Raw genomic sequence first — 130,680 nt, 5'->3', positions numbered from 1 at the left:
TCCCTGGCCGCGGGAGCAACCCCTCGCTGCCCTCCAGTCCCTCTGTGCTCGGGGCTGTGCCGGCAGCACTGCCTCGGGGTCAGCCCTAGCCCTGCTCCTGCTGGCACGGACAGGTGGGAGCACTGCCCCAGGGTGCTGGCTCCCGCCGCTGCTCGGAGCCCAGTGGGTCTGCTCCTGCTCTCCTTGCCATCTCCAGTGGCCCCAGCCGAGCAGTCCAGTGCTTTCAGGGCCTAAAAGCCCCCAATGCCTTCCCCGAGCTCACGGCATCCCAAGCCCCCATGTCTCTGTAGGGGTATCCAGAGTGCCAGGGCAGCAGCAGCCCTGGAGACGGTGCCTTTGAAGGCAGTCTGGGGACAGACTCCCTCCTGCCTTGCTTGCTCTGGGTGCCCACCTTGCAGGGCCTTCTCTGGCCATTGCATGGGGCCATGGGGAGTGGGGCTGGGCTCAGCTGGCAGGAGGTGGTGTCTTCTCCCAGGCTAACTCAGGGCCGGCTGGCCAGCCTGGGCAGCATCCAGGAGAAAATCACAGTCTGTGCCTGGGAAAGCAGCTGCCCACTGCTGCAGGAGTGTGTGTCCTTGGAAGGAGCCCTGCGGCAGAGCAGTTGTTGATCTGGCTATGCTTGGCTATGGTCAGCGGGGTGTCGAGGGTGGCACCGGCCTTAGTGACAGTGGGTGCTGAGCTTCCGCTCCCTGCCAGGCTGGGGTTTGATGGCTGCAGGGCCCCTGCTCTCCCTGTGGGACAACAGGGACCAGCTGGCCCTGGGGTGTGGCAGCTGCTCACTATGGCTGGGCATCAGCTCCGCATATCTGGGAGTCTCAGGCTGCACCAGTGATCAGGAGGCATAAGCAGCTCTGGGAGAGCTGTACAATGTCCCTGTCCTGTCAGCTGGGGGGGCAGCCATGGCAGGCTTGGGGCACAGGGGCTCAGGGAGCTGTGTGCCAGAACTGATGGAGGAGGAAAGCAGAACCTGGTGTGATTGTCCCTGGGGGCTGGTGCCATTCTGTCCTGACACGTCCACAGGCAAAGGCATCATGGCCGGCATGACCACCCTGCCAGGGAAGGGCTCTGCCTGCCATGTCCTTGAGAACAAGAACCACAGGCCTGCAACAGCCAGCCCCAGGCCTTCTGTTCAAAGCTGGTTCAGCCCCGGGCCCTGCGGCCACATTGCACGCACGATCTCCTGCAGTGGCTGGAGAGGATGCCAGCGGGCAGGCCAGTGGCACTGGAGAAGGTGAGGGGTGCCAACTGCAGCACCTGCTTGGGTGCGGGAGCACTGCAGTACACCCTCCCTGCTGCACTCCCGCCAGGCTGCGGAGCTGGATCCCACTGCCTGCTGCTACCGCCTGAAGGGGACCGTGGCGGGCCTGGTGCAGGAGGACTGCCAGGGAACATGGCCCAGGAGCGACAGCAGGCTGCCCTGCTGCAGTGCAGGTAGAGTGGGGGCCCTGGGGCAAACACCAATGAAAGGAGCAGGGTCTGGGAGTGCTTGATTGCTGCTGGGGACTGGCCACGGGCTTGCTGCATTCATGCCCGGGTACCTGGCACCCTTTGGGCAAGACTGGACCCACCCTCTGCTGCCCTGGCACTTGTTGGGCAACACTTTCCCCAGCCTTGGTCTCTGGTCTCCGCTGTCTCTCATGCCTCAGGAGCCAGGACCACAGACCCTCTGCCCCACCCTTCCTGGTGCCTCTGCAGCAGCCCCTGGAGCACGGCTCCCTTCAGGCCACTGGCAGAAACCTTCTGGGTGTGGTAAGTGCTCGTGGGCTCCAGCAGCAGAAGGCCCCTGGGTGTGCGTGGGGAGAGCCCAGATCAGTGTAGCTGCTTCCTGAAGGTATCAGGCTTCTTCCTCTCTGCACCTCTTTACCAGCAAAGTCCTCCTTTGCCCCCCAGCCCAAACGCTCCAGGGTGTCTGGACTCTACCCCGACTTGTGACCCAGCCACCCCTGTGTCCAGTGCAGCAGTGGCGGGGGGGGCTGGCCCAGCTGTGACCCCCAGCACAGCCCAAAGCACAGAGCTTGCCTGAGCACTGACACAAAGTGAGGGATGCAGTGGCTGCGGCAGAGCGAGTTTGTCTTTCGGAAGTGCCTGGCACTGCTGGACTTCTCAGATCCGAGAGCCAGCAAGAGGTCCCAGGCCCTGGTGTCCGATCCTGGCTCACAAGAGTGGCACCGGAGCTGCCCACAGATGCTTAACATGTGGCTCCCAGGAGCATGGGGCCAGCAGCAAGCTGGGCCTCTGCCCCCCAGCAGCCATGCTGGGGAGATGGAGAGCCAGGAGAGCGAGGAGGCAGGCAATGACTGGGAGGAGAGTGCTCCGTGCCCAGAGGAGTACCTCTCTGTCCACAGAGGTGAGGGGCTGCCAGGGACACAGCCACAGGGTGCATGGCCCTCCCAGCTCATGCAGCAAAAGCTGGACCAGACCCCAGGCTGCCCTGGGAGGAAGTGGGTGGCCCAGAACAGGACTCCTGGCAAGCAGGGAGGCTTTGGCCCAGGGGCCAAGGCAAACATGGGGACAATGCAAGCCTGGGTGAACTGCCCAGCCTCATGGCCTGGGGCCAACTCTGCTGCAGCTGCGTGTCTAGGCAGGGCAGCCCCTGGGCCTTGCACACCACTGTCCCCCAGGGCTCCCTGAAAGGCCCCTGGGATCTCCCCGGTGGGCCAGGGGCTCTATGCCTGTCAGAGCCATGCGACTGCAAGCTTGGCTTTGGGGAAGGGGCCTTCCAGCGAGCCCGGGGGCAGGACAGGTTCTGGCAGAGGTGGAGGAGACATGCTCCAGAAGAGCTTTAACCTCATGATCTTCTGCTCCTTGCCAGATGCCAGGTCCCAGGCTAGCAGCAAGTCCTTAGCAGAGATCCCGGATTACCTGCGGTAAGAGAGCTTGGCACTCACTGCACAGGGCTCCCTTGCTTAGTGTAATTTGGCCCAGCCCAACAACATCAGGCGGGCTGAGCCTCACCAACTGCAGCAGCAAAAGGGCTACAAGCCAGGCCCCGAGCACAGCAGGGTCACAGCCCTGCCTGCTTGCTGCCCCTCAGGCCAAGGGCCTCGGCAAGATGACGTAGCACTGCCAGCCCCCTGCCCCACCGAGAGCAAGACCTCTGCTCTGCTGCAGAGGTCATGTAGGCCCTGGGAGAACAAGCTTCTCCTGGTTGCTGCAGGAAATACCATACCATCTACTCAGTGGAGCAGCGCAGAGCTCATGAGGCAGCATTTAGTACAGACTACACCAAGCAAGTACCGCTATCTGCACACTCGTGTTGGTAACGTGAGCTGGAAATTTCATTCAACTGGGAGCCAAAATGAAGATGTTGAAACAAGGAACAGGGGAATGCAAGACAAGTGAGAGACTTGGGGCATGATACAGCCATGCTCTGGTTCTCATCCGCTTCTTTTGGGTTTCAGGCACTCGAAGCTACAACTGTGCATGAGTACAGCCACTTACAGTACAACTCACCTTCAAGGTGAGGCTGGATGCAGGGTAGGGACTGGGCTCCCTCCCAGAACTGATCCATATATATATATTTTTTTTTTCCCCTCCTCCAGACTTATTTTAGCTACCAGCAGAAGAATCACTGTGAATACCTATACCAGAAGCTGTCTCACACCAAAAACCTGATTCTATAGTTTGAAGGAAGCGGGAGCTCCTAGGCAAACCACTGCTGCAATTCTTTTTCCCTTGCTTAGACAGGACTGTCCCTGAAGTGTGGAGCAAACATCCCTGAAAGGGTGTTAGATTAAGGGTGAGATTCAGGAGTGCCTGTTGCTGTCAGTGCCCCACAGCCCAAGTGTGGCTACAGCACAGGACAGCTGCTGGGCTGCTGTTAGAAGCAAGCAGCTCCAGCTGCCCTGTGTTGCCTGGGGCCAGCTGGAGGGCAGGAGGCCTTGGCTGGAGAGGAGAGGCAGAGCCAGGCACTCAGAGACCCTTTGCTGAGGTCTGAGCCACCAGAGGTAGATGTCTTACTTAAACCTTTGGGTACTGGCTGCTCTCTCACATGGGTAGGCCACCTTTCCAAGCAGAGCTCTTGCTGAAAGCAAGGCCCATGTCAATCATGTTTGCTCAGTTAAACTAGGAATCCTTCCTCAGATGTCTGTCCTCAACTGAAATCTCATTAGCTTCAGTGTAATTGTAGCACACAGTAAGGGGTACCTGGGCAGCCACCAGCACACCGCCCTTTCTCACATCCTTTGTCCCTCTTGTCAGAAGGCTTCACTGCTTCAACCAAGCCTGTGGTTACTTCACACCCCTGCTGGTCTGGGCACCAGCACTGATGCTTACCAAGGCAGTGCTGTAGGCCAAACTCACTGAAGAACTTAACTCATGCTTAGTGCCCAGCTGTCACAGACTAGGGAGCAACGAGAGGATCAGAAAAGCTTCCCCTGGTAGGGGATCCCCAGGGATCCTCTTGCCTGATGCAGGGCAGTACCCTATCCATTAGGGAAGCAGTGCTCCGGTTTGGTTTTACTGAAGATAGTCATCACAGTCAGAAGTAGAGCCTGTTGTATTCCCCTGTTCTTGCAATAGCATCTGAAGTCTGCAGCCAGCTGCAGGGGTCCTCCCAGCTTGAGGTGCACAGACCACTCACTGTCACACATACCCCCCACCACCCCAAACATGTCTCATCTGGGAGACGGAGCACATGCTAGCCAGCAGCAGAATACAGAAGGTAGATGTGGTTTAAGATACCGATATAGCTGGGGAAGAAATTCTTGTATTTCAGAACCGATACAGCATAGCTGATGTAGGAGAATCACGTGCTAGGCGTTGTAAGATCTACTGTACCTGGAGAGCAGCAATAAATAATTGGAATACAGCCTTTGGAGTTGTGGGGGAGGAATCCACAGCAAAAGCAAGCACTGTCTCTTACCATGGTAACTGCTGCAACACAGCAAGTACCTTAAGAGTCTGCTGATCCTCACTTCAACTCACATGCAGCCTGACAAATTCAGAGAGCCAGGGCAACAGCCCATCTCTTTTCACCTACAACCTCACTCCTGCCCTTCCCCATCAGCACATTCTGGGCCAAAGGAAGACAGAACTGCATATACCCCAAGATGGTCGGTCACAGCCTACACCATCCACCTGCAGCACTCTCACTCAAGAGAAAGCCACAGCTACCAGACTGTTTTCTACCAGAAGTAATGAGCTTACAAATAACTGGTCTTAACTGTCCTAGCCACACACAAGCTGCAGAGAAGCCTACTAGCTGTGAGAAACACCCTCAGCACTGGCCCCACCTGTTTCAATAAGAGTATGTAGTTAGTAGCACTCCTCCCTACACTTGACTACTTTTCACCAGCTTAAAAGCTCATTTATTGCTGCTGCTTATACGCTTATTGCTGAACAAGCCCTTTGCTCTGTATGCCTGCAGTTGTCTAGATCCAACAGTCACATTATGTAGTGCATACCTCTCAACTCACCAAGGCAGCACACAGAGGGCAGAAGTATTTGTGAACAGAATCCCCTAGGCCCAAATCTGCACACATGTAGCACCTGAAGCACAGCACATCGGGACAGTTGCTGCTACTACGGTCTGGAAAGACTCTCATTAGCCAAAAGAGAACAGGCTAAAGGCTGAGGTTAAGATCTAGAAACACACTTCTAAAGGTTCGCTGAAGGAAACTAGACTCGCAGTAGGAAGTTGCTGCCTACAAAGAGCAGGATGCTGGTGATAGGTTCGACAGGTCTCCATTGGACAGGGACACTTGGTCTTAAGGGGGTCATTTTATTGTTTCACTTCTCCAAATGTACAAAAAAAATTAGAAAATAACCCTACCCCCCACCCCCTCCCAAACCACAAAACAAACCAGTCTGGGGAGCCCCACAACAGTGCAGCTAAGAGACGGCAGGAAATTAAAACAGAACTAGATACAGCAGCTGGGTCCCCTCAGCCCACATGGTCACTGGCTCTCCACAACCCAGAACTGGCCCCAGTCTGCCCAGTGCTTCCCCAATTCACACAGAGCTCATCCTCACAAGATGGTGAGTGGGTACTTTACAAATCCTCCTTCACCTTCTTCTTGGATTTCTTGGTTTTATCTTCCTCCTGCAGCACGGGAGTGTTGGTTGCCTCCCGCTTCAAGTAGCTAATGAAGTCACTCACTTCTCTGCCACCCTGCAGAAAGCACAAGACAGTAAGGCAGTGCCTGTACTCCCCGTGGGCTTCCCCTTGGCTGGGAGGGGGAGTTCAGGTGCCAGGCCAGACCAACGTGACTGCAAGCAGAGCTCTCCCCCGTGGGTCTGCAGCACACAGGCAAACATTCCCAGCAGGTACCACCAGGTGAGTTCCCAGGGTAACTACTGGGACAGCGTGCCACCTGCAACTCCAGAGAGGCTTGGCATTATTTAGACACCTGGATGCTACTTCACTTCTTTACAAAGCAGTGAGAGCAGTAAAATACTCACCTCATACTTCTTTGGACTTTGCTTCTTGCCAGCTGGAGCAAAATAGATGGTGGGGAAGCTATGGAGAAAGGAGAGACATCCGAGCTCCTAACGTGCTTTTTTCAGACCAGCAGGCTAGCCCTCCAAGGGACTTGCACCCTGCATTCCTCTGGTTTAACACAGTAACTGCTTCAGCAGCTCTTATGCCAGCAGGTGTGGCCTCCAAAAGCCTGGCCATGTCCACAGAGTTGGCTGAGCTCAACTATGTCCAAGTTTGCTAGCTAAACTGTTTTCAGAAAAGCAAGCCCAGCATTGTTTTTATGCTGCCAAGAACAGAATCACAGCAGATGCCAAAGCAGCAAGTCAGGGCTCCAGGCATAGCCAGGACACCAGAATCCCAGAGAAGCAAGGCAGATGAATGTCTTTTGTATTCACTCTTTTCTTCACTGTAAGCAAATGCCTAGCAATCGCATGCCAATTGCCCCCACCCATCCTCCCCATGAGACTCTTTCAGCTCTTCTGTTGTGGTTGCTGGTCAGAGACAGAAGCCTGAACTCACCCATTGGTGTTCATGCAGTTCATACATGGTGATGTAACAACAGTTAAGACCTACCCTCTGACTTCATATGGAGAAGGCACATCGTTGGCTGTAGCATCCATTTTGGCAATGATGATATTGGGGTCTTTACTGAGCTGTGGGTAGAAAGAGCTTATTAGTAATCAATCCATAGTAATTAACACCAGAAACTCACTGGTCAACATCATCTAAGATACTGATGTCAGAGCACAGTGCACACAGTATGCTAAAAGGTGAGCAAATTTCTTCTGAGCTGTTTTCTTCTGCACAGGGGCACAGGGAACAGAGTCCCTCTTCGGCCAGCTGTAACCAGCACACCTCTACTAGTAATACCTGCTGAATTGGTCTCGTATATCTTCTGTTGGATGCTTAGTCTAGAGCAACTGCTTACTTTCCATCTTAGAAAGCGAGCTGTGAGGATATGCAGTGCTCAGGAAGGAGAGGTGCCTGACAGCCAAATAGCAAAATGCTGGTCAAATCTGGGAGAACAGATTTATTTACTCCACTCATGAAAGTGTGCAGGGTAGTGTTATCCTTCATGAGATGGAAGACTACAATCAGGTAGAGGGAAAAGACCCAAAAAGGAACTTCACCAGTTAAGGCTAGTCACTGAATCAGGGAATATTTATGTGCCACAGCAAAGGGTGCAGGCTAAACCTACTAGTGTGGTTGCTACCACGCTCCAGATCCCGCTCATTAACTTTGCATTCACAGGAGATGCCAAAACTCATAGTCCTCAGGCAGGCACAATTATGCTCTGTTATCATAAAGGCTGGACAGACAGAACCTGCAGGATTGTTTAGTGCTGCAAAATTCTAGTTTGCATCTGCAACAGAGTCTCAGACCTACCTTCTCCCCCAATTCTTTGTATTTGGGCTCCAGATTCTTGCAATGGCCACACCAGGGTGCATAAAACTCTATCAGGACATCTTTGTCATCTGCATTAACGATTTCATCAAAGTTCTCAGCAACCACCACCTGATAATGTTTGATTGGACAAGTTAGTTTTTTCTCAGTCAAGAGTGAGGATGTAACATGACATGCTCCACACACTTTGCCCAAGAAAACCTGGCCCCCCCATAGTAAGCAGTAAGTCATGCTGCACTTAAACAGCAAGCAGCAAAATGACCAAATACGCAACTCTTCACCAAGCTGTAACATCCTGAACTTGCAGGTGGAAACTTGTCATAAGGTACCAGCTCTACCTGCAAGTGAGGTTTGCATCTTGTGTCCTCACAGGAGTAGGAAAAATGATTTATTTTTAATGCCAGCAAGTTCCAAGCTGAGGAATCAGTTTAGCAAGACTGGCTGAGGCCATCCCCATCCACACATAAACAAGCAATGACTTCCACTCCCTTACAAGGCCCTCATCATAAAGCCAGGCCATGGAATGCTTTCATTCCAGGCAGAATTTACTGGGAGGGATGAAAGGTAGGAGTTATACCACCCCCAGCGGTGATGAAATGAACACATAACTCATTAGAAATAGTGCAGTCATGACCAACTTGAAAGCTACGCCACGAGGGAGCACAAGCCAGGACAGCAGCCTTTTGCATAATGCCTGTAAGTCTGGATGATCCTGCACTTGTAGAGCACATCACTGGTGTGCTCAAGCAGCAGTTACTACGCTGACAGAACAGAATGGAATCTGCAATTCCATTGAAACTGCAAGCTGAATTTCTCCCTTGACTCAAAACTGCAATATGAGGGAGTGAATTCTTCTTCCATCTATCACAGCAGAAGCTTCTCAAGATGCCACAACACAGCACTCGCAGCATGGGATACTGGCATATGACTAGAAGCTGCTGCTGAACAGTGTCTCTTCATCCACTGGCAGGAGCTGCTGCATACGCTCGATACAGCACTCACCTTCACAGGGCCATCATTGCTTTCAGGGACAGGCTCCGATTTCAGATATTTTTTCAAGTTTCCATCGAAGTAATCTTTCAGGAATCTCTCCAGAGCCTTTCCATCACGACTGAAAGTGAAGTGACGTTTTACAGCGATCACCACACATACAGGATGAGAGGAATACTTTCAAGGCTGATTTAAGCTCCTTCCACCCACAGAACAGATGCCACCTGCATCTTCCAGAGCACTAGTCTGGGGCTGGCTTATAAGACCCCCAACAAGTGCAAAGATGTCCTTAAGAGTTTTGACAAGAGGCTGGATGCACACCGCATTCTATGTTTTAGGCCTTCCAACACGCTTAAGTTTCTTTTCTCAAAAAGAAGGGTACAACTATTTCCTCTGCCCTTTAATGCATGTTAGTTCCTAGCCAGACACTTAAATATTTCAATTAAACTCTCTAGTTTTTATAACAGGAGGGGCTGCAAGCTCTCTAGAGGGCAGAAAAAAACACGTGTAGGAACCATTTTGACACAGCGATCACTTCTTCTGGCTGGAACATCCAGCCTTCCTGTTTCCTCCAAGCTAAAGTACAATCTGGTCACAGACCACCAGACCCAAGTCTATCAAGTGAGAAGCAACACTGTTAAGTTCAAAAACTTACGAAAATTCTTCCTGCATGACGTATTTATCTCCTTTAGCAGTTCTGATAGCAACAACCGGAGCCTCACCCACGCTGCTGTCTAGACCAAACTCCGAAAGCTCATGGCCAAAGGTTTTCCGACTAGCAACAGCAAAAGATAGTTTGTGGCCAGCATCCAAGAACTTCTTTGCAATCATCATAACTCTGGAGGAAAAAAAACCAAACAAAAACCACACAACATAAAACATGATTCCTTGGAACATTATCTTCCGCATGACATAATGCTGTTCAAGTTGAAGTACACACTGGACAAGGAATTCAGTGGCACGTATTCTGCATAGGTAAGTCCTATAGAGACGGTGTTGAGAAGCAGAGGAGTAAGCCTGTGTCTACTGTGAATTGAGGCCTGTGCAAAATGTTTCATCCTCCACACCTGTCAGCATGACCACCAGGGTCTCAGGCACTGAGGAATACAAAGCATAGAATCCCAGACAAGTTTGTGTTTAAGGTCTAAGGACTACAGGTCCAAAAGCAAGCAGGTGGGGTTTCAAAGGATACACATATTGCATGCTTTAGGCTCTGCAGACAGCAGCCACCCCAATAGTTCCAGTTAGAAACTCAGCTGGAAGCTTTCCAGGAGAGAAAATTCACATATGAACAATAGGAGAAGCTTTGTAAACTGAGTTATGGAACAGCACCCAATGCAGGGAACAAGTGAGAGAAGCCGATTTAACCCCCGCCGCTGTGTACCTGTTGCGCCAGTAGTTGGAGCCCTTTGCATTCTTCTCATAGTCCACATCATAGTATGCCACCAACAAGTCCTTCCCCTGGATCAAGTCTTTGTTGTCTTCAGTCATGTGTGGGCAGATGCCAAAGCTATCAATGAGACAGATATTAGCAGCTTCAGTTTCATGGCCCAGAACCCATCACCTCCCAGGAATGGGCTTGATGCAGCACACTCATTTCTCACCCAAGAATGTTAAATGCCAGTAATCAATAAGACCTAAGGAAGAAATGCTTTCCTTGTTCATGTATCATGTTATTCTAAGTTAAATCTTCATCTCCAGCCATGTCAGTGGCTGTATCTGACCTGAATAAGGCCAAACCTGGCATACTTCTCAGGAAGTTCAGTTTTTAAACAGAAGTGTGGTTGTTAGAGTATGGAGAGTAAATGACAAGATTTCCAGAAAAAAGGTGGTCCCCAAAGGAGACACTGCAGGCCAGACAGCTCTTTTGGACACTAAGCACGAAATGGCAGCAATGCCAGTTACAGAAAACAAGTTGTCAGGGCCAAATCCAACTGGGGCCAGTCTATCATGTTTTCTGGCGAGGAATCACTCACATGTTCTCTTGGAGGAATTTCTTGATCTTTCCACTGGTGATTTTGTCTTCTGTGTACTTGATGGAGCTGTCCTCAAACTTGTTTGTCAGGCGTGGAGGACGGAATAAGACTATACCTCTGAGGGAAAGCATTAATTACTTTAAAGTGTCTCTGGGTTTCCAAGGATGGCAGCTGTGTTCTTAACCACAGTCCCCAGTGGCTATCCCCATTCACAGTTCATAGCTTCAGCAAGACTGTCTAGTTTCTTGGTGGCACTACTGCATTAGATCTACCTGTCAGACCATTCTCCATTATTCAGACAGGCTGCAATGAGAAACAAAAACACCTCACTACAACAATGGGGAAGCAAAACACCTCTGTTGAGGTACCTCCCACCCAGAGGCAGACACTAACCCTCCAGAGCCTCCAACCACTTGTACCTTTCTATCTCAACTCCAAAGACATAAAAAAAGATATGCCACTGGCAGCTGGGGAAGAAACAAGACCTTAAGCTATGTTAACGATTCACTTTCTAAACAACTGGAATCCATGAATTTTTTACAGAAGTCTCAATAACAAGAAATCCTTGTATTAAACAACTTACTCTCCATCTTCCTCATACTTCTGCACCAGCTGGTCCTCACTGGTGTGTGCAAAACGGTAGTTATCTCTCAGGTTGTTGGCAGCTTTCATGAATTCTGAATAAGCATCACCAGATGCATCTCCAAAGAAGCCTGCAGCAGAAAGACAGATGGTGACCCCAAACCAACTCAGCAGCAGTCACTGTGCAGCCCTCATAATTTATCTCTACAATGCACTGAAAGATCACTTCTGAATCAAGTATGCCAATGCATGCTCAGGCCTTCATCTTTGACAGCTTCTCTCCCATTTTTATTGGAACCTTTCTGTATTCCATCCCTTCCACCAGCAGAAAGTTACTCAAGAGTCTGCCCAGCTTAGTCACTCAGCCAAAAGACAGTTGTCCTCTGAGCACTAAGATACCATTTCTAACCACATGACACTACTAGTGATATCAACTACCAATGATACTTAAATAAGTTTAGGAATGCTGATCAATACTCATCCAGTTACACTTGTAAGATGGCACCTGATCTGCACAAAGGAAAGCTGCTATTGCCACTTGTAAACTGTGATCAAATCATATGATGTTGACAGCCTACCAGTACCATGAGATAGCATCCAAATGTACTTTCTAGCAATCCAAAGCTACCTGTTGTCAGCCAGACAAAAGAGCAACAAGCTTTAAAAAAGATATGCTATGGTGCCAGGAGGTCTGAAAGACACTAAAAAAAAAATAACAGGGGAAAAAAGAAAGAGTTGGAAGGAATCCTCAGAGATCATAGAGTCCAACCTCCTGCTCAAAGCAGGACCAGCTTCAAAGTCAGATCAGGTTGCTCAGAGCTTTGTCCAACTGAGTTTTGAAAAATCTCCCAGACTGAATGTTTCGAAATCCCTCTGGGCACATGTTCCAGTGCTTTACTGTTCTCATTATGAAAAAGTTTTTTCCTCACGTCCAGCTGGAATTTCTCTTGCTACAGCTTGTGATACTGCTTCTTATCCTTTCACAGTATATTCCCCAAGACATCTCTCAGCACTAAGTGTCCACTCATTTCAGTGCTGCACTGAACCTACTCACCCACCACAGAAGCATCTTTATCACCGATGAATTTCTCAAAATCAGCCACAGAATTGAGAGCCACTGAAGCAGGTCCTGCCTGTTTCTTGAGATGACTGACAATCCCATCTTAGAAGAAAAGTTAAATGATTAAAGGGATCAACACAAAGTTCCACAACACATTCTTCAAGCTTCCTAAAACAAAAAATTGTTTCTGCAGAATCCATACACCTCTCCCATACAAGAAATATGATGTGAATCGGGAAAGCTATCACCAGGTTCACAGAGCAACCTTCTAGCATTCTCCAGCTACTGGACATCAAGGGTACTAGGAGTTAAAGATAATGTGGAAACCTTCACCTTTAAAAGAGAGCTTTAAGGGATACTAAACATCCGGGGCTCTGCCAGCACAAAGAGTTCTGGAAAGGGCAAGGCGGGGGGGGGGTGGGGGGTGTGGGGGTGTGTGTGTGTAGGTAGGTAGGTAGGTAGGTGGGAACCTTCTTTATATCCCTCAACACATGTAACACCCCCGACACAAGTCTATTATATGTGGGTCTGCCTACCAGCACCATACTGGCAAGCCAGATGCTGGCCGACAAGCTCTTACCTGCTGTCCTGGGCCCATCGTAGGTTCCTGCCTCTTCTCCATCGCGAAAAATTTTTAACGTGGGATATCCACTGACTCCATACTTATTACAGGTGTTTGAGTTTGCTGTACAGTCAACCTAAAGAAAGAGACACATCGCTACTCGGTGACCTAGCCACCTGTACCCACAAAAGAAAGTGGCTTTGCTGTTGCCCATATTATCACATATACAGATAATGCCTAGAGAGTCTGAAAGCTCTTGGGTGTCTTTAACCAAGGCTGGGTTCCTTTCACAAGAAGTGTAAGGATCCACAAAACATTTACAAGACCAAAATCTGGAGAGTTGAGACTGGGGAAGGAGGTAGCATGGGTTTAATGACTGGCCCAGAAACATATTTGAGGAAATACTGTTAAGATTAAGTACTGCAAGTTTGGCCAGACTGCACACAGAAAAATACTAGAAAGTGTAGATTCTTGTAATCAGTGACAGGCTTAACAGGAATCAGCTGTTCTCAGCACCTTATCAGTCCTAAAGTTCCTACGGTGCCTGAAGAAAACAGGCTGACCTCAACTGACAAGGAAGCCATGGTGTCAGAAGTCCGTACTGCTTCTCAGAAAGTAAGAGGAAGATCCTGATTTGAGAAAAACATACAAGTTTTCTGGTGGAAAAGAACGCTCTTGGACAGCAACCCTTACTTTGTAAGTCAAGGGACACCACCATGAACTACAGTACTACGCTAGTCCTCAAACTGATTACACAGCTCAAAGGCGGCTTCTTCCTCCCCGTTTGGGCGAGCCCTCTTTTACACACTAGTACACACCCATTTTATGCTCAGCACACCATCTGAGTGGCAGCAGCCCTCACCGGGTTCAGCTTCCAGATCGTTCCCTGGCATCTAAATCTTCAGAGAGACGAAGCCTGTCAGTGCTCTAAGGAGCCTCGAAAAGGCCCAACACACACACAGGCAGCCGTCGTTAGCAGACTGCAACAGCAAAGGTTTTATTTGACCAAAGTCTATCCATAAGCCACCCACGGACAGTACCGCCCCTGGGCAGAGCTGGTGCAGCAAACCCTCACCTTCACGAGTGGCACGATCCCCTTCAGCCTGGTCGCTGCCGACTCGTACTCCGGCGCCAGCCGTTTGCAGTGCCCGCACCTGGGAGGACGGGGGGGTTAGCCCGGCCTGGAGCGCCCCGGCCCGCCCCCGCCCCCCCGGCGCTCCGCAGGCCGCCGCTCCGCCGCTGCCGCCCGCCCCAGGCGGCCCCTCACTCACCAGGGCGCGAAGAACTCCACGAGCACCAGCCCCGGGCGCTCAGCCAGGCCGCTCTCGAAGTCGGCATCACTGAGCTCCACCACATCGGAGGCGCGGGCGGCGAGGGCGAGGAGCGGGAGCAGCAGCAGTACGGCGGGTAACGGCCGCGGCGCGGACATGGCAGGCGGAGCGGCGCTGAGCTCCCTCCTCGGCGGCGGCGGCGGCTGAACAGGCACCGGGGGCCGAACAGGCACCGGGGGCCGCAGACCGGAAGTCCCGCCTCTCCAGCCGGATCTGCCGTGTGGCAGCTCTCCGTTGGGCGCCGTGCCGCACGTCAACGCCAGCCCCGGCCAATGGGCTGCCTGCACGGGTGGGCGGGGCCGGCTGCAGCGACCGCGCGCCTCCGTTTCCCGGCTGCCGGGTCTCGGCGCCGAGGGAGCGGTGGGACCGGCGCCTTCGGGTTCCACCGGGTTGGGCCGGGCCGAGCGCCGACAGCTCCCGCGGTGGCTCGGCTCGGCCGTGCTGGGCCGCGCCGCGCTCAGGGCTCGGCATTGTCCCTGAAACACGGCGTTGCCCTGGGCTCCCGCCCGGCTCCGTCCCAGCTCCGACTTCCGCCGCAGCGGCCAGCTCTGTCCCGCCAAGTGCGGGGCCTGCTCCTGCCGGGCCTGGGTGCCGTGGCTGCAGGCGCGGAGTCCCTGGGAGCTGCACGCTGCTGAAATGATGGTCAGTCTCCGAAGGATTTCATTCCTTTAATCGCTCTGTGTTAAAACCCTGCCGTGGCCACCGTGTCTGCAAAGCACACCGCTAGTCTGGAGGTAACGCAAGCCCATGACGTTGAGGGCATTGCTTCAGCCTGCAACACCGCACGGGCCGGCAGCCAGCAGCGCAGCACCCAGCACATCCACGGTGAGGGCTGTAGGACGTGCCACAGCTCTGCTCCCGCACGCACCCGTGTATGCTGACCCCCAGCCCCCGCAGGGGCACCGCTCCTGCATTGTGGAGAAGAGCGGCATTCCCCTGGCTTCCAGCACTTCTGTGCCCCTAACCAAACTTGGGATCCGGTTTCTCCCACTTAATCACATCAGTCTGTGTTGGCAACTTTCGCTGCTTGGCTGCACGGTCAGAAATACCCTCTTTGCTGTTCAGGATACCTGCTGAAGTGCTTGGTGTCACTGGCCAGCTCTCGGGAGGCAGACCCTGCTTCCACGTCACTGCCACCATGCCCTGGTAGCGCCACAGTCCTGTACTATTCCCGTACGAGGAATACAACTGAAGAGCTACATAGATCTGCCTGCTGTTAATGATCTCATTTGTGGTAATACATACAACAGTTCCAAATCTGTGCTACCACATGCTTTCTCCAAAAGTACAGGAGAAATTACAGTTCTCCAAACACTCACTAGGGAGAGTACTTCAAACTGCAGGGATGAAAAAAAAATATCTTCCCTGTTACAGAGACAAAATAATCACCTGGGGGTTTTTTGTGGTTTTTTTTTTTTCCTTACAGAAATTGCTAATAAAGGATCCAAAACCAGATCCAGCTAGCAAAAGTTTAGGAAGGCAGAGCAAAGAAGAATGAAGTAGGAAATATTTGATGAGCTCAGGGTGTCCTGAGAAATGCAGAGGGTGATTTAGGAACAAAGGACAGAAAACAAGGGGACAGTGGTGCCAAGTACACAGCACTGCAGGGATGCACAGCAGTGACACTGGAGCTGATGGCATGCTGGCATCGGGTGGAAGAGGACCTGCAGTGTGACCCAGCTGGTTACAGAAATGGAAAGAAATGCAAGAGCAGGTCCCACATGTAACAAACCAGCTCAGGCTATGGAGAGAAGACTGCTCCTTCATAACTGCTCATGCTGCCTTCTTCCCCCTCACAAGAGCATTGTTGCACTCCCACACCTGGACTTTGGAACACCTCCCACTGGAGATGCCCAGCAGCGCCCTGCCACCACTGCAAAGCAGGAGCTGAGCTGCTGAGCTGCTAAGCGTGGAAGGGAACAGCTGCCCAGTGGTGGCCCATCAGATCTGTGCAAGTGGGGCTTGCAGCACCATCAGTATCACAGCACAGAGCCTGTGCACACTATTTTGTTTGAGAATGGTCTAGTTACTGCCAGAGGGATCAGGAATTCTCGAGTTTGAATTCAGCAATGTAATGTCAAGAATACTGGGACTGACAGACCCACGGCACCCTGATGCAGGCATTGGGGTGTGGGCAACACAAAGTGGGAGCTTTGGGGACCCACTGTCTGACATGAAAGCAAAGACCCCAGAGAGATGAGGCTGCCCACTGGAATGCGGCCGTCATTGGCCAGTTCATGTGAAGCAGCTCCATGGATGAATCTTGCTGCAGATCAAGTCCTCAGGTGCAGATGAGCCCCTGCCCAGCCCCGCTGCTCCCCGGTGCCTGGGAGCAGGGAATGCCAGCATTGCTTGGCACCGCATCGATGGCAGTGCCACCTTCCTCCATGATGGCCCAGATCGGGTGGGAGGAGCAGCTCCCCCAGCTCCCTCTGTTCCGGGCTGTGAGGTCACCCTGATCTGGTTGCTGGGCCAGGAACCTCTGCACGTGGCAGTGGTGAGGAGAAGCGTCCCCAACCATGGATCATCGGGTAGGGCTCAACTGGGCATGTCCGGCACAGGCACGCTGCACCTGGCTACCTTTTCTCTCTGGATTAGAGCACAGAGTATGCTGGCAGAGACAAAAGATGCTCCCAGGGAAGCTACTTCCCCTCGCTGAGACCATTTGCTCCAAGGGGGTTTGGACCTTCTGCCAGAGGGGTCTCCTCCAGGACCCAGGATAAGCAATGCCCCAACACAGCATTATGGATTTCCTTGGTAACCAGCTGCCTGTCTGCCAGGCTGGCAGTGAGTGGGCAGCACTTTCCACCCTGCTGCCTGCCTCTGCATCACTCCTCAAGGACATGGGGAGAGGTTGTGTGAGACTCGGCTGAGCAGGAAAAGGCAGCAGCAGTCAGCAAACAGCTTCCAGGAGTGCGGAGATGACTCCCCTCACCCCAGGCACCATTTTCTCCTCAAGAAAGCAAGGCTTTGGGCAATGATCTAGCCATTTGGGGCCCTTAGGTATGCTCAGCTCCTGCACTTCGCCAACAGCAGCTTTACGTCTTCTCTGTGGTGGGAGTGAAAGGGGCAGAATAGAATCCATCCCCTCCCACAGCTCTGCTTGTGTTGCTGCAGCATGGCAAGTCAGCCCAGTCTGAAATTTTTTTGCAGTTGTGGCCATTCTCTGCTCAGGTGTCACCTAGAGCAGGAGGTGGTGGCACGGTTATTCTCCTGCATCTGGTAATTTGGCAAACAGGAGCTGGAGTGTATGCAGGATGCAATAGTGTCCACTTCCAAAGTACTCTCCCAGTCCATGCTTCGGCATTCTTTGCTGTTGGTACCACTGCAGAAGAGAACCTCTTAATATTCCTGCACATCTCAGCTTAGCAGCCAGTTGTAGGCTTGGCTGCGCCTGCACACAGAACAGGGTGAACAAGGTAGCTGGGGAAGAAGTGCCTTGGATGGGACAGGGGCACCTGGACTCCCAGGTCCTGCTGCCACCTCTGCTGTGTCATCCTAGGGCAGTTGCTGAAGCCTATACATGACTAGATTTAAGGCATGTTCACAACCCAGCCTGATCCTAGTGGGGTGTTGTTGCATGTGCTAGCTCAGCATCAATACCCTGCTAAGGAAATTGGAGCACAGCCTCCTATACTGTCCAGCAAAGTTGGCTTTTTTCCCTCTTCATGCTGCAGTGACCCATCTGCTTCTGTTTGGAGGGTGCTGCCTGGACAGATCTTGTTCAGTGCCCTCCAGCTGCACGGCTTCCCACCCCTGCTGGGCAGAGGAGAAAGCAGAGTCTCTCAGGAGCTGCTTGATCTCTACACAGACCCCCGGAAGCAGAGGAAGGTGGTGCTCATTGCTTACCACCAGCTGGTCTGTTTCAACATCAGCCGCAGCAAGACCCCCATCATGCCAAACACCTGTACCGCTGAATCGAGGTCTGCAGGGGCTGCTAGCCTTTCCTCCTCCCATCGATATCCTGGTTCCTGCACTGTATCCTCCACAGGCAGCCTGATGACAGCAGGCTTGCAGGAGCATCTGCCACGCAGCAGCAGCAACACTGGCAGTGGGACACAGGCTCACTCCCAGGCACGGGGGAGGCTGAGCTCTGGGAATGGGGTGGATCAGACTGGCTTTCTGCCAGCACACAGGCTCCGTGTACTGGCAGTCTGGACAGTCTTTGTCCAGGGTGGGATGAGCAGGGACTGTAAGAACGAATTAGTGCAGAAGGGCTGAAACACTGGGGCCTAAGCTCTCCTGGGACTTCTTTCTCAGATGGGCAACTGTTCCCCAACAGCTTTTGATGGTGGCCACTTCACAGCTTTTCCAGTGCTTTAGGTGCCACTTATCAAAGGCAGAACTCTGTTGCCAATGTACCAAAATGAGGACCAAGCTTGTCCTGAAACCCAAGGTCCATGGAGCAGTGCATCCACAGTACACAGTGCCCCTCTCGGTCCCCTTTGCGAGTGCATCTGCCCGTGGAGTTTGACAGGCAATGAGTCAGTGTCCTGCGTTTTTCTCAATGATGAAACTCAACCAGTGTGTACATAAAAAGCATCTTCTTCCTGATGATCCCGAACACCCTTATCCTGATGATCAACAGCAGTGAGCATGAAAAGCCTCTCGTCCCTGCTGCACAGAGCCAGCCTGACCCCGCTGCTGCTCCAGGATCTGCCTGGGCTGAGCACTCCCCATGTTAGGAGGGCTTGCTGCATCCCGTGACACACCACGGCAGCAGGCTTAGGGCTGCTGCCAAGGGACACTCTGTGTGGTAGTTTTGCAGGACATGCCCACAAGAGCCAGCGCTAGTGATCATATTCAAGTTAAGGGTTAATTTCAGATGGCTGCCTTCCCTGGCCACAGCCAGCACAAAGCGGCAGCCTTTCCTCATGCTGTGTCCCATCCCATCCTCCCCAGGACCTCTTGTCCCCAACTAGCCTTTGCCCTCAAATCTCAGCCTCTGAGCGCTGCCTCCCATCACAGCCAGTCTGGCAGCTCAGCTGGACACTGGGGGACAGTATTCCGTACTGCCATTTCCATTTCATTAGTTTCTCCTTTGAGCAGCATGCTCCTGCCCTCACCCTGTAACCTGGTTCCTCTTGCTGACTGCTGAGTTTCAGCAACTGTCCCCTGTGCCCTCCAGAGCTGATGAACGAGACCAACGTTCACCAGGTGTTCGCCACTGTCATGGAGGCAGTCATCTGGGCCATTTCCAGCATTTTTGTCATCGATATTGCACGGAACTGGCTGGTCAGCTTCAGAGGCTACTGGAAAAAAATGCATGGAATGTCTGCGACTTCATTGTCACCTTTGTGGTAAGGGGCCCTGGAAGAGCCCCAGGGCAGTGCTGTGCGGGGACAGAGCTGGCACCAGCTCCCTGCCCCAGAGCCGGGGTAAAACATGGGGGTTCCTCCTCACCCTGTGAGTCCCACAGCCAGGCTCTGGCTGCTCTGGTCAGCAAGGAGCCTGCTGCGCATGCAGGGCTGCTCCAGCTGGTGCTGTGCTCTCCTGCCAGCTTGGCTGAGGGCTCTTCTGCCCATCTTCCTCTCTGAGCCTGCCCCAGTACCCACCTTCAGAGCCACCACCCTGTAAGAGGTCCTTTCCTTGGTGCAGAAGACAGGAGGCTGGGTCCACGGGGCTGCCCGGGACCAAAGCTAGATAGCAGGGATGGCCGTGGAGTGGATGCCTGAGGGTCTAGGTCTGATGCGTGGCTGCTGGACAGCTGGTGCAGGCCCTTCGTGCTCAGTCCCCTGGCCAGGGGCCGTGATTGCAGGCCAGGGCTGCCGCCTTCCCTGTGCTGCTGCCTTCCCATGGGACAGGCATGGGGCAGAGGGCTGCCTGGGCCAGGCTGCCTGCTGGGAGGCCACATGCCATTTCCCTGCTGCAGTCTTTTGTCCCCCGAGATCCCATACTTGTTCCACATGGTGGAGGAGTCTGTCTTCAGGAGGGTTCACGGTATCTTCCATGTCCTGCACTCCCTGAAGCTCTTCTGCAAGTTCTGGCATATCCAGATGATCCTCATGTCCATAGCAAGAGCCCTGAAGGTGGACCTGGCACCCGGCAGTGGGGTACTGCAGCAGTAGGAAAGCACTGCTCTGCCACCTCTCCACTGCACAGCTTCCCCTTCCACAGCTCAGCTCTGACCAGTGGTCCTGACTGCACCCTGCCCTTTACCCACTGCTGCCTGTTTGCTGCCCTACCCTCAGCTCTTCCCAGAGCTCAGTGCTCCCGGCTGAGTCCCAGCACTCAGGATGAGCTGCTGCCCCATGCAGCAGCACCCCATGTCCTGCCCCTCCTGACAGCCCTGCCTCTACCCACCAGGCCATGACCTATATCCTTCTGTTCCTGCTCATTTTCTTCTACATCTTTGCTATCTCCAGGATCATCTTCTTTGAGGACTACACCCACTCAACACTACGCAGATCAAATCTACAAGGACTAATTCAGGTACAGAACCTTGGATACGCCTCCACGCTGCAGCGTGCCTTCTCGCTGGCTGCCCCGGGCTCCTGCTGCTGCCCTCTCCTGCCCAGCTGGAACTCTTGGCACAACTGGGGCTGTGATGCTGGTACCAGGCACTGGCACCACCCAGGTGCTGCACACCTCGGCCCTCTCCTCAGCAGTATGTGGGGAGGGAAGGTTGCTGCCGCAGCTTGGTCTGCTGAAAGCGCTGCCCAGAGCGCTGCTATGCATGCAGGCACCAGTGGGTGCAGGCAGAGCAAGGCTGGGGGAGGGAGAGCAGCCCTGCAGGGCTGAGGGGAAAGCCCTACATCTTCCTCTGCTGACTCATTCTCCAGCTTCCATCAGGAAGACAGCCTCCAGCACCTACGAGATCTCTGCTGTCCCGCTGGTCTGGTGGAGCCCTGCTACACCTCACAGACCCTGGGCAGGAGCGCATGACTGTCATATCCTGAATGCCCGCACGGGACGCGGGTGCCGCAGGCTGTGTGGCCCAGAGCCAGGCACGCTGCGGGTCGCCAGGCTCTGCAGAGACTGTGCTTCACCCTGCCCCACCTGGTAGGGTGATGCATGGGATGGGATAGCTGATGGATGGGAGCACACAGAGGCCACACGTGACAGAGCCATTTTCTTTTTTCTTCTTGCAGTAGCTTTACCGATGCCGTGATGACTGTCTTAATTCTCTTCACCATGGACCAGTGGTTTAATCTGCTTCAGGAAACTTGGAAGGTCCCCAGTTTGAGCAAGTTCATCAGCAGAACCTACATCATTCTTTGGCTGCTGACCATGTCCTTCCTCTTCAAGAACATCATTGTGGCCATCATGGGTTAGCACTGAGCCAGGGCCAGCCATTGGCCTCCTTCTGCAGAGCCCTCCCAGAGAGCCCACAGCATGCTTTTTTGTCCAAACACCAGCAAGGCAAGGCCTGTCCCTGCTCCCTTGTGGGGTAGCACTTGGCTCCTGACAGCGGGGTGGTTGCTGCCTTCCACCACAGTGAGCACTGAGAGCTCCAGTGGGACATGAGCTGAACAAAAAGCAAGAGCATTGAAAGGGGAGCAGAGTCTGTGCCCCAATCTCTTGCTCACTTTGAATCAAGATCTCTCACAAATGTGAGCCTGGAAGCCAGTGCCCAGCTGTGGTTTCTCTCCCCATGTTCAGAGCTAGGAAGAGCTCCCTGGGAAGAGCTCCCAATTCCAGCTGCCAGCAAAGCTCGTCAGTGACGTTTTCCCGGCTGAGGCCGGTGAGTGTCGTGAGCCGCAGAGCCCCGTGCCCTGAGTGAGAGGAGCCTGGGCAGGCCTCGGTAACGGGGCGTCGGGCCGGGCTTGCGCCACGTGCCGGCAGGAGTCTGCGGCACGGCAAAGCGGCGGCCCGATTGCGGGGCGGGTTGTGCGGCCTGGGCCCGGCACGCAGGCAGTGCCCCGCAGCGGCACCTCCACGGAGACCTGCAAACCTGACCGAGAGCCAGGCGGCAGCAGGGGCGGCCTGGCCCCGGGACTCCCTCCTCCGCCACCCGGAGCTGCCGGAGCGGCTGCAGCACAACCTGGCGGAGCGCCGCGGGCGGCAGGACCGGCTCGGGACTAGGACCGGGACCATCGCCTGGGAAGAGCTGTACGACCTCCCGGGAGCCCCCCGCCTGCTGCCTTCAGTTAAATGGGCACCGCCAGCCCGGAGCCTGCCCGCCGCTTGTCCCGTTACTCCGCGCCGACGCGCCCCGGTGCCGGCAGGGGGCGCCGCCGATCGCTCCGGGACCGCCGCCGCCGCGGGGCCAGGGAGCATGGGGGGTGCCGTCCCGCTCCGGTCAGCCCCGCGGGGACCCAGCGCGGGATCTGCTTCCGCAGCCGGCCCAGCCAGCCCAGCTGCCCCCGCCGGGTTCCCGGCATCAGTGATGCAAGAGCTTGGCACCGTCTGCAGGGACGGTGGAGGGGCTGGAGGCCGCGGGGGCCCTGCCGGCGAGCAGGGCTGCCTCGACCCCGCGGGGCGCCCGGGGGGGCGCGGACGAGCTCTCCAGCCTCCGGCCCGGGGCTGCCGTGCGAGCCGCGGGGGCCGGTGCGGCCGCTCCTCCCGCTGCCGGGCAGCCGGCGCCGGGCCGCGCTCCTCGGGCCACCCCGTAGGCTGTGGGGCCGCGCCGACGGGGGGCCGGTCCCTGTGCCCCGGCCGCCCTGGGAGCTGCCGCCGGGCCGGGGCGGAGGAGTGGGGCGCGAGCCCTGGCCCGTGCGGACCGCTCCGCAGCAGCGCGCTGGGGCCGCGGGACGCCCTGCTGCGGGCGGCAGCGCGGGCGCTGGGGGTCCCGCGCACCGACAGCGACGGCGGCTGCTCAGGTGAGCGGCGCCGCCCGCCCCCGCTGCCCGGTGCCGCTTGTCCCGCCGGCGCCTGATGGCCGCCCTCCCCCCAGGGACGCTGCCGCAGCTGCTGCTCTGGTGAGTCGGGCCGCCGCACGGCCCCGCCGCTCTCGAGGAGCTCGGCGCCGCCCCGCAGGTGTCTGGGGCCGCCCGAGGCTCGGGCTCGGGGCGAGTGGGGTGCGGGCCGGGGCTGGAGGAGCTCGCCGCAGGGCCGGCCCGGCAGCACAGCGGGAGCGGACGCTCCCGGGGGCGGGCGGGGCGGGATGGGACAGGCCATGGGCCGTGCTGGGCGCCCTGGCCGTGGGGTGGGATGGGAGGGGACGGGCAGCACTGGCACCTGGGCCGCAGGCAAGGGCTTCCTCCGGGGCAGGCAGGGCTGCAGTGGGCAGCTAAGTCGGAGAGTGGTGCTGGGGTTGCCCCGGCCAGCGCAACTGCTGATTTGGTCTCTGCCCTCCAGGGGCTTCCACCACAACCTCAGCTGGGATGCCCGGGGCCTGGGCTTCATGCCTGGGGTGCTCCCCACCCCCACTCCCCAGCTGCCTCCAGCCTGTCCCCTGGGTAGCCCCTGCCATGCCCGTGGGTCAGCCCTCGCTCCTGCCCCCTGTTCTGGAGGCTGTGTGCAATGACAGCATCCCCGGTCTGCCGGGCATCTCCAACTTCACCATCTACCTCTACTGCAACCTCTTCGACCCCAGGGGGACCTGGGGGCTGCCTGCTCCAATGCAGCCTGGTACCTCTCTGTGGGCAAGAGGGGCTCAGCCTGGGCCCAAGCCTGCCGGGAGCACTACCCTGCCCAGTTCAACAGCACCGTCTGCAGCAACACCTATTGAGGGAGACCCCCAGGGCCCAGCAGCTCCTGCTTGAGCAGCTCTGTGCCAACCCAGCCTGGGGTCTGGCGAGAGCCCAGCCCCCCAGCCATAGCACCTGCCCACTCGGTGCGTGCTGGGAGGATGCCTGGAGCTGCTTCCTGGGAAGCTGTGTGCTCTGGAGCACCCAGCTCTGTGGCAGCGAAAGCCGTGAATTGCTGCTCACCAACCTGCAGGCCTGGCTCCCCAGACACAGATGCCCAGCACCTCAGAGCCTGGGGATGCAGACCCCTGCTCGTCCGAGGGCTGGAGCCTATGGGCACAGGGGAATGCCAGCCTCTTGGACTTGTGCATGACTGCGAGTCCCAGCTGCTTCCAGGAGCTGGTGCCCTGGGGACGCTGCCTGCTGCAGCAGCTCTTGGCACTCCTGCCCCCCACGCTGGATGCTGCGGAGCTCTGCCTGGACCTGGACGCCTACCTGCTGGGGCTGGCCTTGCAGCTCCGGCGATGCTAGGAGGACACTCCAGGATGGGCCCCCCACGTGATCTACCTCCTGTGCCTGCTTGACCGCAGTCTGTCCCTCTCCGGATAAGAGGAGGCTGGGCAGGTGGCTGGGGAGCAGCTGAGGGAGGCCATCCTGCTCTCCAGCCTCCTGGACAACACCTCCTTCTGTGGCTTGCTCGGCGCAAACATGTCCACAGGCATCCTGCGAGCTGTTGGCCAGTACCTGGGGTGAGAGCACAGGGCCGTTGCTGAGCTGCTTTAGGGTGAGTTGGGCGGTGCTGGGGTGGCACGTGAGGGCCTCCCTGGGTGGGGGGGCAGCAGTTGCGGTGCCAGACCCTGAGACCCCTCCTGCCAGCTGCAGGGTCTGGCCACGGTGCGGGCCCCAGTCCCGAGGTCCCTGTCCAGTGCCAGCCATGGCGGGAGCAGGACTGGTGCATGTGCTCTGCTCAGCCACTGGTGGCTGGGAACAGCTGGTCCTGGCTTGGGGTGTCAGGGCTGCAGCTCAGGGCAAAGTCACCCCCCTTGCCCCTGAGTCAGCTGCCCTGCAGCAAGGCTGCCCCAGACCTGCTGTGGGGCACTGGTCAGTGAGCTCTGGGGGAAGGTCTGTGCCAGGACTGGGAGTGTAGTTCTGCTCCCTTCTGCAGGCTGTGCTCTGGGACATGCTTGAGGACAGTGAGGGTGCTCCCACCTTGGAGGTCCTGGTGCAGGTACTGCCTGCCCTGGCTGGGTTGGCTCCCAGCCCACCCAGGATCCTGCAGAGTGCAGGGCCTGCCTGTCCCCTTGTGCTCCTGTGGCCTGGGTCCCCCCAGTTCTCCCTCCCTGCCTCAGCCAGCTGTTCTGAGCTATGGCCTCCTCTCAGGAGTATCTGTAGATGCCAGAGGAGAGCTTCCAAGTGCTGCGGCTGGCGGCGGGGCCCTGAGGCTGTGCAGTGCTTCCTGGCCCTGCTGCACCGCTCCTGGCACTGGCTGCGGGGGCAGGTGGTTAGAGGGCTGGGACGGGGCAGGGTGTGCAGAGCCCATGTGCAGTGGTTGCCGAGCCTGTGTGATGAGGGGGAAGAGCCCGTGTGTGTGAGGGGTGCACAGCATGTGGGGGGTACAGCTCACACACAGGGGCTCCCACGTGTGAGGGGTTGCAGAGCCTGTGCATGGGGGGGGGCGGTGCAGAGCCCATGTGCAGGCGTTCAGGGCCTGTAACGACAGCATGTAAGCAGTGCTGCGTGCCTGGGCTGCCTGCATGCGTGGTGTGGCCAGCTCCGCCTGTGCCCTGCGTTGGCGTTGCCTGCAGAAACCTCAGTGCAGCCCCATGCTGCCCTCTCCCCTGCAGAGCCCCAGCCCAAGCAGGCCATGCAATAGCCATGCAGAAGGCCTTGAAGTGCCCTGGGTCCTGGGCTTCTGCAGGGCACGTGCTTGGTGATGGTCTCTGGGGTGGCCTTTGAGGTGGGTGCAGGCTTGGCGTGGGCCTGGGATGCCTGTCTGCAGCTGTGCCCCGGTGCTCTCTCCCCACAGCCTCGCTGCCCTGCGGACTCACAGTGCCCGCCTGATGCAGGGACAAAAGGCCACCTTTGCCAGGCGCCTGCTGCAGGTGCCCTTCCTTGAGGCTGTGCCCACATGGCCACTCAGCTTCTTCCGTGCCATCCTGCAGCTGCTGCCCCACTTGCTGCTGCACTGCTTCCTGCAGCTCACGCCCCAGCAGGTGGGATGCGAGCCCCGGGCCCCTGCGCGGGCTGCTCTGCCCAGCCAGCACACCCTCACCCCATGGCAGGCGGGGTCCCAACCCCTCAGCCAGTGAGCTGGTATGCCTGGACCCCTGCCCACAGCAGGCGGGGATCCCTGTGCCCCCAAGCTGGGAATCCCACCCTGCGCAACGCTGCACCCCTGATCCTGCACCCCCTTGGCTGGGAACCTACATGCCTTTCCTTGGCCCCTTACGCTGAACCCACAGCCCTGGCTGCGAGCCCCAAGTCTGGTCAGGAGGCCTGAGCCAAGTCTGCCCTTTAGCCTGCCCAGATCTGGGGGCTGGGGGACAGCTGCCAGCTGCTGCGGCTGGGGCTGGTGCAGGGCCGCCACGTAGCAGGCAGCCTGGTGAACAGGAGCCGTGCAGCTGGCCCCGAGCCAGGGCGCAGGTGAGCATGACGGGGGCTGCCAGTGCTGGCACAGCCGTGCCCCAAGCTGGGCTGGTGTGGGGCCTTGGTCCCACTGTGAAGGCCATGGCCTTGCTGCAGGGCGGGGCTGGGATGGGTGCTGGCAGGGCTGCTTGCTTACTAACAGGCTTTTTCTGTACAGGCTGGGGACCCTTGCCTGCTTCCTGAGCCTCGAGGAGCTGCAGGAACTGGCATGGCTGCAGGACCCCTGGAGGGCAGAGCCTGCTGGTGTGTGCAGCTGCAGGGACCCTACAGCAGCACCGGCAGGTGAGCCAGCCCTGCCCCGGAGGGATGCATGGGCTGTGCCAGGTCACCCCCAGCGGCACCTTGTGGATGGGCACCCTGCGGAGCTCGGCTCCCATGCCCTTGCTCTGCAGGGGACCCTGGCCACGACGTGCCGGCACAAGTAGGGGTGCCAGGGCAGCAGCTCCTGGTCAGCACATCAGCTCCACTTTTTCCCCTGCTGGCTCCTCCTGCGATGGGGAGTGGGACAAGCTGCCCACCAGCCCTGGGCTCCCAACCTCTCCTGCTCCACGTCAGCAGGTCATGCTCACCCTGGCAGACTTGCTGCGCTCCGCCAGCCTGGCCATGGTGAGCCCCGGCGAGGTGCCAGCATGGAGGGGCAACCTCCCTGAGATGGAAGTGGGCTTCCTGGAGGAACTGTCAGCTGCCCAGTTGACAGCCCTCCTGCCATGGCTGCAGCCGACACAGCTGACGCGTGCCCAGGTGAGTCCAGCGCAGTGCAGCGCAGCCACCCCTGTGGCTGTCCTGTCCTGGCCAGTGCCCCATCCTCGTGGCTGTGCCACCCCATCTGCACTCCCACCGCTGCAGCTGAGCAGTCCTTGCTGGTCCCCTGGGCCTTTCTGTCTGTGGGGTCTGTCCTGGCCCCTCCCTGTCCGCTTGCTGCTGCCCCAGGACTTGCTGAGCAGAGACATGGTGGAGCAGCTGCTGCAGAGCCAGTGGATCTGGGAGCAGAGTGAGCTGGGATGCCTCTGCCACCCCCTCAGCACACTGAGTAAGGGCCCTGGCCTGCAAGAAGTGCTGGTGGCCCCGCTGGTGGCAGCTGCTGGGCCAGGGGACTGAGGTGAGACACGCACTCCCCCCACAAACCCTGCATGGCCCCTGTCCCAGCTCGTACATGCCCTGTCCCTGGTGCCCTCCTGTGCCTTGCCCGCATACTTTGTGCCCCTGCTGCCCGGTGTCCCCTGTGCTGTCCCCTCTCTGGACCTGCCCTGTGTGCCCGGTGTCCCCATGCCATCAGCTCCCTGGCTGATGTGTCCCCATTGTGCACCTGGTGCTGCAGGGGACCTGGGGCTGGGGTCAGCCCACTCAGGCTGGCTCTGCAGCCCCCGTGCCCAGCTGTGCTGACGTGCGTGCCACATTCCCTGTGGCATGGAGTGCGGCCCAGCTGGCTGCCATGGCCCCCCAGCAGCTGGAGGGCTGTCTGGGGCTGCTCAGCCGGGACCCGGCACTGCACCCTGACCGGCTCTGGGTTGCCCTGGGCCAGGGCCGCCGGGTGAGGGAGGACATGTGGGGCCATGCTGGTAGGGGTGGTGGGGCTCTGCTGGGCTGGGTGGGCTGTGCTGATCCTGGGAGGGCAGGTGCTGGATGTGGGGAGCTGTGTTGGCCTGGGGGGTTGGCCCTGGGGGGGGCTGTGATGGCCTTGGGGGGCTGCCAGGGGGGTGCTGGCCTTGGCAAGCTGCCTGTGGGAGGGCTGTGCTGGCCTTGGGGGGGCTGTTCTGGCCTTGGTCTCTGTCTGTGGGCAGCTGTGCTGGCCTTGGGGGGCTGCCCATGGGGGGCCTGTGCTGGCACTGCTCAGTGGTGCTGGGGTGGGGGCTGCCAGCAGCTTGTGATGCTGCTGGTGCCACAGCTGTGGGGCAGTGCCTGGGCGCTGGAGCCAGCCCAGACCCTGCGCCTGTGCCAGCTGGCCACCGAGCTGGGCGAGCTGGAGCTGAGGGAGCTGCTGCTCCCCGACTGGGGGGTCCTCTCCACCCTGGGGGAGCTGGACGGCTGGTCACCCGAGCAGGTGAGGCCCTGGGGGCCAGGGTGTTGGGGGGTGGCTGGCCCCTGTGACGGGCTTTCCCCCAGATGCGGGCTGTTGTGTCCGCCTTCCTGCAGCAGCATGGGGTGAGTGCCTGGGACCTGGGGCTGCCCGAACTGGTGGCGCTGGGGCACCTGCTCTGCGGGCTGCTGGCGGCCGAGCTGCAGGGCCTGGGCAGCTGGGAGCTCAGGTGGGTATGCGCCCACGAGGACCGTGGGCCAAGAGTGGGGCAGGGGTGCTGTGCCCTGGCACATGGCCACCTGATGCTGCCTGCTCCTGGCAGCAAAGCTGCCCCTTTCCTGGGCTCACTGAGCCCACGCTGCACAGAGCAGCAGGCGGAGGTGCTGGCCACCCACCTGACCTCCAATCCTGTCTTCGGCCCAGCTGCTGCCTGGGGACCCAAAACCTTCACAGAATTTGGGACACTGGCAGGTGAGGGCTGCAATGGCGCCATGCCCCATTGGTTGCCGCTGCTTGCCCTGCCAGCGCCTGTGCCTGGGGATGGCATCCCGATCCTGTGCTCTGTGCCCCAGCTGGCCTCCCCAACATCATCCTCTCTGCACTGATCCCCGAGCAGATCTGGGTGCTCACGCTCAAGTTCTCAGTGAGTTCCCGGCATTCCCTCACCAGCATGCTTGGCCAGGGCATGCATGGCACCGTCTCCCTGCACGCAGGAGAGGAGGGATCCCTGGCTAGGTCCACATGGTGGGAGCCTCCCGTGCCAGGCGCTGAGGGACGGAGGTGTGAGGTGTGCTGGCTGCTCTGGGGAGCAGGCGCAGGGCCTCGCCGTGGCTGGCTTCTCTCTCCCTGCAGGTGGTTTTTGGCCCAGCTCGGCTGCGCACCCTCTCCAGTGCCCAGGCTGCGGCCGTCACCCTGGGGCAGTGCCAGTAGCTCAGCAGCGCCCAGCACCAAGCCCTGGCCAGTGCCCAGTACGAGGAAGAGGCTGCCCAGGACGTCCAAGGTGAGAGCAGCAGGGTGGCTTCTGTCCCCATGCAGCCCCCAGCCTACCTGCTGTGGGCAGGTCCCCTGCCTGCTTGCCCCTTGTCCCTGCTCTGCACCTCTGGGCTGAGCATGGGCACCCCGAGATGCCAGGAGGGCTCAGGTTGTGTGGGTTCGGCCCCTGGCGCCCGCAGCACTGCCCCACGGGGAGGCTGGCCCCACTGCCTGCCCAGCTCGTGCTCCTGCTCAGGCTGTGTCCCATCCCACCTCTGCCCAGACGAGACCTCCCTGCTGCTGCCCCTACCCTAAACCCAGGCCCTGAACAGCTGCTCTGGGTGCAGCAGCAGACTGTGCTGTCCATGCCCAGGGCTGTGTGTGCGTGTATGTGTGTGCATGCGTGCACATCTGCATGCGTGTAAAGCACTGTGCAGCGTCAGGAACGTGAGCCCCTCCACAGAGCGCTGGAGCTGGCACGCTCAGGTCTGACAGTGCTTTCTCTCCTGCAGGCAGGAGCGGAGCCGGGCCCCAGTCTGGCTTCACCTTGGCTCTACTCCTCTGCCTGCCCCACTGCTTTCTGTGAGCATCCCAGTAATAAATGTGTGGTGGGCACAAGCAATGAGCTCTGCTCCCTGCCTGCCTGCCTGCAGTGACACGTGGCCCCAGAGCAACTTCCCCTGCGGCTCCTGGCATCCTGCAGCAAGCTGCCCCCCAACCCCAGCTCCCTACCCATATGCAGTCCTTCTGGCCCCACATACCAGGGCAGCCCCAGTGGCCCCCCCAGGCCCATTCCCCAGGGCAGCAGTGGCTTAGGGAAATCCCTGGTAGGGCTGCTCAAGGCAGGTGCAGGGAGCCCAGACCTGGGTGGGTGCCTCTCTGCACGGGCACAGGGCGCTGGGGAGATCGGCTGGGTGGTGGGTGCTGGGGTGAGGAGGAAACCGAGCCACGGCTACAGCAGCGCACGTTTATGGGGTCTGGCCTGGCGTGTTGCGGGTAACAGGACTCAGCGACATGCTGGGCACAGAGATCACGTAAGCTATTGTGGGGGGAGCTGGGTCCCACGGGGATGGCGCTGCCTTGGACCAACTCAGTGCCGGAACTGTGGCACCGGGGAGGGGATGCGGATGTCCTGACCCTTCTCCAGCCGCCGCTCACAGTCAATCAGGTAGTTCACACCGTCTATCACCAGCTGCACCAGCTCCACCTGCACAAGGAGCACACACACCCTGACTCAGGGGCTGTCCTGGGAGCCATGCCAGCAAGGCACCCAGCTGGCCCTACTGTGTGAAGGGCAGGCGTTGCCACCCCCAGTCCCCACATGCTGGCCCCAGCACATGGCCCTGGAGCTGTTTGGGTGCTGTGGGCCTGTCATGCACACATGCTCCAGAACCTCCCTCCCCAAAAGCAGCTCTGCCCGGCACCCACCTCTGACTTCCCCAGTCGGTCCAGGTTGGAGATGTCAAAGACGCTGCCAGTAGCCGCAGTGTCCACACCGCCTGTCCCACGCTTCTGTAGCCGCAGGTTCTCCAAGATTTTAGGGAAGCGGCTATCCTGGTGTCCAGAGAAGGTGTCAGTACTCAGCAGGAGTACTCAGGACCATCAACAAGGGAGTCAGGGCTCTGCAGCTGACTGGTCCCTGGAGCAGCCCTCCCACCACTCACAGGACCCACTCAGTGGGCTTGTAATCCCTACAGGGAGCCCTGCCCTGAGCAGACTCAGGTTGACACCTGGGTTCCTGGCCCCTCCAGCTGCAGATGCAGGTGGGGGCTGGACCATACGCTCTGCTTCCTGGGGGAACCCGAGTGAGGTCAAGGGCCAGGTCCGATGCAGTCCTGCACCTCCCACATGGCTGGGCTCCCCGTGTCCCGGCAGCTGGGGTTCCCCACAGCCCTGGCCTGGCTCCCCACAAAACTGGCCATGGTAATACCTTGCTGAGCAGCGGCAGCTTGATGTGGACACCTGCTCGCAGCCCAGTGCCCAGGTTGGAGGGGCAGGTCAGGATGTAACCCAGCCGCTCGTTCCACATGAACTCCCAGCCTCGTTCCTGGATTAGCCGCTCCACCTGGGTTAGAGGCACAAGCAGTGGTTCAGCCCTGGCCGAGCGCAGGGTCCCAGCCCCGCAGCGGCCCTGCATGTCCCTGTCCGCCTATCTGCCTGTCCACAGGTCTGGCACAGCAGGGGCTGGCAGGTGCTCACCTCCTTCAGGCCCCGACAGAACCGCTCAAAGACACGCTTCATGTTGCCACCCTTCTCCATGGAGATGATGCGTGTGTGGTCCTCCTCATTGATCCAGATCAGGAAGGTCTTCTCATTGTTGTGCCTAGGGACAGGGCAGTATTCGGCTGCACTGGTGGCCGGCAGAGCCCCTGTGCCCATCTAGCCACCCACGCCAGCCCCAGCTGTGCCCCTTCTGCCCCTGTGGATATCGTGCCAGTGCCTGCACCCATGGCTGGGAGCGCTTTGCCAGAGCACAGCCCAGCAGCAAGGCAGACAGGCAGGAGATGCTCCTGGAGATGGGCCAGTGTGCATCCACACGCACTGCGGCAGGCGACGGGTCCTGGCCCCAGTGCCATGGATGCAGGCAAGCGCTGCTGGGGAGGAGCAGTGTGGTACCAGTGTGGTGGCAACCCTGCCTGGACTGGGGACAGGAGCACATCTGCACAGCGCAGGCAGCAGGAGGGGACTGTGACGCACGGGGTACACGTTGGGATGCTGTGTTAGGGGGTGGGTGGAGCTGGGGACCATGTGTGCTGTGGAGGTGTTTTCCATGAGGCTGCTATAAAGGTGCTGTGCCAGCAAGGGCGGTGTGGGCAAGTGCGTGTGCCGGCTGTCACTCTGCGGGTGCGTGGGATGCTGTGTGGGATGTGCATGGCTGTGCAGAGATGCTGGAAGGTAGCAGTAAGATGCAATTGTGGCAGGATAAGTTTGGGGGCACATAGAGTGTGCAGAGAGCCAGGAAGAGCACTGGGGATTGCCTGGGGAGCAGAAGGCAGTTACAGGTTTTTGGCAGCCTAGAGTGCAAGGTGCTGCAGAATGGTGAGGGCAAGCAGGACTGACAGCAGGGGCTGGCTCTGAAAGTCCTGCTTCTTAGGAGGATGCTTGTGTATGGAGTGGCTGGCTGCTGACTGCAGTACACAAGAGGATCCCAGGTCAGGCGTGAGCAGAGAGCCCAGGTCTGTGGCCACAGAACCTGGAGTGAGCGCAGCCCAGAGATGCCGGTGCCGCATGTGCTGGGGTCTGTGGTTCGGCGAGCATGGCGGGGTGGGGGCAGGTGGCCAGAGCAGCAGTGTCTCTCGCCTTTCTGCCCTGCTGACTGCTTGATGCCAGGGCAGATCCTCACCAGATCCCTCGGGCGTCGGGCCAGTCCCGGGCCATTCCTGCTGCTGTCAGGAGCGGGGACACCGGCTTGTCGAAGAGGAAGTGGTCCTGGAGGGAGGGAGAGTGCAAGGGCTCGCCAAGGCTGCATGGCCGGTGCCAGGGCACCCTGTTTCACTGGTCCCAGCCTGCCACGCAGGTGATGCACTGTGGCTGTCCCAGGCAGGGCAAGCTCACTTGCTGTCCCTGCCTTCCTGGCCAGGGAGGCAGAAGGCTGCTGGTACACAGCCCACCCCATACCAGGTGCCGGTGGGGCACCAGCCATGTGCCATGAGCCTGCCTTCCCCAGGCATGGGCAGGGACATAGTGAGAGCCCGAGGGGGCCATGAGCTGCTGGAGCTGTGTTCAGCAAGCTCCATCCTCCCCTGGCTCGGGAGGGCTGAGCAGCTCCGTGAGCACTGTCTGCATCATGGGGTTGGCCTTGCTGGGGAAGGGGGTCCTGGGCAGGGGCTGCGGGGCTGGGAAAGGAGAATACGGCCTCCGAGGCAGGCAATGCAGGGGACGGGGTCCTGCTCTGTGGGCACCTGGAGTGGCTGACCAGGAGCTGCACCAACTCACATCAATGAGCTGCTGTTGCTCCTTCTCCGTCATCTCGCTGAGGCGGTAGTACCGGCCTGCCAGGTCTCCAGTGAGGCCGTTCAGCGCCTCCACGGCCACCTTCTCCACCTCTCGCCGCTCAGCGCGGGTGCAGGCTGGTGGCAAGCTCAGCCCGCGGATGCTGCGCCCAGTCCGGACCCGGGACGAGAGCACGTAGCGCTCATCAAAGTGGCCAAACTTTATCTGGAACAGACACGAGCCATGGGGTGCTTACAGGGCAGCACTGGTGCTGGCAGGGGCCAAGTCCCCTAAGGCCCAGGGAAGGGCCCCCATGTGCAGCACTGCTGTGCGGCTCGCGCACCTTGGTCGCATCCAGGTCTGTGGTGTGCTTCATGGTGCGGGGGTTGTATCCATTGTGCCGGTCCTGAATCACGGGGTCAAACAGGTCAGAAAACACCTGGAAGCAAGCGGGATGATGAGCAGCACTGCAGACCTAGCACCACACAAAGCCCCTGCCACAGGCTTGGCGCAGTCCTGCCATCGCAGGGGGGCTGCAGAGAGTGGCTGGGAGCCGTGGCGCATCCTGCAATGCAATGGCTATCCACAGGACTGATGCTGCAGGAGGAGGTGGGCAGTAACATCCCAGGCTGCTGGATGTACTGCAGGTACTGGGACTCCCCTGGCTACTGCAGGCACCCTGGAGAGCCTGGAGCATGGCAGGACTCTGGCTGCCACTCACCTCATAGGTTTCTTCATCGCCAGCTACCATGCCCACAGTCTTGATGAAGGGGTGACCGGGATTGTCGACACCTGTCTGGATGCACTGGTCCAAGGTCCAGCCATTTGGGGTTGCCTTGTCACAGAGCCTGGCATAGATGGCTGGTGTCAGGCTGCTGGCCATGCAGTTGTTGTGCTTCCGCAGGTCTGGGTACTCGGCGCTGTGGGAGGAGAGACCAATGAGCCCTTTGGGGCCAGGGGACCCCAGAGCTCGTACCTCTGCCCCACAGAGACCCTCAGGGCAGGTGTAGGCAGGGGAGCTCTGGGAGGAAGGTCAAGCTGCTCTGCTTGACCACACCAGCAAAAACCAGCTGGGAGCAGGAATGCAGTCTCTGGCATCACACAGCAAGGGCAGAGAGCAACCTGAGCTGAGGGCTGACATTGCCACAAGGACAAGAGTCCACAGGCAAATCTGGAGCAGTTGTTAGGGTGTGACTCCTTATCAGCCGCGTACCAGGGCCCTGGGGTTGGGAGAGCTTGCTGGGTGAGCGGCGGTGGCCACGTCAGCTGCAGCCCCACACTTGTGCACGGGCAGCTGGCAGGAGCCTGTGTGCTGAGCTGCCAGGGCAGCCAGGCCGTGGAGGGGAGGTCTTGCTCCCCCTCTCCTCCCCGGGGCTGCCCCGATGCCAGCTCAAAAGAGGGTGGCTGCTCCCGCTGCCCCTTCTGCCCAGCACCAGGGTCTGCCCATGCAGTGAGCAGGGGAGGCAGGGCATGCAGCCTGCAGGGGCCCTGGCGTGCCTGGCCCCTGGGCCCCAGCTGGGTGCCACGACCTCCCATCCCTTCGCCCCCAGATGCCGCAGGGTGGGAGATTGGTTGACCCTGATCTGTAGCCGGTGGGAACCGCACTTCTCTGGCACAGTTTATTGTATTAGGGGGATGCTTTCCTCTAATCAGCTTAGCGGGAGGCCGTCCCCTGACCTCATTCCCACTTTAGACGGGCTTTGTGCTTGTTCTGCTCTCACAGGGGGGATTGGCAGGGCAGGACCCCAACAACACTCTCCTTGGCCAAATCCCTCCTGCTGGGAGGTAGTGCCTCTGCTTGCCTCAGTGGGACGGGACTGGCCCTTGTCAGCCCAGGTGACTTAGCTGGTGGCTGGACAGGGTCTTGCAGCCCTGGGGATGCCTGTCTTCTCTTCCAGGAGGGACACTGCCTTGTGTGTGTGGGGTCCATATGGGAGAAGAGAAGCTAGGGCTAGTACAGGTCCAGGTCAGTGGGAGCAACAGCCAGCCACCATTACCAGCAGCGAGCCCTGGCACCCTCCTGGTGCTCAGGTCCTGCTCCTGGGTTGAGAATCCACACAGGGCACTGGGTCTGGCTGCCAGCACCTGGCCCCTGTGCTGCAATGCAGAGTGCCATCGCTGCTGCCGCCTCCTCCCCTGTGTCTGCAGGCCAAGGAATGTGCGTTGGCCCTTCGCCTACGGCTTGGCTACTGCTGTGGCTTCCTGAGCTTCCCAGAAAGAAAGGGAGGTAGGGCTTACATTGTCTGCTCTGCGTAGGGAAGCACACTGCTCCAGCCTGGACCAGTGCAAGGAGGCATTTGCTCCAGGCAGGAGCTCGCCCCAGGCTGTGCAGGCTGAGGGCTGCTCCCCCAGCCCACACACATATCTGTGCTGTGGGAGATGCTCCAGTTCAGAGGCTGAATCATCATATGTGGGATGCAGCCTGCCCCAGTCTCCCGCACTGCTCCTGCACCTGCTGTCAGCTGGCTACTGACCCATGTCTCCCCAGGGCGAGACACGCGGGTAAGAAGCATTTGCTGATCAGAATGGGACACTTGGACTCTTCCCTGCCCCCAGCACTGCTAGTGCCTCCTGGCATGCCAGGGCCACAGCCTGCCTGCTGTGCTTTCCACGCTGGTGTCAGGCGACTACATCCAGGGAGCCAGCAAAGGCTGCTAAGGGAAGCAAGCTTACTGCCAGCAAGCAGAAGACTTCTGTAGGTTTAAGCATGCTGTCTGCTATGGGCAGCCTGTACCTTCAGTGAAGTGTTCAGAGAGTCCAAACCTCTGAGACTCTGGCCCCTGCCTGCAGAGTCTGTGCCTGCTGCAGTGCTGATTTGGCTCCTGGCCTCAACACGCGCTCCCCCAGAACAGCCCTGCATCACAGCCAGCAAATCTGGGGCATCTCTTGTCAGCCTTGCTGGAGCACCCAAACTAAGCTAGAAGGTGCTAGGATCAGCAGGGCAACGCGGGGTGAAGGTGCTGAATAGCCAGTGCTGTGCTCACGAGACTGCCCATTCCTGCAGCTCAGGCTGCATCCCGGGCTCCCACTGTGCTCTCCTGTGTGTCCAGGTGTCCTCTGCCACAAGCATGAAGGTGACACTGCACTTGGCCTTACTGGGGCTGCCTTGGCCCCCAAAGCTCATTTTTAAATTATGACCCTTTCAGCACCATCTTTTGTTTCTGGTGCTACGTGGCTGAGTGATAGGGTGGGCTCCCTGCTCCAGCTCCCCCCGTCCCCGGCTCCCCAGCCGCAGAGGCTGGAAGCGTTTTCAGCGGAAGGTGGATGTCTGCCAGGAGCACAGGCGTGGGTGCTTTGCTACCACCCGTGCTGTCCCGCGAGGCAGCGCAGCGCCGCCGTCCTGCCTGTGACCTCAGGGTGCAGCTGCCTGCAGCAACTGCCCTCTCTGCCCTTGTGCAAGGTGGTGCTTCACCCAGGAAGAGGCCTGCTAAGTGCTCAGCAGGTATTACTAGTCTGTCTACTGACTGGGCAGCCTCTCCAGGAGAAGCAGCTCCCTGCCATCTCCCCACGGCTCTTCACTGCTCATCCAGTGCCCTTCCTGGTGTCACTGGCTCTGCAGGTGCCCACACTGATGGCAGCCTCTGGGGAGGCGTGGGGCCATGTGGGGCAAGCAGCGTGGACCCTTGCGCAGTGGCGGCGGGCAGGAGGAGCCGGGCGCTGGCAGGCTGCTGCGGGCAGTGGAGCATGCAGCTTGTTTATGCAGGGAGGAGGGGCTCGGGCTTTGTGTGGAGACACTTTGGCGGGGAGCCCCAGCGTGATCATCCAAACGTGGCGCTGTGCCTTGTGTGGGACCCTGCCTGGCAGCGGGCACATCCGTGCCCATGTCTCCTCTGGGGGGGAGGTGCCCGTGTGTGGGCATTTGCACTGCGATGCCTCTGACGAGCGGCTGTGGAGTGCCGCTCAGATTCCTCAAGGCTGTTGAGAATGTCTCTCGTTATTTAACTTAAAGACTAGAGGAGCAAAATCCCTGGGTGGGTTGACTCGACCCCACACAGTGGGATGCTGCAGCTCACCCATGGGGCTCTGTCCAGGCTCTTTTCAAGTGTCAGCACCATCACAAAACCATTCCCAGCTGAACAGATCCTCCCAGGAAGCTCATTTTAGAGCTTCTCAGCCACATTCCCTACCTTGATTTCATCCCCTTCTCCAGACTCACATCAGCCCCCTCCTTCCCACAGATGGTGCCTGGTAGTTCCTCCCTCCCCATCCTTGTTTTCAGCATCAGTGTTCTGACCTGCTGTTTTTCCCCAGCCACCAACCCTGCCACAGCAATGCCTTTGCAGCATGGGCCGCCTGGCCTCTGTCCCTAGCCGCAACAAGGACACAGCCAGTGTTTTGTGTGCACAAGGGGACACTTGTGCGTCCAGGTTTAGCAGAGACAGGCCAGCTCTCCTCAGACCCTGGTGCCCTTGCTCACAGGAGCTGGACACGGCAGGGTGCCTGCCTTTCTTGTGCCAGACAGCAGTTCTCACAGGTCCCAATGTTTTTCCTTCACCATCCTTACTCAGTGAAAACCCGATGTCTGTGGCGCTGCAGTTGTTCTGAAAGCTTGAAAATACAACCTGCTTGGACATCCAGCCTTCATCATTCTTCAAATTCACTCTCTCCCCCTCCCCTTGTTTCTGTGGCGTGACCCAGCACATCTGAGCCCCCAGTGCTGGCTCTCAACACATGGCTTTCTGCACGAGCAGGGCTTTCAGCCTGCAATGCAGCACAGCGCCGCTCTCTCACTGCAGGATGTTTGGTGCAGGGATTACAGCAGCCGCATGTGTTTGGAGCAATAACGTGCTGCCTCCTTTCTCACTCTGCTCCTTTACTGTGCACAGTCTCTGCCAACATCAGGATGGGGACAAAACCCCGATCCTCGCCTTCCTGACCGGCCTCTGACCTGTGCCAGGCTGAGCAGCTGGTGCCAATGCAAAGTGGAAGGACCAGCTGGTGGCTGCCACGTCCCTCTCCCCTCCCAGCCCTGTCCCTACCCTGCCCAGACCTTGTGAGGCACAGGCAGCTCCTGCCTCCAGCCCTCATCTTTTTCCTTGGCCCTCCACGCTCTGGGGCCTCAAGGCCTCTGCTTCCTCATTGCTACAGCAAGCAGCAGTGAGCGGAGCAGCGGTAACACCTCCACCTATGGCAGCGAAGTGCCCGGCCCTCCTGGGCCCAGCCAGGCTCCCCGGGGCAGCCCTTGGCAGAGAGCAGTTCGAAGGGGCAGCGACACGAGACCTTCTGTGCTTAAGCTTGAACCTTAGCACCGCTCTGCAGCTGTGACACTTATCTGGCTTAAGGGATCAGGCACAAGTTGTGTAAATAGGGCCAGCGGCTCTTGCAGAGCCAGTATTACCCCAAAAGAACCCCTAAGCCAGGCCACTGCTGTCCATGCTCCTTCCTGGCCCTGTTCGGCCCTGTGCCCACCTCCCAGGAGTCCTGATTGCATATCTCAGGGCTCATCTTCATCCAAAATTGGCCCACAGGCTGGGGGCTGCCTTCTCAGCACCTGCAGGCCCTTCCAGTTCTCCCTTTAAAACCTGCCCCTGAGATGGAAGAGCGAGGACCTGCCAGGAAACCTTGTCTTTTAAATAGAGAAGTCCCCGTCCCAAAGGCAGGCATGTGGGAAGGCTGGTACAGCCAGATGGGGTCAGGCCAGGAGCTGCTGCCAGCCCCCGGGGGCTGCCGAGGAGCCTCTGTCTCTGTCTGACACCAGCTCTTGCAGACGGAGCTCCTGGATGTTTTGCCAGCAGGAGAAAATGAACCCATTTGCTCCGTCCTGTTCCCACCAGGACATTGGCAAGTCTTCCCTGGCTCCTCTGACAACTGGGCCGAGCCTGGGGTGTATCCTCACCTGTGCGGGCTTTCCCGGCGATGCTGCCCGGCCAGGCTGCCCCATCTCCGTGACGGCCTCCCTGAGTGCCCCAAGCCCCCAACCCTGCTGGCAAGCAGTGTTGCCCTCCCGCTCCCGCCCGTCCCGGGCTGGCGGCGCAGCGGCTGGTCCCGGTGCTCCACGACCGCCCAGGGCCGCCGGCAGACTCGGGGCTCCCAGCCTGGACAGCCGCCGGACGGACGTTGGCGGCCGGAGCCGACCCCCGGGCACGGGGATGCGCCCGAGAAGGCCCCCGCAGCCCGCACGGCTCCGGCTCAGCGCGGGTCCCGTGGCGGGGCCCGGTGGCAGCCCGGCCGGCGCGGGGGGGACGGCACCGGCGCCGCGGCGGCACCAGCCCGCGGCGCCGGCGGCTCCGTCCAACACGGCCGAGCGGTTCGGTTCCTGCGCGTCCGCCCCGCCGCCCCCATGAGCCGCCCTGGGGCCCCCTCCCCGGCTGGAGCTCGGGGGCAGCCCCGCGCCCTCCCCGGTGCCAGTGCCGCGGGGACCGGCTCCCGCCCGCGCCCGCCGCCCCCCGCACGTGCGCCCCCGCAGCCCGCGCCCGGTACCTGGGCGGGTAGCGCCGCCGCTGCCGGTCGCCCGCGCTGACCGTGTCCCGGGCGAGCAGGAAGCCGGCGGCGAGGGAGCCGGCGCCCACCATGGCCAGGAGGCCGGCGGAGCGGCGGGCGGAGAGGGCGCGGGCGAAGGTGCTGGCCATCGCGGAGCGGCGGCGCGGCGGAGCGAGCGCGGCGGGGCCGGAAGGCGGACGTGATGGGAATGGGAACGGGAATAGGAATGGGAACGGCGGCGGCGGCAGGGTGCGCGAGGGGCGGGGAGCCGGCCGGGCACGGGGGGGCCTTAACGGCACCGCCACCTGCTCGGCCGCCCCGCCCCGCCCCACCCGCCGCCCCGGGGCCGCTGCCGCCTTCAGCACCGCGCGCCGGACAGCGCCGGAGGGGCGGCTGCGCCCGTGCCGGGCCCCGCACGGGGCCCCCGCCCCGCGCCGCGGTGCGGGCGCGCACGGCACAGCACGGCGCAGCCCGCGGCGGCGAGGGTGCGGCCGGGGCAAAGTCCGCACACCTGGAGCCGGGAGCGGCGAGCACGGCTCTTGGACGGCCCGGAGCCGCGCATGGGCTGCGGCCCGGGATGGGTCGCGGGGCCGGCGGCCGGTTCTCGGCGGTCACCGGCCCTCCCGTTGCGCTCCGTGCCGCTGCCCGGCGCCGGGCGCTCCCTCCGCGATCCCCGCACGCCGGGACAGGGCGCTCGGCCCGCGCACCCCGTGCCCGCGGAGCCAGCGGTGCTGCACCCGCGGGGCAGGGAGCGCGCCGCGTTCCGCCGCCGTAGACCCCGCGGGACGGGAGCGGCGGCGGGCGCTGCCCGGGGCGCGCTGCCCGGCTTCTCTGGCGCACTGGGAACGGCCGCCGGGCACAGTCGCGCCTCCTGCCCGGGGTCCCGCGGCGCGGGGGCGGTCCGCGCGGCGCGGTTGCCGTGGTAACGCGGGACCCGGCGGCGCTGCCGATACCCGTCGCTGGGCCAGCGCCCCACGTGCGCGCGGCACGCCCGGCCGCGCAGCGGTCCCCTCCACCGCCGCCAGAGGCCGCCACGCACCGCCAGCCTGGGGCCCAGCCAGCCCGCCCCCCTCCCCGCCGATTGGCTGGCTGCGGCCGTCAGCAGGTCGTGATTGGTCGGCGGCAGCGCCGGCAGCGCAGGGTGCACTCGGAGGCCGCAGGTGAGCGGAGGGAAATGGCGGCGTCCGGAGTGGCGCCCCCTGCTGCCGCCAGCGGGGTGCCGGGGCATCCCCGGTGCGCCGGGTCCGAGCCCGAGCCTAGGGCCGGGGCGGGAGGCAGGAGGCGCCGGGCCAGGGAAGGAAAGCGAAGGGGGTGTGGGGCGGCCGGCCGCGCCGCTGCTGGGCCCAGCTCGTTGGCGACTGCCGGTGAGCACCGGGTAGGTGGCAGCGGCGGCCCCGTGGCGAGGCGCGGCCCCGCCGCCCCCCGCGGGGCTGCCGCGGCTACCTGTGCCGCCTGCTCCCTGCCACCCGCCTGGGTATGCCGGGCCCGGGGCGTCTGGCCTCCCCCGGCGCGCCTGCCCCGCGGCACCGAGCGCGGCGCAGGAGCTGCCGCTCGGCGGAGGGCGCAGCGGGCCGGGCCGAGCGCTGGGCGCGGCGCTGCGGCGGCGCTGCCCGGGAGGGCCGGTGGGGCGGGGCCGTGGCCCGGCCCTGCCACGGCTGAGCGGGCCTCGCAGACCCTCCCGGCCGCCGCGGGGTCTCGCGAGGAGGAGGCGGCCCGGCGGGCTGCCGCGGGTTGGCCTGTCCCTGTCCGTGTCCGTGTCCGTGTCCGTGTCCGTGTCGGTGCAGCCCGGCCTAGCGGCGCCGGTGCGTCCGCTCGGCGCTGGGGAGGCTCGCCGGGTGCTGGGCTGCTTGCGGCCGCGGCGCTCTGCCCCGGCCGGGCCCCGGTAGCTGCCCCCGGAGGAGGAGCCGCCTCCCTGCTCCCCCGGGGCCGCCGTCCCGCCGCGCCGCTGCCCCCGGCCTCCCGCCTGGAAGCCTTCGGGAAGGCGCCCGAGCCGGACGGGTTGGGGATTGTGTCTGCATCGCCCACAGGGTGTGCGGGAAGGGTAGAGCGGCCGTGGTTCGTTGGTTAATAAACCTCTATTAACAGTTACAGTCTCAGAGAAATTCTGATGCTGTGAAGTTTCACACTTAACAATCTCATAAATCTCATGGAAAAAAATCATCAGTCTCCTAAGGCAAGGATTGATCTTACTGCTACAGTTGCTATGTGAGCAACATAGTGCTTGTTCAGATGTCAAAGTGATAAGCCAAGAGGTTTTACTAAATTTGCAAATGGCATTGTCTAGCAGAAGGAGCTCCTGGTCAGGAAACATGAAATGTTTCCACCGTTGCTATACTCTGTCTAGGTTTGAAGATGCTGATAGACTTGTAGTTGCCAAAAGTGCTGCTTGAACAGGCAGAACTGTATGTTTAGAAGCTTGACTTTAGCTTCCTGCTTGTGAACACACTGAACTGCTATGCTAATAGAACATGGAGAGCTTTCTTTGATACACCAAGTCCAAATAGCTTTTAATTATTAACTCTGGAATAGGTGTTCTTCTTCTTCTGAAGCCATTAAGTGTCTATGATAAGAGTACAGCTTTCACCTTTTGTATGTAAGTATGTAATTAACCTTAATACAGGTAGTCCTTTGTGACAGTGGGGGTAATTCTTTGGGCAAAGGTACTTCACTGATGAAGGCCTACGTTTTCAGGGTTGTTTTTAATTTGTTTGTTTGGGTGGTTTGTTTTTAGTGCCCACAGCAGTTTCAGGTGGTTCAACAAGACATGGCCAGCATTAGTATTTTAAAATGCCAGCTATGTGTATTCTTAAAGGTTACAATCCTGCAAGTTACCTGACTTGGCTTAAATCAGGCTGTGGGTCTATAATCATCCTTGCAGCCTGTCTGCATGCAGTGGTACCCTGTACTCCTCAGACCTCCCGCCTAATGCTTCCCACAGGCCCCCTGGGGTGTGCAGGCCTGCTGTCCACTCCTAGAGCTGCCTCTTCTACCACCTGTGGCTGCTGCCACCAACGATGTGGTTAGCCTTGCTTGGGTGCTGCAGCCCTTGTCCTTCAGCCCTCTGCTGTAGGGATTGTGCTTTCAGATCATGCATCTGTACCTCTAACGGGCTTTGTTTAAAAAACGAAGTGAAACAAAAAAACAACACCCAAACCACTCATTTAGCGGTTAATGCTGTACTGAGTACCAAGTTAACACAAGACCTTCTCTCTTACATTTCTGGTACCTCAGAAGTGGGGCACAAAGAATAAGTCTCTTTACTCTGTGAACATCCTTATCTGAACAGCGCCAGAACGATCTGCTGGGGAACTGGAAAACAATTTACTTTCTCATTTCTTATCACTTATACCGGGCAGTCTAGGGAGCTGAATTAGTCCCAGGACACTTAGAGCAAGGTCTATGTCTCAGTTTCAGGTTGTGTGTCAGCAGCTTCTGATTGCCGTTAGGTGATTATGGTAACATTTGGTATAATTGTGTAGCAGATTATAGCTGCCCTTCTTGGAAGAGAGTGCAAGAATGTCTTTAACTGTAGCTGTTGGAGTATACTTCCTCATGTATCTGTGATGGGACTAGCAAGCCTGAATATTCCGTACTCAAAGCCAGAACCATCTTCACCTTTTTTGTGTGTGCGCCAGAGCCGTGTTAATGCTTTTGTCTCTCTTGGACAATACAGCCAGCAGCATTAACACTTAATTTTCTTGCTGAGATTCGTGAGAGGTAAGATCTGTAGCACTCAGCAACTGGGGACTGGTCTGAATATATGACCTCTAGGAAAAGTTAGCTCTGGAAGCAATGAGAATGATGCAGAACCATCAGCATCGTGTACTGTCAGCACCTCTCGTAGCTCTAGGTTTGAAGAAAAGAAGTAATAGTGAGGCGGTGGTGTGGGCTGAGCGCTGTACAGGAACCTTGCTGGTACCCTTTCTGTAAGGGAGTTGCCACCTTCCTGGCACATAAACTCTTTGATAGCCCAGCACTAGAACTGATTCAGGTGTGTTGGCAAAACCTTATATTATTAGCCTTTGATACCACTTAGAGCTCCACTTGCCTGTTTCCCTTTAAGAGCAACAGTCTGTCTGAGTTTTAGATGACTTAGCTATGCCTGTAGCTAAAAGTTCTGTTTCATCAAGAGTGTGTAGTCTCTGTTGGTATAGATCTAGTCAGCTAAGGGATCTACTTTAAGCAGAAACTTGAAAAAGGTTTTGCTTATACCCTTTCCCTTTCCCCACACCAGAAACAACCTGAGATCATAAGGCTTTCCCTGTTAACACCAAGGGCATGCCTGATGCATCAGTAACCATCAGCTTCAGTGAGGCTCTAAGTTTTTACCTGGTTCGAGTATGACCTGTCATGGCCTCTGGAAATAGCTACAAAGCAAGGCAGAAGCTTTTTTCTATGATAGGAGCAGGAGTGTAGAGAACTTGTTGCTTTCTTAGTTCTTAGGGCAAAGGTTTTCCTACTGCTTGATCTGTTTTTTCCAGGAGGGAGGGGAGAGTAAGGGATTGGAGAAAACAACCCTCCTCCTCTTCTTGCATGGTTTACTTAATTAAATCATCAGCCATCAAGCTGATAGTGTACTTGCTAAAGTCCTAGTTCTGTGCTGGCATGCTGAGGCAGCAGGGCACAGGAATGAAAATGGTTCCTGAGCATGTTGGGAATCTGACTCTCGTCCTCATGTAGAAATAGTAGGGCTATATGGAGCACACAGTAAAATGCCTGTATAGCCTGGTCTGCCATCGCTGTTGCTCCCACCAGGAGAGAGCACCGATGGTGAATTAGGACTTTAACTCTTGCTGATGGGGACACTTTTCTGTGCTGTGTGTGTACTGTGCCTCAAGGTTTGCATGGGAGCAGGCAGCACTGGGCTTGGTGCACAAGCGGAAGACCGGCATGAGCTGGAAGTGAGGCAGAGGAGATCGTTCTTGGTGTGGTAGGTGCAAAGTCCAGGCTTCCTGTGTCATCTCTCTGGTTCCCGTTGGGTTGGTGTTGGCTCTGCCAGTAGATCCAGCATGGTAACTGATGGGCTTGCTGTTGAACCAGTGCCTGGTAGCGTGGCTGCAGGACCTTATCCAGTGTGTTTCTGCTCAGGTGCTTTCTCTGAGTGCTTAGCTATTACATATCCTGTCATCTCTGGGAGTGTGTGCAGCCTTCCTGCATGGAGGCGTGCTTTATTTTTACCCTTATTTCCAAAGGGGATTTCACAAGCAGCTGGATTGCTCTGTGTGTTTCTTTTGCCAGTTCCCACCCTACTCAGATGGATTAAGGCAATCTCCCTCCGTTGTTCCTGGTGGGGGGATTCTCATCTATCGTGAAACCGTGCTGGCAGCAGGCCGATGGCGTTTGGGTGTGCCTCCTCTGCTCTGTGAAGAAGAGCAGCCAGAGGACTGGGAACTGACAGCTGTATGTGGCAGCATAGTCTCCTATGGTGTACTGTCTGTAAGGGACAGCATACTCAAGAGAGAAGGAAATACAGTAACCCTCAGTCTGGGGAATGCTGGAAATCATGTGAGAGCATGAGAAGCAGTGGCAAAGACTGTCTCATGTCCATTTTTAGGAAGTACTTAGTAACATGAGGTGTTCACAATGTCCTCTTCTCAAGGTTGCACTTATTTACATGGGAGGAATGCTTTTCATCACTTTATAGTTGGGGAAAACACGGTAAAGGGCAACCGCTTGACATTTATGAATGTGCAGCTATGGTCACAGGTGACAGCTGTGTCCTTGGTGTGTACAGGTCATGCGTACTGTGTATTCAAACTCTGTCACTTCTGCGGCAGACAGTAAGAGACACACTCCTTCCCTGGCGTTTATAAAGCATAGCTTGTATCCTGATAATCAGCTTCCAGAGCCAGCTTGCAAACCCGGAAGCCCTGACCTGCAACCCAACTATTGCTGATGCTTCTATGTCCTCTTTCCCTGCCAAAGAGTTGTCACTTCTTCCTTTTCCCTCCTCCCTGCAAACTCATGTACCTCTCAAACTGGGCTCTTTTACTGTAGGTCTTCTTGAGCTGAAAGGATGAAAATTGGCAATTGGAAAGTCATTATCACTGTCCTAAACTTCATCCTAACTTCTGGAGTCCCCGTTGATGTCTTTGGGTGTACGAGCCTGCGAGAGCCTCGACTGTCCCCTTCCATGATTTAGACAGCGGCTTGGAGCATGCATCATTGTAAGGTTTACATGGTTTTAGTGCTGGTGGTGACACTGTGCCTTTTCCAGTTCATGCAAAAGGGTTAATTCCACCATGGGGCTGCCTATCTAAAACAATCCTGAATCCCGGATCCCCTCCCACCCCGAGGGTCTCCTCCTGCTCCCTTCTTTTGTGCTGGGCAGCGTGTCCCTGGGCTCACTCATGCCAGAGCAGTCCCTGCCCTCCCCACCACCACCTGCTTCCAGTAGTGCAGCTGGCCCCTGGCTTGCTCTGTATCTGACCTTCTCTATCCCTTTTTGCACACTGTGATTCCAGAGCGGGATGGTTCGCCACCGAAGCTGCAATGTCGTCCCTGACGACCTCCAGTGAGGGAGAGAACTCCACTCCCAGGTTTGTTGTCGGTTCCAGGGATGATGAGACAGACTTTCTGGGATCAAACATGAAGACAGACGAAACTGATTTCTTTGAAGATGATGAAGAGGAGGAGTCGGTAAGGAGGTCCCGGCGTTCTGGGTTGGAGTGTCTGTGCAGAATTCCTGGATCTCAGCCAGGGTTTGTGTGGTTGCTGCTGAGGCCACAGGCAGTCAGGACTTCAGGCTGTGTAGCACAACTGTGGGGAACGGCAATGTCATTTCTGACAGGACATATTGCACTGTCATGCTGCCATACTTGCTGCCTCATGCTGCAGTAAATCCTAGCCTTTTGGTTGCAGGTCTTTTTCAGGTACAATAGTGGATTTCTTTGTCCTAGCAACTTAACCCTGACACTCCTGTAAACTTTTCTGTTTCACCAGCGAAATTTTTGAGAAAAACTCTGGGAACTGTGAAAAGGGAAAAGGTGTGTCTGTAGAAAGGAAGCATTTATTATTTTCTGTAACTGCCAGGAACAGGATGCAGAAAGGAGAATGATCTCCAGCTCCTGACTGCTTTTGGCCCATATTCAGTGTTATATTAAGTGTTACATTTGCTGTTCTGCATGTGGGATTTGGATGCTGCAGGGACGTTGCTGCTGGCTGTGCATATTGCTGGGACCATATGCCAGTGCAGTGGTGGTTTTGAGTGCCTCTGTACCTTGAGTCTCCATTGGTTGTTGACCTAGGAGCCCACACAGGCTTCCTTCAAACCCACACGGTGTTGTGTACTTTGATGCTCAGTGAGGAGCTATTTATCAAGTATGGTGAAGGATTTGCAAACCCTTTCACTTCCCAGATTTTTTTTTTTTGCTGTGGAACCTTGGCTTTGCAAGTCAATGCTGTGACTTCTAAAGTCTCAGCTTACAGTTTGAAGCCACAATTGTTTATGCTGGGTAACCCGCAGTCCTGTGTGTATCACTTCAGATGATCTCACAGAATTAATCTGTCAGGAAAATACCCAGTCTGCTGTTTCTAGATGGTGACAGACAGTCCACCACAGACCTTAGCCTGTTCCTCTGTTACAGTTACCAATGCTTTTTGAATGCATACCTTCTCTCTTGACTTATTCAACTTAACTCCGTCCCACTGGATCTTGTTGTACCTTTGTCAGATATATGGAAGAGCACTTGGTACTGTTTCTCTTCATAGCTACTTACTGTTGTAATCTCCCCTTCATTTTCTCTCAGATAAGACAAACAGACTGAGCTTCTGGACTTTTTTGCTATAAAACATTTGCGGCTCTTCTCTGAGCCTGTCTAAGTCTACCAACTGTCTTGGTGAGTTATGGGCCAGAGAACATGATGTGGGATTCCAGTCCCTGCTGCTTGTTCAGGTGCTAGATATTTATTTCTGACCTTAGCATTAGTGCCCAGTAAAAGGAGAGGGTACATACTACCTGGAAAAGAAGTGGTTGTTTTGGGCTGCTCCTTAATGATGTCCCCCAGTAGACCCTAGTGGGAGCTGGAAGTGTGTATGGGTTTGAGTCCAGCAAGAGCTGTGAGTCCATAAAATTGGAATAAAATCCCTTGTTTGTCCTGCATTGCTGCATTTCTACAGTGTTACAGTTTAAATTCAGTAAAGTAGTTGACTCTGCACTAAACTGATCTCTGTCTTCCCTTAGCCACCTGAACGACAGATTGTGGTTGGAATATGTGCCATGACCAAAAAGTCAAAGTCAAAGCCCATGACACAGATTCTGGAGCGTCTGTGCAAGTTTGAATATATCACAGTGGTGATTATGGGGGAAGATGTTATTCTGAATGAACCGGTGGAGAACTGGCCGCCTTGTGACTGCCTAATATCATTCCACTCCAAAGGTAAAAAGTCTATGGCTGGCCTTGGCCTACTTGAGATCTGGGAAAGAGAGCTTCTACTCATTCTTCCCCCTACCTTCCCTGTGTTTCAGGATTCCCCCTGGATAAAGCGGTTGCTTATGCCAAGCTGTGCAAGCCATTTCTGATTAATGACCTCGATATGCAGTATTATATCCAGGACAGGTAGGTGTCTCTGATCCACTAAAGCTTCTCTCTTCCTTTGGCTAATTCCTCTCCTCAGCATGCTGTGCAAACTTCTTCCTGGCCACAAGCAAATGAGTGAGATGGGGAGGGAGGGGACCTTAACAGTGGCTTTTACGGGTTGTTTCTCCAAAACATGGAGAGGAATAGATTTGGGGGTAAAAAATTGAGACTTGGCATGTTTCGTTTTCTGGTACAAATATCTTGTAAGGAATGGCTAGATGAAGTAGGATGTGAAGAGGTCTCACAGGTGAGACTCTCACAAGTAAGACAAAAAGGCTAGTCTCTGAGTAGGAGAGCCAAGTAGTGGGATGGGGTTCTGGGACAGAAAGTGGGAGCAAGGCCAGATCAGATTGTGAGGAGGGCATGTACATCAGGCACTTCAGGAAGCTTCTCAGTCAGATCTTGCTAGAGGCCACCAGCAGTCATCTACTTCAGGGACCTGGACAAGCTTGAGGAGTGGGCCCATGTGAACCTCATGAGGTTCAACAAGGCCAAGTGCAGGGTCCTGCACCTGGATTGAGGCAACGCCCGATATCAGTACAGACTGAGAGACGAATGGATGGAGAGCAGCCCTGCCAAGAAGGACTTGGGGGTACTGGTGGATGAAAAACTGGACATGAGCCGGCAATGTGCGCTCGCAGCACAGAAGGCCAACTGTATCCTGGGCTGCACCCAAAGCAGCGTGGCCAGCAGGTCGAGGGAGGGGATTCTGCCCCTCTACTCTGCTCTGGTGAGACCCCACCTGGAGTACTGCGTCCAGCTCTGGAGCCCTTAGCACAGGAAAGACACAGTCCTGTTGGAGAAGGTCCAGAGGAGGGCCTCAAAAATGCTCAGAGGGATGGAACACCTCTGCTATGAGGACAGGCTGGGAGAGTTGGGGTTGTTCAGCCTGGAGAAGAGAAGGCTCCAGGGGGAGACCTTATTGCAGCCTGTCTGTACTTAAAGGGGGCTTATAAGAAAGATGTGGACAGACTTTTTAGCAGGGCCTGTAGCAATAGGACAAGGGGTAATATTTTCAAACTAAAAGAGGGCAGATTTAGACTAAATATAAGGAAGAAATTTTTCACAATGAGGGTGGTGAAACACTGGCCCAGGTTGCCCAGAGAGGTGGTAGATGCCCCATCCCTGGACACATCCCGGGTCAGGTTGGATGAGGCTCTAAGCACCCTGATCTGGTTGAAGATGTCCCTGCTCATTGCAGGGGGGTTGGGCTAGGGGACATTTAAAGGTCCCTTCCAACCCAAAGACTATGATTCTGTGATTTGGTGCATGCAGCCAGGCTGCTTTGGCTGTATATGGGAAGGGCTCACACAAGACCCCAAACTTCCTGCCATGTCTTTGGGTTGTGAGGAGTGTTCTTGTGGGTGCTGACAGGCACCCCAAGGTGTAATGCTAGTGAAAGAATTGCGGTTTCCCCACTGACACAGGTTGAAAAGAGGCTCTGCTGCATCTGCCTGGCCTGAGCGTTGGGCAGCTTAGTGTGACAGGGCACCCTTCAGAGGGCAGATCTGAGGAGGTGGCATGTGCTGGGGTGTGTTGCTGTGGATTGGGCATGTGCTAGTAAATGAGCATCCATGTTTAGGCCAGGTAGAGGTTTACTCTGGGATATCTCTGTCTGGAGTAGGACTGAAGCATGCCCCATAGCCTGTAGGTCTTATTTGGAGGGCATGTGCTGAGAAGTATTTGTGCTGTGACTTGAGGCTTTTTTGTGTTCTTTTGACTTTGTTCTTCATCAATGGGAGTGAAGCCTTTCCCTTGGCATATACTGAGGACCTTCTAGACTCTTCTGACACTGTTTCTGTCCTCTACAGGCGTGAAGTGTATCGGATCCTTCAAGAAGAGGGAATAGACTTGCCCCGCTATGCTGTGCTCAATCGAGACCCTGATAGACCAGAAGGTCAGTGTCCAGGCTCTACTGGAAACCATTTTCACATACTGTACTATTTAAGATATTCTGCAGAGAACAGGTACTGATAATCAGCTTGAAGAGGCCTGATTCACAAGTCTGTTGGTTTTTGCAGACAAGGTCCCGACAGCAAAACAGACCAGGACTGAAGGGCTTTGGCTCTGCACTAGGGCTGTCTCACCCTTTTGCTAACATGCTGGTGCTGTGCTTTGTCTTCAGAGTGCAACTTGGTGGAAGGAGAGGACCATGTGGAGGTAAATGGAGCTGTTTTCCCAAAGCCATTTGTAGAGAAGCCAGTCAGTGCTGAAGACCATAATGTGTATATCTACTACCCGACGTCAGCAGGTGGGGGCAGCCAGCGGCTTTTTCGGAAGGTGAGGAGGGGTACTCCAGTTTTGGTGTTGGAACTAACAGATCTGAGACCCATGTGGCTTCAAGAGGGAGTGTTGGGGCAGGTGAAGGGGAAAGGAAAGTTTTGTGCTGGGGAAATCTAGACCTTATTAGAACTTCTAGTTCAACTCTGTCTACCTGGGAATTGCAGAAAGATATATTTTAGTGGTAGTTCTGACTTCGCCTTCCCCATCTTCTGTCTGACCTGTGTCCTGTCTAGCACTCATGGAGGACTGTGTCCCTTATTGAATTGCATTCTGTTTTTTCCAGATTGCTTTCTCAGTTTATCAACGTGATTGTTTTTTTAAACTTACGTTTTTGTCCTCTAACATCATTGTTGCCCTTCTCAGCATAGTGTACCTTGCAAATGTGATAAATGCAGTATTTATTCCTAGATTCCACAGGGAATCTGACTTTACTCACTTCCTCCACTTTGTCAGCTGACAGTTAATAGCTGTGATATATCTTTTTTCCAATCAGTTACGCATCTGCCATTAATAATCATAAAATTATTGTTTCCTTAGCTAACATACAGGCATGCTAGTTGAGATTGTATGTAAAGCCTTACTAAAAATGAAAACAACATCATAATCTGTCCATAAGATCAGTCAACTGTCCTAGAAGGAAGTTAAATTGGTCTGATTATCACCTGTCATAATTTATTTTCATTTGCTTATTAGCTAGGCTCCTTACTTTCTAGGTCTTTGTCCACTGTTTCTTGTTCGATATCCTTATAGTGATTGGAGTCAACCTAAAGGTCTATAATAACTTTTTATTAATAACTCTTTAAAGCCTAGAAAAGGACATACCTACTGTCCGTGTTCTGGAGTCTCTTTTGTCTGCCATAAATAAGTGTACTGTAAAGCTGGGGGCTCTGAGAGGCGTTCTGCTAATTCTCTACATATGGAATGAAACTTATGCTTTTTTGTTCTTTGATCTAAGAAAAGGAGCCCTGTGCTCTTCCTTGAGGTGTTTATTTCGTGCTTTCAGATTGGCAGCCGGAGTAGCGTGTACTCCCCAGAGAGCAGCGTGAGGAAGACAGGCTCGTACATTTATGAGGAATTCATGCCTACAGATGGCACTGATGTAAAGGTAAGGAAAAGCCTGGAATAGTGCCTTCCTTCTCCAGGCCTGGCATAGCTGAAGGTTGGGCAGTCCTACTTAGATTCTGGAATGTTTGTTTAAGCTGTGAGGTGCTGACTGTGCAGCTTGGATCCCAAAGAGTGTTCTGTAGGTCAGAACAGGAGGAATGCATGACACCATCTGATCTTCTTCTCTCTGTGTCTGCAGTAGAAATACTGTGGAAGCTGCAGTTAGTCTAGGTGGTTATGTCAGGTGTAACTATTTCTCTTCCCAGGTGTACACTGTTGGGCCGGACTATGCCCATGCAGAGGCTCGCAAATCCCCTGCTTTGGATGGGAAGGTTGAACGGGACAGTGAAGGGAAAGAAATCCGTTACCCAGTCATGCTGACTGCCATGGAGAAACTTGTTGCTCGGAAAGTCTGTGTAGCCTTTAAGGTCTGTGTTTTCTCTCCTATGCAAACAGGTTACTCCACGAATGTCTGATTCAAATCTCAGCCAGTGTTAAAGCTTGAGCTCTGTTACCCCACGTGTCTCTGGTGTGGCAGTCTTCCACACCTGGTTTCAGTTGCCATCTCTGCTGGCTGGGTGCAGCTGGTCCTGTTGGCCATGGCAGTTTGCTGGTCAGAGATGATTGGGAAGGCAGGAGGGCCTGCAGCAAATGCCCTCTGTGCAGGCAGGTGGCTGGTGTGCAGCATACATCTGAGCATTTAATAGCAGACTCTGAGCATGCTGCTGTCCATCTGACCTGTGCTCATCCCACCTTTACTGTTTCCTAGTTGTGTTTGTGTGGAAAGCTTGGTCTTTTTTTCTACTGTGGGTTGATTTTTTTTTTTTTCTATTCTTGATCTGGCTTTGGTGCACATTTTGGTGCTATGTTACAGGATGGTAGAGTGAGTGTGTGAGTTTAGCTATGGTTACATGATATGTTCAGCAATGCCAGCAGAAGAAGCACTTGGCTACTTGTTCCTGGCCCTGCTGCAATCTGCAACCAATTGCAGTTGTGCTGATACAGCTGTGGGCTTGTTCTGCCTTGTAACCTTTTCCACATAGTGATGGATGTTTTTACCTGCACCTCATATTGTCTGTACTTCAAAACAGTTTGGTTTCTGAAGTTAGTCTAGTTCAAAACAGTTGGATTTAGAGGCAAGAGCAGGAGAGCCAGGAGCAGCTCTGTCTCTGGGAGGGAGGGGAGTGACCCTGTCAGCTTAATCCAGAGGCTTGTTCATTGGGCCTTTGATACAGCTGCGAGGGTGTAAAGGTTCCTCTAAAGGGCCTGTTACTGCTGGCTAGTGGCTGTATTTTCACACTTCTTCAAGGCTCATGAGGTAGGTGTAGCGTGAAGGACAGCTGCAGTACCAGGGGAGCTGAACTGGGTAGTGTACGCTGGCTGGATCTGTGTGTGCACCCCACTTGGCTGGGCAGCTGCTGTCCCCTTGCTGCACTCCTTCACAGCGTGCCTGAGTCCTGTGTCCTCTGCTTCTTCATGCAGCAAACAGTGTGTGGGTTTGACCTCCTGCGGGCAAATGGCCACTCTTTTGTTTGCGATGTGAACGGCTTCAGTTTTGTGAAGAACTCTATGAAGTATTACGATGACTGTGCCAAAATCCTCGGGTATGTAAAATTCAAGTTTTGATAGGGGGTAAGGCAACTCGTAGGAAAGTAAAATGAATGTGGGGTCCTGATCAGTATGTTGGAGAAGTCTGCAGGTGATTTATATGGGGACATTTGTACAGCAGGTGAAAGCTTGGCTCTGGGAGGAATACGTTAATTCTTTTTAGCCCCTGGAGCTCCTGTCTCCATTGGCGTTAGCTGTCTTTGTCTATAGGTAGATGTATCTTACAGGACTTTTCATTGGATGCTAAGCCCAGCTGCAATATTGTTGATGTCAGGGAAATCGGTGTCCCTTTGGGGTGCCCTAACTAGCCCATGGTGTGATAGATGTTTCTGTGAAGAAGGTGAGGAGAAATTCTGTGGCTCTCTTCAAATTTTTCAGCTGGACCACTAAGGAGGAGGTGGAGTACCAAGAGAATGGAATTTCTTGTGAGTTTTGTATTCTAATTTCTTCCAGAAATATAATCATGCGGGAATTGGCTCCGCAGTTTCATATTCCGTGGTCCATCCCAACAGAGGCAGAAGACATTCCCATTGTTCCCACAACTTCAGGCACTATGTGAGTACCTGCCATCTTCTCAAAGGAGTGCTGGTGATGGCTACATGGAGGGACAATGTGCAAAACCTGTCCAAGGGACAGACATCATCCAGCAGCATGGCATTCTCCAGCTGCTGTGTTGGTTGCAACTTTGAAATACCTGGGGAAAGGGTTAGCCAGGCACACAAAAGGGGTGATAGATGGTAAATTAGTCATAGGTTTGATGAATGCAGACAAGCAGTCATTGAAGGAATTAAAAAAACTGCTCACATGGCTTTCAGAAGGCCCAAATTATTGATCAGCGCAGGAAACAGATTAGGGCATTGGTGTAGCTGGCTCACTGTTCAGTTGGCTGCTACTCAGAGAAAATGCATGTTTTGCTGCCAGTGAAATGCGTGGAAAACAATTAGTTGAAGCATTCACATTACCTGTACACTTGGCAGACCCTCATTTGATAGTTGGCCTTACTAGTTTTCCACCACATAAGGCTAAAAGACCAAAGGCAAAAGTTTCTTTGTGATCATCAGCACACTTGTACGCTTGTATGAAGAGAACAAAGTAAGTGCTAGATAAAAGGTAGATTGAGAGTATGTATTGATTCTTCCTTTACTGTGTGATCATTTGGAAAAAGTTGGCAAACACAAAAACTGCACAGCTCACAGGACTGCTGGCTTCAGTGACACCTTGTGACAATGAGACTGATAGAATCGATCCCTGCTTCTCTGAGATTCTATAAGAAATAGTTGGATATTGTATTATCTGAAAAAGCAAACTCATGTAGCACTTCTGAAATTAGCCAGCCTAACTACTGGTTCCTCCAGGTGGCTAATTGCTATGGGATCTTTTCTGTATACAGCTCTTATTAGTTGCTCAAAGACAGGACCACAGCTGTATAACCATTCTTCTGAACCCAGTTGTCTTTTCCTGCATCTTTTGAAGTGGTCCTATGAGCATTACACAAGTTGGGCATGAAAACAAGCTTGGCATAATTCAAAATGTTGTTTCTGTAGATTCTGTAACATCCAGCCTGGTCCTTTCTGCTGCAGATGTGGTTCTGCCTGTCATGTTATTGTACTATGGTGCTTTGCCCTGATAGGAAACCGGATGACCTGGTAGTGTCTGAAGTACTTTGACTGCTTTTACAGCCTTGGCACTTGTGCCTGGTTTAGTCCGGGGGAAGTTCTGCCACTGTTGAGGAAAGCAGCTGTGAAAAGGATGGAACTGAAAGAAGAACGTGAAACTACTTTCAGCTGGCAATTCTGGAGTGTAGGGGAACATTTGTCAGGTGTATCTTGTGTTTCCCCAGGATGGAGCTTCGTTGTGTTATTGCAGTCATTCGTCATGGAGATCGCACCCCAAAGCAGAAGATGAAGATGGAAGTTAAGCATCCCCGGTAAGCGTCAAGGCAAGAAGATGCTGTGCTGCTGGGAAGTGAGGAGGGCCTGTTTTCTGAATGAAGAGGAGGAGCAGAAGGGCTGAGTGCATGGGAGGCAGTGCTTTTTCCTGGCTCCATTCAAGCAAATGCTTTCTGCCCAGTTGAGGGATCCCCCTGTCCCCATAATGATCCTGGCACCTCCTGTGTGACCACTGGAAGAAAGAGTGAAGGTCTGCTAGGTGCTGCAAAGGGAAGTGCCCCACTAAATGGGAAGCTAGTGGCTGCTTCCTTTTTGTATCTGCGGCTGGAGACACTTGGGTTTTTTTCAGAATTTCTGAAGCGCAGGAAGGAACCAGTAGGCCTTCTTGTTCTCCCTGAAGAGCAGAGTGTGAATGCATATGTAGGGATGACAGTCCTTGTAGCACTGAAACAGCAGATGATGGATCAGGATTCTTTGTTGTCTGTTCAGGTTCTTTGAATTATTTGAGAAATATGATGGCTACAAGACAGGGAAGTTGAAGCTGAAGAAACCAGAGCAGCTACAGGTGAGGGGAGTCCTCTCTGGGGTTACTGTGTGAAACGTGTGGATCCCAGTGTGAGGCAATTCTTTGTGAGGGTGGAAACCCTCAAAGGGGCAACAGACTGTTGCACAAATGCTTGCTTTCTCATTCCCCACCCCATGCATAGTCAGCTGGGTGATAGTATGAGAGTGGAATGGAAACTGTTCCTGGCTCATGCGGAGACTGTAGGATAGGGATGACCTGATGCAACTTGCCCATCTGTAGTGGTTGCCTCTGGTGAAAGATGGGTCCAGGCTAGATACTGGGGCAGCCGGAGGCACCTGCTTGGCTCTGAATGGGGCTGGAGCACAGGTTGGGGACGAAGCAAACTGCAGTGTGAAAGCTTGTCCCGCCTAAGCTGTATCTTAAGAAATGAAGTGTGTCTGACAATTGTCTATATGGACCTGATGCTGAGTGAAGCCATCTGGAGGCCTTGCAAGAGTACAGTGGTGAGTCTGAGGCAGAATTGCTGGATCCTTGAGACTGTTTGCTCTCTGACAGGAAGTGCTGGACATTGCACGGCAGCTTGTGGTGGACCTGGGAACCCACAGTGATTGTGAGATTGAGGAGAGGAAATCCAAACTGGAACAGCTGAAGAGCGTCTTGGAGATGTAAGGGTTTATATCTCGGGAGGCAATGTGAGTTTGTCTCAGAGCTGCAGGTCAGCATGCAATGTAGAAAGAAGCTGTGCTGATGATGTCTTGGCCAGCTGGCTCCTCAGAGGTCAGAGTCTCCTCCACCCTCTGTTAGCAGCTGTACATGAAAGGTGTCACGCTCTTAATGTTTTCTCCTTGGCATCAAAACCAGTGCTGATTCTTGTTCCAAGTATGTCTGGTTTTTGGCTAAACCACTTGAGACAAAACTGAGCTCCCTTTGCTGCAGGAGAGGAACTGGAGTCCTGCCCTTTTTTTCTGTGATCTCATTAATTCACCTAACTAAAGTTGATTAAAGCTCCGGTGGGGTGTGAAAGCACAGAGTGCTGTCAGCTGAAGAGCAGGCAGGTAAATGGGTCTTTGAATTTCATTTTGGGGGAGTTGTTTGGCTTTTTTGAGGGGTATGTGCCGGGTCACAGGTAGATAGCAAAAATGTTCATGTTCTGTGGGAATTGGTGTTGCAGCAGGTAGTCTCTTGCCTGTGCTGTATTTTTGCTGTGTGCTGCCTAGGGACCTTTGGGCAAAGGGTGAGTGCAGTTGATTTGTTTAGATTTCCCCCCCCTCTCTCCTTGTGACAGGTATGGGCATTTTTCTGGCATTAACCGTAAGGTTCAGTTGACCTATCTGCCTCATGGACATCCAAAATCTGCAAGTGAAGATGAAGGTAAAAAACCCTGATGTTGCTGCCATACTCTTCAAGCCTGATGTTCAAGAGTGCATGCAGCTGTCCTACCTATATGTGCCTCTGGATGTGCAAGCAAAATTAGTGACCCGTATCTTATGTTTGCTCACATCATACGAAGGGTTGGAGTGATGCATAAGGTAGTGTATCGATATACACTGGATGGTGCCACAGGGCTTATGCTTTCAATTTCATGAACGTCAGCCTATACCTTCAAAAGGTAGTGACTCTTAATTTCATACTTGCTGGTTTGGTTCCTGGGGATTTTGGGTCAGGCTGGTGTTGAGAATGCTCTGCAAGGTGCTGGTGACCATCTCTTCTTCCTCCCCTCCTTTCCTTCTGCAAGCTCAGCTTTGAGATCTGATGTAGTGAGCACCTCTTTGTCTCCTAGAAGCTCGCCGGGAGTCTTCCCCATCCCTTCTCCTGGTGCTTAAGTGGGGTGGAGAGCTGACACCAGCAGGAAGAGTCCAGGCAGAAGAGCTGGGAAGAGCCTTTCGCTGTATGTACCCTGGTGGCCAAGGTAAGCTTTGCTTGTGTATCCTGGTCCTGTCCTGTGACTGTGCCAGGATGCCCAGTCCAGATGACTAATCATCAGCATGAGGGATGCTCAGATATCTGTGGGCTGTTTGCAGCCTGTGTGACTCAGGTCATCACTGTTTTTGTTCTTCTGAGTTGACCTGGTAACGATAAATAATTCAAGTGGGTTTTGCACCCAAGATCCCTAAGCTGGCTAGAGATGCCTGATGCACTGGTTAAACTATGTCTTGGAGTGCAATCACATGCTTTTGACTAACATGCCGGTATTCAAAAAAGAGAAGACATTCTAATAAGATATATTCTGATGCAGCAAATAGTGTCAAAATTTATGTTTGATTAACCAGAAATTTAGGTCAGATGTAGAGAACAGAGAAATTCTGTCTTGGAACACAGATTCTGCCTTGAGAGAGGAGAATGGGAAGGTAACTTCTTCATATTTTCCCTCCCATAATTCTGTGACTCTCAAAAACATTTAGTACATACACATATCAACAAGACTCCAAAGGGAAAAAAAAGGCTGAGATTGCCTTTTTCATCCAAAGAGTCAGAATTCTCTTCGCTGGGTAAAGAACTGGCTGGACTGCCGAGCCCAGAGAGCTGTGGTGACTGGAGTTAAATCCAGTTGGCAGCTGGTCACAAGCGGTGTTCCCCAGGGCTCAGTTTTGGGGCCGGTCTTGTTTAATATCTTTATCAATGATCTGGATGAGGGGATCCCTCACTAATTTTGCCGATGACACCAAGTTGGGCAGGAGTGTTGGTCTGCTCGAGGGCAGGAGGGCTCTGCAGAGGGATCTGGACAGGCTGGAATGTTGGGCCAAGGTCAACTGTATGAGGTTTAATAAGGCCAAGGGCTGGGTCCTGCACTTCAGTCACAACAACCCCATGCTGTGATACAGGCTTGGGGAGGAGTGGCTGGAGAGCTGCCCAGCGGAAAAGGGACCTGGGGGTGCTGGTTGACAGCCGACTGAATATGAGCCGGCAGTGTGCCCAGGTGGCCAAGGTGGCCAACAGCGTCCTGGCCTGTATCAGAAATAGCGTGGCCAGCAGGAGTAGGGAAGTGATTGTGCACCTGTAATCGGCACTGGTGAGGCCGCACCTCGAACACCGTGTTCAGTTTTGGGCCCTCACTACAAGAAGGACATTGTGTTGCTGGAGCGTGTCCAAAGAAGGGCAACGAAGCTGGTGAGGGGTCTGGAGCACAAGTCTTATGAGGAGCGGCTGAGGGAACCAGGGTTGTTTAGTCTGGAGAAGAGGAGGCTGAGGGGAGACCTTATTGCTCTCTACAATTACTTGAAAGGGGGTTGTGGTGAGGTGGGTGTTAGTCTCTTCTCCCAAGTAACTAGTGATAGGATGAGAGGAAATGGCCTCAAGTTGTGCCAGGGGAGGTTTAGACTGGATATTAGGAAAAATTTCCATACTGAGAGTGTGGTCAGGCATTGGAACAGGCTGCCCAGGGAGGTGGTGGAGTCACCATATTGGAAGTGTTCAAAAAACATGTAGATGTGGCACTTCAGGACATGGTTTAGTGGACATGGTGGTGTTGGGTTGGCGGTTGGACTTGATGATCTTGAAGGTCTTTTCCAACCTTAATGATTCTATGATTCTAAGTAATACACTGCTACTGTATTGATCAGATGCTACCAATATTGGTTACTGCTTATCTTTGACTTGTATGTTTAATTAATTCAATTTAATTAATTAAATTTGAAATTAATTAAGCTAATGTAAATTGAATCGGAGAAGGTTTCCTTCTGGAATAAGGAAAGTCACCACAGTCCCTGGGAAGGTGATGGAGCAGCTAATCCTAGAAACCATTTCTGGACACATGAAAGATAGGAAGGTGATTTGGAGTAGTCAGCATGGATTCACAAAGGGAGGTCATGCTTAACCAACTTGATAACCTTCTACAGTGAAGTGACTGGCTTATTCAGATGAGGAGAGGACAGTGGCTATGGCCTGCTTTGACTTCACTAAGGCTTTTGATGCTGTTTCTGGTAACGTTCTCATAGCTGATGAAGTACGGGCTGGAAGAGCAGACAGTGAGGTGGATTGAAAGCTAGTTGAATGGCTGGGCTTAGAGGGTGGTGGTCAGTGGCACAAAGTCTAGTTGGAGGCCAGGAACTAGCAGTGTAGCTTGGTTGAAAACAGGGTCTGATCCTCTTTAATATCATCATTAATGATCTGGATGATGGGGCAGAGTGTACCCTCAGCAAGTCTGCAGATGACACAAAACTTGGAGGAGTGGCTGAATCTCCAGAAGGGCATGCTGCCATCCAGAGGGACCTTGGCAGGCTGGAGAAATGGGCTGGCATGATGTTCAACAAGGGGAATTGCAAAGTCCTGCCTCTGGGAAGGAACAACCCCTTGCACCAATATATGCTGGGGGCCAACCAGCTGGAAAGCAGCTTTGCAGAAAAGGACCTGGGGATCCTGGTGGACACCAAGCTGAACATGAGCCAACGATGTGCCCTTGCCACAAAGGCAGCGAATGGTATCCTGGACTGCATTAGGAGGAGTGTTGCCAGCTTGTCATTAGGAGAGTGATGCATTATGAGGCTGCATTACGAGAGTGTTGCCAGAGGGAGGTGAGCTGTGAGGTCAGGTGCTTGTGATCTCAAGAGCATATTTTTGCCAAATATGTGAGGATAAACTTTCCAAAAGATGAGAAAACTAAGTGCACATGGTAACGCTTACTGCAAGGTGCCAACAAGTAGAGTAGACTGTCAGTGCACAGAGATTAAAGGAGGAGGAGCAGTAGTGGACAGAGGATCTTCATGACAAGGCCTGTGTGCCATTCTTGAAGGTGGGAACGGTGAGTTAGAAAGGCTGGGGACTTCCTGGTGCTGTTGTGGATCCCTGAAGCCTGGAGTTGAGAGGATCAACCACTGACTTGGACAAGAGATTGGGGGGACCAGAAGACTGCAGGAGAAGCAATTCCAGTGGAAGTACAAGGAGTGTGTTGCAGCATAATGAAGCAAAACCTGAGAGAAGAGACCTGTCTGCAGAGCTCTGGTCAAATGGAGTGCAGTCACCATCAAGCTGGGCTGAGCCCTATGGTCTATGCCAGTTCTGAACTCTCTGAACTGACTGCTCTATATCTGGTGAGCACTGAGTGGCTGCCCTCTTGCTCACAGTATAGCTTGGTCTGAGCATGTACAAGGTGACTTCAGTCCTTCTGAATCATGGCTTTGGAGACTTCTGGTTCCTGTAGTTATTCATGGAGAGGGAGAGATCTTACTTTACAGTGAGATGCTGTGTTCCTGGGTAGCAGTTGGTATATGGCAGCTTTGTCCAGATATACAGCTGATTTCTGGTTGGTGTCCATCCTTGTCTAGCAGGGTTTCTCTGAGTTGTGAGCTCAGAGCTGGGAGCGGTTTTCCCATCTTCTCATGCAATGTGACTGGGTACTGTGCAAAATCATCATGGGATTCCAGACAGCAGCAAATTAGTCACCACTGCACTGTCTTTGGAGGGTCAGACTCAAGAGCTGCATGAGTTGCTTTTTCCCATTACTGATCTTACTCCTGTGGTTGACTCAGCCATCATAAATAAACTGACATTTTGTGCTACAAGATAATTGTAGCTTTACAGGATATGGTTTGGAAACCGGGTATCTTGCTACTGAATAGCTCTGCCTCCAGAATCACAGAATCACAGAATCACTAGGTTGGAAAGGACCTTTAAGATCATCAAGTCCAACCATTAATCCAGAACCACCATGTCCCCTAAACCATGTCCTGAAGCGCCACATCCAAACGTTTTTTGAACACTTCCAGGGATGGCGACTCCACCACCTCCCTGGGCAGCCTGTTCCAATGCCTGACCACCCTCTCAGTGAAGAAATTTTTCCTAATATCCAATATAAACCTCCCCTGGCGCAACTTGAGGCCATTTCCTCTTGTCCTATCACTAGTTACTTGGGAGAAGAGACCAACACCCTCATCGCCACAACCCCCTTTCAGGTAGTTGTAGAGAGCGATAAGGTCTCCCCTCAGCCTCCTCTTCTCCAGACTAAACAACCCCAGTTCCCTCAGCCGCTCCTCATAAGACTTGTGCTCCAGACCCCTCACCAGCTTCGTTGCCCTTCTCTGGACACGCTCCAGCACCTCAACATCCTTCTTGTAGTGAGGGGCCCAAAACTGAACACAGTATTCAAGGTGCGGCCTCACCAGTGCCGAGTACAGGGGCACAATCACTTCCCTACTCCTGCTGGCCACACTATTCCTGATACAGGCCAGGACGCTGTTGGCCTTCTTGGCCACCTGGGCACACTGCCGGCTCATATTCAGCCGGCTGTCAACCAGCACCCCCAGGTCCCTTTTCCGCTGGGCAGCTCTCCAGCCACTCCTCCCCAAGCCTGTAGCATTGCATGGGGTTGTTGTGGCCAAAGTGCAGGACCCTGCACTTGGCCTTATTAAACCTCATACAGTTGGCCTCTGCCCATCGATCCAGCCTGTCCAGATCCCTCTGCAGAGCCCTCCTACCCTCCAGCAGATCAACACTCCCACTCAGCTTGGTGTCATCTGCAAACTTACTGAGGGAGCACTCAATTCCCTCATCCAGATCATCTATAAAGATATTGAACAAGACTTGTCCCAGAACCGAGCCCTGGGGAACACCACTCGTGACTGGCCGCCAGCCGGATTTAACGCTGTTCACCACAACTCTCTGGGCTCGGCCATCCAGCCAGTTCCTCACCCAGCGAAGAGTAAACCCGTCTAAGCCACGAGCCGCCAGTTTCTCCAGGAGAATGCTGTGGGAGACACTGTCAAAGGCTTTACTAAAGTCCAGGTAGACAACGTCCACAGCCTTTCCCTCATCCACTAGGCGGGTCACCTGGTCATAGAAGGAGATCAGGTTGGTCAAGCAGGACCTGCCTTTCATGAACCCATGCTGGCTGGGCCTGATCCTTTGGCTGTTCTGCAGATGCCCTGTGAGCACTCTCAAAACCAACCGCTCCATAATCTTCCCTGGAACGGAGGTCAGGCTGACAGGCCTGTAGTTCCCAGGATCCTCCTTCCGGCCTTTCTTGTAGACGGGCGTCACATTGGCAAGCCTCCAGTCTTCTGGGACCTCCCCTGTTAACCAGGACTGCTGATAAACGATGGAGAGTGGCTTGGCAAGCTCCTCCGCCAGCTCTCTCAGTACTCTTGGGTGGATCCCATCAGGCCCCATAGACTTGTGGGTGTCCAGGTGGCTTAGCATGTCCTTGACTGCTTCCTCCTGGATTATGAGGAGTATATTGTGCTCTCCATCCCCGTCTTCCAGCTCAGGGGGCTGAATATCCTGTGGATACCTGGAGTGCCTATTAAAGACTGAGGCGAAGAAGGCATTAAGTACCTCAGCCTTGTCCTCGTCCTTGGAGACAATGTTCCCCGCCATATCCAGTAGGGGATGGAGATTCTCCTTGCCTCTCTTTTTGTTGTTAATATATTTGTAAAAACATTTTTTATTATCCTTTACGACTGTGGCCAGACTGAGCTCTAGCTGGGCTTTTGCCTTTCTAATTTTGTCCCTGCTTGACCTAACGAGATCCTTGTACTCTTCATGAGTTGCCTTCCCCTTCTTCCAGAGGTGATAAACTCTCCTCTTTTCCCTGAGTCCCAGCAAAATCTCCCTGTTCAGCCAGGCTGGTCGCCTTCCCCGCCAGCTCTTCTTAGGGCACATGGGGACCGCCTGCTCCTGTGCCTTTAAGATTTCCTTCTTGAAGACTGTCCAGCCTTCCTGGACCCCTTTGTCCTTCAGGACTGTCTCCCAAGGGACTCTCTCAACCAGTGACCTGAACAGGCCAAAGTCTGCCCTCCGGAAGTCCATGATAGCCGTTTTGCTGAGTCCTCTCCTTACTTCACTCACAACTGAGAATTCTATCATGTCATGGTCCAGTTCTGATGGCAGCAGTACCTGCTCTTGTGCAGAGAACGAGTAGAAGGAGGCAATTTTTTTGTGCACCGTTATTCTGCACAGGGGTATTCAGGCTAGCAGAAGAATAATTATGGACTGTTCAGAGAGTGATACTGCAAAATTTGGGCAGCATCAGACTTGACTGGTTAATACTCGCTTTTTTCCTCAAAACTTTCCCAAGTTAAGCAAAGCCTGAACCAGATTTCTAGCCATCATGTATGGCTAGAACTATCTATTTTGGAGTAGCCTAAATGCTGGCTATGGAAGTAATTAATTCTCTATATAAATTTGTTACTACCATAAATTTTGTTGACTAAAGCAGTATATTCAACTGATAGTTTTGCAGGTGTCAGAATATTAATTCTGAATTTGTTCTCTGTTCCAGGTGATTATGCTGGTTTCCCTGGATGTGGCTTGCTCAGGCTGCACAGCACCTACCGTCATGATCTCAAGATCTATGCCTCAGATGAGGGTCGAGTTCAGATGACAGCAGCAGCTTTTGCAAAGGTCCTTCCTCTTGTTTGGGCATCTGTTAGTTCTGCTACGTTAGTCTTAAACTATACCAGTTCTAAAGGAAAACCTCTGGTGATGAGGAAGGAGCTGTCCTATGAGCTTCCTCCTCTTTGTTGGGAAGTTGAGGGTACACTGTGCTAATAGCAAGTGTATGGGGCGGTACTGGAAATCCAGTGTAGCTGCACATGTATGTTACCTTTAGTATCCTGTCCAGTATAGGACTCTGACCAGAGAAGGAGTTATTTATGGAGTATTGCTGGTATTTGATGTTAGAGCACATCAAACCTGTTGCTGAGTATTAATCGCCTACAAAATTAGTGTTTCTTGGATGACTGCCCAGCCAGAGGGGTTATTCCTTGACTGCTGGATTTAAAAGGGGAATGAAATGTCTTTGGTGCAGTGTGGGCTGGGAGTTGGAGAGAAGACAGGCTTATCTGCAGTTGAAGCTTGAGCCAAGAGGTATCCTGTCATGACCTTAGCTGTTCTTCAGAACCTCTGCTGTATCAACATTTTCCAGCAAGCTGAGTTGGCTGCTCAACAATTGCCTAGACAAATCTGGGGCTGCTGCAGGCAGAGCTGGCCTTTTGCCTCAAACAGCTCTAGAAACATGCCAGAGTCACTGGTTACTGTAGGGTGCTGTTGGTGTAAAACTGCTTGTCAAGGACAGTTGAGATTTCACTCAAATTGACTGAAGGCTGGCCATGAAACTACCAGAAATGTTTGTTGCTTGGGTTGCACGTAGCTGAAATCTTGTCCTGTGTTGCTTTAGGGTCTGTTGGCCCTGGAAGGAGAGCTGACCCCCATCCTGGTGCAAATGGTGAAAAGTGCCAATATGAACGGTCTCCTGGACAGTGACAGCGATTCCCTTAGCAGCTGTCAACACAGAGTGAAGGCACGACTGCATGAAATCATGCAGAAGGATGCTGAGTTCTGTGAAGAGGACTATGAAAAGGTAAAGTACCTGTGTGGCTTTATTACTTCCTGTATCTGGAAGTAGAATAGCATTGCTCCAGTGGTTTGACGTGAAGCCTGCTGGTATGTGAACAGTAGTTTGGTTAGTCTGAGATCAGTTCTGGTCAAAATTACAGGATATAAGCAGAACTTAGGAAGGGAAGGGGCAGGTTAATAGTCCCTGCCCTTCTCCAAGTGAAAATCCTCAGTGTTGCTCCACTGTCCCCTTCAAGAGTCATCATGGTACCTTCCTTTCCCTTTAGAAGTCCCAGTGCATTTTATTCTCATGGATGCGCTAAAAGAAAAGTTCTTGTGGTTTACTGCATGCTACCCAGAACAATCCCAGTTGTGGGATTGCTGTGGACAGGCAGTATGCCCTGCCAGATTCTAGATCCTTGCTCTGTGCATGTGTGAGCAGATCTTTTGGATACAAACCCTTTTGTGGTCCTATCAGTGTCTGATAACTGCAGAGTAGAGATCATGGGCTACATGCAGCACAGCAACCAATAAAAGCACTATAGCTGCTTCTCCAACAAGTCCCCAAAACACTATTTTTCCCAGACTCTGAGATCTGATTGCGGACTGAAATCCATTACCGTTAAGGAACATATTTATCACCACAAAGAACTACTTGAATCTTCTATGAAGCCCTTCTGTTCAAGCACAGAAGCAAACTGAGACAAGAGTGGATATTGTAGGTGGAGGGAGGTCTGATCTGATAGGAGCAGCTGTTTGCTCCCTCTGAGTTTGGTCCTGAGGAAGTTTTTCAAACATGTCTAACTACCCCTTGGAATAGGCCAGCTTATTACCCTCAGCTGGGAGCATAAGTTTTGAACCTAATCAGAAAGCAGTGCAGCTGCATAAGGCAGACATTTTGTGTTCCCAGTTTATAAAGATACTAACTAATGTCTACTGGTATCTTCTCTCAGCTAGCACCTACAGGCAGTGCTTCTCTGCTTAACTCCATGACATTTATCCAGAACCCAGTAGAGATCTGTAACCAGGTGTTCACCCTGATTGAGAATCTTACCTCCCAGATACAAAAACGTCTGGAAGACCCAAAATCTGCAGGTGAGCATCACAAATGGAAAGGGTCTGGAGCAGACTTATTTTTACATCTTCAGAGCTCCCAAACACCACTATGGTTTATGTCTGTAGCAAAGAAATTCTAAAGTGAAATTCTGTATGTGTTATTGATATAGAAGGTTCCTATTCCACTTTCAACTACTGTTAAAGAGAGCTGTAATGTAAAGGAAATTATATGTGCATCTTGGGTTTAGAGTGAATGTAAATAGCAGCAGTATAGCCTGGAGAGGTATGCCTGATTTTTTCAGGCATTTCCTGGAGGGGAGCTCAAGACCATAACCAGCAGTGTTTCAGTCACGATTTGCTTATCTCTAAGAACTGTACTAATAACAGTGCAGAGGTTTTAAAAAGGCATCTGTGGACATTTCATACGATTTATGGCAGACATAAGCCAACAGGCAAGCAGTTTCACTTTTTTCAAGTATTTCATAAGTAGCTTATTGCTGCAGGTTAAAAATCTGTGCAAGAGGACCAGTGGCTTTTCCAGTCTGGGATTCCTGTGGGTGACATAATAATCAGAGCCCTTCTGTGCTGGGAGAAGTCAGTCATAGTTGTCACTTGAAATCTGCGCAGAAGTAGTCAGCATGCATGTGAATGTGGTTTGGTGTTCTCTGCTGTTTAGACCTACAGCTGTACCACAGTGAGACTTTAGAATTGATGCTGCAACGCTGGAGTAAGCTGGAGCGAGATTTCCGCATGAAGAATGGGCGTTATGACATCAGCAAGATCCCTGATATCTATGATTGCATCAAGTATGATGTACAGCACAACTGTGCACTGAAACTGGAAGGCACAGCTGAACTCTTCAAACTCTCCAAAGCCCTGGCAGATGTGATCATACCCCAGGTATAGCCTGTCCTGCCTGTGTGACGATGTCTGTGGTGTCAGTTTCTGACCCTTTCCCTGTCTGTTTTTTCTTGATTCTCTTGCACATTAACTCTCAAGGCAGTGTATCATAAGTATTTCTCAGACACATCTCTTTAGTGTTTGTATAAGGCCAAAACCATTTATGACTTAAGATGTGGCAGGGCTGGCTTCCTGGATGAGGATTCTGGCAGCGTCAGAATAATGAACAGCTGATGCAGCAGCCTTTCCATGTTCATCATAGTGCATTATAGCACAGCTTTTAAGCTGAGTGTGTGTGCTATAGCAATATGCCATTCTCCACATACGAGATTGTACGGAGGAAGAGAGATTTCTGTGTTAAAGTGAAGGCTTGTTCTGGCAAGTTTGTTATTCTTGTCAAACTAGAAGTTGTTCAGTTTGCAAAGTTGGCTTGCTTCTTGCCAAGTTTATGCCCATGAACATGGGAGGGAAGAGGAGGGCCACATGCAACAGATCTCTGTATTCACCATTGTTCTGTCCCAGTTCTGGCAGCAATGCTTTGTTTCTATGGGCTGAGCTTCTACCAGCAAGGTCCAATTGCACTTGTGCCCATGTAGAGCAGAAGTGGTCTTCTAAACTTTTTCATAGTGTTTCTAATGAGATGCAGTTTGACTATTTCCAGCATAGAACTTGAAGTTTTGTCTTTGCAAATAGCAGTTGTTGCATTAATGTTCATGCCAGGTCAGGGTATCAGTTTGTGTGTTATGAGAGGAGGTTCCCTGATGGTAGTTGCACCTCTCAGCTGTTGGAAGAATACTGACAATCATGTCTAGACAGATTGGGGTTCTTGGAGGAGTCTCTGTCCTCTGTTACCCTTGGCAATATGTGGGGGAAAAAAAAAAGAGGAAGGTATTGAATGACATTTCCCTTTCTATCCTTGCTTAACTGTAGTGGTGCTTGTGGACGTGACTTTTGAAGTCCAGCCTTCCTTCATGTGAGGACGTGGCAAAGAACCCAGGCTCAAGGGTATCTGTTGTTTTGTTCCTGCAGGAATATGGGATTAATAAGGAGGAGAAACTGGAGATTGCTATTGGCTTTTGTCTTCCTCTCATTAAAAAGATCCAGTTGGACCTACAGAGAACCCATGAAGATGAGTCTGTCAACAAACTACATCCCTTGTAAGGATTGTGCTGCATGCTGCTGCTGGTGGGGAGGGCAGCTTTGGAGCAGTGTGTGGGAACCGTGCCAGAATAGTGTACCGGTATGGAAGGAGGCACTGAACATAAGCTGAAGGACACATGAAGGGGACTGATGAGTGGGAACGTGGTGCCACAGAAGCTTAAACCCATTGTAGTTGGATGGTGGTGCCTTCATCCCTGTCTCTGCAAGGGGCAAGTGCTAGTATGTTGAGGCTACCTCTGTCCCACTATGTGTCTCCATTAGAATACCATAAAACTTGCGGCTTCTATGCCCAATGCTCTCACTGTTTGTTCTGTTCCCGGTGCTCTTTGACAGTTCCCACTGTGAAGTTATCTTCTTCTGTTAAGTGTGCAGAAATGCTGCTGTATGATAGGTGGCAGTTCATTGGCAGGCTATGAGTAACACTGGGCTGATTTTGGTTTAGGTACTCAAGAGGAGTTCTGTCACCGGGTCGCCACGTTCGGACACGGCTCTACTTCACCAGTGAGAGCCATGTGCACTCTCTGCTCAGTATCTTCCGCTATGGCGGGCTCCTGGATGTAAGTGTCCCAGCAATGCTCACAGAGTAAGCCTCCCTGCTTTTTTTCAGTGGCCCCTTCCAAGGTGGACAGTGTATGTTTGTAGGTTGCCCTTCTATTCAGCTCCCCCAGTAATGATGTGCATCAGTAGCCTCTGGCCAACTCCATCTCTGCTGTGTTTGCATGCTGCAGCTTTCTGCCTTTCTGGCATGTAGGAGGATTGTTCTTCCTCAGTCCTGACACTGCCTTCCTTGCTTGTACAGAGGCATGTTTTCAAGAGCTGTACTGCTGATTTCAGATGAGTAGACCACTGACCTGTGTAGGAGGATAGCAGTATGAAGCAATGGGGATGAGGGAATTTGTCTCTTCCTGCTTTCTTCAACTCTTTATTTCAAGAGCTTGGCCCTGTTATTTAGTGCCAATTCCAAGTCAAGAAAATCAGTTTGCTTACAGAGGAAGTGACTTGAGGTTGCAAATGCATGGGGGTGCTCCCTCTACCAGAGGGACAGATGACATGTTTTTAGGGGACTAACTCATCCAATTTAACCTTCCCTTGCTCTTATAACCTGCTTCCTGAAGGAATTGTCATGCAGACCCTGAGAAAAGCTCTGCTTTAGACTCTTTGAGAGGCTCTCTGATTTATCTTCCCATTTTAAGCATGGTGCTCTGAAATGCCTTGAGAGTTTGGGCTTGCTTAGCAGGCAAGGTTTCTGATGTCTGTGGAAGCTCAGTGTATCTGTAGACAGTGATGCAAGTACCTCTGAATTTCTCACTGAATAAGATGCTACTTTATTCCCCAACTTAAGTATCAGAGGATGCTGTGTTGCCAGCACAGGGATATTAGGCTGCATTTGGGTTCCTTTGTACTGGTGGGGTTCATTTCATGTCCATCAAGGTGATGATGCTACACAGCAGCATGAGCGCCACTTCAGGTATGACCATTCCCGAGCAGTGTGGGGAGACAATGAGGGGTGGGCTGCCCTGCCTTCTGGAGCCCAAGGGTCCGGTGTGGCTCTGTAGACTTTTCATTCAGCATCATGTAAAAGCAGCTTCACTCAGTCCCTTATTTAGCACAAGTTCATCCCTTGTACTTCTTTTGAGATGACTCTAAAGTACTCCATTCTGTAGCCACTATTTGAGACTGACTGTGTTTGGGAACCTGCTGTGGGTTATGCTTTTCTCCAGTCAGCATGGCACAGGGGGCTTGCAGCTGGATGTGCTCAGATCTGCACGTGGATTGTATGGGTAGCTGTAGTGTCCCTCTATGCAGTTGCTCCTTATTGTAAGCATCCTGCCCTCATCGCAAGGCCATCTCTCTTCATGCAACTTAAGCAAGGTGTTTTTTGTCCTGACAATGTTGTTATCTTGTGGAGAGACAAACTCTCTCAGACCCATTTCACTGAATGCTGCAAGGTGTCTGCTGTTGCTTATTCCATGCGACTGTTTATGTGTATATATCAGGAAAACAAAGACCAGCAGTGGAAGAGAGCCATGGACTATTTGAGTGCTATCTCAGAGCTGAACTACATGACCCAGATTGTTATCATGCTCTACGAGGACAACAACAAGGTGAGGGATATAGATGTAGGATAAAATCCTTCCTGCCATGATGCAAGGCACAGCCCCTGAGAGAAGTTCATCTGGGAAGTTTGTAACCTGAGCTCTCCTCTCCACTTGTGAATAAAGATGGACGGATCATTAACACAACTGCTAGTTTTGATTTTTAGGTGGGAGGCAGTGACCCAGTTAACGCTTGTTACATGTAAGCGGAATGCCATCCTGAGCAGTAATACCAAACTTAAGTAATCAGTACTATCTATTTTAAAGCATTTTGTAAAGCAAAATAATTTGCTGTTTCTTAATAGTAATTACAAATGAACAGTAGGAATAAAAAAATAAAAGCAAATTATATTTGGCATTTTTTTCCAAATATTTCTACAAAATATCCAGAAATTCCACATTCATTAACTTTTTTTATTTTAAAAATATACTGATATAGTTAGGGAAGTATATACTGCTATCTTCAGGAAGTAAAGAGAATCATTTAAAAAACAGCCAGAATGTGGAAGCTGATGGTGATGACAAAGTAAGTAGGTTTGGCACTGAATTGCACATACTGAATCCCAGGTCCTGTGACTCAGGTCCTGTACTGCAGGAGGTTGTAGCGGGTGAGGGGAGCAGTCCCTTTCCTCTATATGCTATAGAGTTAGAATCTTCTATTCACAGAGCTGATACAGGGTTTTAATGGTAGAAGCAAAACATTTCCTAGTGCTGTTTGTCAAAAAACCCCCAGAACTCTGAATAGAGCTCTTAGAAGTGGTGTAAATCTGTTAGTAAGTAGAGGTGGTGAAACTTCTGGTTTTACATCATTAATGCCAAATACTGAAAAAGTACTGGCTTCCCTTAAAATAAATAAATAAAGTTAATATTAGAGACAGTTACTTAAATCTTGAAACAACCTGATTAAAGTCCAGGAGGGAACCAATCTCTCCCTGCCCCAGTGTGTGCTGGTTTTGCAACAGGAGTGGATCAGAAGGGGCTGTGTTTTAGGTTTGTGTATATGTGTGTATACACACACGCACACAGAGCCCGATTCTGTTTTGGTCCTCTGGTGGCTGTTGTCACAAAATAACAACAATTTAAATGCCTCAGCTTTGTGCTAATAAGGCTGTCCTTTTGGATGAGGAAAAACCTAGAGCCGTTATGTTTGTGATTTCTTGTTGCTTCCGCTTTCCTTCCAAAAGGATGCGCTTGGGATGCGTGCTGCACCAGCATGGCGGGGCGGCCCAGGTCCAGACCATGTCCTATGCTGACAGTGGGACTGATTTTTATTTATTTACTTACTCTCTGTGCCTCGTGTTCACAGGACCCATCTTCAGAAGAGCGTTTCCACGTGGAGCTGCATTTCAGCCCTGGCGTGAAAGGCTGTGAGGAAGACAGAAACGTGCCCACAGGGTTTGGCTTTCGGCCTGCCTCCGCAGAGGTGAGCATGCTGCCTGAATGCAAACTGCCCTGCCTGCTGGGGATGTGGTGAGCACAGGCCCGTCGGCAACCTTGCTGTTCTGCCAGGCTCTGCTGCTGTCCAGTCTCCAACAGCAAATTGTCCTCTGACCTTTCTCTTGTGCCTGCAGGCTGTTAGCGGGCTATGTTCCTTGCCTAACTTTTCTAGGGTTTGTCGGGGCAGCCTTTGAGAGTGCTGGTATCCTCCTGAGCTCAGCAGAGCTGGGAGATCCAAGGCTGGAGTCAGTGCCTGGGTAGTGCTTGCAAAGGCCACATTCCTGTAGGTGTCAATGTTTCCTTACTGCAGAATGAAGACAAGAAAGCAGACCAAGGTAGCCTGGAGGACCTCTCGAAAGAAAAGGGCATCAATGAGCCGGATCATGCACAGCAAAGGTCTCCACAGCCTTCTGAGCCGGTCAGCATTCAGCGAAGATCACCACTGATCAGGAACCGGAAGACAGGGTCCATGGAGGTAACAATGCGATGGGTGCCCTTGGTTGTTCTAATGAACATCTTTTTCTTGGTTTTGGTTTCCCGTCATTCATTTTAATGTGCCAGAGTTTGAGTTGATTCTGGGAAAGGATCTGCAGAAGTTAAAGAGGGATTTTTTGGAAGGTAGACCTCCCAAACTCCTCCTCATTGAGGAAGGACAGGAGGAACACAGGTCAGAGGAATTGATGAGGAAGAGCAAGTAAGGAAATGCTTGAGAAACACAAGAATTATTTGGATTACATGCTCTGTAGAGGCATCAATGTACCAGCTACAAGATTGCATGCAACCTCTTCACCTAGCTACGGTGACATCTTTGCCTTCCCTTAGACTCCAGTCTTTGCCTATCACAGTTCAGCTCCGCATTTCTTGTTCCTGTCTCCCATCTAAGATCTCATGCAAGCTGGAGCTCCCTGCTAACCAGTGTGTTTATTACAGAGTGTTTAAACTGTTACAGCATTTCAAACTGTCCCATTGACTGATCTGCTAAAGTAACAAAGATCGATTTTGTTGTTACCTCTCTCCATCAGGGCTGTTATGTGTCATAAGGCTACCTTCACAGTCCGCAGGTAGCTGGCACCTTCAAAGTGCTCCAGGAATTGCCCCTCCTTTTGGAGAGGTTTCGCAGGCATTTTTGCTATGTGTTTTCTGAACCGTTGAAAGCAGAGAGTTAGGGCTTGAGGTATTTCTTAGCTGGCTTCCATCTCTGTGTCACTCATGATGTAATCTTTGCATGCAGCACTTAGGGGCTCTTTGTAACAGGCATGTACTAAGTGAAAGAGGATATACTTTCCTGCTGCTAAAGAAGGAAGTCTATATCCCAGTGATCCCAGCAAGAGACTTGAGAGACAAGGAGCTCAGTACACAAGTCCCTTCATACTTTTGAAATCTCCACTGTTCCACAACCCAACACAAACTTGAAATTAAAATTGCATGTACACTGTCACAATCTTAGCATATGAGTACCTTTATGCTTCCTGAAAATTGTGATTTTAAGGAAGAGGTGTACTTTTCTTTACCTTCAAATGATGTATAAAGGCTTTTGGGACCAGTGGGTAACTTAGAGCACGACGCTGATTATACTATCTGTCTTTGCAGGTGCTGTCAGAATCTTCTTCTAAATCAGGAGGTTATCGCCTCTTCAGCACTTATTCCAGGCAGTCTTCTGAGATGAAGCAAAGTGGCTTAGGTACTGTACTTGACCTGTAGCCAGCCTGCTCACTGTACCTCTGTATTTCTGTGGGAATCTGTCTGTCTCTCCACATATACATCTGGCTTAAGTTCACTCTTATGCCTCTCTGTGTGTGTTATGTATTCTTTTAGTGTTACTGTTTAGACCACTGTAGAGACTATTTTATTGTATTTCCTTTTGTTTATGATCTTCTCCTTCAGCATCTAGCAACAGAAGATGCACTTTTTATCCTTTATAGTATGGGAGCAATAGAGCAAGCTGTGTACTTGCAGGTTGGCCTTCTGGTTCCATGTTGTTATCCTTTGTTATGCCATTTCTGAACTTGGTAGGAAGAGATGATTTTACATGAGAACTAGCATGCTTTCTGTTCCACAAAAGAGTAGTTTACATGCAAAGCTGCTCTTCATGTAAGACTATTATATTTCTACCTTTGCTTCATAAAGATCTCTTGTATGGGACAGATCTGTCATCTGCAGTGGTGTTTGACGGCTCTCTAATTGAGCTGGAATCCCTGGTTAGCCATTCTTTGCATGGTAGCTAGCGGAAGAGAATATTTTGGGCTACTTGGTGCTATCTGTCCTTGAAAGTACCATTCCTTGTCATCCTAATCTAATCTATGTCTTAACAGTTGAAATTCTTCCTGAAATATTTTTGCTAAAGCAAGATCTATTTGGAAACTGAAAAGCTGTCATGAGGTTCAAAGATAGATGTGAAACTTAAATCTTGCAGATGACTAATAAGCACCAGGAGGTGGAAATGCCCAAATTAGGCCCACTTTATTTTTCTTTAAAACCATTTTTGCATTATAGCATGGCTGTAGACTTGCAGCAGTTCTGACTCATCAGTTCTTTATTTACTCTGTTATGTGGACAACCTGCAGCCAAGAGATTTTTGAAAGACCTGCTCGTTTCTTTGTCACTTTTGAATGAGCTGCTTCTTTGGAAGCTAATTCTTACCAAGTAAAGGGAATTTTCTTCGGAGTGGTTAGGAAGTATTCCTGGAGTCTGACAGCTATGCTCCTAGCCAGTTGGGAAAATCTAAGGAGGAGTGGTTGATGCATATTGTTTTCATAAATGCACAAGAGCCTTGGCCATAGTGGATTTTGAATGTGCTATTTCATGTGGTGCATCTGCTTACTTCTGCCTTTCACAAACCACCTGCAGGATTAAGTAAACTGTAATAGACTGCCTTGCTTAGGCTTGAAGAAACCTGTTGTGTATTCTGTGAATCCATGTAAATCAATATGAGGATTTCTGAAATGGCACACAGTCAAGGAAGTGCATCTGCTTAGAGATTTACTGAGTACATCAAATGCTACACGCAAACTATTGTTACTGTTTGGATGTCTGAGTACCAGAAGGCATGTGCTCTGGAAAGCAGATATTCCAGCCTGTTTACTACAGCCTTTTCCAGGTTTCTGAGGAATGTCTATTTCGGCAATAGAGAAGACTACTACTCTAACTGGACCCTTGTACAATACTACTTTTCCTTGACAACAAAATTTGAAATGTGATCCCAGCAGGTTTAATTTTGGGTTCTTGCCTGACTTGCCTTGCTGGGAAGCCTTTGCTGGGCACTCTCCCAACTGTGAAGCTCTGCAGAGACAAAACTTTGAGTAGGAATTGATAGACCTCGTCTATGATGGTAAACCTCTGGACACTCAGCTCAGCCATCATTCTTCTCTATGTTGAGCAGAAGAGACCTGTAGTGCAACACTAGCTTGCACAATCTCCGGGTTATTAGGATGTCTGTATTTCTGTGAATGTCACTTAACCTGAGAACTTTTAAGAATGATTCCTCTTTACCTATAAAAGTCAAGCTCTGCAAGGAATCTTCCTGATTCCTCTCCTGTTTGTTTTGAAGAAACCTAATTTCTTCCCACTTTAGGATATGAAATATGCTCTCTCTGGGAGAAATAATATAGAACTCACAGGAGCTTGAACTTTGGCTTTAATACTTGTCTCAGCAGCTCTGCTATGAGCGGGTTAATTCAGATACTACTTGCTGTTTCTGAGCTTTTCTGAAAGTGAGCCTATCTCCTGTTGCCTGATCTTGTCAGTGGCTGGCTGGTGTTATCTCTGGGAGAACGGATTCTCTGGGAGAATGTCTGTTCAGGTATAACCTCATATGTTTAGGCATGCAGGAGTGGGGAGCAGCACAGAGCTCCTGTAATAACCCTGCTGCCATACCTGCCAGAATTGTGTCTTTTCTGTAATTTGAAAAAATGCCTTGAAATCTCAGTGTGGAAAAGGGGTGGGCTGCAGCTTGCTTTGTCTATGCAAAGTGGTGCTTTAGAGTATGCCTGTTTTTCTGGGCAGGAGCAAGTCCATTATTGTGGATTGTCTGCAATAGTGTGCATGCTTCTAGCTTGAGAAGCCTAGGGAAGTTTCAGTGCCTTATTTGCTTGCAAGAACACTTCAAAATAGGGTAAAATCACACCTTGCTGTTTGAGCAATAGAGGTGGTGTATTACTGGTGGGCATGAAGCTTTGTGCTGAGACTCACCTTCCTGTAGGGAAATAAGGGATGTCCATTTTTTAAACATCTGAAATATTGGATGTGCATCTGAAAATTAATTATGCAAAAAAGATCCAGCACATACAGTAATTTCTAGGAAATGTTACTACATCTGAAATCCAAATGGCTAGTGTATCATTGTGTTCTTTAGGATGCATGTGTGTGTTAACTTTCGCTACAGTGGTCTCCTAGAGTTCACTGGTGACAATTGCTGTCGTCCATAGAGTCATCTTTGTAAATTCTCTTCTGGATTAAGGATGCTAACAAAATGCCTCTGTGTACTGTACGATAGCAGAAACACTGGGGTATCTTTAGCTTAATGGTTAGTGGCACAAGGCTGCTAAAGATAGAAAGTAATAAAAATCTTCTGTTCCATTTTTATCTGCCAGTAAATAAGTCTGTTGGGTTTTTTTTGTTGTTTGTTTGTTTGTTTTTATTTAAGCCATGGAAGGATGATTAGGAGCATCATCTTGGCTGCTGCTTGACAAAATTTTGTTTGCATTCTGACATATTCCAGTTCATGCTGAGTCAGAACTGATCTTTAATTTAAGGCATTAGGAGGAAATTTTCTAAGATTTGTGTACCAGTCACCTTGCAGGCAAGAGTTCTTTGTCTGATTGTCCAAGGACACACATGTGATACTCTGTTCTGTGGGAAGCTACCAGCAGTGTCATGATGGTGGAGCAACTTAAGTTCAGTGCATACGAGAACTCTGTCAGTCGTATCCCACTGTTCCCAGGAGCAGATATTGTCAGCTTAGACTGAGCTTACATGTGAATAACTCAAAACTCAGGATCTGTGTGTTTTCTCCACAGAAGTTCTAGCTAAGAAGGAGCTTTACAGAGAAAGATCTGGGGTCCTGAAGAGCAAGGAGTGGATGCCATCGGGCTTAGGGATTTGGTTCTTCCCCTCTATTCATCTCTTGTGAGACTGTGTCTGAAGTACTGCTGTCCTGTCCTGGGCTCCCTAGTGCAAGAAGGGTGTGGACGTAGCGGGTGTAAGCCCATTAAAAGGCAGTGGAGGTGGATAGGTCCTGAAGAACTTGACCTGTGAGGAGAAGCTGAGAGAGCAGGGCTTGTTCAGATCAGAAGCTGTGGAGAGTGGAGACCCTAATGCTGTTCAGCCACCTAAATGGGAGGTTGCAGAGAAGACAGAGACAGACTGCCCTCCAAGGCGTGTGGTGATAGGATGAGAACCAACAGGTGCAAGCTGCAGTGTGGGACATTCCAACTAGCTAGGAGGAACAATTTTTTTATGGAGAATGTGCCAGATATTGGACCGGGGACCTGGAGAGGTTGCGAAATCTCCTTTCTTGGAGATACTTAAAACTTGACTGGACAAACACTAGCAAGCTGATCCAAGTTAGCCCTGCTGGGCCATTGGGAACGAAGCCTCCAGAGGTTCCTTCCAACCTGAATCATGCTATGAGGCTATATTTTAGAATCAAGAGCTGCTTGCAATATAGGCAGGATCTTTTTAACAGTAGTAACTGTTGCACTGTTCCAGTTAAATACTAATAAGCAGTATGTAATTTTTTTTTGCCTTGGCAGACAAATTTGGACAAGATCAACCTGCTTGTTTCTGGAAGCCTTTTGTATGTGGAAGTAATGTTGTTTTTAGCAGTTGGTATTCTCAGTAGAGAATGCAGCACCAAGATGGTTTAGCAGAGAATTTATAGCCAAGCAGTGGCTTTGTCTGGCCCATAATAAGGTTTTGTTTCACTCACAATTGCTGTCCTCAGTCAAAAGAACTGCGTTTCAAATGCCCAATGTTCCCTAAATATCACATAAAGTCAAGTCACTCTGCAGAACACTGTGCCTTGGAGAAGCAAACACCAGCAGTTGCCAAAGACACCAGTATTAGGTTGCCCTCCTATGCATGAGGCTGTCTTGCATGCCATATTCCTCACCATAGGGTAAGCAAAGTTCCATGCTGTGTGCGCATCTGGTGCTTTGCAAGGGTGATTCATGGAACAATTGGACCTACTCTGGAGTAGCAAGACATGACCAAGTGGATGTGAAATATCATCTGGGTAGCAGCTTGTGAAAGGAAGCTTTCTGGTCACATTGATTTCCTTACTGCTTGACAGAGTGATTAATTCAAATTTGATGACCAACAGATCAGGTAGTCCTTGCTTCTTCTCAGTGTCCTATAGAAAAAGGAGCTTTCCAAAGAGAAAGGGTAGAAGGGCAGAGAAATGAAACCCTGTGACATGAACATCAGTGATTTGGCATCCTGGCTTTCATGACATGAGTATGTAGATTTGCTGACTGGAGGATGTCAGGGTGTTTCTCATAGGTCAGGGCAAGAAAGCCAAATGGAAAAAAAAACCCTGGATGGAGTTAGGAACTTTCCCAGTGCTGAGTTTTGCGCTGCCCGTTGTGCATTTGGCACTAGTGAATTTAGAATGGGGAATACTGCCTCCCTATGCTCCTGGGCATAATTTTTTTTTCCCTGAGATTGCTTGCGAAGTGGCCAGTTCATTCCTCATTCTTTGACTAACCCTGCTTTTCTGTAGTTGCATGCAGTGGAGATATAATACTAACACCTTCCATGCCTTTCCAGGGTCACAATGCACCGGCCTGTTTAGCACCACTGTGCTGGGAGGCTCCTCCAGTGCCCCCAACCTCCAGGACTACGCACGCAGCCATGGCAAAAAGTTTGCCAGCAGCCTGACATACAAAGACGGTATGTGTGTTCCCCATGCAGCAGGTGGTTAATTTGTGGACTTTGGTGTCCCAGGGTGCTATTGAGGCAGACTAGACTGCTAAGAAGAATGACAGTTGAATGTGTATATTCGCCGCATCTACAGTAATGCATTTTATCATATCCCAAGAAATTGTGATCCTTGCTAGGACAGAACAGGAGCTGACATTGTGTGAGGAGTTTTATGCTGATGTATGGTATTGCTGGGGTCTGATTTTGGTCTGACATTTTAATACTGCTTGTTGTTGTAGAGGAGGATTTATTGGTCTAGATATTAACTAAGTTTGTCCTGGTACAGAATCCACTGCATCACATCACGTTGCTTACCTTGGTGATCTTGCTGATGCTAAACTAAGCTTTTGTGGAGACAGTAATCCTTACCCCACAGAAGATGGAGCCGTCTCAAAGGCAGAATGATATGCTTGGGGGTGGATAAGATGGGTGCTAGAGTAAGGCTGGGCACACAGAAGAGTCCAAGGTAGCTTGTCAGAAAGCAAGTGTAATAGGCCTGAAATGGTTGAGGTAAGTGGGATACTTGGATGAAACACTGCAGAAGGACCAGAAAGTCTAGTTATCGTGCAGTTCTGCAGAAACTGCCTTAAAGTTCAGCAAGACTGTGGTAAAATGTATTTATTTGGGTCATTAGTATAAAAGTTGCCTGATGCAACTTTCAGGTTAAGGGGTGTTGCCAGCTGCGGATTGATCTGCAGTTAGTACTAGTGCGTTATGCACTAAGAAGCAGAGAGTGTGTAGCTACTTTCAAGGAAATCTGAGCACCAGGAAAGACTGAGGTATCCTGGAGGAATTAGAGGATTGTAATGCACAAGTGCAAGTGTCTGTTGTGGTCCTGATAAGAAAGGCACTCAGACTCTGTAAGTACTGATTAACATACCATTTGTTGGAACGCTGAGCTGACCAGCATTTACCAAACTGCCTCATGGATAGGATCTGCACAGTTTGCTATGCCCTAGCTGGAAATCCACCTAACGTTGCACAACTTGGGCTTCCTAGCATCTGAATGGATGTAAGATTATCTGTCCTCTCTTTTTCCTTTTTGTGTTAGTTCTAACAAATGTTTTTTTAATCAATACAGAATCTGAGTGCCTTTCTTACCAGGATCATAATGAACACTAGCACTGGTGGATTACAAAGTGAGGAGATGATTAAGGCAGTAATTTGGGGCCTTTGGGGAAGACAGGAGGTTGGTTCATTTGGATTTTTGTCCAGATTTGAGACAAGGAAAATGGCCTAGCAAATCAGGGTGGAAAGATGCTATCCAGTTCTCAGACCTACTGGAACTTCAGAAATGCCATTTTATTGAGACCATTATGTATACTGGCTTTCTGTGCTGCTTTTCACTGTGTAAGAGGAAACTGAGTTGCTTCTCACCTCTTCAGGGAGCTCCCGAGCACACAACAGGCTCTAAGTGATAGAGACAGGGAGGGTGAACTGGGAGGATTTTAAACCCTGCTATATCAGTCTGAGCTGCTCAAAGCAGCAAGTGCTGGCTACTTATAGGTCCCAGAATAAGCTTATGGTGTTTGGCATAAGATATGGGTGTGAATACCAGGAGAGCCACTGAAAAGTCTGGCCACGGCTCTGGCTGCTTTTCTTCCATAACTCTGCAAGCAGCGTGAATCCAAGGCAGCACTAATTCTCAGGGAAAAGCATCAAAGACTGGTTGCTCGGTACCCAGCTAGGAACAGAACAGATTCTGCTCAGTCCTGGTGCTGTGCTGCCTTTCTCTGTAGGCTGTGTAATAGGAGCGTGCCTGCAACTGCCTACTTGTATTCAAGGTCCAGGGCAGAGTCCTGCTGCATTAGCCTAAATTCAGTGACAAGGTCTCTGCATGCTGAGACATAGCTGTACCCTCAAGTACTTAAAAGACAGACTTATTTAACTAGTATGTGACTAACACAGCCCAGAATTATTCATCTTGATGTTACACTTCTTTTTTTGTATTTCTTGGTATGCAATGGCACCCTGTGCTACCAGCGCCTTGCTGCAATTAGAGCAATTGTGAGGAAGAAGCGGGGGGCTTGGGAAAACAAGTAGGAAGCAGAAAGAGCAGAAAGAGCGTTTAGCTTCTGGGGAAGGTAGTCTGGAATGTGAAATAAGCCCTTGATCTCCATGTTCAGGCTTAAACGAGCACCAATGAAATGCTGAACAATGGCATTTAAACCAAACATCACTAGAGCTGAATACAGTAAGTGACACAGCAGCTACAGCAGACTCTTGGAGTACATTTGTATCAAGGCCTTTTTCACAGTTTTTGGGCTAATAATGTTTAAAAACCTTCAGATTCTGAAGAACATCTTTGCATGAACTCTCTGATATTTTTTCGTGGCTGTGATGCTTCAAGGTGTGGTGCATGGCTTTAGCACTTCGTCAAAGACTTGCTCAAGTGAAGTTAAAATGGCCCTTATTTGTGAAGCTTTTTTTTGCTTGGGGCTGGAAGAGGGCTCAAGAACACTTCAGTGGAAAGTTGTGTTCCAAGCTCAGGTTGAGGGAAGGTCCACTGATGGCTGTGATTTGAAGTTAGCTTGTCTGAAGCCAGGGATCCAGTAAGCTATGTTGCACTACCATTTAAATTGATGTGCTGTAAAGGCAAGGGGGGATGTCGGGTGGAATGGAGATGGTTACCAGCTGGCTGACTGCAGCTTCAGGACTTAGACACTTCTAAGGGATTGCATGTGTAGGGAAGATTGTCATGCTCTCTTTGTTGAGTTTAAAGAAAGAAAAACAATTTTTTGGGCTGTTATGCTGGTGAAGGAAATTGCAGAAAGTTTGAGACTTGGTTTAAATATATTATTTGGCCAAGTCAGTGGCTGTAGCTAGGGAAGCACAATGGGGGTGTGGAGCATAAATTGATAGGTGTATCTCCTAACCTTGGTGTAGAGGGATAGGCATACAGACCCTATTGATTAGGTAAAATGGATGCATGAAATATTTTCTAATATTTCCTAAAAGTTCCTAAATAGCAGCAGAAGGTATGAATGGCTGGGGTCTCACATGAAATCCTACACACTGATTTAGGGCATTCTTTCCCATGGTAGCTGAGGAATTTCCAGAGTGGGAAATTCAGTCTTTTTTTTTTTGGTGCATATGGAGGCTAATCCATGTCTTTTAAAGCTCATCTTTTTGCACCCCATTGGATGCATAGAGTCTGTTCTTGTACTGTCCTTCCGATGTGTGATTTCTGTGGGAGAGCTTGGCCTGGCTGGGGACATGGCCAGGAGAAGCCTGAGAACCACTCTGACAGGTGTATCCCACAACCTCTTCTGTACTGAAATGCTTTGAGCAACAGAACTGTAGAGGCATGTCTTCATGGGTCTTCTGTTTGTTGCCTAATTAGTTGATTTAGCTTTAAACTCATAAATAGCTCTGTTAAGCTTGCATTTAGAGGATGTTTTGAGCTGCACTTACCTATGCCAGGGCTCTTTAGTTCCTCTGCAGAAAGGTGGTTGTTTCCCTTGGGCAGCAGTGAATCCTGAGAACTATCCTCCTGTGGTGCTGCTGCTTGCTTGGCCATGTGTTCCCGTGGCTGTGAACATGGCCTAACTGCATCTTGCACTGGACTAAGCCTGGGTTGCTCTTAGGGTGGCTGGAAGTGTGGTGGGAAGGTGTGAGATGCTGTCTGTGATTGAGAGAGTGTGGCTGACGCCTTTGTAGTGTCAGGGGAGACCCTGGCAGGGCAGTACAAGGGAAGTGGGGAGCCGGCAGAGTGTGAGGAAGCCAAGAGATTCAGTCAGACCCGCAGGTAGAGAGTGCCAACGGGAGCATGTGTTACGGGGATCAAGAAGAAGGTGAACCTGAAAGGGTAGTTGCAAGCATATGAAGATCGGGGATCCTTAGAAGCAGACTGTTAACTGAGATGATCTGTTTTTATTTCCTCAGAGCTCTTGTCTATGCCAGCCGTAAAACGATTTTCTGTGTCGTTTGCAAAGCATCCGACTAATGGTACGTTTGCTTCCTTGATTTGACGTTCCCTCACACTTCTAACCCTATGCTCACATTCAGTTGTCTCTGCACAAACTCTCCTGTCAGCCTTCTTGTGGTTTTTTGTGTCTGTGTATCTGGTGTCCAAACATGCTTCACCTTCCCCCATTGTCTTGTTATGACTTAACTTGTTCATTCATCCTCTGTTACTGCTCAGTGGTTCCTCTGCTGTCCCCCAAGACATTTGTGTCCCAGGCGAAAAAGCAAGAGCAGTGGCTCTGTGAATGGACTCCTAAAGCAGCCTTTAATTCCACTGCTGACATTAAGGCCTTCTTTCATTCTTCCTTTTTTGGGGGTGGGGTTTGGGACGAGAATACTATTGGATTGGGGAGGGCGGGGGCAGATATCCACTCCATATTCTATAAGAGCATCAGCAGCTTAGGTCCTCAGTTTCTACAATGCAGATCTGCAGGACCAAAACAAGGGTAGCCTGAGGCTACCCATGTGTCACCTGGAAGAGCACAGCCTACGGTGGGAGAGAAGGAGGTGCTAACAACATTCCCTCTGCACATGATATTCCTCAGCACAGTCATCTTAGGAGTACTGGTAACCTCATGGCTTCCTATTTGCAAACTTGTCTGTTAGGGTGGTCCCTTGATTACTCCACGCATGGTGGTGTTGGTGGGAATAGGCTCACCTTTCCTGCAGACGTTATCCTGGGAATGGTGTCTCTCCAGAACTTTCACTCGTCTGCTGTTGGTGGACAATGCTGGCTTGGGCCTGTTGCCTTCTTGAGGTAGGAGGGGATCAGCACCATATCGCCAGGGTGTTGTAACCTGCTTCACTCCAGTCATGCTAGGAGCTATGAAGAGGCTTGGTAAAGGAGGACATTTGACAGTGCTTCTGTTGACTCACTCTCTCTGCTTCATATTGTTACTAACCTAACACCTGAACTGTGAGTCTTTTGATGTTAAAGACCTTAAGCTCTGTGGTAGCAGATGCCTTGAACTAGTGTTTATTATCCAAGTCTTGCACAGAAACTTTTGAAAAAGTTTGTTTCACAGCACCACTCCTATCTCATGGCTCCTGCTGTTGAGACAAGTTAGAACCAAAGCAGATCACTGAAAGATAGCAGGTTAAGTATTTCTGTCTTATGTGATCAAGGCTGCTTCTGCAATCTTGTTGCCTGGTAAATATGAAGAAAATTTGCTCTGCTTGATGTTCAAGATGAAAGAAGTTCAAAAGACTGTTATGGAGACCAAAACTTTGGGAAAGATGAAAGGGGAAGGGGCAGCTAAATGTGGCTTTATTGTTTCAAATCTCTGAAGGGAACTTATTTTCTGTGTTTGCTTGGTTTTGTTTTTCCCAGAGTGGCCAACTGCTCAGTTTGTTTGTATGTCTGGATACCATCTGAGCTCACATGGTGTATGTCAGCAGGATGTGTAATTTCTATCTTGCCAGGAAAACTTGTACCAAACACCACTCTTTCCTAAGCCACACTGTAAAACAACTGCCCCTGCCCCAAATACAATAAAGTGAAACTGGGCATCAGTTTTTTCCTAAGAACCCAATGAATATTTCTAATGCCAAAGTGGTCCCTAATCAAGAAAATGAAGTCAGAGGTCCAGCAGGGGTAAGCTTGAAGTTAGGCATATTTGGTCTAGGCTTGGTACTGGTTTTAGCAGGAAGCATGTTTAACCACAGGAACCACTTGCTTGAGAATGCAGATGCTATTCACAGCTCTGAATCTGGATTTTGTTTCTGAAGAGCTGCCTCTATGTGGTGAAATGGGATGGGTGAACCAGAGCAGTAGCCAAGCGCAGCGTCAGGCCAGGTGCTTTATGCCCTGGTCTTGTGAGTCTTGAGAGCGTGACATGAGTCCTGAGGCTGTATACGTGGAGGAGAAGACATGCCTGCATGCTAGTATCTTGTCTGCCATGCAAGAGTATTACAGAAGATTGCACAGGGCTGTTCTGAGAGTCTAGAGAGGGGAGGTGAGCACATCTGTGTCCCCTCTGTTCTTCCATACTCTAAGCACTATGCTCTCAGTCAAACCCTGCTGTTGTCCAGCATCCCTTTCACAGCCTCCAGTCATTTGATGCCAGGTCATTTGCTCTCTTCCATGTGCTGAGGTGGCTGGCTGCATTTGGATGCAGGACTCAAATGCTCTGTTGGCAGTCTGGATTTCTTGCTTCAGCTGGGGGAGGGTGAGTGTGGGCCTGACCTTCTTATCTAGCCAAACCTGAACTGTATTGGACATGGAACATCTCCTAAAATTTATTCACTTGTCAGACTTCCACTGACAAAGATGAAACCTCGCTGCTCAGGGACTGCCCCTGTACTGCAGCTATGTATGGCAAAGGCTGGGTCGGGTGGGAGGCTGGCCTGCTGCAATGTGGCTGTGGATATGTAGATCTAAGGGTATTCCTGACCTGCTCACTCCAGGAGGGATTGGGCTTCAGTGTGTGGTGTGGGTCTTTCCCACCCAGCAGCCCTGGTGCTGGCGGCTCCACCCCGACACCTCCACAATTTCTCTATCCCCAGCTGCACCTGCCCCTCTCCTCTCACTCTCTGTGGCCCCCTTTCCTCCAGATGCATTTGAGCACCACCACGTTGCCCAGTTGCTGCGCCGTTTTTCCTCTGACTGTGCCACGAACCGGAACATCTCCCTGGATGCCACTCTAGCCCATCACCTCCAGCAGTGCTCCTACCACCTGCGCCTCTTCAGGAGCTGGCTGATCTCAGGGCAGGATGACTTGGAGTGTCTTTACGGTACTGCACGCTGCAGCTGCCTTGGTCCCGTGCTCTTGTAGCTGAGCAGGGACCACTGTCTGCTTGAGAATGCAAAGTATGCTTTGCTTCTAAAAAGGAAAGCATTTCCCTCACTGCATCCTTAAATCTCTGGGCTGCTGCTGCAGCAAGCTGTGTGGGCTGTTGCACCCGGCAGTTTTGGAGCCTTAGGCAGTAGCCTTTCCACATGGAGCTGGTGCTCTTTGTGTGGCTGTAACTGTGCTCTTTCCATCTTTGGCAATTGTTTGTTGCCTCCTTCCTTTAGCCACGGTAAGCCCTTAAGCTTCCTTCAGGTTAGGTGCTGAGCTCCTACTGGTGTGATGCGCTACTGACATGATACCCTTGTGCAGGTCTTGGTGGGGTGCTGCGAGGTGTCCCAGTATTAACAGAGGAACCAAAGTGAATAGTAAGAGTATGGGAAGAAAGAAGATTAAGGAGGCGGTGCTGCTGGTCACATGCAGAGTGAACTTGCTGTGGAAATTTTGGGGAAGCGAGTGCTTGTGGGATTGTGTTGTTTCTAGAGAGATCATGTTAAGATAAGGTGGAAACTGAGCTTCTGTGTGGCTGCATTGCATGGCATCTGTTCTGCCTGTTAGGACCTTTGCAGCGTGTCATGTCTCTGGTGGGAAGAGGCAGGCGATTTCAGTATTGAATCTAGATGTTATAAATCAAAGCTTGCTACTGTTTCTGTGGTATTTGTCAGCCTCTGGCACAGATGGGCCGTCTGATGCATTGAGGTCTCCGTGCTTCTAAGTAGAAGGATTCTTCTCTGAGAGGGGCAGCTAGCTAGGGTTAGCTGCTAATGTTTACCTTGCACCATAAAACCTGCTTGGTGCATGTGGCTTGCTGAGCTGTGTGGTGTGATGCATGGACCTCCTTTTTCATTCAGACCCATAGGTGGAAGAGGCATAGACAGTATCGCTTTTCATGTAGTGAAGCAACAGGATCAAGTGTTTTCAGAGTCTGGAAAAGAGAATTTTTCTTATACAGTCTGTTTGTTCTTGATATGGCCCTTTCTGTCATGTAGGCAATTTGCAGATGGCAGTTACTTTTCATGTATAATTAGGACAATCCCTGGTCTCCTAGCAACAAATACTAAAGAGGAGCAAAATTGCTTCAAGGTAAGAGATGCTGGAACACAGCAGATTGCTCCAAAGCCAAAGCTGAGCTTCCCCTGCTGCAGATCACAGCCATCTCCTGTGAGCTCCAGTAGGGAAAGGAAATGAACTCAGTGCTTCGGGCAGCGATACACCAAATATTGCAGCATGTTGCTGGGTTGTGCAGCCTGCCCTAATGCAGCCAAATGTATGAGTTCTGTACCTCAGCATAACAGCCTTCCTATGTGGAAATCAGATCTCTGCAGTCAGTGAGTTCTTTCTTGCCATATTCTCAGTCTGCCATCAAGCCCGCAGTTAGTTAGCTTATTTGGGATTCCTGCTGGGGTTCTTCTCAGAGTCTGTGGTCTCTGTAGCTGACAGCCTGACTTCCCCCTCGTGAAAACTACATACTCCTTATCCTGTCTTTCTTGGCTTTCAACTGTACTTCTATCCACACAAAGATGACATGAATTAAAAGATAGAATCAGGGAGTTAAAAGTATGCAGTTGGCATCCATAGTTGGAAAGATAAATGGTGGAGCCCTGAAGCAGTCTGTCTAGGAATCTGTGCTTGTCTGTGTGGTCATAGCTGGGAAAAAGAAGAGTGTGAAGTAAGTTCATGTTGGTAATGAATTACAATGGTACTGAAGCCAAAGGTCAGCTGTGAAAAAACAGTGAGTGACCCTGTGAAAATGAGTGGGCAGTAAAACAGCAGGTGATGTTCAGTGTAAATAAATTTAAATGACAAGGAGAAACAGCCCCAAATTCATATATAAAATGGTGGTCTCTGAGCTGACCGTCACTACTTGGGACGATGTAGAAAAGGTAGAAATTTGCAGTCTGGGAAAGATGTTTGTGATAGTGGTCAGAGTGGCCTGGAGAGGGTTGGTGGGGATCTGCAGTTCAACGTCTGTTCCAGTGTAGGACTTAGGAGGTTTGTAATGGAGTAAGTAGAGGCAGCTTCAGACAGAAGTGATTTTTTCCACATATAGTGAAACTCCTGACCACGGTACATGGGGGTGTTAGGAGCTTACCTGAGTTCAAGGGGAGACGGGAGAACATAGAAGAGACACATCAGGTTCAGAGCAGTTCTGAGCTGCAGGTCACTGGAGCTTGGGGAACTGCTTGGGGGAAGAGTCACTACATGCTCTCTAGTCTTGTACCCCTTCATTTGTAGCCACTTCTGTCACTGTGGGCAGCGAGGTGTTGAACTAGGATAGACCTTCAGGCTGACTGTACAAGCTTAAATTTAGAAAGGCTGGATAGCAAAAGCCCTAGTTCATGTAAATATAATGTATGCATATATAAACACATGCAAATATACATGTGGCATACTGTAGTTCTTCCAACAAAATAAGGCTGGACTGACCAAGCATGTTGGAGAGGAACTTGCTGAGTGTGCTTTCTATCATGCCCTTCAGAATCTGTGCTGAGACAGGGCAAGTGCTTCTTTACTCCAGAAGAGATGGCACACAGACCTTTGGCATACAGACCTTCTGAGAATGTGCCAGGTGCCATTGGTCTGCCTGTTGCTTTCAGGGTCTCTCTCCATTAGAAAGGAACAGGCACCCTCTCCACTCCAATGTAGAGTTCATAACTGGAGAGCTGGGTAGTAGCTCAGCAACTTCTGCTAATCAAATTGTGTGTAGTAATGTTCAGAAGTCTCAGGCAAAAGTACAATACACAAAAAGGATTGCTTTGGACCAGAAAGACTTCTCACCTGAGTCTTCCTTGGCCTCTGTCTTTGTCTGTTGGCTGACAGCAGTTTGGCTGCTTTCTACTTGCCAGCCTGCTGCAGCAAACAAGTATATTCTCTCTTAACAAGTCCACTCTGCTAGTAGAGAACCTTGCCATATTTGGGACCTCAGCTCAATCTTAATAAAGCTGAGGAGCATGCCATCTGGACTACATGAAGACTGCTCTTTGTCATGTCCACTAGCCTGGAAGTCTGCTGGCTCCCAGGTGATCTGCTGAATTACCAGCTCTGAGTGATAATCACACCAACACTGATTTCATTCCAGGGGGTGCATATGTTCCATATAAACTCAACTTTCCCAACTCTTACACAGTAAGCTTTCTTCTTGTCTCTCTGTGACATACATAGAATTTAGGAAACTTTGTGTTACCTTGATTGAAATGAGATGCTTCCTCTTAATGAAATGGTATTGATTTCCTTTCAAGGATTTAGACTGGGACATCTCCTGCAGTAATCAGGAAGATGAAAATGAATTCAGGGTCTTGTTTTCTCCCTTGTTCTTCCCTTTTCCCAGTAAAAAAATCCGCTTATTTTAGTTCTGCTGCTAACACCTTTGGTTGAATTTTCTTTCGGACCTGAGAGTGAAAGAGGTATAGCTAAATGGATGAAAGTACCTTTTGTGAAAGTATCATCCGCAGTGAAAAAGCAGTAGGGTAATGCAGCATATAGGGTTTGCTCAGAGATCTGCGATGTATTTGCTTGGCATTCAAGCCACGTAATCATAAAGCAGGTATCTATTTCAGAATTCATCATTGTGTAGTCCAGGTAAAAAGGTGGCGCTTCTTGACTCTGTCTTTGAGGTCATCTGCTAAGAGGTAGCTGTTCATAAGAGTTGTATCAATGTGTTCCTACTGCCTGCTGGAATCTCCTAGAAATCTGTGATTCTCTGTTTCAGATGAAGACATGAGACCGGTGCAGGTGTTCATTTGCTTTATATGGTATAGTGTGCTAAATAATCTCTGCAAAAGGGTCCTTATACCCAAATCACCTTCTTAATACTCTTATGAACTATCGTGTGTTGGTACTAGGCAGCCCTGAAACAGCCTTACTCAAAGAGGAGAGTCAGTCCCTCGTTGAACATCTGGAAGACTTTTTCATAAACTGTGATTACATGGAGTAAACTCTCTGACAGTGTGCAGTAAAGTGTGCACACACCAAGAACATGAAGCTCCGGGGAGAAGAGCTCGAACTGGAACACAGCTAACCCAGCTGTAAGTGGGTGGGCCTTCAGCTTTGACAGCAGCATGCCTGGGAGAGTCATCACAGGACTCGTAATCCTCTAGCTGGGCTGTACCTCTGGTGCTCTCGTCTGCAGAATGGCTCTTCTGGCAGTACCATTCTCCCTGCTGCTGTGTCCGGATACTGCTGCATTATCGATTCAGAGCCGTGATTTCCCCATAGCTGCTCCCCCACATCACGTGCAGTCTCCTTGGGCATCCAAAATAATACGTAGTCAGCAGGCTCCTCTGCCTTGTGTATCTTAAGGTTTTTCCCATAACCAAATCTTGTCTTCTTTAACAGGTGGTTTCTTCTTATTTTACTGAACAAAAATTTTGGAGACATAATCACGCTATACTCTTTGACTGCAGAAGGTTACAGTTGACTCTGGGATTCATTTTTAGCTACTCTGGTCTGCAGGCCGCAGCTACATGCCTCTTCTGGCAGGGCAGGCCTCACTGTGGAGGAAGCAGAGTGCCCTGTGCACCCTTAATGCAGCTAGTGTAGTCAAACCTGAATGAAATGAAAAACGAAACTTGTTCCTCTGTGGGCTACTGTTTGACTTTGGTACAAAATGAATGGAATTCTGTCTAATTTCTTGTGCCGTTGTCCGCATCACAGACTCCTGCCCTGCAGGCCCAGGAAAAGAGTTTCAGGAAGCATCAGCAGTAGCCCAGTGGTCGGCACTGGGTGACTGTCAGGCTGGCAAGGTTCCTATGGTCTGCACTCATGCTTTATTTTTGTTGCCCTTTCCCTAAGATGTCGGTTCTTTGCTAAATGTGTGTGGTGCAGCAGTGCTCAGAACCTTCGCTGGGCACTGTGGCTGCTGCTGTGATACACACAAGGATTATGGTCTGTAGCAGTAACTTCTGCTTTGGCTCTACTGTGGAGGCATGAAACTGCCGTTGTTGGCCTCCCCACAGCAGCTAAGCAGGTCAAGGGAGGTGTGCAGGGAAGTGGGCTGCCATAAACAAATGAGAAGGATTCCTTGAAAATAGTAGTGTTTCACCTCCAGGTGGGAAACTTTTTCTCTACTAGCTTAAGACCAGTTAAGTGACATAGTGCTGAGCAGAGCTGTGTGAGCAGGCATTTGGCACTTTGGGGGTGTAGGTGTATCATTTCACATCAGTAGCGCTGTCAGCGTTCCATGGTTCCTTTAACGCTGGACCTTTCGTTTCCTTTTTTTGTTAGAGGAGTGCCCAAGCACTCAGATCTCCATCAGTGCCTCCAAATGTAGCTTGTAACTACGTTGCTTTGCCCTACGTTATATTCAAACTTCTTCCCTTTTCCTTTGGAGACCCCAACAGCTGGGCCAACTTCAGCCCCTCTTAAACCAGATTCTGTTGTGAAATGACATTAGCCTCATACTATGCTGCTCCACAACCATCTCCGTGTGGCTGTTCGTTAAGTCTTGACCTCACCCTTTTCCTTTAGCTCTGTCTCCCAGAATGCCTATGGGAAAATAATGAACAGATACTCTTCCTTATTCAGCAAGGGACAGAAGAGTATGGTATTCTTCTGGTGTCTTATATTCCTTTGTCCTAGTCAAGGATTTGTTATCTTTCAAGTCCTGAATTGATGTTTGTAGGGCCCTTGTGGCATAGGTAACCTCTGGACTGCCTGAAGGGTTTGATCTCCAGTAGCTGTTACGGCAGTGAATGTTTCTGCAGCACTGCAAACTGGTGATGATCTGGTCTGCAGCCTCCTTATATTGCACATGAATTCACTCTAAATACCATCTGCTGGCTCATGCTCCTTGCCTCTTGCAGAACTGGGTTAGGTGAGCGGATTGGAGCAGAGACTGTCCTGGAGGTGACTGGAACAATGATTACTCTTAGTAGATAATCCAGGTGCTCTAGGTCTTCTCCTTTTAGGTACTGTGAAGCTGCAGGGATCAATTTTAGCCTGCCAGTGTCCTGGGCAGTGATCCTGACACAGTAGTGCCTCAAGAGCTGTCATACTTTTTGCATTTCAAAGTCATTTTCCTTCTTTGTAGGAACAAACCCAATTCCTTCCCAGGGTCTTTCTGAGCTCCTTGGAGAGAGCTATGGAGTCAGAGAATGGAATGCCTAAGCTTAAGAAGTTTAGAGGCCTTTAAACTCAAGAGGTGCAGAGCAGGAGGAGGCCTCATTCCCGTATGCCCAGAGACTCATTTGTTTCTTCCTTGCTCCTCTGACAGTCAGATTGGCTTGGGACCATAAAGCATTGCCAGGAAGCTTGGTTGAAGAGGAAGATGCTTTGCTGTAATACTCTGCTGGCTTGAGTGGCAAAGAATTTATTGTGAATGGTTGTGATGCAGCTTAGCTTTGAGGAAGTGTCTGTTAAATGTTGAGATACCGATTTCTACTAATTCTGGGTTTGCTGGCAGTGAAGTCTTGTTAAGGGGACAAATAATTCAAACTGTTGCCCAGCCCTTCCTTGGGAGACACTCTGTCACGCATACACCGCAGCGTCTACTGTGAGGGAGGGAGGTTCTGACACTCCCTGCATTTGTAGCAGTGCACTATCTCGCTGATGGGGAGAGGGTGGACTGTGTCCCAGGCTGGGCTGTCACTAGTGGTGGGAGTCCTTGCATAGAAATTCTGTTGACTTCACTCGAATTCTGTTTAGTGTCTGTAAAGTGTGGGGCACTGTGCCAAGTTCCCCATCATAACCATATATTTTAGGAAAAAGGCTCATGGGCTTGCAGCAAATACAGCTGCTGCTAGATATGTTTCCTTCTCTTCCCCCTCCTTCTGCGTGTGCCTGGACGCTTGCTTTCAGGTCTGTTATTGCATGTGATTGCCTAGTGGTGATTTTCTTGGCCTAGAAGAGGTGACCTTAGGCCTGAGTGTGCCTGTTTGATTCCCAGACTGCCCAGCTCCTTCGGCCGTGAGTGTTCCTGCATGGATTTAGGTTGCTGTTTGCTCTATTCATTTTCTGATTGGATTTCTTTCCAGGTTTTGAAGGCTGTTCCATGGTTCCCACCATTTATCCCCTGGAGACCCTGCACAACTCCCTCTCTTTGCGACAGGTCAACGAGTTCCTGACAGCTGTGTGCAGGAGTTGCAGCGAATCACATGTCCAGTCTACTGCAGGTACTGATGAGGTGGGCTTGTCTCTGGGTAAGCCAGAACAGACTTGAGGCAAGGAGACTTCTTGGTCTTTCACATTATTGTGACAGATCAGCCTAACAGGACTGGCCATAAGCACAGTCTCTGAAACCTGTTCTGGGATGTTCTAGCCCAGGAGTGGGCTATGGGATCCAGCTCAGAGCCATCCTAGGCCACTTACTTGAGAGACTAGTAATCAGTTAGGTCTGTCTGTGGCTAATAAGTTTGGTGATGTGGATATGAATGCCAGCTTGGGAAATATTAGCCTCAGATTCCCAGGAGCTGAGGGACAGGCATGGCTCTGAATTTGCACTGTTTCTGAGCTCTTCCTGGAGTGCCTGCTCGTGGCTGCCGGGCTATGAGCAATTCCTTTATGTCTGTCTGAATATTACTGATGTCTGTATTTTTTTTCTCGAAGCTTTATTTGATTCAATGATTGGCAGCCAGATACCAGGAGACCCTTTTATGTCCCAGCGAATCCTGTCATCATCCTCTTTGCCATTGCGCCAGCGTTCGGATAAGCCCCCTTGGTGTGAGTGTGCTCCCTTGATCAGGGGTCAATGTGATGGAGAGGGAGGGAAGTGAAGGATGCCAGATGGTAGAAGCCAAGTATTGGTGTTCAGGGTGTCTATGCTCTTCCCTTGAAGGAACAGAAACAGAAAGGGGAAATAGGTAAAAGGGAAAGTAGTTAAATGCCCTGTGAAAAAGCTTCCAAAGAAAGATGCAAAAAGGGACTCTCTGTAGAATTGTATATCATGGGTATATCTACTGTTGGATGGATGCTGTCTCTCCAGACATCCTTCTACTTCGTGCACTAGGACATGGAGGGCCTGAATGCACTTCATTTTCAAGTTTCGTGATTCTCCATTACACATGGCCAGCTCAGTGTTGGAATGTGGAAATGCCTTCCTTTCCTAACCAGCTATGTACATGCCTCACGCAGAGCTCTGTATAGGACAGCAGATCATTCAGTTCTTCACTTACAGGCTTTTCTGCAGCTCCTGGGCCTCACTTGTCAGTCTCTGCAGAGCTGGTGACTGTTACTTAGTCCCCTTTGCAGATCTGACTGGCACTTGAAGGGGAAAGGGTTAGACAACAGCTGCACAAGTCAGTGCCTTAATAACACAAGTCAAGGTTGCCACTGAAAGAGCAGTCCTACTCTTCTCCTGGCTGTACACTCTTTGTGCCAGGAGTAGTGTGTGGTGTGTTTGTGTAGGCAGCAAGGTCAGGGAACTGATCTGACTGCAAACAGTCATTTAATCTTCCCTCCTTTATTGGTTTATATATAATCTAGATCTATTCTCTAGTTTTGCTCGTTGTACGATATAAGGCAAGAGTAAGCATTAGTGGAGAAGCAATATTTCTTCTTCCAGTGGTGACTCCAGCTCAACACTCAGGGATTGTGTCAGGAACCAAGAGGAGCAAAGTTGAAGCTGAGGGTGTTCCATAATAATGAGGTCATGAGAGAAATGGCTTTTCAGTTCAAAGCCCAACATCACGCTTCACATTTTGCATGACAGCAGAATCCACTCTTGGCTATATGCCAACATAGCACTGTATGACACAATGTAAGTGTAGTGTTTGTGCTTGGGTTTTCACCATCTGAGCTTCCAGAAACACACCTAAGAGCAGCTGCAAGCCTCTGCCAGGTTGCATGGCATGTAGACAACTCTCACACATTGGTTGTAGAATTGTGGGACTGCAACAGCTTGGGTCTGCCCAGGCTTTGGGCTGGGGAAATACCAGCTAAATGTTTAAGATTTTTCTTCCTCTTTGCAGACAGCAGTGGCCCCTCCAGCACTGTCTCCAGTGCAGGCCCATCCTCCCCAACCTCTGTGGACAACGGTGCTCGTTTCAGCTTCACTGAGAAACTTTCCATCAGTCCCCCAAAAAGTGAGGAGCAGCTGTCTAGCCAGTCCCCTGAGCAAGGAGAGAGACTACCTCCAGGCAGAGGGCTTGACGTGGAGGTGGGGATGTCTGGGCTGTTGGTGGCGGAGCCAAGTGCCCCAGAGACCCTGACCTGGCATAAGGGCCCAGAGCCAGGTATGGTCCTGGAGCTGTGCAAGAAGGAGCTGGCGGTGGAGGACCTTAACCCAGAGGAGAAGAGCATGGTAGAGCTGGATGAAGAAGAATCAGCTGGGGAAATGTTAGAGCCAAGTAACACAGGGAACCCAGACTGTGGTGCAGTGTCTGATATAAGGCTAGCTGCGGAGAGGGTGAAGCCAGGTGCGGGGTATACAGCAGAAATGACTGGCCTGGATCAGTCAGGGCTGTCCAAGGAGATCTTGGTGCCCTGTGAAGAGGAGCTGCTGGGAGAGGTGTTGGACCCAGAACATATGGGCAAGGAGCTGGTGGGGGACAGTGCTCTGTCAGGCCAGCTTCTGTCTGGTCACCCGTGCCAGGTGCAGCCTCTGTCTCCTGAGAAAAGCGCGGAGGAGCTGCAGCTGCTGTGTCAGGAGGATCAGCAGAATTAGCAGCTCACTGGACAGCACACTGCAAGTGCTTCTAGCCTGGAAGCAGCCCAACTTCCTGCACAGCACCTCATGCAGCTGGCTGTCCACAGCACAAGCCATCTCCCAAGGCCACAGGACTCTGGGGTGTGGAAGAGTCTGCTCTGCTCCTCCACAAGCCAGCTCTTTGCCATTTGGCAAAAGAAAGACCACCCCATCTGCCTTGTTAAATGAACAACAAATGCAGTCTTGGTACTGGCATTGCACCTCCATGGAGCAGGGATGTGGGGCTGCATTGGTGTCGCAAGGGCTGTATGCTTGCTGGGACAGCGGAGTTAGAGGATTGGTACGGCCAAGACTTTTGGGGTAGTAAGTCCAAAGGGGACAGATGCTCCCTTGAGATTTTTTGGCCCATAGCCTTCAGAGAAAGGCATTCTGGGCCCAAAGTAATCGGATCCATCACAACTACCAACCTCCTCTCTGTTCCTTCCTTCTTCCTCTCTCAATTCCTACCACTGGCCACCAAAACCAGATCCAAGAGAGTCCACGGCAGGAAGACTAGGAGAAGCAGAAAGCATTCTGAATGAGTGTGGGAAAGAGAGTAACGAGGGGATCAGGTTCAAGACTGCCACTTGCAAGAAAATGTTTCTTTGGCGTGGACTTGAATGTTTTCCTGCTGAGCTGGGACAGGCAGGCAGGAGCCTGGGCATCCAGGCTGAGAGGTGGGCAGGGAGGACACACACGGGTTTTTTTCTAGTCCCCAAGGGTCAGGCAGGGTACAGCTCTGAAGTCTTGGTGACAGAAATTAAAAGAAACTGCTATTTGAACAAATCAGGATTATTAGAAACCAATAAGGAGAAATGTTTATTATATATAAAATGAAAAGTATTTAATACATATTTATGTAAATGACTTGTGAGCACAAGCCTGAAGGCAAGATTGACACGGGTGTCCGTGCCACATCCTGAGTGCAGGCCAGGGCTGTGCCTCCTGCGCCTCCTGTATTTATGGACAAGTCTGCGTGTTTGTCTGTAGCTAGGATCTGTGTTTTTCTGAAGCTGTGCCCAAAGATCTCTGCGCTGTGTTGTGATGATGTGTGTTCACAGTAAATCTATGCTGTGGGTCCAGTGTCTCTCTGTCTCTGATGCTGACTTGTGCAGCAGTATATATGTGCCAGAGCTTGTAGGTGCTTGGGACAGCAAGCCCTGCTCATTATCCACCATCCTGGAAAAGGAACTGTGTCTGAAGTCACAACTGAAGTGAGTGCACAGGCATGGTGCTTTGCTTAAGGCAGCCAGACACCTCTTTTTTCTTCCACAGAAGAACTGGTCATACTGGGGAAGAGGTCCTGGCTTCCCAGGTCCCAGGGTGGTTTGCGGTAGAATGAAGACGCTGTGGCAGTGTGTTCGGCTCCTTCCACTTGTTCCACACCTTCTCATCAGTTGCAGGCACGTCCTGAGTACCGTGTCCTCTTCTCATGCCTGATAATCCATAGCTGCCAGTTTGGGTATTTAAGAAAGGTCATGTTTACTTGCACTTGAAAGGCAGCAGTCGTACAGCTGCCTCGAGTGCACCACTGTGCTAGGAGGAAGCCTGACCCCCCTCATCCACAGGGCTGTGCCAGCCTGCTCTTGTATGGGTGTGTGCCGGGGTCTGCAAGAAGGGGCTGCCTCGTGCTGTAGGGAAGCCTTCTGGCTTTCATTGGCAAACCTGCATTGGAGACTGGGAAGAGCAGATACCCTGTCTGGTGCCTGCTGGGCCAAGGCCACAGGCCTGCAGTGTGCCCTGCCCCTGCTGGCTGCAGGAACACGGGAGGCAGAGCAGCACTAGATCCCGCTTGCATGCCTCCGGCAATGCCCGTGCCCCTGACCCTGCCATCCTGCCCGCGCCCTCCCGGGGTCAGCAGTAGCACCTGCCACTGCCAGCACCGCTGCTTCAGCAGCAGGGTCCCTGCTGGACAGAAGAGTTGTCTCCTGTCAAGATTTGCATGTTTCTGGGCTCACCTCTGTGCCCATGGAGCGGGTGGACTGTGGCCCAGGCCTGGGCAGGGTGGTTGCCGTGATAGACCCAGCATCATCTGCTGCAAGCAGTCATTGCTGAGTGGGGCATGGCTCCTCCAGAGTGGCACGAGCAGGTCATGGAGCAGGGTCTTGTGGGATGAGGGCCTGGCTCTCACACAGCTGGAAGCTTATTCCTTCTAGCGCCCTGGAGCCTGCTGGTGGGATGGCTTTACTGTGTACAAATGCCCAGCAGACCTCCTGCTTGTCTGCTCCCCCTGCGTTGCAAGAAAACAGCAAGGGGATGCTCTCAGTGCCAGCCGCCCTCCTGCCATACTGCCAAGGAGCGCATGAGACAGCCTGGACTCTGGGTGCCAGGGGAGCCTGGAGGGCACTTTGTATCCGGGAACCCTTTCCCCCAGAGAAAGCGGCTACTGGCTGCAGTGCCCTTGTGGTTCCGCAGCTGGGCAGGGGCAGCACGAGTGCTGTGGGAGCACTGCCCAAGAGCCGCTGCTGCGGGATGTGCCACATCATCTGAGTACAAAAGCGGACCTTCTTGCAAGGCTCTGAGGGCCATGTTCTGCAAGAAGGCATGGCTGAATGCTGCACTAGTTGAATTCCTGGGTAGATTGCTGCCACTCACAAGAACCACTGTTATTTATAATGTTCCCCAATCTTCAGCCCATTTCTTCACCTGGAAATGAAAAGGGAATGACGCTTGGGAAGCAGCTTGCAGCTGTTGTTCTGCTGTGGCTCTGCAGCTCAGTGAGAGATTTGGCCCAGGAGAGAGGCTGGAAAGGCTTTTTGTAGTGATGAAAAATGCAAACCTCCATATCCCTAAATTGAGACTATTTCTACAAATTCTAATTAGTGTCTAATTTCGGCTTCTGAATATATCTTTTGGTTGCTGGAGTCCTCTAGCCAGAAATTATTCCGTGAAGTTTTGTTCTCCCAATAGTTTGTAGGATCAGAGGGCTTCCTGATGAAGGGCAAAGTAAAAGGGAGACAGCCTGGTTACTTGTGACTAGTAGTGCTTATGCTGCGGAAGCAAATGTCTTGAATTCAAAGGCAGATATTGTCCCACAGGCAACCAAGAAGAAAGCTGGGCTGCAGACAGCAGTGCAAGAACTGGGTTCTAGTCTATGTCTGCTCTTTTCCAAAGGTAGGCCAAGAAGGGACAGTGCCCTTTATTTTAAAAGAGCTGCTTAATAGCTGCCTCTGTCAAGAAGTTTGTGGTCTTTCATGATGATCTAACACTTCCAAATTAATACCTGCAAAGTGTGTTATGAAATCTGAGCACTGACTCTCTGCTCTTACTGTCTTTACCATGTTTTTCTTGGCTTAGCAACAGCAACAATTAATGACAAAGCCCTTTCCAAACAGAAGGGTGGTGTAAGGAAGTGCTGTGAGTCACAGAGGGGAAAAAAGGACAGTTGCACAATTTCTAGATACAAACAATTTCTTGATCCTGGCAAAGACAGTTCTGGCTCCTCAAATCTACGCTTATGCATAAGCTGCACTTTCAAATGCTTTTGGGCTGCATAAGTAGTGATGGCTGCTGCATGGTCCTGCATCTCTGTCTGGGTGTAGCCACAAACTTTGCCTACAGTAGCTGGGATAGTTTGGATCAGGCTTATCAAATCTCTGGCAGATGCAGCTAAGCAAAACTCTTCCTGAATTGTTGTCACTGCATGCAATGGGAAAACAGTATAGAGAAATGGGTCCAGGTCATGTGACCTAACAGGCAGGAAATACCAACTATCTGTGCCGAGTAGCTAGAATATGGCAATGTCTGGTGGAGGCTGTGGCAAGTGACAGGCCCTCTGTCAGTCAGCATGTACGAGCAAATTCCTTGGAGCTGGAGGAACTGTCAGGCTGTATGGCATATGCACGCTTTGGGCCTTTGGTGTGGCAAGGTCCAGGCAGCCCTGGTGATTGTTGAAACAAGACCAAAATCAAATCAATGTTGCTGCTGTTGCCTTGGACACTCCTCTGGCTCATCAGTTTCCAAATACTGAAGGAGCTGATTAAAGGAAGGCCATATTGCTGCCTTACTGGGACCTCTTCCGCTTATCTGTTCTTCTGGTTTCTTGGAGCCATGCCACTTCTCCACAAATTACTAACCCTTATCTCCCCAAGTCCTACGCAGCAAGTGATGGACACAGCTGGCCAGCAGAGGACAGATGGTTTTTGTCTTTGGTGTGAGAGTCCCATTCCCCCACCCCTCCTCCTGTGGTCCAGGACTGTTTGGTCCAGTGCTGCCCAGCTGATGCCTGCTCTTGCTGGCCATAGGGGAACAACAGGCCCAGGAAGCTCTGCCTCTTCTTGTTTGAGAGAAGTCCAATTTGTTGCTGAACTGTAGACCTGGCAAAGCCAAGGCCTGCTTTGGAGGTCTGGGCTGGTCCAGTGCCTCCTTGCAGACACCTGCCCATGGATCAACATTGATGCTTCTATCCAGGTCTCATGGGTACTTGAAAGCTTCCCAGCCTCAGTGTACTCCTGCTCATTGCTGGAGGAGCATTGCTTCCTGAGGACATGCTTATGTGACTTACTTACACCACTTCCCTGCGTGCTGCCACTTGTGTTTTCCGCTACGGTAACCTGATCTTGCCTCCCTTCTCCTGCAGAACAGCCTGTAGTAGATGTGTTCACCAGAACCTGCATGCTCCATCTCAACAGCTGGCTGGGGAGCTCTGCTGTGCAGGATGGTGCTGAACAGGTCCTCAGACTCCGAATACTGTACACCTTTGGGAAATGCACGTACAGTCACAGCCTCTCATGAGCGTGGCCATATCCCTACGCTTGTTTAGCTGGAAAGAGCTGTGGAAATAGTTCCTGGTTTATAGTAACGGTTTGTGGTCCCTCCCCTGTCAGTAACAGCTTTGGCAGCTGCCCTGAGCTCTTCATTACGTGCTGCACAAGCTGTGGTATGTTCCATGGCCACAATGGCCTCTTTTCCAAAGGTCATAACCCAGGACCTGCTTTCCTTTTCCCTTGCATTCAACTGTGCCATAGCGTTTCCTCCTGAGGACACCCAGGCAGGAGTAGAGCTGACTGGGCATCAGCCACTCCTGACTGCTATCCAGCACAGGCAGAGCAGAGGGCTGCTGTCCTAGTTTTCTGCTGAGTAGCTAAAATGGCTGAAATAAAGTGACTTCCCCTTCAGGGGATGGTTTGGAGTGCTGCAGAGGTACAAAGGCCCACTGTTGCAATAGGGAAACTGCTGGGGGCAAGGAGGGAGGGGTGGGTGTCCCAGGCAGGCTCTATGCCCCTGATGTGTGTGTCCTTCCCTGGGGCCACAGGAAGTTTTAGCAGCTGTGAGTGAAGATGTGGTATTAGTGTAAAAGCCGGGCCTAGCCTGAACTCATCGGCTGGGGGGCAGCTGGCCGGCGCTGGAGGGAAGGTATGGCAGCAGTGTCTGTGTGCCCCCTGCCTACAGTATGGACTCACTCAAGAAGCGTTTGAAACAGTTGGAAGTGTTCTTGTTCGCATTAATGTGGCTTTATTATTAATGTGCTGGGCTCCTCTCTTGACAGCAGTTAGTTACAGAGTGTTTCACATGGAAATGGGCAAAAGGACAGAACTCAAGGAACTAAATTCAAATAGAAACATGATGCTGAAGAAAAGGATCAGGGCTCTGTTCTTAAAACATTTAGCATAGAAGAAGCTAGGAGCACAAATTGCCATTTCAATACAGTTAAGACGTTCACTTTTTTAATTATAGGTTTAAAATAGTATTTTGTATCTATTACATACAGGAAGATTACGCGCTGTTGCCCACATGCAGAAACAAGCAAAAGCAGAGTTTAACTGTTTCTCTCTATAGTGTTGTATTACCTCTGGCTCTGGATGGGTTCTGCTGGCTCCTGCAGGCTAAGCAGAGTCAGACTCTTTACAAATTGGCATTTTTACAAGTCTTTTTCCCCTGTAGCTTTTTAAGACGGGGAGGTGGGTGGGCAGGAGGGAAGGGAGGGAGGATGAGGGGAGCAAGACAGAGAGGAAGGGAGAGAAGCTGAAGGCAGAACAGACTGCCACAAAAGACTAAAAAAGGTGTGGAGCCTTGAGGACAGGGACGCGGACTGGTGTAGGATAAAGCTGTCCAAGCAGCACAGCTGCGGAGTGCAGGAGCACAGCACGTGGAGGGCAGATGTTTTTACTGGAACACATGCCAGTGATTGCACTCCTGCCTGGAGGATGCAGGCACCTTGCAAAGCCTCACTGTTACTGCTGCTTATTCAGAATTGCTTCAAGTTTAAAATTGAGAAAACATTCATGTGTGGGTCTATCTAAAGTTAGTGCATTAGCTTTTATGCCTAGTCACACTTAGGGATCCAGGGAGCCAGTCAAAGAGGGTCACATTTGTTCTTCTAGTGTCTGGCATCCTGCGCCTGCACTGGCTGGCAGCCAGTCCCATTGGCAGGTGAGCCAACACCTCCCCAAAGCTGAAGGCAGCCCCCCAACAGTGTCTGGGAGAAGCAGGAGCAGGTGTGTTACTGCCTGCAGTTGCTTGCCATAACCAACATTCATAGACGCTGACCCCAGTGGGTTACAGAGAATGACATTTATTCTGGCGGACACACCATGATTCCATGGTTAAAATGAATACATCACAGGGCAGGGATTTGCTAAATCCCTCAGTAATCTCAAAAGCTCCTAACAAGGGCTGTGTGAAAAGGGCCGGCTGCTCCTAGGGAAGGGGTTGCAAGCCCCAGGCTTTGTCCTGCAGCTGCTGGGTTTAGATGCAGCCTTGCAGCCTGCAGGCAGAGACCCCTTTTGCTACCAGCAAGTTCTCTATGGTATTTTTATATTGTTGTTTAAATTGCAGCATCTAAGTATTCGTACTGAGAAACCTCTGAACTGACACTAAGAGCACATGGTGTCATGTTAATATGTATAAATTAAAATATTAAATCCACACAAAATGCAGCTTAACATCAAAAAATAAATATATAAATTAAATGCAAAATAAACCCTTTCCCTAGAAATTCCATTTTAGTCCCAGGAGCAGGTTTCTAAGCAGCATTTTCTTTATGTCAGCTACCAGAAAACTAGCACTGAGAGTGAAGTGTCCCAGACAAGCACAACACAGTGTCCTAGGATGCTTATTATGGAGTCAGACCTCAGATCAGGGCCAAGCACAGTGGATGACACAGCAGATGGAAATACCTTTGAGTTGTACGTCAAGCCTTGCAGCACCGCTTTCTATCTCATCGTCCCCAGAGCACACCTTACTGCTGCTCTCCTTTTCTTACAGAAAGATAAGAGCCATCTTTGTGATAAGATGCTCTTGTAATGTTCTCAGATGTGGCAAAGGCTCACCGGTGCTGCAGGCTCAGTGCACCTGAGCACTAACACTCTTGGAGCCGCTCTCCCTGCAGGGACCTGGAGCCTCACAGCTGGAAAGGGTTTGCATGCCAAGGAGGCTCTGGGTGACAGTTCAGTAGCAATGATCCACTACATTCTACAACTACACTTCTGCCAGGATGGCCAGAGAGCAAGGACATACGCCCACAATAGGTGTACCAGCAATGAGCTGCAAGGTGCGCACAGCACAGTTTTGGCAGCACCTCAGGTATGCTGGCAACAAGAGTCTTCATGTCCCTGCCCACGGGTGTGGAGGAACTAAGAGCAACTACACTTACTAAACTACTTTCCCCAACTGTTTTTGAAGGGGGGTTCTCTTTCCTCACACCACAGGTTCTACTCCCTGCATCCTGGACGCTTAAGAGGGACAACAAAAAGCCTGAACCCGTCTAAGAGTCTTGGACTGCCAGCATACAGGCAGCGAGGAAACTGCTGCTGCTTGCAGAGCTGGCACACATCAGCTACACTGGCCAGACACTAGCCTCTCTCAGTGTGGCATGCGGGTTCCTCAGCTGCCTCACTACAATCCTCAAGAAAGCCTTTGGTTTACAAGGACAGGGAGGTTTCATGTACATATTAGGCCAACAGCGGCCAGGGTTGTTTCAGCCCTTCTACTTTAGAGGGGGCTGTAGTTGTGCGTTTGGATACTCTTTTTGTGTGACTGTTCAGGCAACAGCCCCTCTGTGCCTCCTACTGTCACACTGCTGATGTGCGGGAGTAAATTGGCCACTCTGTGTGTACAAAGCTCAAGTTAGCAGGTTAGGAATGTGCTCTTTGTAGCAAAGAGCAACAGGCTGAACCCTCCGCTCCCACTGCCGCCCCGAAACAAACGTGCCCTTCATCCCAGCTTCTTGAGCATCGTGAGCAGGTGTTGCAGGATGCCACAACCAAATACTTGGGACAGAAACCTGCAGAGCTGGCAAACAGTGGTCCTGCCTAGTTGGAGTATGGGTCCCTCTGCTCAGAACACCACCTGGATGTTCAGGATGGGAGATGGAAGAATGACCTTCACTGTCATGCTATAGTTGGAGGGTTTCGCCTTCTCTCATCTCCTAGGTGCATTTTCTTCGCAAATGAGTTTTCTTCTCTGCCCCCCCACACTCCATGCACTGTCTACATGCAGCAGCAGCACTTCAGCCCTCACCAGGAAGATGAGGTTCATGGTGCTACAAGTTAAATGGCAAGGCAGCCAGGAAGAGAGTACAACAAGCTCTCACAGCAGCAAGGCATCTGAGATAGTCTACAGAAACTGTACAGGCAGCAGGATAAAGCAGGGAAAGTGAAAGTGCCCCTGGCCTGCAACTGCTCTTGCACAAACTCTTAGCTCAGTCCAGAATATTACAGAGTGCTGCACTTCTTTCTCATGGCATCCGGTGCTGAGCTAGATGGATACCCGATTGCCTGACAAATGGGAACCATGTAGAGGACTAAACCAGAGAAGAACTGGACTGTGATTAGATGGTGTCTCTGATGTTGCATCGGTGATTGGAGAGTCAATGGATGAACACAAAGTGTAGGAGATTTAGAATTCGATCTTACAGGCTGGAAAAGATTCATCCTGCATCACAACAGTGCTGCTGCTTGCCAGTACCATGATGTTTAGCTCCTGCTGTTTCTCATGGGTCTGTTGGTACCATTCTCGTGTCACCTCAGTATCATGTGTTGGGATCAGTGTCACCTGGGAAAAGAAAGCAGCAGGGATGATTGTCTGAGAACAACTGCAGTGACAAACAATGCCCATAGGAGCTGAGGCTAAAATTTCCCATTGATTTTGGAACACTGTACCCTTGGTACTGCTTGTTCTATTTAATGTCTTTCAGATGTCAAGTTCTCTAAGGCAGAGCTGGTGCTTTATTTTATGCAGTAGCAGCACAATGGCGCTCTGAGCTGGATACAAGCTGGCAGTACTAACACCATAATGATGAAAATGCCTGCAGTGCAGGGGAGAGCATCTCTCTGTGGAGGTCCAGAAATGGCCTTAGAAAGATCCCTCAGTGTGAGAAGGAACAATGCTGAGAGTGTCACTGTTAATGGCCTGATATTAGACTTTATGTGCCTATTTGACCTGATGTGCAACTCGGGGACCTTGAAATCTGAGGCTGCCTCATCTGAAAGTACATACACGCTTTCTCGTTCCTGTCTTTGGAAAGAGTGCCCACCCAGGACGTCCTGCAAACCTGACTAAGCAAGAACTATGTGTAAGTACACTCTGGTTTAAAAGCACTAATAAAAGTTGGTATCAGAAAGATCTTTAGCAAGCAAGGCTAGCAACAAATGCCACTGTGTGTGGGAGACTGTGATGAAAATTCAGACTGTGATGGTGCTTGTTTTCGCTTGAGGATAGGCTCATCCTGCAGCAGATAAGGAATGTATGATCTCTGAGTGCTTCCGCCCCTCAGAAGGATGTGGAAAGGAGGACATATCTGCTTCCACTCACACCATTTTGTGTGTGTCCTTCTTCCAGGTACAAACAGGTACTCTTCTAAGATTGCAGAGCAGGACATGCCCAGTACCATTTGCTTCCTCTTAGTGTACTCCCTCTGGGCATGTTTGTGACACACACCTTCTCCCCAGCATGTGTGACACAAGGAGCATCACACACGCTCCTTGGCATTTCCATGACCTACCTGCAGGTTCTCCCCCCACTGAGACTTCCCTTCCAGGAGCGCATCCAACACTGCACGGCTTGGTTCTCCATTGGCTGCATCATTTCCACTCACAACATAATATGATGCTCGAACCCGCTTGAAGAACTCTGGATCTGTGTTCTTTCCACTGCAATGGTTGGGGATGTATGCCAAGTCCACATAGACAGGTGGACCTGTGAGCACAGGCAAACTGCTCTTAGGACTACTGGAAGCTTTGGAAAAAAGAAAACAGATGTTATCAAAACCCTTCTGGAAAGGACAAACACTCAAATTAACACTGAAGGACTTGAATTCCAGAAAGGTTTTTCCCTGCAGCTGCAGCAACAAAGTTAAGATTTATCCAGGCTCTGCTGCTCAGAGGTCACCTGGGTGCATTTCTGGGCAAGTGCTGTCATGACTCTTAGGAGGGCAAGGGCGTTCTGCTGTTCTTTGGGGAGGTACTGGAAGGCTTTAGGCTCAGAAGCATTTCCTAGGGAAGGGAATCAAAAAAATCTCCATTATTAGGTTTTGCAGATTTGTCACCCCAATCAATATTTAGTCACATTTTTTCTTGTTTAATAACCTACATTTGCTAAAGAACCCAGTTCTGATGGCCTTTATATGCTATCCTAGGGTATTACAGTAGTCTTTCTGGAAGCTCCATCCTGGCTTTCTGCCATTCCTGTGAATTGCTGCTATTCCAAGGATGCTGTTGCTCTTTCCTATCAACCTTATGTACCTCTCTTCTTCATTTGCTGCTGCTTACATTTACAAGATGAGATATGGTCAAACAAGGGTTGCTATACTCAGCAATATATATGCATATATACATACACACACACACAAACCACAGAAGGACTGTCCCTTCTCTCCCTCCTGCTCTCTGTGGAATCACAGAGGCCTCTGTCCTCTTCTTCCTTCCATATACTATCCATATACTATATTGGGTAGTCTCTTCTCTCTCAGCCAGTCTTATGGATGTCTAGTCCTCATCCCAGGTTTGATTTGAGCAACTCACAGCACTGCTCCGTGCACAACCTCTACACCCTATATCTTCATCTCAACCCTCCCTTCAGACTCGCGTATCCAGGCACTGCATCTCGCTAGTCCTTTCTGTGCTGCGCCTCTAAGACATGACTGTTCTGTACCGACACTCTGCTAATACCCTGGTGTAGGCTCTCTCTCGACTGTACCCTATTTGCTTGTCACCTGTTCATGAACATCAGCTGGCTCAGCCCCTGTTCAGTCCACATTCCTTTGAGAGCCCTCCCTCGCCTGGCACTATGATCACCTCACTGGTCTGTCTGCTGCTTTCCTCTCGCTCCCCACTACGCTGAGCAGCCCCTTCATCGACCACTTTGGCCTGTCCACTGCCTTTGCTGTCAGTGACACCATGTGTCAGTGACACTAGCTTGCCTCACCTGAGTTGTATTTGCAACACGCACACAGAGGGGTTCTTTTCAGGTCTTCCCCTTCAGCTGCTCTCACTCAAATGGAGCTCCCTGTAGCGCCTTGCAAATGTTCCCCCACTTCTCCTACTATTCTCTTTGCCACAGGGTCTCCAATGGGCATCTGCTGACACCACAACAGATCAGCTGTGTTTCAGTTTTCTCCATTCTCCCTGGCACTACCCACCTGCTGGCTCTTACACTCAACATCAACAATCTGGAGCAAAGGATTAGTATTTGCTCTGTGTCTGTAAAGTCCCTGGCACTATGGGGTCTCAGGACAGACATTGGCAATGATGCAATACTGTGTCACGTAATACCTGTATCGTTTGGTAGGATACCAGTAGAGCACTGGTCTCTGTGTGAACACTTAGCAAGAGGCCATGGGCTGTACAGATACTGGAGGCTGAGTCCCTCTTTCACACCTTTACTTAGGAAAAAGAGAAAAGACCCTGGTTTCCAACAGTCACGCTGTCTGTTCAGTGCCCTGTGTGTGGTACTCAGATGTGGGAGCTGTTCCCATCCCATCTCTGCTTAACATTTCAGAGGAAAGGACGTATCTAACCATGGCGGTGTCCTGTTATTCTAAGCGACAGCTTCATCTCAGTACAATGCAACTCACTAACCCCACTCACAAGCTGAGAGGTTGCCACCTCTTTTTAAAACACACATGTATTTTGCCTTTCAATTGCTGGCATGTCTTTGACAGCAAGCACCTCTAAATACCTACTGCCCCTCCACAGATGTAGCCCCTGGGTGGAACTGAATCTTGGCCTATAAACTTCTGAATTAGGTCTCACAGGTCAGTCTCTCTTCAGAGGTGGTTGCATTGGCGCTACAGAGGTTGAGAGTTTTCCTCAAGGCTTTGATCTTTCTAAGTGATTTGTGTGATGACCTCTCCACCGTATCACTGCTTATAACTTTTTATGCCTGACTGGGAAGTCCCATTCTCTGTTCTGCTACATTTAACCCAGTGCTTTTTCTCTGTATTGGACCTGAAGAGAAAATGCATTCTTAAGGAAGAATTTCTTACCAGGGTTTGTTTTGATGCCATTAACAAGGCTCTTGCCAGGGTTGCTGTGACTACTCCGGAATAACTCATCTTCTGTGTGAGGAGGCTGCACCAGCGCACTACGTGGTTTGGGCTTCTCTCCTCCATCTCTTTCTTTTTTGGCAGGGACAGTTTTTGGAGATTTGTCTGATGGCTGTTTCACAGGAGTGGGTGATCGTTTCCCTTTCACATCTAATTTCCGGGCAGGCGAGGAAGATTTGGGTTTGCTCAAAGGCTTCCTCACACCTTTGTTCTTTTCTTTTATGTCTTTCTTGGAAATTTTATCAGTTCTGCTCATGCTTTGCTCATTTACCAACATGTCAGGGTCTACCATGCAGACATCAGGGTGAGGAGGATGGGGATGGGGATCTACCATTGGAACAGGTTGAGGATCATGGCTGGACCTAGAACTGGTATGATGAGCATTCCCAACAGCTTTGTCCACTGGAAGGAAATCAGCATCTTCATCTGAGTCCATGTTGGCATCTGCTGTGATGGATGGACATTCTTCTGTCTCAGGTGGGACATCCGAGTCTGACTGGGAGGTTCCAGAATCACTCACTGATGTCGGAGGGGTTTCCTCCACTGTGGCACTTTGCATGGGGCTACTACCATTGTGGGGTGGTCTTCCTTGCACTGAAGGATGACCGTCCTCCTGTGAGAGATCACTATCTTCAGAGAGCTCATGAGGGCTCGGGTTGATGAATGAGGGAGAGAGCTCTCCCCTCCTGTGCTTGTATTCACATGAGGAAGATTTCTGTCCGCAGTCAAAACTGCCTCCTAAATGTGGTTCCATCTCATGGGAAGCATCTCCATGGTCCTCTGTTTTTCCACCCCTCTGCACATCTGGGAAAAAGGGCTGGAAACTGTGTTCAGGGGACATCAGAGAGGAAGGACGGCTCTGCCTCTCTGTGTCCTCTTTGCCTGTGCATGGAGAAAAACTGCTGTCAGAATCAGGACATGTTTTTTCATCTTTTGCTTCTGCTGCATGGTATGTACTTTGGAAAGCTTGCAGACTGGTGCTCACCTCTGTTGGACCATTGGCTGTGGTTTCATCTTCATGCTGATGATGAGGAAATGATGCCAACACATCAGGGAGAGATGACAGTGTCATCAGCTGTTCTGCAAATGGTGCCTTCTGCTCTGGACTGCTTACACAGGGTTGCCGTTGTTTCTCTGCAGAGAATGGTGTGGGCTCTGAACTCTGGCACTCCTTTCTGCATGGCGAAACGCTGTCACCCATGCTATTTATGAATGGAGAACCATGTTCTTCAGCAAACACAAAGTCTTTGGTTTCAGCTGCATGTGTTTTCACAGCATTATCTGGAATCTGTGGAGCTATATCCCAAAGACTCCTGGTAGCTGGTTCCGCTCCTGCACCCGTGTATGTTGAAAGCATATGGGAGTAGAAACTTTCTGCTGTAGTCGGTATCACAGGAGTGGTAGCTTCAGATGAAGGTTCCTCTGACAGGCTGGAAGAGTCATCTTTCAGCTGCTGTTGGGGCACAGACTCTCTTTCCACAGCTTTGGAGAACAATTTATCCTCTTCATACGGACTTGGCGTTGAGAACTTAGTAAAAGAAGAGTTGAGGCTGCTGATTTTCTCAGAAACCTCCAAGTACTCATCTTTCTTCCTCTGGTCTGAGAGCAAAGCACAAGGAACATTTAAAGGAAGAGAGATATCCCCTACATGTCTTGCTGAGGTTTGCTTATGTCTGAATATACTGGATGTTTCACTCTTTCCTAGCAGGGAGCATTCAAATCCATAAGAACTATCCATCACTCTGTCCTCTACTGTTTGGTCCTTTTTGTATGCCTCTCTCTGTTTTCCGGAAGCAGATTTCAAGCATATGGCTTGCTCTTGGCACTCTGAGACCACCACTGCACTTGGGTAATCTGTTACACAGAAATGTGATTCCTTTGTGGATTTTTCAGCAACCTCTCTCTTTTGTGAAGAATCTTGTCTTAAATGGCACATTTGTGAAGGCTGCTCATCTCTGCTTATGTCTGGCAGGTCACTGTAACCAGCAACATATGTCCCCACAACAGTGGCTGATGGAGTTTTCCAACTTCTGCATTCCTCTTTCCACCCTGGATCAGAGGGTGAAGAGGCAGTAGAACTGGGTGAAATGGACTCCTGACTCTTGCTTTGCAGAAGGGGTTCTGATACATGAAACTTGTCCATTGCTGAGATGTCTGCATAGACTGTGCCTGCAGCTTCAACAAGGCTGTGCAGTTTAGACTCCTTTTCAGATTTCTCCTTAGCACCTTTTTCTAACTCTGAGTCACTCATGCTTTCTTCCCCTCGACCTGCTTTCTCATAGTATGTATCTTTGGGATTTGGGCTTTCAGATTTTGGGGACAGAGATATCTGCTCCTGGCTAGACAAAATTATGTTCTCATCTGGATGAGCAGCATCAATATAGGCAGCTGATTTTTCTTGATAAAACGTGTCAGTCATGTCTGTGGGAGAGGCAAATGCTGTACTTGCAGATGATGGGTGCAGTTCAGAGTCCAGTTCTTCTGGCAAAGCAGAAGACACCTTCAGTTTTTCCTGTCGTTCAGATATCCTAGGCTTAGCTGTTTCAGAGAAGGGCAAGTATCTTTCATGGATGTCTGTATAGTCAAAGGCTGAATCTGCTTTATCTTTAGGGGATGCTGGAGATGACAACTCCTTCTCAGCAGAGGTATAAAGGCAGGACTCTTCTTCCTTTGCAGAGACATGAAAACTTGGACCTTTTTGGGAGACCAGTGCTGTTGCTGGAACTTTGTCAGTGTGACCTGGGCTGTGTGCACCCTTGGGTGTGAAGGAGGGGGGTCCAACTGCAGACACAATTATCTTCTCATAGATGTCAGCATACTTGAAACTTCTTTCATCAGGGTAAGGAGTTGGTTCTCTTTCTTCTTGTTCTTGTCTTGTAGAGATGTCATCACCTCTGGGTCTGTAGACCCCCTCCTCATAGGAATAAGGATTAGGGGAGCTCCTGGAATAGGTCTCTGGAGGATATGCCACTCGGCTGGCAGAACCCACAGCCTCAGCATGGCCCATGACAGCACTGCTTTTTTGACAAGGGCCTTGTCCTAGAGGGGAGTGTGCACGCTGCCCTGACACTGCAGCACTTTCTTCTGGGGATGCTACTATATATTCGTATTCTGCTGGTCTTGTAGATTGCAACAGAGTAAATGCTACTGCCATCTGCTCTTTTCTTTCTGTTGAGTCATAAAGACCCTCAGTGGATTTGCAGTCATCCTCTTGCTTTCTATCTGACTTGTATTTACAGTCTATTTCCTGATACAAACCACTGATGCCTGATTTCTTCTCTGTGTCCTTTGATGGGACTCTCTCCTGTAAAGGTGGCTTGCACTGATCTAACTTGTAAGGCCTTTCTGTTTCTGGTGTTGTGTCAGTCTCCTTTTCCAGAGTGGTAGCCATTACAGACAGGGGAGATGCTGTCAGTGCTTGGTCTAGTGACTTTGCGTAGATATCTAGGACAGCTCTCTCCTCGTCATCTAAGTAGGAGTAATCTTGTTTAGATGTCAACAACAATTCTTGCCTTTCTTTGTTTCCAGTTAATGTTTTGTCCTGATTTCCCTCACCAGAGATGTATCGAGAAGACAGAAAACTTTCCATTTGTGTTTTTTCTGGGAGAGTGATGTCAGCAGAAACGATTTCCACTTTCTTTGTTTCTGATGTAGGTTTGGCACTCTTCTGTGTATCTTGTTTGTAATCACCTGATTCCATCTTTAAACATTCTGCTTCTGCTTGCAGTAGCACAGGTGTGTCTTCAGCGTGATGGAGATCCTCATCCTCCTCATTGGGTAACTGCCCTCCTCTTCCAGTCTCTCTTCCTTCCTGAAGATACCCATATGCAGATCCCCATGCTTCACTTTCTGTTCTTCTCCAGGTGTGACTGCCAGGCACTGCAGGAGACAGGATCTCCTCCTCTCCCATTTTAGGAAGGGATTTTTTTTCATATTCTGGTACCTCATCCAAGAATGTGCTCTCTCTCTCTTTATCATATCTCTGCCGTCTTCCCTGAACAAGATTCTCCTCCATCTCTTCTGGAAACCACACTTTCTTCTCATAACTTAAACCTTGCATGTAAAAGTCTTCCATTTCTGGAGATTTTTCTTCCTGAACTTCCTTGAACCTGCAAAATTTTATACCTTCAGCAGAAATGTGTGAAGGTGTTTTATCCTCAGTTGGGCTAGATTCTGTAAAGTGTAAGTCCTTTGCATCTGGAGATACTTCCTGAGAGTCCAAGCCTGCAGTTCTTCCCCTAAATGAGTCCTTTTCTGATGCAGAAAATAAACTGGTGTCATCTGGAGACATTTCTTCAGCTGAAGTGTCTCTGGGTGACGCCTCTTTAACTGAGCTACTCTCTGGGCAAGGAAAAGATTTTGATAGTTCTTTCGTGAGTTCTTTGGCAGAAATTTTCAGTGATTTTTCATATGCAGCTGGGCTCTGCTCTGTGAAATTCATGGATTTCACAGCTTCTGAAGGGAATTTGTCAGTAAAGTCAGACATAGTTTTTTCTTTTGCAGGTATCTCTTCTGTGAAACTAAGAGATTTGATGTCTTCTGGAGAAATTCCTCTAACAAAAAGGTCTGAAGAGATTTCCTTGCTGGGACTCTCAGTGGGAGACATGGATTTGGTCTCTTCTGGAGAAATGTCTTTAATGGAAACACGAGAAGATTTTTCTTCTTCTGAGGTGTCTCCTGTGAAATACATCAATTTTCCTTCTTCAGTAGTCACTCCCTTAACAGAAATATCTGAGGATTTTCCTTTACCAATATTTTCTTCTGTAAAAGAAAGGGATTTGGTGTCATCTGGTGAAAACTGTGAAGATTTGTCACTGTCAGATCTGCTTTGGCGTGTGAACTGTAGAGGATCCACATTTCCTAGAGATGTTTCTGTGGTAGAGAATGGCTCAAAGGACAAGTCTTTTGAAAATCCCATTAAACTTTCTGTTATGGATTTAGTTCCTTGGTCTTTTTCTGTCTCCAGAAACACATCTGTGCTGGGATGGGGCAGCACAGGATGATCCTCCTCCTCCCCTATCACCACTGTGTCCTGCTTGTGGTAGGAAAGCCAGGGCAGCTCCTCCTTCCCCACTGGTTCTTCCTGCACCTCCTCCCCAGGAGACACTGGAATGTCACTGCCAAAGTCCAGCTTGTGCTGTACAGGTCCAGGCACTTCTTTTTCATGTCTGTATTTAGCTGCAGATACCTCGTCTTCTCTGTGAGGTTCACCCTTGGCTCCCTTCACCACAACAGAAGTTTGGCCTTCCAATTTCTTGGCAGCAGCATCTGTTTGTTTTTCAAATAAATCTGTATCTACTGTTTCTAGTTTTTCCTCCACTGGAGACTGGTGAAAAGGAGTGTGTCCTGCACTAGTGGGGCCAGATGGGGTGGGAGAGGCCATTTTGACTGTACTATCATCAGGACTCATGCATCGTTCTTCAGCCTCTGCAGAGTCAACCTGGGAAAATGGTGTTTCTTCAGTGGATAATGGCAGAGCAGAAGTTTGCATCACTTCCATGGGAACACTGATTAGCACATTATCAGGACATCCTTGATGAGCAAACATGGGGGCACTGTAATGCCCTCGGAGTTTCTCAGGCATTTCAATGTTTGGAGTCCCATCTTCTTCTTCATCGTCTGCCTCTTCATGAAGATCCTTTTTTTGAGCTTCTGGTTTTCTCTCTCCTTCTGCTAATGCATGGAAATCTTCAGGGGGTGGAGATTTAAAACATTTGTCTTCCTCCAAGGATGATGTGGGAGAGATTGTGCCGGCAGAGGGAACATAGTCAAGACCTTGGGTTGCTTCAGTCCGAGAGGAGGGCATGCTGTTTACTGTGTCTAGAAGTAAAGAGCTTTTCCCAGTCTCTTCTGTTTGCGGTGCTGTTATAGATGCAACAGATTGATCCTCTGCTACTGAAGTTGCAAAAGATGAAAGCTTATCACATTCTGTAATGGAGGTAGCAGAGGATATATGTTCCTCCTCAGCTAGAGGTGCTGCCACAATGTTTGTAGGATATGCCAGGATTTCAGACTCCTGTCCAGCATAGCCTTTGGCTGAAAGGTCAGCAGTAGGCATGGCCTGTATTCCATGTATTGCTTCAAAAGAGCCTGGGTGGTCAGGAACAGATATGTCATAGGCATTGACATCATACTTCAAGTGTGGGATCCTCTCTTCCTGTTCATCATGTATTTCTTCATCAGAAATGGTCTGCTCTGTTTCTGAGTAGCCTGGGATAGTTTCATCTTGGATGTATGAAACATGTTCTGCTGTTGCTCCTGGTGGGACCGGCAAGCTGCTCAGGTACGACTCTTCCTTTGTTACATCCTTTCCAAATAACTTGTTTTTCTCACCCATGTCACTAAATTCTTTTTCCTTTTCTGTAGTGGTAAATATTTTTTCCTCCTTCTCATTCTGATTCAGCTCATAGAAGTCTCTATTCTTTTCTGCCTTCTCCTCTGCCTTCATGTGCTGTTCTTCCTTTTCTTCCAGTTCTGCCTTTTCTATCACATCTTCTCTCTTTTCCTTCTCACCCTCTTCCTGTGCCTCTGTCCCCTCAATATACTTTTCACAAGTCTTTGTTTCTGCTTCCCTCTGTTTTCTGTCCAAATAGATTTTCTCCTCTTCCTCCTTTTCTTCCTCTCTGAACACTGATGACCGAACATCCTTTGCTAAGAGGTCTGTCTGTGATGGTACCTGTTCTTTGTCTAGAAACAGCTGACCTTCCTCGTCCTGCTCAGCTTTTCCCTCACAGTATCTCATGTCATGAGTTTCATCTACTGTTCTTCTTTCATCCTCTATTTTTTCAGCATGACCTGCTCTCAGTTCTAGCTGAGGGACTGCCTTTTCCTCTCCTGGTGGTTCTTTTTCCATATCAATAGTAGTTATTCCCTGATCAAGAATGTTTGTTTTCAAAATCAGATCCACGTCAAGGCAACTCTGAGCAATCATGTCAGCAGAGTCTTTTACCTCGATTTCAGGTACCCTCGTAATCTTGTCACTAACCTCAATATCAGACATTTCTTGGGTCACCTGCAAGGCCCCTTTCTCCTCATGCTTCAGTTCCTCAAAGTCCTTTGTAAGATCTTCTGGTGAAGACAGGACTAACCTTTGTTCAGCTATGGAAGTCTCTCCTGGCTCCATCTGTAGAGGTGCCTTTTCCATCGGTGACGTCAAGTCAGCAGGTACTTCTTTTTCAGGTTTGACTTTGATCTTCTCAGTTTTCAGTCTGCCTGGAACTTTTGCCTTGTATAATGTTTTTCTTACTTCTGGGGTAAATGGTTTTAAGTCTGGTTTAGAAATTTTTTTGGACTCTGGCTTGGTTTCTTTCTTTTTATCCTCTTTCTTTGAATCTTTTTTTTCCTCTTTCTTTCCATCATCTTTTTTTAAGTCTTTTTTCTCCTTCTTAATATCTTTCTTCTCTTTGTCTTTCTTCTCCTCCAGTTTGGATACTTTCTCTTTGAGATGCTTTTTTCCAACCTTCTCTTTTGCCAATTTTCTTTTCTCAGCTTTGAGAGCATCACTTGTTTCTATTTTTATCTTTTCATGTTTAACAGGTTTCTCAGAAATTTTCTCTGACTGTTCTTTAACCTTTTTCTCAATTTTAGCATCCTTTATGACTTCTGGTTTTACCTCCTTAACCCCATCCTCAACTGCCTCTTCTTTCTTAGCTTGCTTTGTCACAGATGGCTTGGGGGAAGATTTAAGACTCTCTTTACTGTCAGTTCTTTGTTTAATTTTGGTCTGCTTCAGCACAGGTGGAGGTATTCCACAAGTGATATCTTTCTGAGTAGCCACTGGGTACCTCAGAAAATCTAGGTGCTTGAGTTTCTCAAGACCTTCCATTATCTTATTTTGAGGAGCATTTCCAGGAAACAAAACCCTTACAATTTTCTCTGTTGGGCTAGCTGGAAGCCACACCACTAGGGCTGTGATGGATGTGAGATAGGGAACAGAAATTTCACCTTCTTTCCCACTCGCAAGAATTATGCCAGTCTTTGCTTTACTGTTACCAGCCCATTTCTGCATTAGAAACTGCATTTCTTTACTGTCCTTGACAGGATTCAGTATATACATGTCCAGCTTACCCACTCCCATTTTGTGGAAAAGTGTGATAGGTTCAATGGTACTGCTCACCACCCTGTAGAGAGGCTCTGATTTAATGCCTAGTCTGTTGAGATATTGCAGTGTCAGACAAGCTTCTTCGATGCTCCTCTTTACTTTCATGGACGATTCAGGCATCTTCAGTTTTTCAGGAACATTAAAAAAAACCACCCCTAACTCAGGAGAAATTAGATTCTTCATCCAGTCACTGTAGTTGGTAGAACCCTGGGATTGTTCCTCCTCTTGCTCAGCAACTTTCCTCTGCAGCAGCCCATTGATGCCAGGTAGGTTGTCTGCACCAATGTGGGTGAGCAGGATCGAGTCAATCCTATCCAGGTGCCTTACCAGCTTCCAGAAGCAAGATTTCCTGTCAGAGCCACCATCCACAAGGATGTTAAACCCATTGACAGCAAAGAGAGCAGAATCACCTCTTCCCCCAGGAAATATGTAGCAGCAGGGTTTAGAAAGCTTCAGAAAGCCCCCTGAGGTGGGTGGCTCCAGGAGATCAAATGGAGACGGCACATCAACTGTCTCAGAGACGTATTCTGCAAACTCAGACACCCCATCCATTTCTGGAAGAACTGGATCAGGATTCAGTTTCAAATTAATAATTTCCTGAAATCGAGGATGCCCAAGGTTGCTCCAGTCTCCTTCTCCCAAGCACGACACAGTAAGGGAGGCCTTGGTATCTGAATCAGTGTTGCTAAGAATCTGGGTGACCTAATGAGACAAGCACAGACAAATAAAGGTCAAATAGAGCTCTCAGACCAATTCAGCACTTAAAAAAAAATAGCCAGTCGATGCAGAAATACTGAAGACGCCATGAGCACTTTACTGACAGGAAACACTGGGGATAGATTAAACAGTCCAAAAGCCCGTTGCAAATAGATGCATGTTCTGCTCTCTTTTGAAATTCTTAATGTTGATGGGCTGTTATGCTTCCTGACTGTTGGGAGTGCATGGTGACAATACCTTAGGAAAGAAAATGAAAGCAGGAACCACCCTGTCTTCTTTCCTTACTTCTTCCTATTTAACCTGGGATATCAGTCCCTGGCTTGGGCTCAAAAGTAGCAGTTTCTTTTTGATTTGTGAATTCTAACCCTGAGATACCCTTTTCAATGCTAAGTATCATTGTCTGAACTTATCCTCATTCATTGGCTAATGAATGATCATACAGCACTTCTTTGTGCAGTTTTGGTGTTATAGGACTTTCTTTTTTTATTCAGATTAATTTTCTTTCCTGGGACCTGTTTTGAAAGTTGTGACTCCATTTCTGATATACATACAGGGTTGGGGACATGCTACATGATTAATAAGTAGAAATAAGGTCGATATAATTTCCAAGGCTCCTTTGAGCTATGCTGAACATATCCCGAGCAAAGAAGCATTAAACCTCAGACTTCCTAAGTATCTGGAATGAGGTTAGTACACTTCTTTACACTGTGTTCTCTTGCTTAGACAGTCCTTAATTGACTAGTTCATGTCCAAATAAATGGGTATAAGAAATAAATTAGAACAATCAGCCTAAAATAAATGAAGGTGGACAGATTTGCTGATATAACTACAGCAACAGTGATGTCAATTGTCAAAATATCACCCAGCCATTCCTGCAGATGGAGACATTCTAAACATCTGGCACACAATGGTCAGTGGAAGTAGGGCTTATCAAAAACTGAAGCAGCATATCTGTATTGGCAACAAGCACCAATAGAAAGAGAGCTTAAACCTTCTGAGGAAAGCTATAGTACACCTAGCTAAGATAATTAGCATTGGAGCAGATGTTCAGACATGTCTTATAAGGTTCTCAGGACCCCACTGGACAAACCCTGAGCCATCTTGTCTAAATTCAGTGCTGAATCCCAGGCAAACCCATGCCTGCCATCTTGTAAAACTTAAGCCAGGGAGTTAAAGCAAGATGCCCAAGACTATAGCATGTGTGCACTTTTTTGCTGGATTTCAAGCCCTCTGCGGATCTGCCACCTGAAGGAGTGGCACAGGCTGCATTGCTCTATCATGCACTCTGTGAACAAGAGGAGACGCGCTGGCTTACTGCTTAGACTCACCTCTGGGTCTGAAAGTATCTCAGCAAACTTTTGGTAAGTGAAGGTCCCTGTCTGCAGGATCAAGTCTCCTTCCTGGTCTGAGCTCTGACCACAGAAGATCAGTAGTTTGTGGGCTGATGAATCACACACCAGTGAGCGGACCTGTTACCATGAGACAGAGTGTTGCAGTCAAAAAGTTATCTGTATTCCTTACCAGCACCCAGAAACCCAATCACATGGACAAGTGATACTTATGCATTATTCACAAATAGCCAAAACATAAGATTTCTACATACAAGAGAGTAGGTTACTGAAAAGAGAAGACACTGCTACTGCCTGCCTGACACAGCTCCATGTCACGTCATAATTCACACTGAGAAAGTAGGCCAATGCTAAGAAAAAATATCTAGCGTTACACTGCCATGTAAGAGGTCAGCACATTTAGACTCTCATAAAACTAGAATGCACAGTTCAGAAGCCCTCCACCTTGTTTGCTAGGAAACTCTACAAGCCCCTGAGAAATCCTTAAAATTGGGCAATTCTAAGGCATTAACTCTTCCAGGAAGCAGTTCATTCCTAAAGGGCTAGCACACAAGACACACCATACACTCTCATGTGTTTCTTGGTCTAGCAGTAAATTCTGCCACAGAATACTGGTTACTGCATATATCTTCTTGACAAGGCCAGAACACCTGGCCACTTCACCACACCTTGCAGCAGACTGGCAACAAGTTCAGACTCTCCAGAAGGTGCAAAGTGTGATAATCATGACCTCTATGTCAAGCAAGGGCAGGAGAGCTGATGCGGAGAAAACCCGCTGCATCTGGTCCTTACCTCAGACACAATGCTGTCCACATTGGGATTTACCAGGATCACTGTCTCCAGGGTATCACTCCGGTGATGGAGGGTTCTTTGGCCTGGGAAGAAGCAAGGGATTAGACAGGATGGGAGAAGCTGATGATACAGTATCTGCCTACTGATGTTTTAGCCTCAGAAATTCCACTTCAACATGAGTTTGATTGCAAGGCTTCAACTTGCCTTCTAGGCCCAATTTAATACCTGGGTCTCATAGAACAAAGCAAACTCTTTTCAGTAACAAGGAAAGAATCCTAGTTCTGGATCAGCAGAACTTGCAACTCAACTCCAACATGTTCTGAAGTCCACAGTACCAGGCATATCAAGCTGCCCACTTGTGCCAGGCAGCTGTGCCCCGCAAAAGCTGGCACAGACCAATTATCCTCTCCAGACGGAAATATCTTGCCTCATCGCAGCTACTATGGAGAGGTATCTCTGGATGTTGTCCAAGCCTTAGTCACCATAGGGCTTTGTGAGCCAGCTGATGCATGCCAACTCATCCTTCAGTACAGTGGTGAAGCACTAATAATGAATCTCTCATCATTCCTAGCAAGTTTTTTCTCTTATGAAGTGCTTTTCTTTAAACCAAAAGTGCACTCCTAGAGGTGAACTGCTGCTATGGGAACCATTTAGATGACAAGAATGCTTGTTCTATCTCCCTCCTGTGAGAGTCACAAATAGGCACCCAGAGAGGACTCTGCTCTCTCTCTGTGTATATATTTAGGGAAAAAAGGAGGAACCAAAGAAGAGCAAGCAAGAGCCTGGTAGTGCAAAAAAGCAGTTTGTGTGCTCACCTTGGCATGGGCATTACAGGGATATTTGGTAAAATATTGCCATAATGCCTGGGCCCTATTAATTTATTAGAAAGGACAGTGGTGAGTGCCTGCCATCCTGAAAGGCGGGGCTAAAGCGATCATTGTGTGCCCATGTCAAACAGCTCTGGGAAGCAGGGCGATGTACAGGGCCCTCCTGCAGCATTTCCCTTGACATTGCAGGCGGCACATAATTTTTTGGATTCTGGTCTTTGCATATACCTACCTCTGGACATTGCATTCACTCTACAAGCCAGGCAGATAGAACTTAACTGTTGGAATGTATAATTTATAGGCTTTAAATCTTTCATAGGCTTTAACACCTCATATAGACTTGAAGGCCATAGTTCTTCACTGAAAATGGACATCTATTTCTATTTTTTGAACTCCAGACAACTGTTGCTCTCTGACAATGTTGTTCTTTCCACCCTCTCTATTCCACAACCTCCCATCAGCTCTCTTTCTAAGCAGATCTCAATCCTTCTAAACTAGCTTGATCAAACTGGTATTTCAAAGAAAGACACCAAAAGGACTCAAAAAGAATGAAGTCAGAGAAAGGCCAGTATTTAGTATAGCTTTAATCAAACTCAGTTTACTGTGATGTTTTACTCTGGCTGCCAGCAATTAAGTATAGACCAGATAGATATGCCCAGAAGGCAACTTTCAGCCCAAAATGAGAGCAGCTCTAAGCTCTCAGCAGAACTACTTACAGTCTGCATCTCTAGCTGCTCGCTGAACTTGTGTTCTTTCAGTTTGTCTAAAAACAGTCCCTCCAGATGAAAACAAAACCACCACTGTGCAAAGGAAATGCTTGTACTGAGTTCAGTGGCACTTCTGCCACTTGATGTGGGATGTGGTTTATGGATGGGAGAGGCTGGGAACCAAACCCTTCACACACAAACAAGGAATGCTGCAAGTGAGCCTGTGAGGAGCAGTGTGGGAGGGTGGCAGGTGGTACAGATGAGGAGGGCCCAGAAAGTGTTCTGGGGCATGCACTGCAACCAAAAGAAGAAAAACCCCACTCATCCTCAAGGTAATGGTAATTGTAAAGGCATTGCTGATACCTTGACATTGCTTCGATCCCAGCAGCAAACACAAGTACCTCGTTTCCTCACTGATTGCACTGTGCAGTTTTCACACAGCTCACCCCACACCAGGACCTGCACTCGCACGCTGCTCAGAGCATCCAGAACAGAAGCGACCTGCTCACATTTTTCTACAGTAGGTCTGGGATAAAGTGAAACCAATGCCATTCCCCAGGCTTCAACTTCTGCCACCTTGCTGCCTATACATGCCAGGCAGACTGTTTTGGTAGTTGTTACCCACGTCACTTCGAGAACACAGCTTGCTTGTACAGAACCAGTACCAGCAGTCTCTTGTGCTACGTGAAAGGAGGGCTCTCAGGCACACTGTAGTCACTGGTGGCCAGCATGCAGGCATCCTTCCAGGCATCAGGTGCCACAGCGCTGCAGAGGCAATGCCAGCCTGAGGGCTGCAGGCTGGGCAGCACTTCGTGGACAATGCCAGCTGTACAGGGAAAGAGGCCCCTCTGCAGGACGAACAGGCATGAAAATACTGCTGCTCTTTGCCATTTCTGTTGTTCACACCCAAGCAGCTGAGCTGTCACTGCTGAGACTGGTAAACAAAGCGTGGCTGGTTAGCATTCTGCTTGCATCCTCTCACCCCCCGGAGGGGCTGTCCCCTTCATACTTGAAAGAAAGAGAAGGGCTCAAGCTGTGGGGCCAGCAGCTGCTGGCAAATGGAAGGTAGGAATGGTGAAGTACTGAGTCTTGTGAAGGGCCATGAAGATGATTAAGAGACTGAATCATTTTCATATGAGGCAAGGCTAAGCACGCTAAGACTGTTTAGGCTGGAAAAAAGAATACCTGATAAGAGGGAATGGAGAAGAGGAAGTTTGACTCTCTCCTCAGTAGTGTCCAGTGACAGGACAAGAGGCAAGAGGCACAAATTAAAACACATGCAATTCCATCTGAACACAAAAAAACACTTTTTATACTGTGAGGGTGTTAAAACATTGGAATAGGTTGTACAAAGAGGTTATGGAGTATCCATCCTCAGAGATACTCAAAACCCAACTGGACACAGTCCTGGGAAACCTGTGCTAGCTAACCCTTCTTGAGCTGGGGGGGATTGGACTAGACAATCTCAAGAGGTCCCTTCTAGCCTACGATTTGGTGATTCTATGACTCTGTGAAGCAGTGCAGCCCTCCAGAGCTTTGCTCCTGACCCACTGTTGGGCAGATATTCTTTCTTCAGTTGCAGCAGTTGGTTCTCAGCAGGATACAGTAGCACAGCCATACAGACAGGGCATTTCCGGAAACACTGAATCTCTGCACACACACACATACATGCCAAAACCCCAAACTGTTCTTCAGCTTAGTTCAGAGATAAAGCAGAACAGCACGCAAACTCCAGGCTGAACTGCAAACTGTGAGCGAGACGGCAACACGGTGACCTAACCAACCTGTTAACTCACCAGGCGAGTGCCCCAGCCCCTGCTCACACCTGGGCCAGTAACAGCTCCCGCAGCTCCGTGACAGTATGTGACAGAGCAAACGCTGGGCTGTGCCCAGCTGAGGGAATATCCATCATCCCAAGGCCTCCTTGAATCCAAGTGCTCATCAGTCTGAGAAGCCCTTTGCTGGCTGCTTCCTCTATACAGGCATGCAGAAGCAGCTGCACGGACAAAGGATTTAAACACGTAGACTGGGGCATTCTTCTTCTTACTCATAAAAATTATGTGCAACAGAAATGAGTAGTGGTGTGACTGACATTGCAGACACAGTGATTGAAAACACACTGTTCAGGTCATTGCCAGATATTTGTCTTTACAAAAGCCCTATGACAGTGAAATGCATGCCTGGAAATAACACTGCAAATGGCAAAATCCCTTAATTACATTTACCAGTATGAGGAATATCCTTCTCAGGCTCCTGAAGACTGCTGGCTTCAACTTGCCTGGAAAAAACATCTGAAAAAAGCTCTCTGACCACAGATCTCCAGGTGCATTCGGAACGTAGATCCCTGACCCTGCTCAGCCCTCTCAAACTATGCTCACAAGCTGCTGCATTCAATGAAATCTCCTCTCCCCCAGTAACTGTGGGAGTAAACTTCATTAGCATTGAATTTCTCATTTTGTACAAATCTTCACTTTGTGCGTTCAGGCACATTCTGATTACTGCAGTCATCACAATGTCTGTGCACTTCCAGAGAATGTTTCTATCCATCGTGTCCCCACCAAGGCAGAAAGCCCCCAGTCTTTACCATCTGTTCCTTAAGTGGAGAGTTTCTCTAGTCCCTCATAACCACTGTCATGTATCCCATAAACTCTTCTAGTTCTGCTATGGCCATTAAGAGTAGAAGTATACAAGATGAGAAGCAACACAGAAGATTCACAGGGTTGCATTATTGTATTCTCTGTATCATTCCCCATCCTATTTTTTTATGCACCATAACATAACCTGACACTAGCTTTGCACCAAATAAAGATCTTCAGTTACAGGTATACAGTGACATGCAATTTTCACCCTGCCATGACACTATTAACTGAGCCCTTATAAGGAGTCTGGAAGGTTTAATTTTTCTAGTGTGCTTGATTTTGCGTTGAGACATCACGATGACTGTTCAATTTAGTTGCAGAAGCTCCTCACAGTCTTTTCTAGATATAAGCGAGTCATCTACAAATTTAGCCATCTCCATGTTTATTCCAACCACCTTCCTCATCATTACTGTATTGATCAGTTTTATATTTAGTAGGAAATCATGAAGCCCTTATATTTTACCTCTGGATGCTGCACAAACTGGACCATATATTTGCTTTCTAATTGGTTTTCTGTCTCTTAGGTAGTTTTTGACTCATGGCATTAGTTACCTTTTACCCACACAGAGTGCTTACTGCATAGCGTATGTAAAGATTTAATACACAAATGCCTCATTGATGACCTCACTGAAATTTCAGAAGACAGACGGGGCATTCTCCTCCACATAGATCATGCTACTTACCATTGCGCAGAAGTAGTATCACCATCCTGAAGGGCCACAGAGGGCACACATAAAGCTCTCTTTCCACAGGGCAGCCACCTCTTGGATGGCAGTCAGCAGGAACTGCCCATGGAGGCATTACACAAAAATGTCCCACAGGTGATGAACAACAGCATCTCCAGGCAATGCTAGAGGAACTTCCATGGCTAATACTAAAGGGGCATTTCAGGATGTGCAGGCTGCACTCATGGATCATTAGTGGGGAGGGAGGAAAAGTCTGATTTATTTTTTTTTTAGGAGTATGTATAGCTTACATACACGAAAGGCTGAGGTGTGACCTCAACGCAGTCTACAGGTTCCTCAAGGCAGGCAACAAAGGGGGAGGTTCTGATCTCCTCGCTCTGGTGAACAGTGATAGGACACAAGGAAATGGAATGAAGCTGCCTCAGGGGAAGTTCACACTGGACATTAGGAAAAGGTTCTTCATTGAGAGGGCAGTCAGTCACTGGAACAGGCTCTCTAGGGAAGTGGTCATGGCACCAAGCCCATCAGAGTTCAAGGAGTGTCTGGATGATGCTTGTAGTCATATGGTTTAGTTTTAGCTAGTCCTGCGATGAGCGCGAGTTGGACTCGATGATCCTTATGGGTTCCTTCCCATAAGATATTCCGTGATTATATGGCCCATTGAGTGTAGAATTAATTTGGTTATGGTGGAAGATAGCAAGTGATGAGCACAGCCACATATATTTTGGAGTTGGTGTGAATTAACCATACAGAGCTATCTACATGTGCAGAGAGCTAGAGGGCGAGAGAACGAAGGATCAGACACTGCAGTTTCAGTGATTAGCAGTTAAGCAAAGAGGACTACGTGAAGCGGTCGGTCTAGGCTAAAGCAAAGGGCAGAGCTGTAGAGTAACTATGTGACAAACAGGATGCCCAAGAAAGAGATGATCCTAGAAGCAGACAGATGGTTGTGGAGGCAGAAAAGGAGGTCATGCTGCCAATACAGATCCTTGTATGCAATGTGTTTTGCCACTCAAATTGAAAGCACCTAAAAATCCCTGTAGTTGAATAATAAATTCTGGGCTGGTTAGAAGATCTGGCAAGGATAGCTACAAGAGCTGCTGCTTGTCATTTGCTTTAATCTTTCAGACCATCAAACCTCAGAGGTCATCTTGTTCTGTTGATCAGAACTGGAAGAATCATGGTTACAACTCACTGTGCTGAAATCAGAGACCAGTTGTCAGAGCAGTGGGACCCTGATTCTCATCTTTGTGAAATATGATCATCTAAGCCAGAGCACTAAAAAGTCACCTTTTGAGGGAGAGACTGTGCTGAAGTCAGTCATGATACTCAGACTCATACACCAAGTCATAATGAACATAAGGGCCACAAAGATGATTAAAGGACTGGCACACTTCTGATGAGAGGAGGGCTGAGGGATGGGACTGTTTAGCCTGGAAAAGAGAAAGCTCAGGGGAGGAGTCTTACCAATGTTTGTATGTATCCGATAGCAGGATGTGAAGTCTGGGCTGCAGAGATCTCAGGACCTTGCCGTACAGAGGATGGAGACTGTTCATCTGACCATGTAGAAACCAATCCTCTCCCCATCCAGGGAGCATTCTTTATTCCTCATTACCTCCTTTGTCCTTCCCACACCCTTTGCCTCCCTTGTCCCTAAGATTATTTGGGCTTACCAGGTCAGGTTCTACCGGTAAAGCAAACACCAATAGTACATTAATTAAAAAAATACCAAAGTTTCACAGTCTGGACATGTTCTCAAGGCACACAAGCCACAGTGATTAAAAAACGACTCTTCCTAACTTTCTGATCTCTTAGCTGATGTTATGAACATATCACTTCAGGGTGGCACTTCTGAAAAAACTCTTACAAGATCCTAGATATCACTATGGTTCAGTGCTTTTGCTACACTTCAGCAAAAAGCTGAGCCTTGTATTAGATGGTCTTCCTGATGCTCTGCTGAAAAAAGTCCACCTCTGAACACAGTCAAACCGTGCATGAGGGTTCTTCAAGGGCATATATTTGCGTAATTAACATGAGCTAGTGCAAGCTGAAAGACTGCCATTTCCTTCGTTCTGAAATGACATCATGATGCTGAGATAGTAACTGACTCTCTCATTCTGAGGCTGTGAAGTCTCCAACTGCAGCTTCTTCAGTGCCAGTGGGAGAAAAAGGATCCAGCCCCAAATGGTGTCCATTCAGAGAAAATGAAACAATGCATTAATTCACAAACACTCCAGGACTGTACTGAGTACAGCAAGCTACAGCTCCTTGGGAGAGAGATTATAAAGAACAAAGGAAAGGGGGAAAGGTCCTGCACAGAATTCTGAGCAGGGTCCTGCCTCTTACCCCATCTGTGCAAATACACCTTCCTATCTCCTACTGCAATATGGACCCACCCCTCTGCAAGACCAAGGAAGCCCTGTGTTGTTTAGCAGTTAGGGGGAGGAGTGAACGTACTCCTGCTGGAAGCAGTGTCCTACACCCCGTACCTGAAGGGCACACAGCTGCTGAAGCTCCTTCCTCCAGCATGCAAACTGAACAGCATACAGCTGGTAGGACCAGCTTTGGCTGGTGGACGTTTGGAAGCTCTGCCAGCTAGTCAGATGGGCTCAGGAGTTAAAAAATAAACACAAAGATTACTTTGGCAGCCAGTACACAAGGCAGCAGCTGTGACTCCACCATTTAGCTCCTTCTCACCCACAGACTCGGGCATCTCAGAAACATCTCTTAGCTTCTCTGTACCCGGGCACCCTTGCTGTACTGCTGGAGTAACAGCCCTGACCCATTATAACCAATCAGAGGGATATATCAACCCTTGAGACATGATTAGGTGATTTTATAGCTGTAGGCAGAAGTGTGGGCAATCTGTGGGCAACCACAGCACCAGCAGTATGAACTGGAATGTGCTACAGTGGCACAAGGCAAGTTTGCACACAGCCTTCCTGCTGTGTGCTCAAACCATTCAAGAGGCGAGTCCTCAATAAGTTTAAAAAGAACCCGCTCCACAGAGGGGTGGGCTGGAGAGATTCTGAACAGTATGGGGGCATTTATGGTGGGTTCTAGAAAGGAAAGATTCTGGGCAAATTCAATTTTAAAGAAAATTGTCATTTCCTTCTCTTGGCAGAGGGAGGCAGCTGCCTTAAGCAGAGGACTGTCAGTACAGGGCCCGGCGCTGTGCAAGCAGCAGTAGCTGCCACTGCCATAAATGCAGCACAGAAAGCAAACGGCTATGTCTCCCTCTGGCTTGACCTTTAGAGGATAAACAGGAGTCTAGAACATGCTAGCATCAGCTTCTGCCCTGGCCAAGGGAAACAAGCTGTCTCCAGTTCTGGGAGCTTAGTCATGTAGGAGAGAGCCACCACCACATTCTGAGTAGCAGTCCACTTCCAAACTAGATCACCCAGACGCAAGGAAAGCAGCTTGGCCAGTTCCTCTCCAGAGAGAGAGGATGACCCAGAGTCTCAGCTAGTTTCCACAGGCTGTAAATTAGATTCCAAAGATGATGTAGTGCTTATGTTGTCTGCAACAGTAAATTGTTTTACTAACTAACTGTCCTTGAAAAAAATTTATTTCAAAGCAAAATATTAAGGTTTTTAGATTACAACAGAACATCTTTGTTAGCGTGAAATAATGTCTAAAGTTATTGATAAAAGCAATTCAAGATTTTTTCTTAAACTTGCAGTGATGCATCAATTATATTCTCTTTCTTTTCCCTAAAAACTTTGAGAAAATTATTTTCAGTATACTCTATTTATTTACGTACACAGAATCCCAGGCTCCCAGTTCTTATTTTTTTTCAGACAACAATAGCTGTTTTAGATTCAGCGTATGTTTTGATTGCGAAGATATGATAAGGTCACTGCACTTCCTCATTTTAAGTCTCTTTGATCTTTCTTGCCATGACCACTTTGCTCTCTGGTCTCTTGGGATTATTTTTCATTCACCTTGACTGTTCAAAACACCTTCCAATTTGCTATTGTCCATGCCTACGATCAACATGCTGTTTACATCCCAATTCTGCTTTGCCTTAAAGGACTATTAAGGGACCTGGAAAAGCATATCTCAGCACAGCTCTCCCAGGACATGGGAGGCTCAGCTGCCAGCTGCCTCAGCTCTCACAACCCTGAGCCGAGGCTCCTGCAGGGCGACCAGCCCCTGGTGGGGACTCCACAGACACCAACCGGCTGAGCAGCTGCAGAGGCAACCACTGAGAAACAAAAACTGGGCCCCAACACTACGCCATCACTTCTGCACTCCTAAGACAAGAGATTCTCACCTGCAGCTCCTCCCTTACAGTCTGGGTGGACAACTGGAGGCCTATATCCAGTCACCATCCACTCAGAGGACGACAGAGAACCCAAAAGAAGATGCAACAGTAACCTGTTCATTGGCACATTCACTCAGGAGATGGGTGACCTCTGACTCCCTCCCTGACAGAGACAGAGCAGGATTGCTTTTAACCCTTCTGGGCTGAAACTTGTCTCTTTTGTGTACAGTTGAAACACCCACTAGAAAAGAGATATGAATGGGTTCTTCACACATCTGCATCCCAAACAGCAGTCTGTACAGTGAGTGTCATTGCTTCCTCCCTCAACAACTCTAAGGAATAATTAGTTAATTATGCAAGCTATAGCTATCTCAACAGGGGACACAAAGAACGCCCTTGGACTGGCAGCACTCTGTGGTTAAGGAGGCATCTTTGCTTTTGTGCAGTCCTAAATCTATGTGCTGATTCCAGCTCAGGAATTCAAACATGATCTCTAACACCCAGTGGAGTGTTTCCCACTTGGATGTGTTTACCAGAACAACACATTTCCCACTCTATTGCTTCTTACCTTTTAATGGTAGCAGTGTGTCAGATGAGATGAGACTTTCAGGCAAGATAAGTGGAGAAATACCAGGTGAGGGCTACAGTTGGAGCTTTGCGTAAACTGCCTAGAAAAGACTAAGAGACATTTTGAGTGCTAGGTGAGAGGCTGCAGTGCAAACTGGTGCCTAACTGTTGGATCCAGATGCCTGGAGAGATGCAGTGATCCCAGCAATTCTGGGCACATCCAGCTCTTTGTTTCTTTTCCAGAGATGAGCAGAGCAAAGGGCATAGCCAGCTCACTGAATGATCACAGCTGAAAGGGCTGTCCCACAGCCTCCTCCCCCAACTTGTATTCACAACATGTGAGAGCTACAGTAACTAATTATTATAATAAAAACATTATCAGGAAAGTGCTGTGGTTTTAGCTTTCTAGTGTGATTCAACAGCTGAGAGCGATGAGTAATTGGCTTCAGGCAGTGCTTTGTGGCAAGTGCTTTGTGGCCTCTCATAGTCTTAAGAAGTCTACAGTAAAGATTTATTTCATATACTTTCTATTTTTAGTCCTCAAACACTCTGCAGAAATAGATATAAATAAGTATCTATTTATTTAACAATGGCTAAATCTAAAGATCTATCTCCTTAGAGATTTTCTTTAGTGATCTTTTTCTTGGCTAAAGAAAATCATTGTGTACTAGCAAAGGGAAAATATATTTTTTGTGGGAATATGAAAATCGGCTGAAAATTGAGAGGCAAGAAGCTGTAGCAAAGTGCTGAGTCCCTGTAAGAGGAGGTTAGGGCAGAGCTATGTGCTGTCCCGTGGAGCAATGGAATGGAGCATACAAGCGATCACCAAACAAGTCACAGATGAAACCACATGGGACATAAAATGAAGGATTTTAAACTTCTCCTAGAAAAGAAGGGGAAGCCAATGGTCTTTGAGTGGGAAAGTATTACTGTATGTATGAGTTTTTATTTTTTACAGAAGTTTCAAAATAGTCTGTGATGATTTTTCGTATTGGGATACTGAGTCACATAGTTAAAATCATAGCACCACTGAAATAAAGCGCTGTGAATGCGCAATAGGAGACACGCCTTATGTGGAGGAACTAAACAAACAATTACAAAGGACAGGAAAACACAAAGCAGTGTGCAGAGACAGTGAAGATAATTCAAACATCTCTACAAAACAAAGCATCCCCTAGGGACTGTAGGCCTGAAAGCACACCCACATTGACTCCGGTCTGTTAACAAGGGGAAATCTCCAGGTATTGGTTTTAGATTTAGTTAACATCCCAGCCACAGACTGATGGGAATTTTGAGTACCCGTGGTATATTTACCATTATTACCCATATTGCAGTTAGACTGAAGCTGGGCAGAAGGTAGAAGAGCACCCACTCAGGAATAAAACAACACATGCACTAAAACCCCCTTAGAGTTCAAGTGTTTCATGACGTGTGGCTCTGTACGTGGGGAGAAGATGGTGACAGGCATTGCATCCAACCCTGATGGGAGACTTGGCAGTACAGCACACAGAAGATTGAATGGAGAAGGCTGCAGCACATGCAAGAGCATCAGGTGAGCCGGAGTAGAGCTGGTGACACATTCTGTACTCCTTCTAGGGCTTCAGATGGAGAGTTTCCAACCAGAACATCTACCCAGTTGTCATCAGGAGGACAAACAGGACAACTGGCCACAGATATGCTTCCAAGAAACACCTGTACAACCTAACCCCCTCAGTGTACATGGAGCCATGAAGTGCCAAGATCAGGAAAAAAGAGAGCAGCCAATTTGGGACAGAATAGGCACTAACTTTAGAACAGCTCAGAGGCAGAGAAAAAGCCTTAAAAGCTGCAGACCTCTGCAAGTAGATAACTTGGTGTAAAAAGGTACAGAAAGAAGACAACATCAGCAAGACCACTCCAACAAGGAGATAAGTTTCTCGACAGGAGCAGAGTCAAAGCGTGAAATTAATTGAGAACCACAGCAGGACAGAAAAAGGAAAAACACAGCAGTAACCAGTCATAAGGGTCAAAAGAAGACTATCTCTAGGAGGACCAGAGAGCAACAGATTTTAAAACATGGGAAAACACAACAGATTAAATTAACTACTGTCAAAAACAGTAGTGTGTGGTGTGGAGACCTACACAAAGCAGGAGGGGCACAGAATGGCCTGGGGTGAAGAAGAACAAAGTCTGGTTTCCAGAACCATTGCTGAGTCTGTCAGGATGGAGAGGATTGAGGCATCTGAAGGCACGTTCAGGTTTCCTTTTGTGGAACTAGCTGGAGATATTAAATACCTTACCTTTCTATTACTGCATGTCAGGAGAACTGATCATGCTTTAAGGTAAGGACAGGCTCTGCAAAATGACTGACCACCTCCTGGGGAATTACTACAAAGGTGAACCAGCAGCAGGGCAAGAGAAGGAGGCAAAATATTCTTTAAGGTATGGGAGGTTGTGGGCACTTGCCGCATCCCAGGAGAT

At 50.5% G+C, this 130,680-nt stretch overlaps 4 protein-coding genes across 4 annotated transcripts; 1 reads left to right on the top strand and 3 right to left on the bottom strand.

The window, feature by feature from the left end:
* Positions 1 to 5,992: 5,992 nt before the first annotated feature.
* Positions 5,993 to 14,424, bottom strand: PDIA3 (protein disulfide isomerase family A member 3; the record flags this gene model as incomplete). Its single annotated transcript, XM_082004998.1, has 13 exons — positions 5,993 to 6,112; positions 6,403 to 6,460; positions 6,995 to 7,074; positions 7,808 to 7,936; positions 8,828 to 8,936; positions 9,471 to 9,653; positions 10,200 to 10,325; positions 10,792 to 10,908; positions 11,375 to 11,504; positions 12,428 to 12,535; positions 13,014 to 13,131; positions 14,071 to 14,149; positions 14,267 to 14,424. 13 exons carry the CDS (start codon positions 14,422 to 14,424, stop codon positions 5,993 to 5,995), a joined length of 1,515 nt encoding a protein of 504 aa, XP_081861124.1.
* Positions 14,425 to 30,623: 16,199 nt separating this feature from the next.
* CKMT1A (creatine kinase, mitochondrial 1A) lies at positions 30,624 to 40,076 on the bottom strand (the record flags this gene model as incomplete). Its single annotated transcript, XM_082005406.1, has 9 exons — positions 39,887 to 40,076; positions 34,188 to 34,386; positions 33,810 to 33,905; positions 33,470 to 33,691; positions 32,877 to 32,962; positions 31,733 to 31,856; positions 31,464 to 31,598; positions 30,962 to 31,087; positions 30,624 to 30,740 (listed from the first exon to the last, which is right to left on the bottom strand). Exons 1-9 carry the CDS (start codon positions 40,033 to 40,035, stop codon positions 30,624 to 30,626), a joined length of 1,254 nt encoding a protein of 417 aa, XP_081861532.1. The 5' UTR covers positions 40,036 to 40,076.
* Positions 40,077 to 46,378: 6,302 nt separating this feature from the next.
* On the top strand, positions 46,379 to 95,082 carry PPIP5K1 (diphosphoinositol pentakisphosphate kinase 1; the record flags this gene model as incomplete). Its single annotated transcript, XM_082005168.1, has 30 exons — positions 46,379 to 46,525; positions 48,069 to 48,264; positions 48,354 to 48,444; positions 50,277 to 50,362; positions 50,591 to 50,745; positions 51,752 to 51,853; positions 52,119 to 52,280; positions 53,335 to 53,456; positions 53,914 to 54,015; positions 55,301 to 55,387; positions 55,839 to 55,914; positions 56,431 to 56,540; positions 57,161 to 57,246; positions 57,656 to 57,784; positions 64,088 to 64,209; positions 64,985 to 65,167; positions 66,096 to 66,237; positions 66,875 to 67,098; positions 68,128 to 68,255; positions 68,702 to 68,816; positions 70,257 to 70,364; positions 71,662 to 71,778; positions 72,103 to 72,267; positions 73,383 to 73,473; positions 78,558 to 78,680; positions 82,596 to 82,658; positions 85,230 to 85,409; positions 92,437 to 92,574; positions 93,008 to 93,121; positions 94,369 to 95,082. The coding sequence occupies 30 exons, from the start codon at positions 46,379 to 46,381 to the stop codon at positions 95,061 to 95,063; spliced, it is 4,359 nt and encodes a 1,452-aa protein (XP_081861294.1). The 3' UTR covers positions 95,064 to 95,082.
* Positions 95,083 to 103,849: 8,767 nt separating this feature from the next.
* Positions 103,850 to 116,236, bottom strand: MAP1A (microtubule associated protein 1A). Its single transcript, XM_082005444.1, has 3 exons — positions 107,509 to 116,236; positions 105,028 to 105,260; positions 103,850 to 104,078 (listed from the first exon to the last, which is right to left on the bottom strand). Exons 1-3 carry the CDS (start codon positions 116,219 to 116,221, stop codon positions 103,923 to 103,925), a joined length of 9,102 nt encoding a protein of 3,033 aa, XP_081861570.1. The 5' UTR covers positions 116,222 to 116,236; the 3' UTR covers positions 103,850 to 103,922.
* Positions 116,237 to 130,680: the final 14,444 nt, after the last annotated feature.

This window comes from Phaethon aethereus, assembly GCF_964289735.1.
Source record: "Phaethon aethereus genome assembly, chromosome: 12".
In the NCBI taxonomy this organism is placed as follows: domain Eukaryota; kingdom Metazoa; phylum Chordata; class Aves; order Phaethontiformes; family Phaethontidae; genus Phaethon; species Phaethon aethereus.
Note: the sequence above shows the minus strand (reverse complement) of the source record. Positions and strands in the feature narration are given on the sequence as shown.

Bases quoted from the DNA above. Each gene is read 5' to 3' on its own strand.
- MAP1A (XM_082005444.1), bottom strand. From the start codon at position 116,221: ATGGATGGGGTGTCTGAGTTTGCAGAATACGTCTCTGAGACAGTTGAT. The intron at 105,261-107,508 runs GTAAGAAATTCT...TTTTTTCCAAAG, and splicing joins TGGCATCAAAACAAACCCTG to CTTCCAGTAGTCCTAAGAGC. The intron at 104,079-105,027 runs GTAGGTCATGGA...TTCTTTTCCCAG, and splicing joins AGTGGGGGGAGAACCTGCAG to GTGACACTGATCCCAACACA.